The 144,179-nt window shown below is 35.6% G+C and overlaps 6 protein-coding genes and 1 pseudogene across 6 annotated transcripts in view; 3 read left to right on the forward strand and 4 right to left on the reverse strand.

Moving 5' to 3' along the window:
* LOC137398663 (ankyrin repeat, PH and SEC7 domain containing protein secG-like) overlaps positions 1 to 4,868 on the forward strand; it is an 8,200-nt gene extending 3,332 nt beyond the window's left edge. The window contains exons 2-4 of the mRNA XM_068084847.1: positions 3,325 to 3,453; positions 3,679 to 3,807; positions 4,492 to 4,868. Coding sequence (XP_067940948.1) covers positions 3,325 to 3,453; positions 3,679 to 3,807; positions 4,492 to 4,595 — 362 coding nt within the window. The 3' untranslated portion in view covers positions 4,596 to 4,868. The remainder of the gene's footprint in view (positions 1 to 3,324; positions 3,454 to 3,678; positions 3,808 to 4,491) is intronic.
* A 20,269-nt stretch (positions 4,869 to 25,137) lies between these two features.
* LOC137398824 (uncharacterized) lies at positions 25,138 to 45,883 on the forward strand. Its single transcript, XM_068084999.1, has 6 exons — positions 25,138 to 25,216; positions 25,751 to 25,849; positions 26,334 to 26,458; positions 26,732 to 26,826; positions 27,875 to 28,058; positions 45,794 to 45,883. Exons 1-6 carry the CDS (start codon positions 25,138 to 25,140, stop codon positions 45,881 to 45,883), a joined length of 672 nt encoding a protein of 223 aa, XP_067941100.1.
* Positions 45,884 to 46,906: 1,023 nt separating this feature from the next.
* LOC137398675 (transcriptional adapter 1-like) lies at positions 46,907 to 73,404 on the reverse strand. The gene is made up of 10 exons (XM_068084859.1): positions 73,292 to 73,404; positions 73,112 to 73,148; positions 64,567 to 64,621; positions 58,727 to 58,792; positions 58,526 to 58,623; positions 57,536 to 57,611; positions 54,184 to 54,317; positions 48,526 to 48,665; positions 48,148 to 48,271; positions 46,907 to 47,567 (listed from the first exon to the last, which is right to left on the reverse strand). Exons 1-10 carry the CDS (start codon positions 73,360 to 73,362, stop codon positions 47,412 to 47,414), a joined length of 957 nt encoding a protein of 318 aa, XP_067940960.1. The 5' UTR covers positions 73,363 to 73,404; the 3' UTR covers positions 46,907 to 47,411.
* Positions 73,405 to 79,066: 5,662 nt separating this feature from the next.
* Positions 79,067 to 91,621, forward strand: LOC137398531 (TNF receptor-associated factor 1-like). The gene is made up of 13 exons (XM_068084650.1): positions 79,067 to 79,138; positions 80,472 to 80,639; positions 81,515 to 81,654; positions 82,001 to 82,310; positions 84,149 to 84,313; positions 84,394 to 84,516; positions 84,639 to 84,866; positions 85,033 to 85,166; positions 85,276 to 85,432; positions 87,195 to 87,339; positions 87,888 to 87,982; positions 89,263 to 89,428; positions 90,726 to 91,621. The coding sequence occupies exons 2-13, from the start codon at positions 80,565 to 80,567 to the stop codon at positions 90,848 to 90,850; spliced, it is 1,863 nt and encodes a 620-aa protein (XP_067940751.1). The 5' UTR covers positions 79,067 to 79,138; positions 80,472 to 80,564; the 3' UTR covers positions 90,851 to 91,621.
* A 1,326-nt stretch (positions 91,622 to 92,947) lies between these two features.
* On the reverse strand, positions 92,948 to 105,878 carry LOC137398702 (zinc finger MYND domain-containing protein 19-like). Its single transcript, XM_068084888.1, has 6 exons — positions 105,671 to 105,878; positions 98,404 to 98,463; positions 97,083 to 97,198; positions 94,676 to 94,895; positions 94,377 to 94,576; positions 92,948 to 93,590 (listed from the first exon to the last, which is right to left on the reverse strand). Exons 1-6 carry the CDS (start codon positions 105,728 to 105,730, stop codon positions 93,356 to 93,358), a joined length of 891 nt encoding a protein of 296 aa, XP_067940989.1. The 5' UTR covers positions 105,731 to 105,878; the 3' UTR covers positions 92,948 to 93,355.
* A 6,262-nt stretch (positions 105,879 to 112,140) lies between these two features.
* On the reverse strand, positions 112,141 to 113,698 carry LOC137398825 (uncharacterized). Its single transcript, XM_068085000.1, has one exon. The coding sequence runs from the start codon at positions 113,632 to 113,634 to the stop codon at positions 112,141 to 112,143; it is 1,494 nt and encodes a 497-aa protein (XP_067941101.1). The 5' UTR covers positions 113,635 to 113,698.
* Positions 113,699 to 113,821: 123 nt separating this feature from the next.
* LOC137398826 (uncharacterized) lies at positions 113,822 to 117,848 on the reverse strand (annotated as a pseudogene).
* Positions 117,849 to 144,179: the final 26,331 nt, after the last annotated feature.

Consider the following 144,179-nt stretch of genomic DNA (forward strand, 5'->3'; position numbering starts at 1 on the left):
TCACGCTACTTAGTACTGTGCTGCCCAACCAGTGCTGCCCAACCTTTTCCGAACATGGGCCGGATTTAAAAAAAAATGACGCCAGTGGGCCGGACTCACATTTCTAGTCTTACATTCTTTAATAGAACTATTTGAAATGGTTTGGAAAAGTATTCAGAACTGTAAATATTGATTGTATTTTTTATTTATAGAAATTACCCTTTATACAATTATAATTCATAACTCAATTTAAACATAGGGGGTCCTACATATGATACTACATGTATTTCTATTACTTTTATTGCTATCAAAAGATTATAGTCTCCAGATATTACATGAATACGAAATGATCATTAGAAATTTTGATTTAGTGCCTTAAATTCTATAAAATAAATTCAACAATTTATCAAGATTAAAAAAAACATTGTTCAAATGGCTTTGTATTTCAATAATAAAACAATTTCATTTTAGATGTAAACCGGTAATGAACGAAAATATCAGTGAGAAACTTGAAATTGTTTCGAGTCATCAAGAAGCTTTTCGATGTCTGCCGGAATATTTGTTAAGGCCAGTCGGAGTTCATCTTCGAGGTGAGCGTCACTCAAAGAATTTCTTTTGTTCGATTTTATTAATTGCATGCGACTGAAGAGATATTCACACATCCATGTCGAACCGAACAAAACGAGAAAGCGTTTTGCGTAGCATGTAAGATTTGGAAATTGAGTGTGAGGCAGACCGTATTTGTAGAAGTCCATCAGATTCCTATTTAAAAATTGACTCTTGACATCAAAATCACTTTGTAATTCATTCAATTCCATTTGAAGCTCAACGGGGGCATCAGCAGGATCCACGTCAAAAGGCATTGAAAAAAATTTCAGCTGGTCTTCACAAGCACGGAAATCCTTAAATCTCCTGGCAAATTCTTCCTGCATCCGTTTTAACTCACTCACAAAGAATTCCCGGTTCATGGTTGAAATGTGCGACTGTTTCTGAAGGCAAGGAAAGTGGGCATAATTGCTGTCAGCAATTTGAGCAATCCACAAATCCAGTTTCTTTTGGAAAGCTGTCACCTCCCCAAACAAATTATGGATGAGTTTTTCTTTTCCTTGTAACCGCACATTCAACTCATTCAGTTTGTCTGTAATGTCCACCAGAAAAGAAAAATCATTCATCCATTTGTCGTCATCAAAATTGATGCATAAATTTCCTTTTGCTTCAAGAAATGCTGCCACATGTTCTCGAATATCGTAAAAGCGTTTCAAAGTACGTCCACGGCTGAGCCACCTGATCTCGGTAAAGTAAGGAATGCCAGAAAATTCGGCGTTTATCTCATCGAGAAAATTTCGAAACTGTCGATGATTCAATGCACGACTCCTAATGAAGTTGACAGCTTTCACGACATTATCCATGACGTGATCAAACTTAAAGATTTTGGAGCAAAGTGATTCCTGATGTATAATGCAATGGTACCACAATATTTGGTCTTTACTCACATTCAGGGATTCCAGTTTTCTTTGGATGAAACCACGCAAGCCTTGCTCCTTGCCGATCATGGCCGGTGCACCATCGGTAGCAATTCCCACCAGACGATCATAAGTCAGTCCCGCCTTTTCGAGTGCAGTGTCGATTTCTTTGAAAACAGCAGCACCCGTGCAATTTCCTTTCATGGGGCATAGAGCAAGTAATTCTTCAGTGATATTAAAAGTTGAATCAACACCTCTCACGAAAATCGCCAGTTGTGGTGTATCAGTAATGTCAGTAGATTCGTCGATGGCAATGCTGTAAGTTTCGAAGTTTTTACAAAGTTCGTTCAACTGCATTTTCGTATTTTTGGCCAGTTCTTCAATCCTTCGGGTTATTGTATTACGCGACAAGCTAACACATTTTATAGCTTTCTCTTTCTCTGGGCACAGAATTTCAATCGCCGAGGTGATACATTCTTTGACAAAATCTCCTTCCGAAAAAGGTTTCATGTTGCGTGCAATCTTTTCAGCAATGACGAAACTCACTTTGGCGTACTTTTTCGATTCATCATCTACTTTCCGAAAAATGTTCTGTTGTGAGACTAAATTCTTTTGAAGTAAAAGTGCTTTCTCCTTGCGTTGATCTCCTTCATAACGATTATGGGTCGAAGCGTGCTTTAATGTGTAATGCCGTTTCACATTTTCAGCTTTTAGAACTGCGACTGTTTCACCACAGATCAGACAAAGACATTTTGCATTTGATTCCACAAAGAAATACAAATTTGTCCATGCTTCGTTAAACCTGCGATTCTCCTTGTCTACTTTTCTGATTTTTCTAGCCGACGCCATGGATGAACAAAATTTGAAATTTATTGTGAAAAAGAAACTACTGTAATTTGCTCATCGGTATAAGAAGGCTTCCTTATCAAAGGTTGTGCTGGAGTATATTTGAAATTGAATCACCTCAAAAGCCAGTTTTATTGATGCGGAAAGTCAATAAGGCGTGCGCGCCTCGGTGGAAAATACCATAGATATTTCAATAAGCGGTAAAAAGTTCAGCGTTTTCTATTGAAATATCTATGGTAATTTCCCAGCAGTCCTTCTTCAACCAGCTGAGGTGAGCGCCCTGAGGCTTTTGATTCGACGATCGAATCAATCAATCGTACACGCTGTGATACTTCACTTTTTATCAATTTTTCAATGTCAGCAAAGACACTAATTTTTGACCTAACGCTACTGAATTCTTCAAACTGAAAACTATTGATTAGTAGCCAATCATCTTCGAAGAAAAATAACAGTTGTAAGCTTCTGCGTTAATAACAGGAATAAGTTAAAGACTGACGCACGGGCCGGATTCTAAGGCTTCATGGGCCGGATCCGGCCCGCGGGCCGGACGTTGGGCAGCACTGCGCTACTATATGCAACATATATAGATTTTATTTATATAACAGCTGAAGTCTGAGCTCAGCCACTTATGCCTGCTAGATCACTTGCCTCTAGGCACTTGCGTTAACTCGTGCTTTTAAGCCCCCCTGCTTTTGTGCCTACATACATTCCTTTTTCTACACCCTTCGGCCTCTACACTACTATATACATCCCTTCCTTTATGCCCAATCATTCAGTTCCTTCAGTAATAACTACTGAATATATGAATACTGTACACATGAATACTATACTATATTACTGAATAATGTACATGGTAACAAGATGGTAATTGATATGCATAATTAATTATTGATTATGCATATCAATGTCTTGTTACCATGTAAATGTGCTAAGGTACATCTACTCACCAATGTATTCAGCACCTGCTGTCATTGGCAAATGTGAGCAATGAAAGTGTTGCATATCTATCAGCAAGTTCTTTTTCACTCTGTTGTAGCTATGGATAACGTTAGACAACGAATAACAACACTGCAAATAGAAAGTAACCAGAAAGTTTCAGTTCTACAGAAAGATAGTGAACAGAAACTATCAGCTCTCCACAGACATACTCTGCAGCAAGCAGAGGGTAATTTCCTATATTACTGTTTCATTAGTATATTGTTAGTACAGAACTGAGATAGAGAAGTCAGTTACTTCTGTAATTAGCAATGTATATCAAAGCTTTGTTAGCATGTGCACGTGCAAAGGTACATCTAAGCGCCAATTTATTCAGCACCTGCTGTCATTGGCAAATGTGAGCAGTGAATGTGTTGCATATCTATCAGCCAATTTTCTTTTCACTCTGTTGCAGCTTTGGATGACGCTAGAAAAAGAATAACAAAACTGCAAATAGACAGTGACCAGAAGTTATCCGCTCTACATAGAGAAAGTGACCAGAAGGTTTCAGCTCTACAGGGACATATTCAGCAGCAGGCAGAAGGTAACTTCTTGTGTTATTGTTTTAGTAGTCTATTGTTATTATAGTACTAAGGAAGAAAAGTCAGTTCCTTTTGTAATTGACAATGCATGTCAGAGTCAGGGTAGGCAAATAGATTTACATCCAAGCACAAATATAAGCAGTGACAGTATGGCACATGTAACAGAAGATTTTTTGAGCCCACTTTTGTAACACTGGTTGAGGCTAAACAGCAAGTGACAACACTACAGAAGGACAGCAAGATGTTGTTTTCATTAGTACAGGAAAAGGTTAGACAGCGGAGATCAGGTACTTTTATTTCTTATAAGCCCTATAAGACTATTTATTATCCACCTTTTATCTTGACTATCTAGTATCACCCAATGCTAGTAACCTATAAAATACCTACTAGTATATATTATACTAGCTGTGGTATTGCGTTGATGGTCTGATTCTATAAGGCTGTGGTTGATCAATCATGGCTCACTTCTGGTAACTTCATGTGGATATGTTGATGCTGCTTGAGTTACATAGTATGTGAGAATTTACTGTACAAGCTTATGGTGTTCCATCAAAATGGCAGCAATTTGACTTGTAGACTGACTTTAACAGATTGATAGATGTTTTTCTCTGATATCTCCCTGCTCGTTATTAAAAAATAACCCTTGTTTATATATTAATTATAATGAGAAATGTCTGTTTATTCAGATTTGGCTGCTACTCAGCGTAGGCTGGAACAATTTTCTGCGTACCTACTGACTCCAGGCGATACGAATTTGACAGGCAATCAATGTCACGACCCAGACAGTTAATAGTGTAGCAGCCGCTGTATCGCATATCACTCAGACAGACACTAAAGATGTTAGTTGACTTACAATTTGGCCCAACCTGACCGATAGGACGACTTGATCTGAACCGACCAAATGCTAGCTGGAAAAGGACATGACCAGCCGGCCACGCATATAAGGACACGCAAAAGCCCCATTAGACACGCGTCATCAAAGCGATCACATGATATCGTATTCTGTATTGTAAAACAACCTGTTTGAATTTTATTCTTTATGATTAAATATACTTATTATTTCAACCTTGACTCTTTATTCGTATGTATTGCACTGTTAGACTTTCTTAAACAACCACAGTATATAACTAAATACATTCTTTAAAATTTATAACTTTGCGATCTGAGGCAGCAGTTCATCAAATTGATGAACATGACTAATAGTCCCTAATAGGGTAAAATTCGGGGTATTAAAATAGACTTTTGTTCAGTAAATCATGAAAAAAAAATTTGTTGATCTGGTTCTATGTCAAGGAGTGCACCATTGGTTATTGGTTACAAGATATTGTCTCATACCCAGCAATATAACGTCTGGTTCCTTATCAAACTGAATAAAACTTGAAAGTTATTTCATGAGAAATTTTCCCAGATTAAAATTGACCATCTTTTGTAAAGTAAATAGACGTGACTGCTGTCACGCCTCCTTTTATTAGGTTAAAAGCTGCTCCTTCCTGTCTCCTTGATAAGGTGGAATAATTGACGCAAATGGTTCGGATTAAATTTATTATTCTCATGATCTCTTGACAACAGCCAGCAGTATAGGTGCTGCAACTCTTTGATAAGACAACTCTTTGAAGCCAGCCATGGCTAGTCACTTGCCTGGTTCACACACTTCAGCTACCTGTTATGATTGTCAATGTCTATAATACCAGTTGAAAAACAAACATTTCTATGGTAAAGTTCATAAACAGGGAGAAGAAACCAACTGCCATTTGGGATCTTAGCTAAGCACTAACTTCAAGCTGATTGGTTCAGAAAGATTGAATTCCCAAACGAGAATTGGTTGGTTATAAAAATCATTCCAAGCCTCATTGTGTAATTCGCACTCGCTCAACAGGATGCTTACACCTGACACACCTTGATAGACTAAATTACTGTACTTTCAGGCATAAACCAATATTTGCTAGAATCGTGTCAGTTATTCTGACAATAAACCAATGTATGACACAGAACAGAGTTTAACATAGATTGTTGAATTCTCTTGCAAGTACATATAAGTTGTCTTCACTTTACAGGCTTTTTTACAATGGTTTGGAGTTTTGGCCTTGTGCTTTATGTTGTAAAGGCTTGACTCCAGTAGCTGAGCCAGTTTTACCACAGTAACAGGTAGATGTAACCCAAACTCCTGATACACCTTATCTGAGGCCTGCCTGACACGTCCAAAGAAGCAGACCAGTCTAAGACAAGTGTCCAGCAGCCAGGCTACATAGAAACCAAGTCAGCCTGCCCTCTTCTGTTCTATATTTGACTAGTCTAGGTCTACTAGTTGCTCGCTCTAGGACCTGATCAGATATGCTATAGCATAAGAGACCTGATCTATTATGCCATTGCATATCTGATCAGGTCCTAGTTGAAGCGTAGACCAATCCCTCGCCTTATAGATCAGCCCTGGCAATTTCGTCTGGTGCTTGACCAAAGCCTGCTTTCTGCAACTAATAAGCCACCCAAGCAGGCGTCAACATGATCAGTTCCGTGAAAGTATAATTATTCTGTTTATTGTGTTAATCTCTAGTACATGCGTATAGTAGCATAAAAGTATACCAAGAGCTCCAGTGCAACTCATGCACTGGCTTATCTCGCGACTACTATTCTATATATGCCTATAAAAGGAACATCTATCAATACATACATGGCGTAAGCATTGGACCATACACAATGATTTCATAAGGACATGCAGACAAGCTCAGACAAGTAGCCCTATTATTCTATATAACTATAATGAATAAAAATCATGAGCGGCAATTAATGAACAGACAATAAATCAGTCCTTCACAATATTGTAAAAATTGTGTAGTGGTAACATTGCGACAGAAGACCTATGGTAGATACAACTGCTAAACGAAATAAGAAATGACACAAAGGTACACAAATAATAGTTTTAAATACATCACATCTACCACAATGCACTCTGCAGTAGTCTAACATTTGTTTACATGTTTTTGCACACGCAAACAGCGAATGGAAGGAAAAACTTGAAATGTTATGTAAAATTTTGTGAACTTGTTGAAAGTTCACACTAATATTAAAAGCCAATAGAGAGTAGAGAAAGAGAAAGGGTGATGAGGTACATTACAGTGCACTTAACCCATACATATGCAATACAGTAGCCTACTACTAGGTACAATACTTGCCAACAGAGACTCAAATGGGAGTTTACCATAGATATATATACCTAGATAGGCCAATAATAGCTATTCCCATCAGTTGCCTTGTCAGACTTAAATAGCACGACGTAACGTCAATGTATTGTACCTCACGCTTGACTGCACTGCTGTTTACAATGAATCTAATGGGAAGAAGGTAACAAAATTACATTTATTTTCAAATAAAAACCTTCTTGGATACATAATCCAATAAACTAAAGCAATTCTGTGATAATATCTGATAACCACCATAGATTAAAACTATAAAAGCTATGAATTGTTGCACACAAATCATGAGCCATGAGGGCTTTATTTGCAACCCTCTCCTATCCCCATTCTCTCTTTTCCCCTTCTCCAAAGAAGAAGTGAGAAAGGAAAAAGAGAGAAGGGGGAAAGGAGAGGGGGGCAAATAGCCAACCCATCCAAAGAGCCAGACCCTGGCTAGGTAAAAGACTAATATCATGTTGAACTAAACATTACTAAGTACAGTAATACTTCAACTTACGAGTGCTCCAACGTACGAGAAACTTGAGATATGGGCCAGCTTTTAAGCAAGTTTTAGTACTAACATACGAGCCATGTTTGACATACGAGCACGTGAGTCAGTTGCCAAGTATGCCGAAGGTGTTTTATGAGAACAGCATCACTCAGTATTTTTCAACTACTCAGGTTTATACTTTGGTACTGCGTTTTTGTGCGCGATTTTCAGCGCAGAATTACACTGTATGTGAATTAAAAGTACTCTGCGTTGACTGAAAGTTTGCCAGTAAAATGAAAGATGATGCAAAGAAAAAGCAAATGATAACAGTTGATATTAAACAGAAAATTATTGAAAATATGCGAAATGTGTATGCGTGATTGAGCTAGCTCAGCAATATGACAAAAATACATCCACAACTATCAAACAGAAGGATTATATTCAGGGCATTTAGTTCGCAAAAGGACTAACCATAGTTTCTAAATGGCGCAGCAATCTTCACGACCGCTGATGGAGAAACTGCTCAGGCATTTAATTGGATAAAAGATAAACAATTGTCCGGTGACAGCGTAACTGAAACGATGCTACGTGAAAAGGCCGGTGCTATCTATCAAAACTATAAAAATAGACATTCGGACAAGTTGGCTAGTGGTCGTGCATTAATCCTTTGTGACGACACCTGTGTTCGTCCTAATCGCAACATGTTGAAAAGGCGACAAAGGTGAACGTATTTAGATAGATTTATTTTAAGACGGCCGGCTAGTCGTGAAAGCGAAACAAAGGAATAATTAGCTAACCAGCGAGAAACTTTAAACTACGAACGCCGAAGAAATTTTAATTACGTCAAGTTAAAAATGAAAGTTTGCTTTTAGGTTTGCTTCTGAGTTTGTCTTTTAAGACATTGATAAAATTCAAATTTATCAAAGACAACTGTTGTAATTAAGGATAACTTATATCTCCCTCCCTCGCAAATGCTAGCATTAGCTGCTATTGTATGTATTTAATTTTACATTTTAAATAATCACATTTCCTTTTATTATTTTTTAATTGTTGCTTTTTGTTGCTTACAGCCAGCTGTAAAATAATCATTCTGTCTCATTTTTGACTTCAGACATACTTGCATACTCATCATATTTAGTCATGTTTAGTTCAGCATATTAGTCTATTTACCTAGCCAAGGTCTGGTTTTTTGAGTGGGTGGGCTATTTCCCCTCCCCTCTCCATTCCACTTCTCTCTTTTCTCCTTCTAACTTATTCTTTGGAGAAGGGGAAAAGAGAGAATGGGGATAAGAGAGGGTTGCAAATAAAGCCATGATGGCTCATGATTTGTGTGCAACAATTCATAGCTTTTATAGTTTTAATCTATGGTGGTTATCAGATATTATCACAGAATTGCTTTAGTTTACTGGATTATGTATCCAAGAAGGTTTTTATGTGAAAATAAATGTAATTTTGTTACCTTCTTCCCATTAGATTCATTGTAAACAGCAGTGCAGTCAAGCCTGAGGTACAATACAGTGACGTTACGTCGTGCTATTTAAGTCTGACGGGCTTTTTCCCTATTGGCCAATCTAGGTATATATATCTATGGAGTTTACTCAAGTACAGAAGCATTTCATGACAGGATCTTCAGAATATAACACTAGTGCTAAGAATAGACAAATTTTATGGAAAAATAAATCTGATACAAAAATACTATTAACAAAAGGGTTAATCAAGAAAATAGACCAACAAGAAAAAATAATAAAATGAAGCAAAACTGGAAGAGCCAAGCATGTGCTCTTGTAATAAAGGTACAGTAGGTCATATAACATAAGTTCCAGATAGCGTAAAAAGTTCATGTGAAGTTTCTGCTTTGTACTACGTAAAAAATTCTATATAATGTAAAGTCGAGGGTGTTCTTAAATTCAACTTGAATGTTAATCTATCTTGTCAAAATTGTGAGAGAAAAACCACATGCATATAGCACTGTATCTGTTATACATATATACAAATTCCTTGACATTCTAGTTCACCGTGACAGATCATCAGATGTCTCAACAAAGTAGAGAATGAGTATCTGCGCAATTATTTACAATATTTAATGATGATCGGTGCATTGATTGGTACAGGTGTTACAGCGTTGGTCCACCAATCTGAATACCATGAGTTGGAGTATAGTCAAAATATCTCTGTTATTCTTATCTTGGTACATGAATACAGATAGACGACAAACAGGTAGTACATCTTTTTATAGTAAAATATTTTGTTGCTTTGCTTTATTGTCGACATATAAAATATTTGTTGTTAGTTTTACTTTAGAGAATAGACTTTGCTGTTTAGAAATAAAAGGCAAATCGCTGTAATTGTGCGTGGAAAATGTGCATTCATTATTAACTTCTTATAAGTTTACTGCAATCATGGTCTATAGAACCAATAAAATTTATCGGTTAAAAGGAGAAAAGTTGTCGATGCTAATCAATATTACTGCAGTTACGGTACAGCTAAAAAATTAAAAAATGCAGTAAAGTTCTTCCATTTTGTATGGCCAAAGAAGTGAGTTTAAAAAATATTGTAATTGATTAGCCAATTTACATGTATTTTAATGTTCTTATAACGTAAAATCCCTAAAGCCTAAACATTCCTAAAGTGGTATATTTACGTTGTAGTGATGCGTACTGTACTTCAAAGTATTAAAACCATATTAAACAAGGAACTACTATTAGCCTGAGACAATTAATCAAAGTCAATACAACCTTCCACCACCCGAAGTCCAGTCATCTCATGAATATGTGGTAAAGAGGCTGAAAACAACCTGCCTGCCCCTGCCAACCAGCCTGAGTAAATCTCTACCAGCCAGATAGCCTGCCTAATCATCCCGATTCATGAAACTTGTGGCTTGAGTCGGATCATATCTGCCAGACCGGCCTCTGCTTTTAGGCTCCTCCTCTACACCCCTCTCTGCCTCTACACCCCTCTGCCTCTACACTTCTCTGCCTCTACACCCCTCTGCCTTTAAACGCCTTTGCCTTTACGTTTTTACATCCACCCGTGTCTCTATTGCTCTACGTATTATCTGCAGGTTCTCTTTTTACTCTGCCAGCCTGCCTGACCTTGTCAGCCAGCCTGCGAGGATATCAGCCAGTCAGATAGCCCACCTGATCAAGCCATTTTTGAAGCTTGCATCTCGAGGCTCAATTCTGCAGCTGTGCTGCTCGTATCTGACTGGTCAGTCTGCCTCTGCAAGTGCCTGCATGTACACCCCTCTGCCTTTACAATCCTTTGCCTTTGGTGCTTCTGCATCAGCCTGTGTCCCTACGGCTCTCCATACTATTTGCAGGTTCTTTTCTTACTATGTTGTAGCATTGGATGTTGCTAGACAACCAATAAAAACACCCCAAGAAAAAAATGACCAAAAACTCTCTGCTCTACATAGCGAAAGTGACCAAAATTTAGTCGCTCTAAAAAGAGGACATCAGCAGATACCTTCAGTTGTACAGAGACCAAATGAGCAGCAGGCAGGAAGTAATTTCTAATGGTAATGTTTTGGTAGTCTATTGGCAGTATAGTACTGAGAAGGAGAAATCTGTTTGTTTTTCTGTTATTGACAATGCATATCAAAGCCTTGTTAGCAGTTTAATGTGCTAAGACACATCTGCACACTGATGTGTTTAGCACCTGCTGTCATTGTCAAACGTAAGCACTAAAAGCGCTGCATATCTATCAGCAAGGAGATTTTTCACTCTGTTGTAGCATTGAATGACGCTAGACAACAGATAAAAACGCTGCTAGAAAAACTGAGCAGCAGACTAGAGGTAACTTCATATGTGAATGTCTTACTAGTCTATTGTTAGTATAGTACTGAAGGAGAAAATTCAGCTATTTCTTTAATTGACAATGCATATTGATTATAGCTGTGTGATATGAGTTTTCTGCGCATCGATACGATATACAATAAATATCGACTATACCAATAATCGATATGATATTTCCATTCCTAATGACTAATAAATAATGTTCGGTTTTGCTGTGACATAAATAAAGAGTGTAATAAAACTAAAAGTTAGAAAACAACTACATGTAAATGAAAATGAAAAAAATCTACTTCAAACTAAAAACACCAAATAAAGTACAGCTTAACACGAATGACTACAACAAACTGAAAATCCAACTACATGTTTCTACCATTATGAAAAAAATTTCGTGATGAGATTCATGACCGATTTTTAGCATAGTAGTATAAAGCTCTAGTTCCATTGCTGACTTCAGCCTCAATGAAAAGCTTTGTCACGGCTGACGACTTTCTTGCCGCCACGATTAATGCTTAATACGCACTTCTGGATGTCCATTTAATTAGTTTTGACACCACAAGCAATAAGTCAGCATAAACTGTGGTCAAAACTTATTATATAATTATAAATAGTGTTTTATTAACAGTATAAACACATTGGTCATAAATCTGCCTTATATCGATATAAGCTTAGCATTACATTGGCCATGGCAATATGGCATTAACATCGACACGAATCAATCTGTCGATATATCGCGCAGCTATAATATTAATGCCTTGTTAGCATGGAAATGTGTTAAGGTACATCTACGTACCAATATGTTTAGAACATGCTGGGGTTGTCAAGTGCGAGCAGGTTCTCTTTTTTTCTGTTGTAGCATTGGATGACACTAGATAGCAAATAACAACACTGCAAAAGGAAACTGACCAGAAACTTTCCACTCTACAGACAGTAGGTGGCTAGAAATTATCCGCTCTGTAACGATTTACTGTTACGGTTCGCTAATGACTGGAGCAAGTCGGATAGTAGAGGGTTGGATTGCACTGATGTGTTTGATGTAATAATGTAGTATGTCGTTTGCAGTGCTAGTGATCTCTTTATTTTTACCAGTGTCCATGGATTACGTATAATAGTAGCAAGCAAAACACACCGTGAAATCTAAAAGAAATGATAATAATATTGAGATACTGAACTAGATATAATAATATTGGCTGAAACAATAGTACTAAAAACAGTGGCTGAAACAATGCAATTGTACTAAAAAACAGATTAGATGAACACATGTGGACATACACAAGGCACACATAAAAAATTATAGTAGACACCAAGAAAAGTGCAATAGTTAATTATTTACCTTGTGACTCCATTATAACTTGCTCGGGGTTTGAAAAGTTGTCAAGCTGTAGTATATATAATATTGTATTGGTAGTTTATATAGTTTACACTTCTAACTTGACCTAAACTTCTAACTAGCTAAAAGAGCTTTGACAGCAAATCTCAATTTATTACACATCTCCGTACACAAAAAGCTAATGTATGGAATTCTCATTAATTGGTTGTTGGGATGGCAGCATCAAAAAACTGGCTAACTAGAGCCCAGGTCAGCTGTCATCAGTCAGCCCAGCAGGTGTCCACAAACAGGATGGCAGCGATGTAAGAAAGGGTATAAATAGTGAATAGGCTATGTTGATTTTCTGGATGCTTTTTATGTGATATGCTGCTATTGTGGTGATTGTATGTGTGTCGCTGCAAAATAATTGCATGCTTTGGACAAGTTTTTGAGCTAGTTTAATATGGATTCTTTACACGCTCTACAGAGAGAAATTCAGCATAAAGTCTTAGCTGTACAGACACATACTCAGCAGCAGGCAGGAGGTAACTTCCTATGTTATTGTCTCACTATTCCATTGTTAATATAGTACTGAGGAAGAGAAGTCAGTTACTTGTGTAATTGACATTGCATGTCAGAGTCAGGGTAGGCAGATCTAGTTACATTCAAACAAAAATATAAGCAGTAGCAGGGTGGCACATGTAACAGAAGGTTTTTGAGCCCACTTTTGTAACATTGGTTGAGGCTAGGCAACAAGTAACCATACCACAAGAGGACAGCCAGAGGACATTGTTATTAGTACAGGAAGTGGCTAAACGGCAGAGATCAGTTACTTTTATTTTTATAAGCTATACGAGGCTATTTATTCTCCACCTCTTATCTTGAATCGTTAGTAAAACTCAATGCTATTAACCTATAAATTACCTACATACTAGTATATACATGTATTATACTCGCTGTGGTATTGCTCTGAAGGTCTGATTCTATAAGGCTGTGGTTGATCAATCATGACTCACTCCTGGTACCTTCATGTGGATATGTTGATGCTGATTGAGTTACATAGTATGTGAGAATTCACTGTATAAGCTTATGGTGTTCCATCAAAATGGCAGCAGTTTGACTTTTAGACTGACTTTAGCATTTTGAGAGTGATTTTTCATTGGTGTCGCTATGCTCATCCATAAGATTATATATTATTTATAGTGTGAAATGTCTTTATTCTTTAGATTCGGCTGCTACGCAGCCGAGGCTCGAACATTTTGCTGCATACCTACAGACTCCAGGTGATATGGATTTGACAGGCAATCAATGTCACGACCCAGACAATTAATTGTGAGGCAGACGCGGCCAGGGTTCTACCCAGACAGACACTAAAGATGCTACATGACCTGTAATTTGGCCCAACCGGACTGAGAATGCGACTTGATGAAACTGACCATATATCAGCTGGAAGAGGAATGACCAACCGGCCCTCATGCCAAAAAGGCGGACCTACAGTTTATAATGGCATGGAAAAGCTTGACTAGCATATCCACTTTATAACATCAGAGCAATCCCATAGTATTGCTCTCTGTAATACACCCTGCTTGTACTTTAGTTTTCTTGAATGAATATACTTATTCTTTCAAACTTCTCTGTCCTTCTGTATATATTAGGCTGCTATATTGTTTTAAACAACCAGAGTATATAACTAAATACATTCTTTAAAAGTTTATAACTCTGCTGCATGAGGCAGCGCTGATATCCAACGTATGAACATGACTAGTTTCCTTGATATTAAAATAGCCTTCAATTTAAAAAACCATGAGGAATTTGTAGATGATCTGAGCCTATGTCATAGTAAACACTGCCATTTATGTAATAGATCTTGTGTCACACCCAGCTGTATAAAGTCTGGTTCCTCATCAAACTAAATCAATTTAGCTATTTCATGTTAAATTCATGCTATTTCAGCTATTTTCTGAGAAAACAATTTGAATTCATATTAAATGTTTTTTTGTAAAATACACAGACCTGACTGCTGTCACACCTCCTTTAATATTTTAAAAACTGTTTCTTCCTGTCATCATGATAAGGTGGAATTACTGATGCAAATGGTTAAAATAAAATATATTATTCCCATGATCTTTTGGCAACAGCTATGCCAAGGAGCACACCATCAGCTATACATGCAAGATATTAGATATTGCTTCATACTCAGCGATACAAAGCCTGGTTCCTTAAAAGATTTTAAAGTTATTTCATGAGAAAATTTTTTAGATTAAACTAGATGTTTCTATAAAATTCAAAGACCTGACTGCTACCACGCCTCATTTGACTGAGTTGAAAAATTGCTCCTTCTTGGATGATAGGATTGACTAAACGATGCAGTTGGTAAAGTTAATGTATGATCTCATGATCTCTTAGCAATAGCCGGCTTCTGGGTGTTGTCATGCTTTATAAGACAATTATTGATGTGGAAGGTATACTTATTGAGGCTAAATGTTGAGTGGTATGCTCAATGAACAATAAGATGTTTTTATTTATTTACTTGTGATTTATTTTTATCGACAAAATTAGTTGAGCAAAAGCAAAAGATGGAGGAGTGATGAAGCCCATAGTACGCAATAGCATAGCTAGTCGGGGCATTGGGCTTGTCGTCATCGGTTTTATTCACATGTTAAAAGATACAACCTGAGTTCTCTCTTTTTAAATTGGCCATCTTTCCTATCCTTTAATAGACTTAAGGTGTTGATTCCAAAAAATGGCTTGTTGGAAATCTACCCTGCGATAAATGTCAAAGAACCTTGTAGTCAGCGTATGATTCATTTTATTAAATCTGTGATGCCAGTCATGACTAGTGACCTTTAACTTCTACTGAGGAGTACAGAAAGTTCATAATAGCATAAAGTAAATAAGTTTTGTTTATCACTCATGACACCTGTACTCTTTGTTTATCACTCATGACACCTGTACTCTTTGCATATACTAGGGTGGTATTGGTATAATGATAGGCAATTATCAGCAAATAACACTGGGTAATAAAAAAAATTCAATTGCTTTAGCATATGGTCGAGTGGCCATCTAGGAAAATTTAGCTGCTTGAATAATCATTTTTCTTTGTTCATCTCTACGAACGCACATTATTACAATTTCTGTTGATCTAGTCCTACAAGTATCCAGAAAAAATAACAGTTGTGATAGCAGGATAGGCTGGCTAGGTTTAGAAAAATCAAAAAAGGATGAGTTAAAGCAAGTGGTCACTGGCTCTAATTGCTATTTAGAATCAAAGGAGACAGAGGCATAGTCTCTGACCTAATGATTGATGACGGATAGTCATTAACCTTTTTATATGAATAAATCAGTTGCTCATGTCAACACTAGACTAACACTGTCGCTACATGGGAAGGTTATGATGGTAGCACTGATTGGAGGAGCTACTTGGACCTAAGCAAAGTGTTCCCTATGTGATGTCTGAAGGTTTTTAGAGCTTTCTATGACAGTAACATAGATGTGCAGTTTACGTTACAAATATTACTATAGAACCAAACCTTTATCAACCTCAAACTGAAAATATTATGCATGTGTTTTTCATCTACAGTATGCCATGCAAAGCATTTGTCACAATGATGACTCAAAGATTAGTGTTCATCATTGACTGTTGTTTCCCCCCAAAAGTGTTCCAGACATTTGCAATATGATGCAGTGAAAATTTTTATTAGATTCCATTTGTAAATTAACAAAAATTGATACTGCAGCAACCAAAACCGGAAATCCTGTAATTGCCCAAAAGCCTTTCGTTATTGACACTTCTATGCAACTTTTGTGATGAAAACCCTTTGAGATGAGAACCCTTTGTAATGAGAAGACCTTGTGATGAGGACCCTTTGTGATGCAAACCCTTTGTGACTAGGACTCTTTGTGAGGAAGACAAGGTGGGAGAGTGGAAAAGTAGTAAAAATTTGAACACCTTTATGTAAACCGAATCACATAAGAAATGATAATCAGACTTTCTTTTTTTAAATAATTCACCAACACCGGGACAGGCATTTCATTATGAGATTTAACAAAAAATTTTAGTGTGAACAATGTTTAAAACACCGGGTAGATGTCCTATTTATATATAGGCAGGATAAATCAAAATAGCATAATAAACAGCTCCGATAAATGACACACAAATATGCCTTAAAGTTCCCTGTAAGATGACAACAGTGATGTATGTTAATAACATTCATGTCATTCAGAATCAACTGTTCTGTTTTCTGGAGCTTTCCATAAGTAATAACTAAAACACTGAGCATATGTTCTATTTATAAGCGAGCAGGATAAACAGCTCCGATAAATGACACACAAATATGCCTTAAAGTTCCTCGTAAGACGACAACAGTGATTTATGTTAGTAACATTCATGCCATTCAGAATCAACTGTTCTGTTTTCTGGAGCTTTCCATAAGTAATAACTGAAACACTGAGCATATGTTCCATCTATAAGCAAGCATGATAAACAGCTCTGATAAATGACACACAAATATGCTCGTAAGACGACAACAGTGATTTATGTTGATGACGCTCATGACACTCAGAATCAACTGTTTCAGCTGTGTAAACTGACCTCAGCAAAAGTAGTAGAAATTTTTTCTGGATATTAAAATTAAATAATAACTCATAGCAACTCCTATCTTTTCTGTTTCTGACCAACTTTCTTTTGAAGGCACAGTACATATCTAAGAGCTCTTGTTATGCTATAAATGTATAAAGTTCCACTCTACTCACCTCCTGAATCGAGCTTAACGCAACTGGTTATTGTTTGTTTATCAATGTGTAACTTTGCTTGACAGAATTTTAAATTTTATAATACTCAAAATTACAAATGTGTATGTTTATCTCCAATTGTGTGCAATGGAAAATAAATGTACACATTTATCTTTGATTGCATGCAATGTTTTAATATTTAAGTGTTCATTTTCTTTAGAGGAACTAATACTGTGCTGGCCATGAGATGCCTGCGAGTTGAGTGTTTGAGTATTTCTACTAAAACTATTATTAAACTAGCTAGCAACAAGTGGCAACACATTGTATAACCTCATCAGAATATAGCGTTTTCAGATCATTTATGTGCAAGTAAGAGATGCATATTTGAGATGTAAGTCAGAGATGTATGCATGAGATATACGTAAAAGTTGTGCATATGAGATGTGTGTAAGAGATGTACATGTATATATGATATGTGAGTCATAGATGTACACCTGAGTTGCAAGTCATAGATGTATGTATGATATGTAAGTCAGAAATGTATGTATGAAATGTATGTCGGAGATCTATGAGTTGTAAGTCAGAGATGTATGTATGAAATGTAAGTCAGAGGTTTATGAAATGTAAGTCAGAGATGTATGTATGATATGTAAGCCAGAGATGTATGATATGTAAGTCAGATATGTATGAGATGTAAGTCAGATATGTTTGTATGAGAGGTCATATATGTATACTGTCAGTGTTAAGCCAGATATGTATGTACGATATGTAAGTCAGAGATGTACGATATGTAAGTCAGGGATGTATGAGATGTAAGTCAGGGATTTATGAGAGATAAGTTAGATAAGAACAAATGTGATGCAAGTAATTAAGATGCTAAAATAAGTTAAGTTCCAAATAATCCAAAGATACATGAACTTGTAAAATCCAACTTAACCAAATACATATACAGTATCAATTAGAAAAAAAGTCGGGCCTCTAATATATACAGCTGATTACAAATACCATAAAACCTAAGCATAGACACGCAGACTGAATGTGACAAGACAGCTCTGCCTGTTGGTTACCTGCACCTACCTGTTATATAGTTGCTTTCTAATCATATAGTTGTATCCTCCTATCTACTGTAGTTGTGAGAGGAAGGGGCCCTCTTGCATGTCCTTATTAAACTAAAATGGATTCCCATGGGATACGACTTGGGTCAAAAGACAAACCTAGTGTACGAAATTATCTTTTCTACAAAAAATGCCTTTCAACGAAACCTAGCAGATGATCCATTTGTAGTTTAAGTAGATTTATACATGTACAGTATATCGGTTCACATGGTCAGCAAATATGCACATATGAACAACACATATGTATGAACAACGTGCATGTATGTATGTGGAGCATATCTGTACACATAAACAGCATATATGTACATATTCTTAGCAAATCTGCATACATAGACAGTATATTTGTACATATATGTATACACACGTAAACAGACCAAGATGCTCCAACTCAGTGAAATGATGACACCTATAAAGTTGGTTACTCAGAGAATGACATAACCTTGAACTTGGTGTAGAGAAACTGTGCCAATCTTTGATTGCAAAAACGGTCTAAAATGTAGCTAATTTAATATCTAAAACTAATGTGAGCCAGTTTATAATTGGTGTTTTTTGATAATTTGTTACATGTATAAGCAGAAAGCCATATGGTAATGCTTATTATTATAATATTCAGAGAGTGAGCTTCTTGACAAGTACAAACATTCACTTAATTTAACAATGAGAGTACATATGATATGCAAGTCAGAGACACACATAGGAGATGTAAGTAAAAGATGTACACATGAGATGTAAGTCAGAGATATACATACAAAATTAAGTGAGAGATTTACAAATATTATGTAAGACAAAGATGTACTTTTGAGATATAAGTCTGTGCATGTGTGCATGACATGAAAATCATAGATGTTCATGCAAGAGGTAAGTAAGAGATTTACGCATGAGATGAAAGTCAGACCTGTACATACAAGATGTAGGTTAGAGCTGTACCAACAAGATCCAAGTCAGAGATGTGTGTACAAGATGTACGTGAGAAATGGATGAAAAAATTTAAGTCAGAAGTGTACATATAAGATGTCAGCAAGAGATGTATGTACACGATATAAGTCAGAAATGTACATAAAACTTTCTTTTTCACGCATTGTGAGCAAATTTAATATGGCTGAGCGATGATGTCCTTTCCTTTTTATGGTAAGCAAAACAACAACTACATAAAGTGTTGATGTTTGAATTTTGGCTCTGTTCCAATGTGCGCCTACCTCTGTACTATGTTTATTCTTGTGTAATGCATACTCTACCAATTGCATCACCTACTACAGCCCTATATTGATTGAAATAGTATTCCTGTTCACAAAATTTTGAGCATTTTTCTTCAGGACAACTATTCTAGCATAATGTTAGCTGAAGCATTCATAGTAAAGCCATGAAAAATTGAAATGTGTAATGAATTTATTTCAAAGTATACCTAGTCAGACAGCGTGGTGTATTAGATTAACATGTGTCTGCAACACTGGATGTTCCAAGTTCAACCCCAGTACCAAGTATAATTATTGCTTATTGTTAGATTTTAATTGCTTTCAACTGGACACATTGGTGACAAAAGACAATTTCCTTGATTTAAAATTTTGAAAGATAAACATTATATGTTGAGTAACAATAAATTTTTTGTGCAGATACTTTATTACTTATGCAGCGCTGAGTATTTGGCTAATTGCTTATATATATAATATGGAATCATATGGAATTATAATCTACATCGGTGATTTATTGGATTGCGGTACAAACTGACTAACAAAGCGCCACCTTGTTTTGCAGATTAGTGATTAAGTGAAGAGTATGCAGAATTTTCGATGAAACAATGCAATTACTTCCTGATCGAGTAATCATTTGATTATTTATTAAAAGTTGAAGTAGACAAGTTTGCTGATTTATCACCTTAGTTTTTTCAGATTTGAGATTCCTTACAGCTTGAGACATACTACTATAGTACTGAATGCTGAATGCCACCCAGCATTTAGTATTATAGTTGTTACTAAAAACATGCAGTTCGAGCTGTTAAGGTGGCTTTAACTTTGTTTCAATAAACCTTTCAGGAACTTTGTAGATACTGATCCATAGCTCACAGAAACGGTCGATTACCAGCTTTATTTTATGGCAAAGTTTATCAGTTTGCTAGGTTGTAGTTTTCTATCATAATAAATTATGCAATTTTTGATAGATAGCAGTGAAAACCAATTTAACCCTCTGAAGCCCCATATTGCAATGGTGCAACATGAATTTTAAAACTGGATAGAGCATCTACAAGTCTTTAATAACCAAATATTATCTTCGAGTGGCTTCTTACATATCTTTATGCAAACCCTAACCTAAAATTGATTGAGTTTCATGCTCATCGTGTCATCACATAACTGTAGAACATTCCATGGAATTGATAGTTGACCACATGTAAAGAAAGCAACTTTTTAGCCAAGGATTTCTAGCTCTTTGAGGTAAGTTGGAATAACACATTTTTTGTTTTTGGTAGTATGTTGACTGTACTTCTACACACATTAAATGCTTTGGAGAAATTTTTTCTGCTATCTATATGAGCTCAATATTTCTTGTGCAGGAGTGCAACATTGAGCTCTGCATAGCTAAGCTGCAAGCCAGGGGATTACTATTATAGGCCGCTCTAATTGACCATTTTTAGGGCTAATGCTCTACATTCTTGTTGATATGCATAATACTTAGTGTTGTAAAGATGGTAGTAGAGGCACACTGACTACCATTGAAGTAATATTACCAGGTTACGTTCACTGCTACTACCAGTACTACTGCAATGACTATAGTCTTTTACTATCAAAGCAAATTGGTATCTCAGAAGGATACAAAGTTATGCAATTATTACGCTTGGTATAGCGTGATAGTTAGGTGTGTAGGCTTCCTGTTGGGCAATTTTAGGTGTAAGATGAAGGATATTGCAAAATAGATTGTCTTAGCTTGTAGATTCATCAACCGTTTAAATCGGAGCATTTTACCAGGATAAAGTTTTGTCGATTTTAGTCTTGAAACAGCTTATCAATCAGACCATTTCAGACGTCAGGAGCAGTCACAAATAATGGAATAATACCTATACTTTCTGATGAAGATCAATAGGAGAGCAAATATGTAAATTTTTAAATTACTACAGTAAATGTGTCTCTATATTTATCCTATTTAACCGGTAAAAATTATTGGTAATTTGTAATAACTTCAGACGTATTTAACAATAAAATACATGATAAGTATCGAAGTAAAGACAGTGTTGTTTAGTTTACAAGGTAAATGTGAATGCTGTGATAGCAATCTTTCATACTTACTGAAATGTGATTAGTCATAGATGATTGGACAAATATGCAACTTGAGAGTGCGCCAAGAGAGACTCTTCCGGAAGAAACTGTTACTGGAAGAAACTGTTACTGGAAGAAACTACTACTGGAAGAAACTGTTACTGGAAAAAATCATAGCATTGAAGTTTATTTAAACAACTAGCTGAATGCCCGGCGTTGCCCAGGTAATAAAAAGTATTTGGACAAAACCAATTTTTTTATTTAACATATACAACATTCACCATTCTAACTTTTAAAATTCATATCAAGAGTAAAGTTTTTTTGGTTTAGTTCAAGTGAATTAAACGAAAAGAAAAATGCTAAAAGTTTTTGAAACATTTTTGAAAAACTATAGCTTTTAAATTTTATATCGTGAAAGAAATTTTTCGTTGAAATAAATTGGGAGAAAAAATGAAACTTTAAAGGTGTTTGAAAAAAAATTTACTGGAGTGTTGTCGAAACAGCTCCTATCTCTAATGTATCTACGCTGAACCGAAAGCTACTGACGATACAGTGAAGAAAACTTTCAGGAGTGGAGTGAAGACAACTCTTACTTCTAACGTATATGCGCTGAAGCAAAAGCTGCTGACGATACAGCCTGCAGAACTCAATAGGCAGAAGCTAAAACCAAGTCACTTGTTATCTAATTATTAGTAGTAATATTTTCTGAGCTTGCTGATAAGTCTTCTAATAGCTGTCAGAAATGGTATCATGAGTAAAAATCTTGTCTGAGCTTGCTGTTAGTCTTTTAATAACGATAAAATAATGATATTGATCCAATGAATAAACGATTTTATTGCAGTAACTATATGATGTCTCTTTTAAGAACAAAACACTAGCTGACTGTTTCAAACCAAAATCTAACAGTGCTCCTTATTAGCAGAACGGTTTGACATTACGTTCTTATTCAAACTCGCCAATCACATTGATCGATGTGTAAACCAGTATAGATAGAAAACTAGCCATTGCAGTCCAATAAATACTAAATACTACTAAATACAAAAGGTTATCACGAGAAACAGTAACAACAACAAAAATGGAAAAATATTACTCAAATGACTTTAACAACTAGTACTTGATTGGAACAGATAGATTATTCTGATAAACAATTGTGAACATAAATAAATCCTTCAAATATGGGAACAGTAAAAATTAAATTTGTTAAATGTTCATTGGGTACAAATTTTATACAAATCCCCCTTAATGACATCTATCATCTCTTCTTGAAATACAAGTTTATGGAGTTGCTCTCTCACGGCTCTTTGTAAGATCATCTCCCATTTTATAATTTGCCCGGTAACATAGTTAGCGATTCTTTTAGGTTTACAACATGCTTAAAGGTGAATATGAAATCATTAGCAAATAATGGCTAAATATAGTATGTTTTGCTATGATTACAATGAAAAATTGTATGGTATACAATTATATGATTTTGGTCCATTTCATTTTTGGCTTCATAAGGCGAAAATATTGTATAGATGTATAGAGTAGCATAAAAACCCATAGTAATCATCTAATGCAATCACAGCCTAATAAAGATCATCAAAATCTTCATCATTTAAAAAAGTAACAGAACAATATGTTAACATTAGAAACTATGGTTACTTACAATACCTTTAGTGCATTTTGTGGTTTTGATCTGCAACAAAATGTAACATTACAATGTACTACGTACAGTTCTTACCTTCAAGACAGACGTGTAACATAAATGCTTAATCTAACTTGTATGAATTTAGCTTAACAAAAACATACTTGAAGGAAATTTTAGTATGCATTTTAGTAAACTTTTAACTAAAATATTACCACTCACTTGTTTGCGAATTCCCTTTTACCATTGCAAATGAAGCAGAACTGAGATACAATCGCCAAATTTTAATTTCAAAAGAAATGCTTGTCGATATTGTATAACTGTAATCAAATTAGCCCTAGTAAGGCAATGACAAAAAATCATTGAGCTCCATAGAATTAGGCGAAAAATATTTTATAACAGGGGAATTGCTACCCGTCAGGAGAATGTATCAGTTAATACACCATTTAGCATGTGAAATCGTAAAAAGAGTATACGGTGTATGACAAGAATCGTCAGAACAGTGTAGCTTGGTTGTTAAATACACAGTTAGAAACTTGTGGTTGCAATCTTTGTGAGTTCAAAACCAGCGGGATGCGAGCGTTTAATTTCAAGATTTTAATAGCTGTTGCTGTACAAATCGACGTGCACACCCACAAACTTTGAGATTTATAGATAGGGTGGGCAGTGCACCAAAATTGTCAACTTTTTTCCAAAGATGCTAGCATCTCTGTTTAGCTAAACGCTCTAAATATGATAACATGACAGAAAGTCATGCGTGAGCACATATTATAAAGAGCTTATCTATGTTGATCATCTCAAAAAGATAGATACTCTTCTTTGAATGTCCAAAGCATTTGCTAGTTCATTGTTGGTTTCAAAAGTTGTTCTTTGTATAATTATGTGTCATTATACATTAAATAGTATAAAGATATTCAAAGATATAATACACACAAAGGTGCCTTAGTAAATTATATTTCTATTCTAATTTCTATTTTGCTATTTATAGGTTCTCTGTCTTTCAGTTGAGTGTGACACTTTTCTCGTTAACTGTTAACTTTTCTTCCTGACTCTGCAAGTCGAACACCAGGCAATACATTTTCTTAGCTGTGCATCAGTTACACATAGTTTATAAACTCCTATTGTTGCATGTCAGTATTAACTAATGTAGCATGCTCATATGTGATTGCTACACACCTGTTGGTTTTTTCGCCGAATCCAAATAAAACAGGTTTCCTTAGTTTTATGTTATGATAAGGGAAGGCAATTACTCAGACTTTTATAATGTTCAAACTGAAGTAAGGCTGTTATCTTGCATGGGAACAATCAGATGCAGTTGATGGTAGAAGCTCCTAAGTTAACTTTTTGTTGGATAATACACTCCGCTGATGTTGGCTCTTCTCAAAAACAATTCAAGGTATTCCTACCAATGCATTTGATTCCTCAACTTTAAAAATTCATATAAATACTTTATATGTTTTCTGTAAGTTTTAAGAGTTCTGATATGCACATTAAATATTTATTCCTATTCACATTTATTATAACTAAACTACCAAGTTATTATTCTATGAGTTAATACTCTGTGTTGTTATGTAAAACTCCAAATACATTATCGTCTGCTTTGGCTGATGAATTCTAGCATATACTCTATCTTTACTCACTGAGTTTCTTAGCATACTATTCAGAGATTTAAAGTTGTGTTACTGCCAACTATATTTTTATCTTTGTTGTTACAGTAGTTTGACAAGAATTATTTTTCTGTGTACTCATAAACAAATGTAGTTGTTACCACTTGCTAATTCATCGTTGCCTATTTATAATGCTAGCCATGCTGAGATAGCCAATTATTCTTCCTAATATTTTAGAAAAACCAGGATGTTTAGACGACTTCTAATACTCTCACTCAATCTTTCTCTGATGACCTTAGTGTCAGCTGAAGATGGCATTAATGAAGGTAATAAGCCCTGATATACATTATGTCAGTTTAAATCTTTGTACTGATAACAAACTTTACCCACAAATACGATGCACAAATATTATCAACAACCACATGCAACAGTTATGAAGATCTCACTCTAGCCTTTGAACCTGACTCCTGTAGTGTGTATCATTTATATTGTAGCATTATTACTCACAATTTCTTCATATACTGTATATCATAGTTGCATTTTAATTTGAAAAGTACAGAAACCAGCTCCGAAGGGGCTAACCAAAGAGCTGGTGTATAATGTACAGAGTTTTTATAACTACCATTGTGCTCTTTTGTGTGTTTGATTTCTTTGACCTCAACTATGGCGGGTTTAGAGAAAGTTTTAGTATTGTTTTATGTAAAACTGTTACTAACATGTGTTTGTAATACTAATAGAGTAGCAAATTATTTATTTGAGTAATGAGTCTCCGACTTTGAATTGATGACCTGCTTGGTGTCTCTACAGAACTAGTTATTATCAGCGATGTCCATCTTGATGCACTTGTGAATCTTTTGTAGGGTTCGACTGTTTATCACGCAGTACAAACTTGGGATATTGGATGGAAGGACCAGAAAGTGCAGACCGAGATGACGCCCACTCTTCTGTTGTCTGTGAAGGTAAAAACATTTTATTTCTTACTGTTCAAATTGACCGCAAACGACTGAAAAATTGCCTTCTGATACAACAGTGCAAGATGTTAGTTTCTTTCTCAGATGGTAGTGCAGGGGTGGATATTGCATATTGTTACTCTTCTATGTTACTTTCGTGTGAAAGTACATTTAGTGCAGTCATGAATATCTATCTCTGTCATTTTTCTGTTAATAATATGCAATTGTAGTGTTGTGGTAAATGGCTAACTTTGTCATTCTCTTCTATTAGCATCAAAAAATCCCTTTTATGAATGTTATGATCTAATCATTGGTGAGATGATTAGCTATTTAAACAAAAGCATACAGAAATAAAGTTTATGGAACTGAGAGTCGATAGCTTTATTTTATAACTTAAAAGTTTCCTAGTAGAATTGTTTTGGTACTACCGGTTCACGAAAGGGTAGTTCACAAGTGTACATGTATATTTCTTCATCCAATACTATGTTTGCAGATCATTTCTACGCTGCTGAGTGTGTTTGTAAGAATGAGCTTTTCTGTGATGGAACCGCTTTCAATGTTTCTGACACAAGGCAATGCACAGCTTTTAAGCAAGGAAGGGCAACATCCAGAGCTGTGGTGAGTTAATGCTATGAGATGTTTTATAACGCAATCTTAAATTATTATTTTAAAGAAAGGCCTGATTTGTCTCGACAGAGAATTCAAAAGATGAAATATGAAAGCAAAAGTGCGTAACTATGAACGAAATTAAGTTTATTCTAACGTTATCTAAAATAAAGGTACTGTTCCCTCGACCAGTTTCAATAGAATAGTTCCTTACCATCTGCCACAGCACAACAGTGATACAATCTACTCTAGTATTTAATGAATAGTAAAAGATTATTTTTACAGGCATTGGTGAACTGCAAGTACTCTGAATATCTACAACCCAAGGTTATTAACCAAGTACTCACTAACACATCCCAACCAATTCGCTGTCCATCTGGGTGAGTCTTTCACATGATGTTCATAGAGTTTGGCAAATCATTGGAAGACTTATTGGTGTGAATTATGATGGTGAATTCTATTCTACCTTTTACGTGTGTAGAGTTGACCATGCTACTTGTTGACTTCCTGCATTTGAGTAAATCATGCTACTTTTGGCTTTTCTTTGTAGAAATATCATAATACTTTTGGCTTTTTGCAGTAAAGTGCAACTTTTTAGCAGCTATCCAGACTTCCGTGCTATTTCTAGCTGGTCAATGAAATACTCAATATGCATATTTAAGCTTTCTCTTGTGTGCAATTCTATACTCTTTTTAAATAATATTTACCAATTTATTAATTCTTTCATTGAGGTAAAAATCTTTCATCTTTATTTGAGTACATCATGCTGTTCGCTGCCTCTGTACCATGTAAAACACTATTTTTATTTTTTTGACAGTATGTCGTCTTATATATCATAATACCTAATTATGATTTATGTAATAATATATTTTATAATAGCAAAGTTTTACTATTATTGGATAGATGAAGAATCACTACTATGAATGTCCAGCGGCTGACCAAATGACTTGTTGTAATTATTGATCTTCCTGCTCCTCGGTATGAATATTCACATCACATATGACAGTCATACATGTGCCTGACATTGTATGACTGTCTACAGATGTAGCTCAACTTATCTTGTCTCTTTACCTATGTCTTCCTCTTTCTTCTAACCTTATATAGTTTCCGTCAAATGATTGGTTGAATTCGTTACATTTAGCCTATTTTACTGTGTTTAGATTTTTGTTTTTTTCTTTTTATTGTAAGCTACATGTAGTAGGCTTTTAGTTCCGTGTGCAGCAAAAGATTGTCCTGTGTAATAGCTATGTACACCATTATTCTTGAATATGAAAAGGTGGTAGAGTATTAGTAGTAGCACCCCCAATTTGGAATCCAAATATCGAAACATCCGGGTTTGTTTGGACAGACCTTTTCCTAACTCACTTAGCATGGCATCAGGCAAATAAACAGGATTTTTATTATAGTAAAGATTCCAAACTCTTGCAGATTTCACATGGTATCATGTGCTAAACTAGACCCATGGTCACATGACAGAGAGACTCATTTCGTCAAGAAAATAGATGTCACTAAAGAGCTCACATGTGGCTGGTCAACAGCCCCAACTAACGTACAGCTTGATGTCCGTGTGTCTGCCATGTGTATTAAGGATGAGGCGTGTGCAGATGCAGTTGTTGGCTAAATATTGCATGTATTCTGTAATTATATCATATAATAAGTTTCACTATAACGTCATGAAACTATTTTGGTATTTGAGCTATCTCTACATAAGTACACCTGTTCATGAGGTTTGCTTTGGTATGGCAGCTATCTCTACAAAAGTAATAAAATCATGAAACTATTTCGGTATTTGAGCTATCTGCAGTACATAAGTACACCTGTTCATGAGGTCTGCTTTGGTATGACAGCTATCTCTACAAAAGTACCTGCTTCTGAGTATCTTTCTCGTGCTAATGGCAGTATTCTCAGTGCTATATATAGACACACAAGCTCAACCAAAGAATGCATACTTCCTTATAAAGCTTGAGTTGAGAAAGTATTAAGAAACTAGTTATAAAAAGTAAAAAGGTTCCAAGCATGTAATCAACTCAACCTCTGATCAATTCAGAAAATTAACTACCTCATTTTTATAAGTTGCAGCATTGTGCTACTAACGCTGATTTTCATAAAATTTTCAAGACGTATTTGTTAGAAAAGAAGTAGACATTCGGTTCTTTACTCAACAATCATGTAAGTTTTTATTATTTCTCCAACTTATGGTAAGCGTTGGTACAAACCTGTCGAAGTGTGATAGCAACTGGCTGTAAAGCATTTCCAAACCAATCACAAGCTTCTATTTCTAGAGAGTTTGCTCTCATAAGCCGAATAAACTGTAAACATTCTGTAAACTGTTGAGGAATTTAACTGAACAACTTTAAAAAATAAACTTACACAAAATTTTAGTTGATTTTCTTAAAAAGATGAGTATTTTTTTAACTTTTGTGATTATTTTTGATGCTTGAGATAATTTGACCGAGAAGGGGGGTGTTTTAAGATTAAAATCAGAACTATTTGATAGGAGTTAAAATGCTCAGATAAAAACAAAAGTCTGATTGCGATGTTTCTAGTTGAAAAGAGATCAACGGGATGAAGACTCGTAATGCTGCCACTTGAACGCAATAGCCGAAATCAACTATTGCAACAACAACAAATATTTTAACGATCAAGTTTTGTCAGTTTTAATATTGAAACATCCTGGCAGTCAGATTACCTTCAACATATAAAACAATTGCAAATGATGAAAAAATATCGCTACTTTCTGAAAAAATGGACCAAAATTTTTTGTAAGTCAATCTTCAACACTTGGACAAAATCAAAGCTGGTAGTTTGCTAAAAACAATAAGCATTCTGTAACAGGTTTTTTAAAAGCTCATTTTCAACATTGCAATGAGACGGAACTTTCTGCGATATTCATATTGAACTGAATCTGGTTACATGGGATTAATAAACATGTTACAAATCCTATTATAAAGTTTTTTTTGTACAAAAAGCTCTATTGCATATAAAGCCTTTAATATATCTGTGATTGCCTTGAGCAGAGCCAAAAATAGTAAAAGTGACTGCTGTATGTTTTCTTGAGTAAAGCATCTTAACTCTCTTCTTTCCTTATTTTTTGCTTGTTTGAATGTAACGAGTAGGCCTACATTGAAAACTCAAAAAATAGATTTCATGCACAATTTACAGATGTGTTCCCCTTCTAGCTCTTTTGATAATTCATTGAGCCTTTAAAGGTTGTAACAAACCTCTGTACAAGTTAAGGCTTGACCTTCGCGACCTTCACATTCTTTACCCAAAGTATATTGAAGAAATGGACAACAAATCACGCCTCAATTAAGTGCAGCATTAACTGTTATCATTACGAACTACAGAGTTTATTTGGGATGTTATCGTAGGTTATGAGATATCAAAATAATATCGGGAGTTATTTTAAAACGGCCACTGTCTACTACCTTTGTGTTACTAAAAGTAAGCTGAATATTTAGTACACATACAGCATTATATATTTATTACACAAGCACTGACTTATGTCTCGAAATAATACTAAAATGGTTTTATTTATTCGTAACAGAAACTCTTGAACGTTTAACTCTTGACTTTTATTGTTTTCAAAATGATCAAAATGCTAATAAACCAAATCAACTCTAAAATTATCAGAATTGAGTTGAGCCCAGGCTATCTCAAATTATCTACTCAATTTTATGTCATTAAAGTAAGCGATGATTATTATGGCTTTATTTAAAGTTATCATTCCTTATTGCAATGCACCTTTGACACACTCTGTTGATAGTCATTTACGTAATTTAGCCCTGCAGTTAACTACTATATATAGCCTCACAAACTACATTAAATACTATTATTACAACTTCTTGTAACAAGCCTTGTTAGCTCCGCCCTCGTCAATCTTCTGAACAACTCATTCAAATTTAATTTTAATCTGCTATATGAGTGCCCAACATTACACAGGTAGTAAAATAATTACCAATGAGTTTTTTGACTAACTTACTTGGTAAGCTCGTAACTTAAGCTAGACAATAAGAGCCTAATAATAATTCTATTAATAATAAACATAATAGGAGCCAGCTTGATCATTGTTACGTTATGCGTGATGATCAAGAGTGCTACTATTTTACCAAGTGCTTTGCGTGTGAGCATTTCAACTAATGTAATGGATAAGTGCCTGATTATTCATTGCTAAGGCTGGTTGCACTTTTAGGCTGGTTGTACTGCAGTAAATTGCCTGTCTGCGCACTTAAAGGTTCCAAGAACAAATCCAGTGTGAAGTGGATTTTTTGTTTTTAAAACTTGTTGGCTATAACTAGACAGACGAACGACAAACGACAAACAAACATTGAAATTTTTATATAGAAATCAGCGGAATTTCTAGCGTTGCTCGGGTAATAAAAAAGGCTTTCACCCAAGACTTATTTTTATTTAACATGCAGCAACAGTTACCATTTTTGAATAAGCCTAAATACGGCAGCCATAAAGGTTTCAAGTTTTTTTTAAACAACTGTAACTTTCAAACTTCATATCGGGAAAACAGGTTTGTTGTGCAGTTCGAATAAGTTAGGAGACAAAACAAAACAACTGTAAAGGGGTTTAAATGTAAATGGGAAATAATTAGCTAGTAATGGTTAAATAAAGTCTGTTTTGCTATGATTACAATGAAAAATGATTTGGTATACGATTATATGATATTAATTCTTTTCAGTGTTGGTATCGTAAAACGAAAATGTCGTATAGAGTGGTATAAAAACCCATAATAATTGTCTAATTCAAACGCTCCCTGGTAAAAGTCATCAAAATTTTATATACCTACTGTATATGTTAAAAATTTTCCTTAAACTTTGAACTGCGTCTCAGGACTTAGGGAAATAGGAGCATCATTTTATGCTGTATACGAGTAAACGTGTGAGTCTGTATCTTCCTTTATTTGTACATGAGTAATTGAATAATAACATATTTTAGCAGGAACAGACAAACCTTGATTTTAATAATGTCGTAAAGACAAACCATCTGTACTAGTCCTAAAACCTACTTTAGTGATTTTACTAAAGCTCTATCAAATTTCTCATGTCTTCTATTAAGGATTTCTGTTGCCTTCAGATTTACACTATATTCAGGTAAATATTTAACTGATTTCACAATCTGGTAAGGTTTTCTGCATCCTTATCAAGCATGAGGCAAAATGAATGATGTGCATATTTAGTCAGTCAAGTGTGACACCGCAAGTATAGTGAAACATGTACCAGTCATACAGTGTAGTATAATTATAACCAGCGATTTAGCATAATATCCCATAAAATGTAATGTCAGATGCTATGGTGACAACAATGACTGATATACAGGTGCAGTGCAGGCAATAACAATATGATAGAGCTCAGAATTATGTAATAACGATAGAAACTTAACATAATATTGTGGAGGACCGGGACATGCCTGTGTACTATTTACTGCACTCATATATATATCCGCACTATCATTTAACCGAACCTCTCGAACTTCCCTTATTGCATACTTGAACTACCTTTTTATTATTATATAACTGTATCACTGAACTGCCCTTGTATTACTGAACTGCCTTTTTATTATTATATAACCGTATCACTGAACTGCCCTTGTATTACTGAACTGCCTTTTTGTTACATAACTATCATGTTGTTTCCTTTGTGATATAAATAGATCAGTAGGCGGAGTTAAACGATAGGCGCTGGCTATATAAGCCAGCGCGATAGACAGGCAAGGTGTGCTTGATTTCACTCATACTCGTGCATACTTGTATTAAAGATATCGATAATAAACTGCTATATACTCATACGAACTGCCTCTATTTTGACGCCTGCCTGGTTGGCTCACCGATTGTGCAAGCAGGCTCAATACAACCAACAGACGGAACTGCCAGGGTGACTCTAAGAAGGCTAGGAGGCGATCCACGGCCTTGTCTAGACTCGATCGGGTGTGCCATGGCACTAGAGATCCAGTCTTAAGACCAGCCATTAGTGGATCCGGACTAGCCTGAGATAGAGATCCAGAGGCAGGCCGGGGGCTTGGTTTTCAGAGCAAGCCTGACTACTAGGTTCTTGCCTTGGACTGACTTGACCGCCACAGGCAGGTCAATCAGGCCTCGGACAAAGTCAGCCAGTAGCCCAGGTTGCGACTCCCTTGTTAGGAAGTAAAGCTGACTCAGCTACCGGAGTCAGATCCTTTACACATTGAGCATTCTGTAACAGGTTTTTCAAAAGCTCATTTTCAACATTGCAATAAGACGGCACCTTCTGAAATGTTCATACTGAACTGAGTCTGTTCATATTTAATTAATAAATATGTTACAACCCTACAATAAAGTTTTTTTTGTATAAAAAGCTTTATTGCATATAAAGCCTTTAATATATCTGTGATTGCCTTGAGCAGAGCCAAAAATAGTCAAAGTGACTGCTGTATGTTTTCTTGAATAAAGCATCTGTCTAACTCTTTTCTTTCCTTATTTTGTGGCTTGTTTGAATGTAACAATTTGAGTTTTCAATGCCTACATTGAAAACTCAAAAACAGATTTCGTGAACAATTTACAGATGTGTTTCCCTTCTAGCCCTTTTGATAATTTATTGAGCCTTTAAAATTTGTAACAAACCTCTGCACAAGTTAAGGCGCGACCTTCGACCTTCACGACCTTTACATTCTCTACCCAATGTATATTGAAGACATGGACAACAAATCATGCTTTAATTAAATGCAACATTAACTGTAATCATTACGAACTACAGAGTTTATTTGTGATGTTATCGGAAGTTATGAGATATCAAAATAACATTGGGAGTTATTTTTAAAACGACCACTGTCTGCTAACCTTGTGTTACTAAAGATAAGCTGAATATTTAGTGCACATACAGCATTTTATATTTATTACACAACCACTCACTTTTTTCTCAAAATAATACAAAAAAATGGTCTTATTTATCCATAAGCAAAGCTCTCGAGGGTTTAACTCTTGACTTTCATTGTTTTTAAAATGACCAAAATGCTGATAAACCAAATCAACTCTAAAAGTAGTAGTATTGAGTTGAGCCCAGGCTATCACAAACCTCTATTCAATTTTGTGTCATTAAAGAGAGCGATGATTATTATGGCTTTATTCAAAGTTGCCATTCCTTATTGCAATGCACCTTTGACATACTCTGTTGATAGTCTTTTCCGTAATTGAGCTCTGCAGTTAACTTCTATATACAGCCTCACAGACTACTTTAAATAATATTATTACATTTTCTTGTAACAAGCCTTGTTAGCTCCACCCTAGTAAATTTTCTCAACCAATCACTCAAATCTATGTTTAACCCGCTATATGAGTGCGCAGTGTTGCGCAGGTAGTGAAATAATTACTAATGAATTTGAGTAACTTACTTGGTGAGCTAGTAACTTAAGCTCATAACTTAAGCTAGACAATAAGACCCTAATAATAATACCATTAATAATAAACATAATAGGAGCCAGTTTGATAATTGTTACGTTATGCTTGATCATGATGATGATCAAGTTGATTGCGTTTATGCGTACCTTGAGGGTTGTTGATGTTTAAATGGTCCAGAGCACTGCCCCGAACCTTGTTGAGGCTTACACCGCCCCAACCCCCAGTTGTTAATAACTTGTCGCCTAACATTTGCAGCCGCTCCAACTCGCAACCAGGAAATACAGGCCTGGTTAAGGTTGGTTGAACTTTTAGTATACAAATCCAGTGCGAAGTAAAATTTTTGTTTCTAAAACTTGTTGGTTATAACTAGACAGACGAACGACAAACGACAAACGACAAACAAACATTGAGAATTTTATATAGAGATCAGCTGAATTTCCAGCATTGCTCAAGTAATAAAAAAAGCTTTCACAGAAATTTTAAGATTCATTTTTATTTAACATGCAGCAAAAGTTACCATTTTAATTTTCACACTTCATATCATGAGAATAGTTTTTTTGTGCAACTCAAATAAACTAAGAGAAAAAATACATCGGCTAAATAGGTTTTCAAACTATTTCAAACAACCGTAACTTTCAAACTTCAAATCATGAAAAAGGTTTGTTGTGCAGTTCGATAAATTAGGAGACAAAATACAACAACTGTAAAGGAGTTTAAATGTAAATGGAAAATAATTAGTGAGTAATGGTTAAATAAAGTCTGTTTTGCTACGATTACAATAAAAAATGATTTGGTATACGATTATATGATTTTAATTCTTTTCAGTGTTGGTATCGCAAGGCGAAAATGTTGAATAGAGTGGTTTAGAAACCCAAAATAATTTTCTAATGAAAACGCTCCCTAGTAAAAGTCATCAAAACTTTATAAACACACAGTACATATTAAAAGTTAGCAACAAAGTAATATGTTAATTTTAATAACTATAGTTACCTAAAATAACCTTAGTGTATTTAATAGTTACGAACTGTAATAAAATGTAACATTACAATGCACAGCATGTAGTATGTACCGTAGAAGTTCTTACCTTCGAGACTGACAGATAACAAAAACAATTACAAAGCTTACAATTTAAGCTTACAAGACACACATTCAAAGCTAAGTTTTAGTATGTATTTTACTAAACTTCAACTGTCATCGTCTAAATTTTTATCCCGTATTCATTTTCACTATAACTTATAACGAATAATGTTGAACTGAGATAGAGACCGAGCATGGTATCTTTTTCATGCATTATGAAAAGAATTTTGGTAATATCGCATGGTCATCTTTGTTATTTCAACATAATCGGCACACCGACGGCCAAATTTTAATTTAGATAAAATCTTGGGTTGATATCGTATGGTAGGAGAAATTTGAAAACATTTTTATCTTGGTACGGCAAAGATAAAAAGACCGTCGTGTCTAATAACAGGGGCATCATAACCCGAGCGCATTATACCAATTAATAACACAAAAGTGCACATTTTGCAAGTGCAATCGTAAGAGACTAAGAGTACTGTAACAGTATATGGTAAGAGTGATGGGTGTGATAAAAATAGCATAGCCTTGTGGTTACGCACACTTGTTAGTAGACTTGGGATTTCACTTAGCGTTGCTTCGGACAAATGGATTGTGGCTCTTATTATAGTAAATATTTGGAATTTTTCCCTAACTTTCGAACTGCATTTCATGAAAATCTTATTCTATATAAAATAAGCGTGTGAGTCTATCTCTACTTTATTCGTACAAGAGTAATTGACTAGTAACATAGTCAAGCAGGAGCAGACAAACCTTCATTTTAAAAATGTCCTAAACCGTCTGTACTAGGCGTAGAACCTACTCTATTGATTTTACTAAAGCTATAACAAATTTCTAATGCCTTCTATCAAGTTGTTTTGCCTTCAGGTGTTCACTATATTCAGGTAAATATTTAAAGGTTGACTTGCAACAAAATTCACATTACCGTTATTTGATATGAAAAGATTCACCATGTCTTACTCTGTTGCGTTGTAGATGCCAAATATGTGGAAAGGTGATTACAAGCTCTTAAAAGCTCAAAAACCAACAGAAAATCGCAGCCACACGAGACCGCCGTAGTTTGGATTCCCTTTCCAAAACGGCTCAAATGTGATGTAGTTGTGAGAGATGGTTTCTGTTTACACTTTCATGCAACCTTATTCGTCGAAATATTTTCACAAATATACTTCACTCATTCAATAAAACTATGTCTATTGTTCTTACGCGTCTGTTTTATCGTCATTGTAATGCTGTCACTTTTAGCACTGATATTTTATAACTTACCGTAAAAAATCGTTAAACTTCTTAACCTTAGCTCGAAGGAGTACATATCATTGTCTGATAATCATGACGAGCCAGTTGGTCACCTGTGATAATCGAAAAGTGCTGCAAATTTATTTTCGAGGTATTGGGTCACATGATCAGATTACGTCTTGACGATTGAATAATGCTGAAACAAAACTGTAAAGTAGCAAGCATCTATATTTGATACGAGGTCTTCGGTAAAACCCAGTGTTTGTCATAAACTAGTACTACGATAAGTTTTGATGCCAAATCACTGTAATGTGAATTTTGTTGCAAGTCAACCTTTAACTGATTTCCCAATCTGGTAAGGTTTGCTGCATCCTTATCCAGCATGAGGCAAAATGAATGATGTGCATATTATAATCAGTCATGTGTGAGACCACAAGCATAGTGAAACATATACCAGTCATACAGTGTAGCATAATTATAACCAGCAATTTAGCATAATATCCCATAAAATGTAATGCCAGAGCTATCATGTTGACAACAATGACTGATATATTAAAAATAATTTCCTTAAACTTTGAACTGCGTCTCAGGGCTTAGGGAAATAGGAGCATAATTTTATGCTGTATACGAGTAAATGTGTGAGTCTGTATCTTCCTTTATTTGTACATGAGTAATTGAATAATAACATATTTTAGCAGGAACAGACAAACCTTGATTTTAATAATGTCGTTAAGACAAACCATCTGTACTAGTCCTAAAACCTACTTTAGTGATTTTACTAAAGCTATATCAAATTTCTCATGTCTTCTATTAAGGATTTCTTTTGCCTTCAGATTTACACTATAGGCAGGTAAATATTTAACTGATTTAACAGTCTGGTCACATTTGCTGCATCCTTATCTAGCATGAGGCAAAATGAACAATGTGCATATTTTAATCAGTCATGTGTGAGACCGCAAGCATAGTGAAACATATACCAGTCATACAGTGTAGTATAATTATAACCAGGGATTTAGCATAATATCCCATAAAATGTAATGCCAGAGCTATCATGTTGACAACAATGACTGATATACAGGTGCAGTACAGGCAATAACAATATGATAGAGCTCAGTATTAAGTAATAATGATAAAAACTTATCATAATATCAATGTTATCTTGACCACCTTTAGGAGAGTAAAATAACTGATAGAACAGACAGACAGCCCATTTACACCATAATGATAGAACACTGATTAAGGCTAATAGGTCCACTTAAAACGGCAACCAGTGACAGGGCAGCATTCGGTATGTAGTACCATCTTCTACAAAATTCTCAGGCCATATTTCTGGTAAAAACCTGACGTGCAAAAAAGACATACTTCTTGGAAGGAGTTGATCTGTAAAAAATGCATACTTTTGGTAGAGAGTTAACCGGCAGAAAAAACTCATGTAGATATCCATAAGTACATTTTTGGTATCTTTTTCTGCTGTCAGAGTAAAAGTAACCACAACATGGTGTAGGCATCACATCTATATAGCCCATAATTGATAATATTAATATCACACTGAACATATAAAACAATAACAATTCAAGAACAACTCTGGACATATGTAGACAAACGCACGCACGCACACACACTTGAGCATTTGCTTCATTTGAGCATTTCACAGCACCTCAGCCAATACTTTGAGCTAGCTCTTGATGTAATGGCTGCTTGTATTTGATATGTTTTCCCTATACTGTTCCTTGTCAATCGTTTGTGTTTCTTCAACAATCCTGCGTATGTGAAAGCTGAATACTCAGGATTTGAGTTAGCCTGCTTTTAGTACGTGGTTTGTTTCCAGTTCCAAATTTAGAATTTGACTACAAGTTTCTAAATTGGTTAATGGTGGTCTACTCAAAACAGAACCAAACTAATTGTAAGCAAGTACAACTGTTTTTTAATGCTTTTTGGTCTTCCTTTACCAACCCTAAAATAGGACAGAAAACCATGACTCTAGGGTTTATACTGGCTGCAATGAGTTTGTAACCCACAGCCTCCTACAAGTGGTATATTGCAGCCTTCTACAAATGGTATGTGGCAGCAAATTAAAGTGGCGCCTGCAGATCAGCTGATCTAGCTAAAGAAGTGATCTGAGAGATTTTGATCAAACGATAATACAAATCAATTTAAAAAAACGTCAGCAGGTTAAGAAGAAAATTTTTTTACTTCGAAACTTTATAGGACAGCATTTAGCGCAAGGCGGCTGGGTTAGTATTTGATGCAAAAAAGTAGGTTAAATTTTGGTATAAGAAAAGCAGATCAAAATCTTGTGAAGGGTAATAAAGTTAGAATTTGGTAAAAGGCATCCAAGTTAACATTTCGGGCAAGGCAACCAGATTAAAATTCGGTGCAAAAAGGTCAGGCAAGCATTTAGTCCAGAACAAGCAGGTTAGCATTTAGTCCAAAGCAGCCAGGTTAACATTGTGTTGCTGAGCTGTCCTAGACTCTAGGACAACCAGGTTAGCATTTGGCGCAGGGTAGCTAGGCAAGCATTTGGTGCAGGAAAACCAGGTTAGCACTTGTGCAAGGTAGCTAGGCCAGCATTGAGTCTAGGACAACCAGGTTAGCATTTGGTGCAGGGTAGCTAGGCAAGCATTTGGTGCAGGAAAACCAGGTTAGCACTTGTGCAAGGTAGCTAGGCCAGCATTGAGTCTAGGACAACCAGGTTAGCATTTGGTGCAGGGTAGCTAGGCAAGCATTTGGTGCAGGAAAACCAGGTTAGCACTTGAGCAAGGTAGCTAAGCCAGCATTGAGTGTAGGACAGCCAAGTTAGCAATTGAGGCCAGGTTAGGATTTAGTCTAATACAACATGGTTTAAAAAATGACTAAGCAATCACTTGAACTACAGATTCTCAGAAACTATAATGTACGAAGACAACCAGAAGGTCACAGAAACTGACACTAACAGCAAATTACTTGTTTTGTTCCGTATATTGAAGTGATGTTAGTATGATATCATAATCTGAAAGCTATCTGCATGAGAAGCAACAGCCTCTATAAGATGTCATGATTAACTAACTATACTAAATGAAATACTCAAACACAAACATGACCCACTTTGATAACAGAGAGGTTTCTGCTAATTGTTCATATGCTATATAATGTTATGTTTTAAGTCCCAGTATTTCATTATGGAAATTTTACAACTCTTGTAAATTTATGCCTATGGAATGCTTAAGGAATCTTTTGGTGGCCAAATATTTTTATGCTGCAATGATGAGTAGGCCATGATAGGCAGCTTAATCTGTCTCCTTGATATAAACTCTGTTACTCTATGCTCTTTTGCCATAAGCTCGTTCTGATGGCGTCTTTTGACTACTGCTCATTATCTTTGATTAGATCTTTTCATTACACAGATTCTTGCTCTATGAGCCATACCGTAATCCATTAATTAAATGATCTCGCTGTCACCACTTAGCACCTTTAAAAAAATTAATGGTGTTATATATAAACTACTACCAAAGCTCAATCATTTGATTTGTTTATTAACAGCCAATCACTAAAGTTCTTATTGCTAATGGAACTAATGTCAGTTTTATGTGAAAACTTGGAATTCTGAATAGCTCAAAAATATTGGTTGATTTGATATTTGCTTTATAAAATAGATTGTTGAATGATTCCTTGGTGCGCTAATGTCTCTCATCTTTACAGCCTCTACAGCAACATTTCAACCAATCAGCATTCTCCAAATTCAGAAGTCAAAGAATTTATAAAACTTTTTGCTCCTAAAGGCTTCTGTTAACTTCCAGAAACAAAGATTTTGTGAGTAAATTGATTTGTCTCACCAAAGGAAGGGATGTGATTGGTGTGTTCAGCTTTCAGTTGTTATATAAAGAGGGTACCTACTCTTCCACCCTTGTCTGTTTCCTTTGTGTAGACTGGTGAAGGTGAGTTAAAATACAAGTTTTTGTCACATGAAATAGAAGTTAATGTTTTTACAATGTTCATTAGTGATGTTTAGTAAATTGTTTTAAATGTTTGAAAATTGTTTTGATGTGTTCCTAAGCAACTAGGTTTTGGTTAGAAAAATGCTTGTTGACCAAAATTGCTTGTATCTTATTGTTGAATAGCTGTGCTACTCGGCGATGCCCGGGTAATAAAAAAGTCTTTGGACAGAAAATTGATTTGTTTTTAACAGATAACAACATTTGCCATTCTAACTTTCAAATTACATATCATGAGAAAAGTGTTTTGTGTAATTGAAATAAATTAAGAGAGAAAATAACAGCTGCGAAGGTTTTCAAACTTTGTCAAACAACTTATAAACTTCATATCATAAAGAAAATGTTTTGCGCAGGTCAAATAAATTAAAATATAACAACTATAAAAAGGTTTAGATGTAAATGGGAAATAATTAGCAAGTAATAGCTAAATTAAGTCAGTTTTGCTACAATTACAATAAAAGTTGATTCGGTAATGATACAATTAATAAGAACTGAAAAAACAAAATAAAAATGCTGAATATGTAGAATTAATAATAACAATTCTTGCATAAAAGTGTGTGTATAAAAAAGTTACTGTTGCAGCAGAAGCTATCTATCTAAACATTGAATACGGCGATACTGGTACCTCTCAATACCGGTACAAATGTAAAGATGAGATATTGTACTGTCGTTGGCTGGCCAAACGGAAAGATAATGTCAAGGCTCTTCCCACGGAGACAATATAATTGTCCGCGTGAGAAGAATTGGTCTGGAGACTCCACGTTTAGTAATTGAAGCTTCCGAAAAATATTTCTTAGCAGGGGCATCGTAACGCGTGGCCACTTTGGTAAAATGATCAGCATGCGCTACAGCGGAAATGACAGACAGACATACTTTGAGAAATAAATGTGTAGATGTCTTTTTAATTAATAATTATTTACACTTTAAAGCCTGATCTTCGGTACGCAAGTAAGCTCTCTGACACTACACCATATCAACTACTTTCAATCTACTGTGAATTTTTTAGAGCAGCACAGTTCCTTTGGAACTGTATGGCATATTAAAACTACAAGGTTATAAAACATTTTGAAAAAAAAAAAATCAAATATAGTTAATAGCTTGTATTTCACATTCTTTCAGAGATGTGATGTTTTAAAGGTCGCTGAAGAAACAATGGTTGATGTAAACTGAGTATGATAGAGCTTGCATATTTTATGAATAGAAAAACAAATATTTCTAATGCAAAGCTCTTGCCGCTGAGGAAGTTTCTATTTTTGTATAGTTTTTGCTGTCATTACTAACAATGTCAACCAGTATGTTATTAAAAACTAATGTTATGACGAAAGAAATTTTTCATTTTTGGTTTGTTATAAGTACTCTCAGCGTTTCTAAAAAATCTCAAAATTAAAAATAAAACCAATTTGATAAGTTAAAATTATGCTGACCACTTATACTTGCACTCAGCGACAAAAGTTTTCTAATCTTAGGCAAACCATAAGTGTAAAAAATAGCGTTCTGTTGGCAGCCATTTTTAATTTCTTGATTAGTTAAAAGTGCTGTTGGTATTTTGATATCTCAAACACGAAAAGTCCAATAGACTTGCAACTTTGAAATTATACTGAAAACATATGTCAGAACAAAAAACCCCATAAGTTTGTATTAATTCATATTTTGGAATTACGTACAAACAACGTGAAACAATAAATCAGCGTTTACTCAAGCTTAGGTGTGAGTAGAAAAACATATTTCCGAGTTATCTTGGGCCAAGGCTCCAAAGCACTAATAATAATGGTAACTAAATATTGTATGTTTTGTTGATTGATGTTAGACATTAGAGAAATGATAACACCATGCTGCTACAAGTCATTTCAGCACTCTACAGCTTTGAAACAATTTTAAGATGCCGTAACATGCATTCAAATGTTTAATAAAAATGTATGTTTCAAGTTTTTTATGCATTGTTGTTTGCTCTGTATATATTATAAATTAAATTGCTCTATTTAGCTGAAAATTGATTGAAATGAAAAATTAATGCCAACATCACATGAACCTTTATCACGCATACTGTTATCATAAGTATAGGCTCTTACCATATATAATTTTATCATATATACTCTTATCACATATACTGTTATCATATATGATGTTACTATACATACTGTTATCATATATACTGTTACCATATACCATGCTTATAATGTATGCTGGTTGTTCAATAATCACACTCAGTAGTTAATGTTTTGTTGCAAAAAAGACTATTTCAGACTCATCACTTCTTTAATGCTTTATTATATTACATAAAAAATAATTACATTGATATTTATTATGTCACAAATTGTTTTGTTTTGCTTCTGCCTCTGTTCTTCTTGACCGTAATTCTTTGCATATAGTCCTTTATCATCAATATTATACATAATTATTATATCATCATGATTTTATTGTCAGATTTACAAGTTGAGAGACTGAACAAAGAATATGTGAGGAGGAATTGTAGCATTTATTCTTGGTGCAAGCCTTCTGGCCTTGTGTAAGTAACATTTCTCCTAGACACATCGGAAAGTTGGTTCAGATCACATTAATATTTTAGTACAGACATTTGTCAACAAATCTATCAAGCATTTCTTTTGCTTCTCCACAAATTACTACTTTAAGCTGGTAGAATGTTTATGCAAGTTTTAAAGCAGTCACGCATTCAGCTCCATTGATCTTGATGTTACTTGAATGTAATTAGTGTGCTGCAGTGGCTCGGTTACATAGAACTCCAGCTATCATTATTCTAACTAACATTAGATAGGCATGCCTAAACACCCAGTTTGCCTACAGCTTGTTTTAGAAAATAATCAGGTTTGTCATGTCCATTAGAAAAGCATGTCTAAACTGCTGCCAGAGCTTGTCTGAGCTGCAGCCAGAGCTTGCCTGAACTGCTGCCAGAGCTTGCCTGAACTGCTGCCAGAGCTTGCTTGAACTGCATCCAGTATTAAAAGTTTTTTTAGCAAATTTCACATTAAAGATATCTTATCATCTTCCAATTTAAACTGATTGTAAAGGGTTTTGATTTCTCACCTTAGCTCATGATTCCTCACCTTAGCTCATGATTTCTCACCTTAGCTCATGATTTCTCACCTTAGCTCATGATTCCTCACCTTAGCTCATGATTCCTCACCTTAGCTCATGATTCCTCACCTTAGCTCATGATTCCTCACCTTAGCTCATGATTCCTCACCTTAGCTCATGATTCCTCACCTTAGCTCATGATTCCTCACCTTAGCTCATGATTCCTCACCTTAGCTCATGATTCCTCACCTTAGATCATGATTCCTCACCTTAGCTCATGATTCCTCACCTTAGCTCATGATTTCTCACCTTAGCTCATGATTCCTCACCTTAGCTCATGATTCCTCACCTTAGCTCATGATTCCTCACCTTAGCTCATGATTCCTCACCTTAGCTCATGATTCCTCACCTTAGCTCATGATTCCTCACCTTAGCTCATGATTCCTCACTTTAGCTCATGATTCCTCACCTTAGCTCATGATTCCTCACCTTGGCTCATGCTTCCTCACCTTAGCTCATGATTCCTCACCTTAGCTCATGATTCCTCACCTTAACTCATGATTTCTCACCTTGGCTCATGATTCCTCACCTTAGCTCATGATTCCTCACCTTAGCTCACGATTCCTCACCTTAACTCATGATTTCTCAGCTGAGCATATGAAAAAAGCCTTTGCTCTGTTGAAAGATCACCTAAAACAATCACCAGTTTTGAAAAGCAAAACTAAGTGTAGTATCAGCTTTAACAAATAGAGGAAGTTGTTCTACCTTGAAACAGATAATGTTCTGGTCTGATTTAGTTCAGTATAAAATAATGCAGACATGAACCATAATTTCTTAACTTCTACTAGTACTGAGTTGTTGTTTAATATTTCTAGTAAGACTTTTCATTAATACAATATAGACTAAGGTTTAATTTTACTACCATCATTAGGCAGCCGTGGTTACCCTATCTATAAATAGAAACCTCCTTGACCCTGCAATATTAGTAATATTTTAAAGTACACTGTGTATCTATTGCAAACAATACGACCTTCATGGTGCCACTTGTATAGTTGTTTTTCTACAAATGAGCAATAAACCTTGGATGGGTTAGTCACCCCCCACCCAGTACTAACATTATGGTTATGTAAACTAAGCAAAACTGCATGCTGTGCAGGTTGAACCCTCCATGAGCAAATTGAAGATGGGTGTTCATTCTTTGTTAAGCAATGGTGAAAAGAGCACTATAAACTTGGGCTTTTCAAACAATTAAGCCGTACTTGCAAGCAACTGAAGGAGTAATTGGCTTGTCAATGTAGAGCCTTTTGCTGCCTACATGTAACCTACATATAGGATACATATAGCTTACATGTAACCTACCTACAACTATCTAGTTTTGAAATAAGTAGCAACGGTTATACTGATTGCTTCATAAACTATACTTGCTTTTAAAGGCAGCACAGCATGCTTATTTGACTACAGATAAAGCCTGTTTTACTAACAGTATTTCAACACTACAGATGACAAATGTTAACAAAATGTTAAAACTTGAAACGTAAATCAAAAGTTATTTTTGACACAGACTAAAATGATGTCATATGGACACCTGTGACTTACCATAGTATAGGAATGCCTGAAACGTACTACAGTATATGTATACCTGTGACTTACTATAATATATGCATACATGTAACTTACTACAATAGTGTAGGTATACCTCTGACTTATTACAGTACATGTACACATGTTACTTACTATAGAATAGGTATACCTGAGACTTATTACAGCATATGTACATATGTTACTCGCTATAGTGTAGGTATACCTCTGACTTATTACAGTACATGTACATATGTTACTTACTATAGTATAGGTATACCTGAAACTTACTTCAGTATAGGTATACCTGTGACTTACTATAGTATATATATATACCTGTGACAAACTATAATATATGCATACATATGTTACTCACTATAGTATATGTATACCTGAGACTTATTACAGTATCTGTACATATGTTACTTAATATAGTGTAGGTATACCTCTCACTTATTACAGTACGTATACATATGTTACTTACTATAGTATAGGTATACCTAAGACTTACTATAGTATAGGTATACCTAAGACTTACTACAGTATAGGTATACCTAAGACTTACTACAGTATAGGTATACCTGAGACTTACTATAGTATATGTATACCTAAGACTTACTACAGTATAGGTATACCTAAGACTTACTATAGTATAGGTATACCTAAGACTTACTACAGTATAGGTATACCTAAGACTTACTATAGTATAGGTATACCTGAGACTTACTATAGTTAGTAAAATATCTTTTAGAATGCTGATAACTTCGCATAAGCTCCAAATATTTTGCTCGAATATATCTGATGCTCATTTTTTCTCAGGGTAAAAACACCAGATTCTGGCAGCATTGAAATTCAAAAAATAGCATCAAGTTAAAGCTATGTCAAGGTTACATAGATTTGTTGTAGTACTAAGAACTGAGTAAAGGTTGGAAAGCTAAGTAATGCTCAAGGAAAGTTAAAGTAGGTGCTTCACATTACAATAAAGAGAAACTTCAAAAATCTACGATTTGTGATAAACAGCAGAAAACCACACGAGCTGCTCCTTCATAAAAACTCACTGTTTTACTGTTACAGGTTGGGATTCCGCACATGGAGCAGACAGTGACTGCAAGTTCGACTGCTCCAGCTATGAATGTGGAGATTGTGGCCATGGAGCCTGCATGAATGGAGCCTGTGTGTGTGTCTCCTGCCAGAACCTCTGCAGCCAAATAGGCTCGTCGTGCGTACCTGGCAATTGCCCTGAAAGTGGCAAGCTATGCAGGTGCGAAAACTGCCCTTTTAGCTGCGCTACCTGCAAGGCCCAATGCAAAGCAAACGGATGTAAAAATGGCATATGTATCGGTGGCTCTTGTGTATGCAGAAAATGTACTATCTAAATGTTTCTTGCTGTATTGCACCTTTCCTTCATGGCTTAGACCAGCATGTTTAAGGTGTAAGAAATTTCTAGAATTTTATTGCATTGTTAAACCTTAAAATAAGTTTACTATTTACTACCAGAAAGTAAATCAATATTCTACAGCCCAGAAATTGTGAAATACCCAACCCACATCGTTTACATCTGTCAATAAATATATACCGAAGAACTCATAACAAGTAAACTTTTGTCTTTAGATGATGCGGTCTAAAATCCCTAGAACATTCAGATCATTTACAACATGAAGGCTGGCTCTCTCCCTCCCTCCCTCTCCCTCCCTCTTTCTCTCCCTTCCTCTCTCCCTCCCTCTCGCGCGCAATTGGTCCTTCTGACAATGCCCGTCTTATTGTCTAAGGCTTTATCACTGACTTCCATGTAACTCTGTTTTCTGTTTTCTCTTGACAACCGTTTGAGATTAGTTCTCTCAAATTCATGTTATGTTTAGCTACAGTTTTGTATCTCAGCCTCGGTCTGCCCTGATTCCTCTTTCCTCGGTAGAGTTGTGTAAACACGAAGACTAAAAGCTTGCAATTATCAGATGTAGTCTAAACGATCTTCTTTCAGATTCGACAAGAAATGATAAGACAATACCACACTTATTTTGGGCGAAGGGATTTTAGTGGTGTTGCTGATACATCTATGAAGTCTGCAGTCTAAATAAACTCTGCCCTTCATACATTTATTGACAATCGTAATACAATCTGGCTTTGTATATCTACCCAAAAATAGGACAACTACAATAACAAACTTACTATAGGCTAGGCTATACATCATAACTGCAACGATATTTTACCTATTACACAGAACCATAAACCTGGATCATAAATACAGAATGAACAGAACAGAATTCTACAGAACAGTAGAATGTTTTCATGAAATGTTTTTACTACTGGTGTATCAACTACGGAGTTACCTATACATGATATAGGTAGCCATGACATGAGAGAAGACAACTCAAACAATAAACACTTTTTATGCAAGTGTAAAAGTTGCGGAAAGCAAAACATTCCAACTAGCCTGAACCTTTTGCTCCAATCTAGCTTTTTAGCTATTCTAAATTTTCAGGTGTATAAAAATGAACAAGCAACTGAGTGGTTCAGACAACAAATTAACCTGCTGAATATCTATCATAAGCCGATGATATCGAGGCTAAAATGGTATCAAATGTCAGTCTGCTCTGAGGAGACAACCATTGATAGACAAATTGAGACATACAGTCTAATAATGTTATTCAAAAAATGATAGAAGAAGTGCTAATCATAGCCCAAGATACACCAGTCATACAGGAGACAGATTGAGGGAGAGCAGTCTACGCTTCCTACTGTAGAGGGGACGGTGAGAATGTGATAAGCTCTCGGGATGATATAGTCTTGCTGATAACCTTTCCATGGCCAGAGTGTAGGCAGAGTATGAGCCAATCACATCGGGGTTTGACTAAAAACAGGCCAATCATTTCAATAAATTGAGTGGCATAATACAACATCTAAGCAGCCTGTGGCTTAGCCTGTCTTAACAAACGGAGTTGTCCTCCTGTCAAGCGGGCGAGCAACACAACAGCTTGTCACAAGACGTACTGCACCTGATGCATCAGCTGCACTGAAAGGGCGTTGTTCTCTTCTGTTTATGCGACTTGGCTGCGATGTTATGGCGGTCGCTCCATTGGTAATCATAACGAATTTCGCGCAAAACTTTATGTCGAAAAAATACGATTACAACGTTTAACCAAAGACCAGTCTCTGTTGTAAACGTTAGTAGAATTTATGAATACCAATGGAGCGACCGCCATAACATCGCAGGCAAGCTGCATATACGGAAGAGAACAACTCCTTATAAGTGCAGATGATGCATCAGGTGCAGTACGTCTTGTGACAAGCCGTTGTGTTGCTCGCCTGCTTGACGGGGGAACAACTCCGCAAAAACAACAGTTTGTCAAGACAGGCTACCTGTGGCTATATGGTCGCATTAGTTCATTCAGCAGTTATCTGCTCTTGCAGGTGTACAACAGTGAAATTACCTGTAAAGCTGTGAACATGTCATGTGGTGTGATTGGCTCTCTATGAGTGGTCACATGACCAGCCTTAGCCAATGATTGGACAGCCTGAGCTTCTTCCCGCTGAGCGGATTCTATCGAGTCCAGCCTGAACATAAGGTTATACCAGTATTTATAAAAAGCGTTAAAAAGGTGAAAGTGTGATAGGGAGTAAGAACACAAGGAAAAACACAAACGCATCAAACAAATAAGACATAATGAAGATGAAAGGATGGAAAAAGGTTAAAATGGAAAAACAAAGAAACAGTCAAAAGTAGTTGAAAAGCTACTGAGGAATGCGCCAGATGACAAACTTAAAGAGAATAGACTAGAACATCCAAAGGCTGGAGGTCGAGTACAAACCCAGATTCTTTTGGATTACTCTCTGACAGATATACAAGAGGCATGTCTACTCCAATGTACTGTTTGATTTTGGCAGTCTTGGAAATCCTGTATCCATAGCGACACGACAACACATGACTGATTATGTCCTTGAGAAGGTTCTGTAAACATTAAATGACAGGGAGATGGAGAAAAGAGATGAATTATTGAAAAAGAATGTATATAAAGAAATCTCCATGTTTGTCTGTTGGTCATCGTGTCATTCGATGTTTACGCACCGAGTTATAGCGCTAAAGTTTCAGGTACAAAAAATGCGCTTCGCACATGATTTCCACGCGAAACCTACAAGTTTGCTCGCTAGCGCCTGCCGATATTGTTATACAATGGAGTAATTGTGCACACCATACTTATTACACCAATGCTCAAAGATCAAAACACAATATTTGGTTGTAAAGCTGGCACATGTTATAATAATGGCTCTTGAAGTAGTTCTAGCTTAACTTGCTCAAATTCATTGGTTGAAGACACTTAACCAAGTAAAAATACATTTTCTATGCAGAAACTTTTTTTATTACTTGTACGATGCCAGGATTCATTGAATACATATTTATATATAATATATAGCAAATATATATGATGATATATATAATACTATATTATATCTATAATATATATTGGATTATGATATATATTATATAATATATTATATAAAATATAGATAATATATATTATAAAGAATGATTTATATATATATTTATGTATATACACTAGCAGCGTTGCTCATTGTAGAGCCCAGAAATGGCAATATATGTTCAATGGCTGCGAACATTAAATTAATGAAAAGTTGTGTAATGCCAAAAATTATTAGATGAAGTAGGTGGTTTTAGAACCTGAAAGATGATATATTGCTAGCGTATAGCATCAGTGTTTTATTTTAGCCTTGAAGAACCCCCCAAAAAACTAATGGATATTAAAAGAAAATATATAGAAATGATAACTACAAATATGGTTGCGAACAATAGCAGCTACATGTATGTATGCATTTCAAGATCTGATCAGACTGAGGGATGATAACTCTCAATAGAGTTGATGGCTACCATGGATTGTCACTTGAACATTGTAGTGTTAATATTTATGACAAATAGGAAGAAGGATGTACCTCTTGATATAATAAGCATACACGTCAGGAATATAATGACATACCTCAGTAATATAATGACACACCTCAGTACTATAGTGATGTACCTCAGTAATATAATGACATACCTCAGTAATATAATGACACACCTCAGTACTATAGTGATGTACCTCAGTACTATAGTGATGTACCTCAGTAATATAATGACACACCTCAGTACTACAGTGATGTACCTCAGTAATATAATGACACACCTCAGTACTATAGTGATGTACCTCAGTGATATAATGACACACCTCAGTAATATAATGACACACCTCAGTACTATAGTGATGTACCTCAGTACTATAGTGATGTACCTCAGTGATATAATGACACACCTCAGTAATATAATGACACACCTCAGTACTATAGTGATGTACCTCAGTATTATAGTGATGTACCTCAGTAATATAATGACACACCTCAGTAATATAATGACACACCTCAGTACTATAGTGATGTACCTCAGTACTATAGTGATGTACCTCAGTACTATAGTGATGTACCTCAGTACTATAGTGATGTACCTCAGTACTATAGTGATGTACCTCAGCAATATAATGACACACCTCAGTACTATAGTGATGTACCTTAGTACTATAGTGATGTACCTCAGTAATATAATGACACACCTCAGTACTATAGTGATGTACCTCAGTAATATGATGACACACCTCAGTAATATAATGACACACCTCAGTACTATAGTGATGTACCTCAGTACTATAGTGATGTACCTCAGTAATATAATGACACACCTCAGTACTATAGTGATGTACCTCAGTAATATAATGACACACCTCAGTACTATAGTGATGTACCTCAGTACTATAGTGATGTACCTCAGTACTATAGTGATGTACCTCAGTAATATAATGACACACCTCAGTACTATAGTGATGTACCTCAGTACTATAGTGATGTACCTCAGTACAATAGTGATGTACCTCAGTAATATAATGACACACCTCAGTACTATAGTGATGTACCTCAGTACTATAGTGATGTACCTCAGTAATATAATGACACACCTCAGTACTATAGTGATGTACCTCAGTAATATAATGACATACCTGAGTAATATAATGACACACCTCAGTACTATAGTGATGTACCTCAGTAATATAATGACACACCTCAGTACTATAGTGATGTACCTCAGTACTATAGTGATGTACCTCAGTACTATAGTGATGTACCTCAGTAATATAATGACACACCTCAGTACTATAGTGATGTACCTCAGTAATATAATGACACACCTCAGTACTATAGTGATGTACCTCAGTACTATAGTGATGTACCTCAGTAGTATAGTGATGTACCTCAGTAATATAATGACACACCTCGGTACAATAGTGATGTACCTCAGTAATATAATGACACACCTCAGTAATATAATGACACACCTCAGTACTATAGTGATGTACCTCAGTACTATAGTGATGTACCTCAGTAATATAATGACACACCTCAGTACTATAGTGATGTACCTCAGTACTATAGTGATATACCTCAGTACTATAGTGATGTACCTCAGTAATATAATGACACACCTCAGTACTATAGTGATGTACCTCAGTACTATAGTGATGTACCTCAGTACTATAGTGATGTACCTCAGTAATATAATGACACACCTCAGTACTATAGTGATGTACCTCAGTAATATAATGACACACCTCAGTACTATAGTGATGTACCTCAGTAATATAATGACATACCTCAGTAATATAATGACACACCTCAGTACTATAGTGATGTACCTCAGTAATATAATGACACACCTCAGTACTATAGTGATGTACCTCAGTACTATAGTGATGTATCTCAGTACTATAGTGACATACCTCAGTAATATAATGACACACCTCAGTACTATAGTGATGTACCTCAGTACTATAGTGATGTACCTCAGTACTATAGTGATGTACCTCAGTAATATAATGACACACCTCAGTACTATAGTGATGTACCTCAGTAATATAATGACACACCTCAGTACTATAGTGATGTACCTCAGTGATATAATGACACACCTCAGTAATATAATGACACACCTCAGTACTATAGTGATGTACCTCAGTACTATAGTGATGTACCTCAGTGATATAATGACACACCTCAGTAATATAATGACACACCTCAGTACTATAGTGATGTACCTCAGTACTATAGTGATGTACCTCAGTAATATAATGACACACCTCAGCACTATAGTGATGTACCTCAGTACTATAGTGATGTACCTCAGTACTATAGTGATGTACCTCAGTAATATAATGACACACCTCAGTACTATAGTGATGTACCTCAGTACTATAGTGATGTACCTCAGTACTATAGTGATGTACCTCAGTAATAAAATGACACACCTCAGTACTATAGTGATGTACCTCAGTGATATAATGACACACCTCAGTAATATAATGACACACCTCAGTACTATAGTGATGTACCTCAGTACTATAGTGATGTACCTCAGTAATATAATGACACACCTCAGTACTATAGTGATGTACCTCAGTACTATAGTGATGTACCTCAGTACTATAGTGATGTACCTCAGTAATATAATGACACACCTCAGTACTATAGTGATGTACCTCAGTACTATAGTGATGTACCTCAGTAATATAATGACACACCTCAGTACTATAGTGATGTACCTCAGTACTATAGTGATGTACCTCAGTACTATAGTGATGTACCTCAGTAATATAATGACACACCTCAGTACTATAGTGATGTACCTCAGTAATATAATGACACACCTCAGTACTATAGTGATGTACCTCAGTAATATAATGACATACCTCAGTAATATAATGACACACCTCAGTACTATAGTGATGTACCTCAGTAATATAATGACACACCTCAGTACTATAGTGATGTACCTCAGTACTATAGTGATGTATCTCAGTACTATAGTGACATACCTCAGTAATATAATGACACACCTCAGTACTATAGTGATGTACCTCAGTACTATAGTGATGTACCTCAGTACTATAGTGATGTACCTCAGTAATATAATGACACACCTCAGTACTATAGTGATGTACCTCAGTAATATAATGACACACCTCAGTACTATAGTGATGTACCTCAGTGATATAATGACACACCTCAGTAATATAATGACACACCTCAGTACTATAGTGATGTACCTCAGTACTATAGTGATGTACCTCAGTGATATAATGACACACCTCAGTAATATAATGACACACCTCAGTACTATAGTGATGTACCTCAGTACTATAGTGATGTACCTCAGTAATATAATGACACACCTCAGTACTATAGTGATGTACCTCAGTACTATAGTGATGTACCTCAGTAATATAATGACACACCTCAGTACTATAGTGATGTACCTCAGTACTATAGTGATGTACCTCAGTACTATAGTGATGTACCTCAGTAATAAAATGACACACCTCAGTACTATAGTGATGTACCTCAGTGATATAATGACACACCTCAGTAATATAATGACACACCTCAGTACTATAGTGATGTACCTCAGTACTATAGTGATGTACCTCAGTAATATAATGACACACCTCAGTACTATAGTGATGTACCTCAGTAATATAATGACACACCTCAGTACTATAGTGATGTACCTCAGTACTATAGTGATGTACCTCAGTACTATAGTGATGTACCTCAGTAATATAATGACACACCTCAGTACTATAGTGATGTACCTCAGTACTATAGTGATGTACCTCAGTACTATAGTGATGTACCTCAGTAATATAATGACACACCTCAGTACTATAGTGATGTACCTCAGTAATAAAATGACACACCTCAGTACTATAGTGATGTACCTCAGTAATATAATGACATACCTCAGTACTATAGTGATGTACCTCAGTGCTATAGTGATGTACCTCAGTAATATAATGACACACCTCAGTACTATAGTGATGTACCTCAGTACTATAGTGACGTACCTCGGTAATATAATGACACACCTCAGTACTATAGTGATGTACCTCAGTGATATAATGACACACCTCAGTAATATAATGACACACCTCAGTACTATAGTGATGTACCTCAGTACTATAGTGATGTACCTCAGTAATATAATGACACACCTCAGTACTATAGTGATGTACCTCATTACTATAGTAATGTACCTCAGTAATATAATGACACACCTCAGTAATATAATGACACACCTCAGTACTATAGTGATGTACCTCAGTACTATAGTGATGTACCTCAGTAATATAATGACACACCTCAGTACTATAGTGATGTACCTCAGTAATATAATGACACACCTCAGTACTATAGTGATGTACCTCAGTACTATAGTGATGTACCTCAGTAATATAATGACACACCTCAGTACTATAGTGATGTACCTCAGTAATATAATGACACACCTCAGTACTATAGTGATGTACCTCAGTGATATAACAAGTATATACTTCATTAATATGATTACGAGCCTCAGTAATATAATGACATACCTCGGTGGCAAAGGAAATAAGGGCATAGATTTGGCTCTGCACATGCTCTAGCTCAAGTTCCCAGGCAGTGACAAACAACCTTCCTTCTATCATGCCAGGGTCAGGCAGCAGCCCATGGGAGGAGCTTACAAACACTAAAAACACATGAAATGGTTAAGCACAAAGTTGATTTTTTCCAGGTTTTATGCCAGCCGGCAGAAATGCTAAAAACCGGGAAAAACTGGTAAACATCGGAAGCATTTGGCAAATATTACTTTGCATTATTGCACATAAATCTAATATAATTAAGAGTGGATATCTTACAAGATAAAATTATTAACAGTTGCTGCACCTTCCAGAATGATTATACCCGTTACCAACTGTTCTGTGGTGCACGTTATAGAGGAATTACTGTACACGGTGGAGTAATTTATAAAGGAGTTACTGTACATGATAGTACACTTGATAGAAGAGTTACTGTACATGATGGCACGCTTTATAGAAGAACTAGGTGAATGCCGGGCGTTGCCCAGGTAACAAAAGTTTTTGCACATACAATTTATTTTTATTTAACATATAACAACAGTTGTCATTCTAACTTTTAAACATCATATCATGAGCAAAGTCTTTGGGCAGTTTAAATCAATTAAGAGAAAAAATAAAACAACTGTAAAGGTTTTTTTAGCTTTAGCTTCGAACAATGGTAACTTTCAAACTTCATATCATGAAGAAAATGTTTTGTGCAGGTCAAATAAATTAGGAAACAAAATAAAGCAACTATAAAAGTGTTTAAATGTAAATGGGAAATAATTAGCAAGTAATAGCTAAATTAAGTCAGTTTTGCTACAATTACAATAAAAGTTGATTCGGTAATGATACAATTGATACGAACTGAGAAAACAAAATAAAAATATCGAATATGTTGAATTAATAATAACGATTCATGCATAGAAGTGTGTGTATAAAAAGTTACTGGTCCAGCAGAAGCTATCTATCAAAACTTTAAACACGACAATACCGGTACCTCTCAACACCGGTACAAATGTAAAAATGAGATATCGGACTGTCTTTGTCTGACCGAATGGAGAGAGAATGTAGAGGCTATTTCTACTTGAGATAATACTACTGTTCACATGAAAAATATTGGCCTTTACCGATTTAGCAATTGAACTTTACGAAAAACCGGGAATTTCCCGAAGTTCACAAAAACACGAAAACGTATCATGTTTCATAGAGTTAATAGAGTTTCAATTATTACATCATTTAGCGCTTGAAATCGAGAAAAGAATGTATAGAGTATATAGTAAGAACTATGGTTCGTAAGAGCTTTAGTAGACTCGTAGTTGGACAACTGGATCATAAACCTGTAGTTGGGATCTTCTAGGTTCGAGTCCAGCAGAATGCGAAATTTTAATATCCAAGATTTTAATAGCTTTAGCCAGGCAGCCAGACAGAAATCCAAACGGACTAATTTTGAGATTTTTAAATATATAGATTAGATTATACATGGCTTGACTGTATTAACACTGCATCAGCCTTCAGGGTTGCTATTGGTTACTATTACTTCAGTCTAATATAGTCATACCTTGACATACTAGCGTTCTGGGGCGGAGCTCTTATGTCAATGTTCTCAAATATCAATGCAACCATTTCTATATGAAACGGCTAAGTAGAAATTAATCCATTCTCAAACTATGAAAAAACCTCCGATAAACAGGATATTATGATCGAAAAGTGTGTTTTTTATTGTTGTAATTCAGTATTTACACTAGCTACACTAGCATAGCAACAAATAATTATTTATCGGTTACGATTTGCAAAAGAATTTAACATTTCTATGGACAGTACTATACAGAGTTTTTGTTTTCGACATAGACATTGTGGCTAACGGCGATGTTAGAGTTATTTGACAGAAACACATTCGATACCCTACACTTTTATGACATCGCGTAACCTACCATGAACTTTGAACTTGACTTAAATGAATTTAGCTTGCTAAACACACACTTAAAGCTGAGTTTTAAATTTTTAATCTTTTACAAAACATAACTTTAGTTTTTACAGTTTGTCTTCGTCCTAAGTTTCTATCATCTGTTTCCAGCTAGTAACTTTTTGCCTCGCTTTCATGATAACTTGCAATCAACCTTTTTAAAACTTTTTGCAGACTAATTCGACAAAACCGAATAATGCTGTTCTCAATGCTGGCCTTTCGCATACTAAATGACCTTGGCCATTCAGTAGTCATTGAGAACTGGCTTGCGTCTCACAGTTTTCTTATATCTCAAAACAGAAACTTGCTCGGATTTGTGCTCCTATTTCAATTTTTTCGTATGTCAAGGGAAACTGTAGTTGACACCCCATTGTTATGACATATGACTACTAGTGCTCTGTTGTATGAATGTAGTTGACACACCATAGTTATGACATACGAGTACACGTGCTCTGTTGTATGAATGTAGTTGACACACCATAGTTATGACATACGATGACACGTGCTCTGTTGTATGAATATAGTTGACACATCATAGTTATGACATACAAGTACTAGTGCTCTGTTTTATGCATGTAGTTGACACACCAAAGTTATGACATACAAGTACTAGTGCTCTGTTGCATGAATATACGTAGTTGACACACCATAGTTATGACATACGAGTACAAGTGCTCTGCTGTATGAAATTAATACTATCACTTCTACCGTCAGATAACCAACGCAGTTTGAAATCTAGAAATCTGCAACACCTGAAATTCTGAGAGCCGGTTTTAAACGAGTTGTTGCCAGCGCTTTAAACCGCCCAGGCAAGAATTTGCCGACTCTGGTTATGATCACAACCTGATCAGCATTTTACTAACAAATAGATAAAAATATGGAAAGAAACCAACGAAAGTACAATCCATATCTCTGATTACTAGGTAATGGCATGCCTAACAAAAGAGATCTAGAACCCATTATATAAATATTTCTGGCTTCTAGGGAGGAGTAGGCAAAGTAGGTCTAAATAGTTGATTTTCGACCTCTGACTTAATTGAATAGTCTTGCCAGCATAGATCTTTACTACAAAAAGAGTAGTGTCAATCCATCTGTCAGTCCAAAGCCACGCCAAAAACGTTAGGAAAAAATTGCCTCGCAAGGGAATTGAACTCAGATAATTGGTTTAACAGATCGGGGTGCTAACGAGTACACAACCCAGCTGCTTGCATTTTTAGAAAAAATTATACACATACCGAATAATCGTGACGATTTCTCATGGCGTACAGGGCTGGAAAACGTGCTAGTTGGAATAAAAATTGACAAAGTATTGAGGTCAACATTGCGATTGTTATTGTTATGCTCGAGTTCGCATCGGAGTTGACCAGAAAATGGAGCACCTACCGGGTTTGGCAGTAGCTGGAGGAGGACTGGTCATTGGTCTAACCTGTTTTAGCTGGTTGCCAGGTTGGAACCTTTGCTACAATATATAAAATATTACTGCTGGAATATGCCTCCAGCAAACTTGTTTTGATAAAACATAAATAATGGAGACATGTTGTTTTAACCTACTGGATCTTCCCTTACTATTTTAGCATGTTCTAAGGAGGTATCAGCTTAGGAAATGTTAACATTTTAGCAGATTCTATTGCCTCATTGTCAGAGGCCTTGTTTAGTGGAAAATATTCTCGAAACACAAGGCAGGATAACTAACAAAGACAATCATTCAACTTAATCCAGTTTTATCTGCACAGCATCCGTGATACAGAAGTGATATAAATTCTCATTGTACTATTTCCAGCTTTTAGCGCAAAACCCAATGCTCAAGCAACTCCATCCAATTAGTGCTGTGCGATATGACACCCATGCCAAAACAATATATTGACCCTGTGAGCTAGCTATATCGTTCAGTATCGAAACTTTGGAGTGAAGCCCTCTTGATATAGATTATTGTGAGGTTTCACCAAAAAAACAAAAGTACAAGAGCGATAATTGTGTCCAAACGCAAAAAGTGCTGTGCCGATATTGAGTCACGAAAGCCGACAATAACCGATGTTGGTTCTGCCAATTAAACACAGACATTTATCATCTTGACATGATATCGAAAACGTGGATATACCCGATTACAGAATCGACCTACAAAATGCCTTAAAATAAAATCGTTCCACACAAAATCGACACCTATCATGCAATATCGTTTTATCGTGCAGCACTACATCCAATCCCAAACCCTCCATAAGGCAGCATATCCGTTGATTAATTGAGGCTCACCTTACGGTGATGATAGTAATCATGCCATGAATATGAAATATGTCGTATTAAACCAAACATACATATGCAACATGTTAATTCTGCGCAGCAATTACTAATCAGATTTGGGATCAACTAACTCACACTGAAATTTGCTTTTACAAACGGCTTTTTCTTCGGTAGCTTTGGTTTCTGTTGAGCTTGAATTGGAAGAGTGGAAGGTCTGCTCACTTCCTGCATAACTGCCAACATGTATTAAGTTTAAATCAAGGCAAGTAGGCAGCAAAACCACAGATGAAGTTGGGTGTAGTAAGGTGTAGTAAGGACAAAACAACAGAAACATACCTGGTGAACTGGATGTAGCTTGAACTCTGTTTAACATGGCAAGGAGGAACTCATTGTGTACTCTGACTATAACATATGCGTGACAGACTGTGAGATGGACTGAAACTGACAGGTAGTGACAGGTTGTAAAACTGATTGCAACAAACAGGTTGTTATAACAAGATATGACACTGACTACAACTGACATATCCAAATGCAGATTTGTGAGAATGACTGCAAATGGCATGTTACCAGACAGACTGAAATGACAGACAGAAACGGGTTGTGAAACTGAAAAAACCAAAGGCAGGTCATGAGCGCTTTCAAAGCTGATTGAAACTGGCGGGTTGTAATGCATATAAAATGTCACATAAAAGTGTATTATTTACTTATTATTTACGGAAAGAGCAACATTTCAATCATTGAAGAAACAATTGCATTGTTTGCAAATAGTTTACAAATTGAAAATAAGTAGTTTTCCTCTCATTGTAAACATTAGTTTATGACCACCTTGAGCCACCTCGGCTGATCTCACCTAACATGAAGTCTTGTGCTCAGCTGTGAGTAACTTTGACGTGCAGTATATTTTACAAAGAATAGAACGTTTTGGCGCAGAACTTCTGGCTTAAAATATTGTGGCGTAGCAATTTCTAGTGCAGGACTTATTGGCACAGGTTACCAGTTCAAAATTTGCCCATCTTTTGGTGTGACTTATGGTTCAACAAATTTTAATACAAACTTGAAAAAAAATGTAAATAATGGTTACATTTACGTATTTGACGAATGTAGTTCAGATGATCCTTCAATAAAATTTAGAAAAAGTGAATGTAAAAATGTAGACTTCTATTCCTTTCATGTGTTTCAAAGAAAAAGGTAATGCTTGTGAAGTTTCATGAAAAGAATAATGTTCTTATGTATTTCCTTGTTAAAATAATTGTGTTATTTAATGTGCTACAAAGTCTGGCACCAAAAATTCTGGGGACAAAATGTTTGAACCAAAACATTCTGCGCGACAAAGTCCTATAATGATTTTACATTAGCAATATATATATATTTCTCAAAGCATGTCATATGTGTGTATGCATTCCGGTTATAGATCTTAAAATCTTGGAATTAAAGAATTCGCACCAAAGAAGATTTGATCTTAGACCCTCCCATTCGCGAGTCCAGCGCCGTAACATTAGACAATAGAGATTGATTTCTTTGCTAGCTGAAATATGTCGCTATATGGAAGAGAATACCTAACGGCTTTGCGTACAACGCGGGGTGATAGCATAACGTCACGGGTAGCTGTTGGCTCCATAGAGTTATCTCCCCCTAGAGTGATAACTACACGAGCGTTTCCGGTGCCAACAAGGAGCGTTTAGGCCACGCCTCTTTTTTGTGCTAGTCAGTCGTAGTGATTGACTAGATCAATAACATCAGCCATGAGAAGGGTTAAACAAGGATCATGAATTCCAGCTGAGATAGTAATTAATGCTCATATTAAAGAAATGATGATTATAGTTTATCACTTTAATACATGCTTATTATTTAAAGCAATTCAATACCTACCAGGGATTGCTAAACATATTATGGAAATGTTTACTTTTTCATTTCCATAAACATAAATATTTCCATAATTTTAGGGAAATGGATATGGAAATTTTATTTTACAAGTATGGAAATAGTATGAAAATGGAAATAATATGGAAATGAATTATGGAAATCCTATGGAAATAGAAATAATATGGAAATTAATTATGGAAATGGAATTAATATGGAAATGAATTATGAACTTTTATGGAAATGTAAATAATATGGAAATGGAAATAATATGGATTTGGAAATACTATGGGAATGAAGTAGGGAAATGGAATTAATATGGAAATGAATTATGGAAATGGAAATAATATGGAAATGGAAATAATATGGAAATGAATTATGGAAATGGAATTAATATGGAAATGAATTATGGAAATGGAAATAATATGGAAATGGAAATAATATGGAAATGAATTATGGAAATGGAATTAATATGGAAATGAATTATGGAAATGGAAATAATATGGAAATGGAAATAATATGGAAATGAATTATGGAAATGGAATTAATATGGAAATGAATTATGGAAATGGAAATAATATGGAAATGGAAATAATATGGAAATGAATTATGGAAATGGAATTAATATGGAAATGAATTATGGAAATGGAAATAATATGGAAATGGAAATAATATGGAAATGAATTATGGAAATTGAATTAATATGGAAATGAATTATGGAACTTTTATGGAAATGGAAATAATATGGAAATGGAAATAATATGGAAATGAATTATGGAAATGGAATTAATATGGAAATGAATTATGGAAATGGAAATAATATGGAAATGGAAATAATATGGAAATGAATTATGGAAATGGAAATTGTGACATGCACATAATCCCTGATACCTACATGACTTGCCAAGGCACTGAATAGATAGTGAGTGAAAGTGAAGGTAATGCAAGCAGTTACTCATAGATAACATACATAGTTATACTGGGGTTGTATTACATTGGTGTGATGGGAAGCTAATCAACTGCCATCAACTATGAGCTGTACTACCCGGTGTTGCCCGAGTAATAAAAAAGTATTTGGACAGAAAACTTATTTTTATATAACATTTACTATTCTAACTTTTAAACTTCATATCATGAGAAAATATTTTTAAGCAGTTTAAATGAATTAAGATGAAAAAGAAAACAACTCTAAAGGTTTGCAAGCTTTTTCAAACAACTACAACTTTTAAATTTCATATCATGAAAGAAGTATTTTGTTGAAATAAATTAGGAAAAAAATAAAACTGTAAATGAGTTTAAATGTAAAATAATTAGCAAGTAATGGCTAAATATAATCTGTTTAGCTATGATTACAATGGAAAATTATTTAATAAATAAGGTAATAAAAAGTCTATTTTATTTTTATATAATTATAGTTAGTAGAATTAAGTATAATTTATTTTTATTTAACATATAACAACATTTACCACTTTAACTTTCAAACTACATATTATGAAAAGTGTTTTGTGTAATTGAAATAAATGAAGAGAAGAGAGAAAATAAAAACAACTGTAAATGTTTTCAAGCTTTTTCAAACAACTACAACTTTTAAATTTCATATCATGAAAGAAGTTTTTTGTTGAAATAAATTAGGAAAAAAATAAAACTGTAAATGAGTTTAAATGTAAAATAATTAGCAAGTAATGGCTAAATATAATCTGTTTAGCTATGATTACAATGGAAAATTATTTAATAAATAAGGTAATAAAAAGTCTATTTTATTTTTATATAATTATAGTTAGTAGAATTAAGTATAATTTATTTTTATTTAACATATAACAACATTTACCACTTTAACTTTCAAACTACATATTATGAAAAGTGTTTTGTGTAATTGAAATAAATGAAGAGAAGAGAGAAAATAAAAACAACTGTAAATGTTTTCAAGCTTTTTCAAACAACTACAACTTTTAAATTTCATATCATGAAAGAAGTGTTTTGTTGAAATAAATTAGGAAAAAAATAAAACTGTAAATGTGTTTAAATGTAAAATAATTAGCAAGTAATGCTAAATATAATCTGTTTAGCTATGATTACAATAAAAAATTATTGTAATCATAGCTAATTTTTATTACTTTATTTAATAAATAAAGTAATTCACAACTACTTTTTTATTACTTTATTTAATAAATAAAGTAATAAAAAGTCTATTTTATTTTTAAATAATTATATTTTAGTATAATTAAGTATAATTTATTTTTATCTAACATATAACAACATTTGCCACTCTAACTTTCAAACTTTTTGCTTGCTTACATCAAGCAAAGATGTCCACTAACTAGTGGACATCTTTGCTTCAAGCTAGTCTATGTATTTGATTGATATGTATTGAAATCTAATATTACATGCAAGGGCTGTTTGTGAACTGAGGTGACAATGAATCACTCTATCACCATACAATGTCAACACTTTCAGTTGATGGCAGTCGATTAGCTTCCCATCACACCAACGTAATACAACCCCAGTATGACTATCTATCTTATCTATGAATAACCAATGATATACAGCCCCTCATGTGTGGGGGCTGTATATCATTGGAGTAACTGATTGCATTAACTCACCTACTTAACACTGTCTATTCAGTGTCTTTGCAAGTCATGTAAGTATTGAATTGCTTTAAATAATAAGCATATATTAGAGTAATAAACTATAATCATCATCTCTTTAATATGAGCAATAATTACTGTGCAAATTAATGATCATTCTCACGGCTGATGTTATTGTTCTGTCAATCACTACGAGTGACTAGCACAAAAAAGGGGCGTGGCCTAAACGCTCCTTGATGGCACCGGAAACGCTCGTGTTGTTGAATGCACAGTTATCACTCTAGGGGGAGATAACTCTATGGTTGGCTCTCATTACGGCTCAAATTTTCCATTGGCAATTTGCCAGGATAAGCAAGTGGCAAGCAACTCTCATAACTTCTCATTGTAATTAGCAGATTTTTATTACCCGGGCAACGACGGCAACACCGCTAGTCAATCCAATAAGCTAGTATTGTAGGACTCAACTAAAAATATTACTATAAAGTTTAGCCTCAGGACCTAAAGCTCATCACTATTTCTAAACTGTATTACGATAGTCATCAACTGTGGAGCCGCCATGTTTAAAAAGTGTAACTTCTAGTCGATTGATCAACAGAATCGTGGTGATATTTCTATTTATAATATAGTCCTGGGGCTAAATTGTTAAATAATTGTAATTTCATCCCTCCAGATAAGTACTTAGGCTATTTGCATAATGATACAGCACAACTCATACTTAATATATTTAAATAACATGTAGTTTGTTTATTATGGATGATGGGCATCAAAGCATCAGGTAGAACAATGTAATGATCATATCATGCTGTACCCTTATGGAATGCGACATTTAGTGATGTACTAAAATGCATACTGTAGTTATATGTCCTGTCTGTAACTGTGTAACCGGGAGCGATACGTCTTATACTTGCTTCCCCTATGATTTTTTGCTACGGCTGTGTCTTCTTATGTCTGTGCAACCAACAAGTAGTTGCGCGCCAACTCAGGAGTCGTGTTCTCATTGAAGTTATGTACCCTCCCTACTGTTATGTATCACATGCAATCGTGGGTCCCATCCTGTAGCCATTCCCCGTGGAAAGTGAACTTGCACAAAAACGCAGCAGATTTTATCCCAAAGTATCAGTAGTTTTCTATCAGTTGCAATTGTTTTTGGTGATTGAAGTGGCTTGACTGCCAAGATGTTTCAAGATTAAAATTGATGTTTCAAGATTAAAATTGATGAATGTTGATTGCAAACAAAATGCTTGAGAAAAAAACACCAAAAAGATGGCAACATTCGTGCTTCCTGTTTACCACTCTCGTGATGACATTGAATATTGAAAGTATGTAACAAATATGCATCGAAGAAACTTCCGCAGGTGATCAGCAGGGTAGAATAGAGATTGTTGGACATTTTCAGCAAAATACTGTGTGAGCATGAGGAACTCGATGATAATTATCACGTCTGTAAACAATATGCACAGGTACTCATGTTATCTTCGGAAAAGCGAGGCATCTCTTTTTCTTCAGAGCACTTTAACCACTAATTGTTTGATAAAAATTAATGATAGAACATCCCGGCAATCAAAATATCTGAGAGAGCGAAAATAATTGCGTCTGATGAAAAAATGCTGAAAAATTAAGAGAAAACATGCAAAAGTTTGTGCCAGTTCATGTTTTCCGTACAGTTCAGGACTATAAAGTAGGGTCGCCAGATATTGTCTTCAATCTTTAAAGGCTTGCTTTAATACGTACCTGAGTTATCTGTGAACAAACTTCGGGCTTGTGAGTCGAACTCTTCTTTTGTCATCTGAAAAGAGAGAAAAAGAAGATAAATAGAGGGACTAATAGTAAATATAATATATATAAGTGATGAATAGAGGGAGTAATAGTAAATATAATATATATATAAGTGATAAATAGAGAGACTAATAGTAAATATAATATATATATAAGTGATAAATAGAGGGACTAATAGTAAATATAATATATATATAAGTGATGAATAGAGGGACTAATAGTAAATATAATATATATATAAGTGATAAACAGAAGGACTAATAGTAAATATAATATATATATAAGTGATAAATAGAGGGACTAATAGTAAATATAATATATATATAAGTGATGAATAGAGGGACTAATAGTAAATATAATATATATATAAGTGATGAATAGAGGGACTAATAGTAAATATAATATATATAAGTGATAAATAGAGGGACTAATAGTAAATATAATATATATATAAGTGATGAATAAAGGGACTAATAGTAAATATAATATATATAAGTGATGAATAGAGGGACTAATAGTAAATATAATATATATATAAGTGATGAATAGAGGGACTAATAGTAAATATAATATATATATAAGTGATAAATAGAGGGACTAATAGTAAATATAATATATATATAAGTGATGAATAGAGGGACTAATAGTAAATATAATATATATATAAGTGATGAATAGAGGGACTAATAGTAAATATAATATATATATAAGTGATGAATAGAGAGACTAATAGTAAATATAATATATATATAAGTGATGAATAGAGGGACTAATAGTAAATATAATATATATATAAGTGATGAATAGAGAGACTAATAGTAAATATAATATATATATAAGTGATGAATAGAGGGACTAATAGTAAATATAATATATATATAAGTGATGAATAGAGGGACTAATAGTAAATATAATATATATATAAGTGATGAATAGAGGGACTAATAGTAAATATAATATATATATATAAGTGATGAATAGAGGGACTAATAGTAAATATAATATATATATAAGTGATAAATAGAGAGACTAATAGTAAATATAATATATATATAAGTGATGAATAGAGGGACTAATACTAAATATAATATATATATAAGTGATAAATAGAGGGACTAATAGTAAATATAATATATATATAAGTGATAAATAGAGGGACTAATAGTAAATATAATATATATAAGTGATGAATAGAGGGACTAATAGTAAATATAATATATATATAAGTGATAAATAGAGGGACTAATAGTAAATATAATATATATATAAGTGATGAATAGAGAGACTAATAGTAAATATAATATATATATAAGTGATGAATAGAGGGACTAATAGTGAATATAATATATATATAAGTGATGAATAGAGAGACTAATAGTAAATATAATATATATATAAGTGATAAATAGAGGGACTAATAGTAAATATAATATATATATAAGTGATGAATAGAGAGACTAATAGTAAATATAATATATATATAAGTGATAAATAGAGGGACTAATAGTAAATATAATATATATAAGTGATGAATAGAGGGACTAATAGTAAATATAATATATATATAAGTGATAAATAGAGGGACTAATAGTAAATATAATATATATATAAGTGATGAATAGAGAGACTAATAGTAAATATAATATATATATAAGTGATGAATAGAGGGACTAATAGTGAATATAATATATATATAAGTGATGAATAGAGGGACTAATAGTAAATATAATATATATATAAGTGATGAATAGAGGGACTAATAGTAAATATAATATATATATAAGTGATGAATAGAAGGACTAATAGTAAATATAATATATATATAAGTGATGAATAGAGGGACTAATAGTAAATATAATATATATAAGTGATAAATAGAGGGACTAATAGTAAATATAATATATATATAAGTGATGAATAGAGGGACTAATAGTAAATATAATATATATATAAGTGATGAATAGAGGGACTAATAGTAAATATAATATATATAAGTGATGAATAGAGGGACTAATAGTAAATATAATATATATAAGTGATGAATAGAGGGACTGATAGTAAATATAATATATATATAAGTGATAAATAGAGGGACTAATAGTAAATATAATATATATAAGTGATAAATAGAGGGACTAATAGTAAATATAATATATATATAAGTGATGAATAGAGGGACTAATAGTAAATATAATATATATAAGTGATGAATAGAGGGACTGATAGTAAATATAATATATATATATAAGTGATGAATAGAGGGACTAATAGTAAATATAATATATATATAAGTGATAAATAGAGAGACTAATAGTAAATATAATATATATATAAGTGATGAATAGAGGGACTAATACTAAATATAATATATATATAAGTGATAAATAGAGGGACTAATAGTAAATATAATATATATAAGTGATAAATAGAGGGACTAATAGTAAATATAATATATATAAGTGATGAATAGAGGGACTAATAGTAAATATAATATATATATAAGTGATGAATAGAGGGACTAATACTAAATATAATATATATATAAGTGATGAATAGAGGCACTAATAGTAAATATAATATATATAAGTGATAAATAGAGGGACTAATAGTAAATATAATATATATATAAGTGATGAATAGAGGGACTAATAGTAAATATAATATATATATAAGTGATGAATAGAAGGACTAATAGTAAATATAATATATATATAAGTGATGAATAGAGGGACTAATAGTAAATATAATATATATATAAGTGATGAATAGAGGGACTAATAGTAAATATAATATATATATAAGTGATGAATAGAAGGACTAATAGTAAATATAATATATATATAAGTGATGAATAGAGGGACTAATAGTAAATATAATATATATATAAGTGATGAATAGAGGGACTAATAGTAAATATAATATATATATAAGTGATAAATAGAGAGACTAATAGTAAATATAATATATATATAAGTGATGAATAGAGGGACTAATACTAAATATAATATATATATAAGTGATAAATAGAGGGACTAATAGTAAATATAATATATATATAAGTGATGAATAGAGGGACTAATAGTAAATATAATATATATATAAGTGATGAATAGAGGGACTAATAGTAAATATAATATATATATAAGTGATAAATAGAGAGACTAATAGTAAATATAATATATATATAAGTGATGAATAGAGGGACTAATACTAAATATAATATATATATAAGTGATAAATAGAGGGACTAATAGTAAATATAATATATATATAAGTGATGAATAGAAGGACTAATAGTAAATATAATATATATATAAGTGATGAATAGAGGGACTAATAGTAAATATAATATATATAAGTGATGAATAGAGGGACTAATAGTAAATATAATATATATATAAGTGATGAATAAAGGGACTAATAGTAAATATAATATATATATAAGTGATGAATAGAGGGACTAATACTAAATATAATATATATATAAGTGATAAATAGAGGGACTAATAGTAAATATAATATATATATAAGTGATGAATAAAGGGACTAATAGTAAATATAATATATATATAAGTGATAAATAGAGGGACTAATAGTAAATATAATATATATATATAAGTGATGAATAGAGGGACTAATACTAAATATAATATATATATAAGTGATAAATAGAGGGACTAATAGTAAATATAATATATATATATAAGTGATGAATAGAGGGACTAATAGTAAATATAATATATATATATAAGTGATGAATAGAGGGACTAATAGTAAATATAATATATATATATAAGTGATGAATAGAGGCACTAATAGTAAATATAATATATATATAAGTGATGAATAGAGGGACTAATACTAAATATAATATATATATAAGTGATAAATAGAGGGACTAATAGTAAATATAATATATATATATAAGTGATGAATAGAGGGACTAATAGTAAATATAATATATATATATAAGTGATGAATAGAGGGACTAATAGTAAATATAATATATATATAAGTGATGAATAGAGGCACTAATAGTAAATATAATATATATATAAGTGATGAATAGAGGGACTAATAGTAAATATAATATATATATAAGTGATAAATAGAGAGACTAATAGTAAATATAATATATATATATAAGTGATGAATAGAGGGACTAATACTAAATATAATATATATATAAGTGATAAATAGAGGGACTAATAGTAAATATAATATATATATAAGTGATAAATAGAGGGACTAATAGTAAATATAATATATATAAGTGATAAATAGAGGGACTAATAGTAAATATAATATATATATAAGTGATGAATAGAGGGACTAATAGTAAATATAATATATATATAAGTGATGAATAGAAGGACTAATAGTAAATATAATATATATATAAGTGATGAATAGAGGGACTAATAGTAAATATAATATATATATAAGTGATGAATAGAGGGACTAATAGTAAATATAATATATATATAAGTGATAAATAGAGAGACTAATAGTAAATATAATATATATATAAGTGATGAATAGAGGGACTAATACTAAATATAATATATATATAAGTGATGAATAGAGGGACTAATAGTAAATATAATATATATATAAGTGATGAATAGAAGGACTAATAGTAAATATAATATATATATAAGTGATAAATAGAGGGACTAATAGTAAATATAATATATATATAAGTGATGAATAGAGGGACTAATAGTAAATATAATATATATAAGTGATAAATAGAGGGACTAATAGTAAATATAATATATATAAGTGATGAATAGAGGGACTGATAGTAAATATAATATATATATAAGTGATAAATAGAGGGACTAATAGTAAATATAATATATATAGGTGATAAATAGAGGGACTAATAGTAAATATAATATATATATAAGTGATGAATAGAGGGACTAATAGTAAATATAATATATATATAAGTGATGAATAGAGGGACTAATAGTAAATATAATATATATATAAGTGATAAATAGAGAGACTAATAGTAAATATAATATATATATAAGTGATGAATAGAGGGACTAATAGTAAATATAATATATATAAGTGATGAATAGAGGGACTGATAGTAAATATAATATATATATAAGTGATAAATAGAGGGACTAATAGTAAATATAATATATATAAGTGATAAATAGAGGGACTAATAGTAAATATAATATATATATAAGTGATGAATAGAAGGACTAATAGTAAATATAATATATATATAAGTGATGAATAGAGGACTAATAGTAAATATAATATATATATAAGTGATGAATAGAGGGACTAATAGTAAATATAATATATATATAAGTGATAAATAGAGAGACTAATAGTAAATATAATATATATATAAGTGATGAATAGAGGGACTAATACTAAATATAATATATATATAAGTGATAAATAGAGGGACTAATAGTAAATATAATATATATATAAGTGATGAATAAAGGGACTAATAGTAAATATAATATATATATAAGTGATGAATAGAGGGACTAATAGTAAATATAATATATATATAAGTGATGAATAGAGGGACTAATAGTAAATATAATATATATATATAAGTGATAAATAGAGAGACTAATAGTAAATATAATATATATATAAGTGATGAATAGAGGGACTAATAGTAAATATAATATATATATAAGTGATGAATAGAGGGACTAATACTAAATATAATATATATATAAGTGATAAATAGAGGGACTAATAGTAAATATAATATATATATAAGTGATGAATAGAGGGACTAATAGTAAATATAATATATATATAAGTGATGAATAGAGGGACTAATAGTAAATATAATATATATATGAGTGATAAATAGAGGGACTGATAGTAAATATAATATATATAAGTGATAAATAGAGGGACTAATAGTAAATATAATATATATATAAGTGATGAATAGAGGGACTAATAGTAAATATAATATATATATATAAGTGATGAATAGAGAGACTAATAGTAAATATAATATATATATAAGTGATAAATAGAGAGACTAATAGTAAATATAATATATATATAAGTGATGAATAGAGGGACTAATAGTAAATATAATATATATATAAGTGATAAATAGAGGGACTAATAGTAAATATAATATATATATAAGTGATAAATAGAGAGACTAATAGTAAATATAATATATATATAAGTGATGAATAGAGGGACTAATAGTAAATATAATATATATATAAGTGATGAATAGAGGGACTAATAGTAAATATAATATATATATATAAGTGATGAATAGAGGCACTAATAGTAAATATAATATATATATAAGTGATAAATAGAGGGACTAATAGTAAATATAATATATATATAAGTGATAAATAGAGGGACTAATAGTAAATATAATATATATATAAGTGATAAATAGAGGGACTAATAGTAAATATAATATATATATAAGTGATAAATAGAGGGACTAATAGTAAATATAATATATATATAAGTGATAAATAGAGAGACTAATAGTAAATATAATATATATATAAGTGATGAATAGAGGGACTAATAGTAAATATAATATATATATAAGTGATAAATAGAGGGACTAATAGTAAATATAATATATATATAAGTGATAAATAGAGGGACTAATAGTAAATATAATATACAGTCAAACATGGATAACTCGAACTTCAAGGGACCGAGCAAAAGTGTTCGAATTATCAGAGCGTTCAAGTTATCAGAGCACTGTCACAAGTCCATATATTTACTTATTTATTAGTAGATACATGTACATATACAAACTATAATATAAATCAAAAGCACAAATGGCTTGTTTCAAATTAAATGCTTCTAATGTAAAGTTTAAAACGTTTTCATGAAAAAGTATAGAGATTTTTCTATCACTTGAGATTGGTTTGTTGTTTGAGGTGATGTTATTGCCAGGACGTTTTTCAGATTGACATTGGCAAAACTTGATCGTTGTTGAAATGCTCAAAAGAAAAGACATTTTTTCTTTTGGGGTTTTACCCACGATCAATTTTGCCGTTTTTTCTTGAAGTTTATGCAGATTACCTTACTTTACCTGGGATTCGTTAAGAGCAACACTCCGAGGCAGTTCAATTAGAAGTTTTACGAGGTTTTACGGTACATTCTATATCACTCACGCTTTTTTAATAGATACTTATTGAATGTACACACGTATTCTGTGTTTAGGTCAAACGATGAATAGTTTTTTGTAGCTCAGACAACGTATACGTTTAATTACAACATTTTTTAAGACGTTTTAAACATTCAACATTTCGACGTTGATTCAACACGGAATCAACGTCGGAAAACTATTCATCACGGGCTAGCCGAGTCACGCACTCAGAGATTTTCGCCACGCACATACAAAACAACGTGCGATTTTTGTTTTGTATGTGCGTGGCGAAAATTCTTGCGCGCGTGACCCGGCTAGCCCGTGCTATTCATCGTATCGCAGTATAAATCAAATTTCACCAAACTTTTAGAAAAGTCGTTGACAAAAATATTTTGCCGATGGTGGTAATAACGACGCTTATGAATTACGAAAAGATGAAGTTTACCTCTATGGCTTTGAATAAAGTGATTTTCTAAAGCGAAAACAACCGTTTCGGTAGCTGTTGGGCAAAAAAACAGTTCGAATTAACAGTGTTGAGTTCGAGTTATCTATAGCAATTTATCATTACGTGGGAACGGACCAAAGGAAATGTTCGAATTAACCATGTGTTCGAGCTATCCGTGGACGAGTTATCCATGTTTGACTGTATATATAAGTGATGAATAGAGGGACTAATAGTAAATATAATATATATATAAGTGATGAATAGAGGGACTAATAGTAAATATAATATATATATAAGTGATGAATAGAGGGACTAATAGTAAATATAATATATATATAAGTGATGAATAGAGGGACTAATAGTAAATATAATATATATAAGTGATGAATAGAGGGACTAATAGTAAATATAATATATATAAGTGATAAATAGAGTAACTAAATGCAATGACTGTTTCCATGACACTTATGAAGCGGATTTGTAGTTATGTGCACTTTGAGTTACCACCCGATGAGTGTTTTGATACACAACTGCATGTTGATGATTGTTGTCAGTGCACTGTTAAAGAAAATAAGAAATTCAATGTAATAATTAGGGATGTAGCCTTGTCATGCTTAGCAGCATGCAGAACGTCAGCACATTCAGAACTACGCAAATCGAAATTAAAACGATTGAAGCGTAAAATGGTTAGAATGCAGCAGCCTGCCCAGATTTCTTTTCGCGTATCATTCACAAGTGTCATTTTCATCTTTCGCAACCCTGAAACTTTTGTAACTTTTGTAGCTTGACTTTCGTATTTTTGTTTTGTTTCCATTTTCCAGATGACTTGCAAACTTGCAAAGCTTTGATGTCATAGAAACATAGTCATAAACATAAGTGGACTGCAACTTTAATCATTAATTGATTTTACTCACTTTTCCTCGAAACCAAGCACCCATGAGCGACAAGTACCTGAAACAGAATAACACCAGTGGCTTGAAAGATCCCATAAATGATTCCATAAAATCTCATACAAATCCTTTCAGCCAAGACTGGCCTAATCGTACATACCTCACCATTCTAGTTTCATTGCATGACATTTGACCTTTACTTACACTTTCATCTGGTCGTTAAGAACTGCCTGTACCTTCTGCCTGGCTTCATTTAGTTTCTTGTCTGAGCTCATTTTGCTTTCTAAAACTAGTATGGGTAACTGGAGCAGTATGAACCATAAAATATCATGCCAAAGGAACTGACCAGTAGTTAGCAATTACAACCGATAACGCTAACAGCTATTAATTATTAATAACATTTGTCCAATAATAACCTTGTTGAATATTTTAATTTTTACACGATGTTCAATTTTGTAAACCTTCTCTGTTGGCCCATGGGTCGCCAGGGATCACTACTCAGGGCATCTTGGAGATATCACAGCAGGACATCATTTTCAGAATTTTATTCAATGTATCGATTTCAATATGCAAAAACTTATGCCTCAACTCTACAATAAACATGGTATCATAGGTTCAATATGGTAAAATGTAAGTTGTCAATAGTATATTTACCAGTAAGCTGTTAATATTACTATTTTAGTAAATAGAATAAGATATAATGAAGCAATTTAACACGATAATATCATCCACAATAAAAATGCATCTTTCATACGTTACTTGGCAAGCTTTACGTTCAGCTAAGACTTTAGAAAGGTTACAAGTGCTGACACTAACATACATTCTGTAAACAAAATGTCAACCTGAATCTCAGAAAAACACAAACCAATGCTCATAAATATCGCTATATCACAACATATTTGGCAAATTGCGTCTATTTTGTTTTTATGTTTCTGCAAATTCTTTGTTTATCCTCTAGACCCTTTCTGATGGGGAAGGAGAGGATTGCCTCGATGATCTTCAATAGAATTTCTTACGATACAACATTAGTTTTATTAGACAATAGTACATTAGTTCAGTCCAACACGAACATGAACGGTATGAAAAAGTTGTCTGGACAATTTCAATAGAGGGTGTTAATTTAGTCTAAGTTCCCTAATGGTGCGTGGTAAGAAGCTGAAAAGGTAATGACCAGTGTTACATGTGAAGGCTTTTGTACCAGATCTTGTTTGTATATTGGTAGCGGTCTCAATAACTTGGTCATAGGAATATCGTACACTTGGGAACTTATCATGATCTTTAGGATTTCGAAAAACATGCTTCTACGGGTATTAGTTCTCCGGTCTTTTGGCAAATCTAGATATAACCCTTATCATGCTATTGTTACTGAGCAGTCTCTTTCCTGTGCATTTTCAATAAATCTGATACTCGGTGACTGAATTTTTCCAACCATATCTACATGTATGCGCTTTACCCTGTATGGATTGCAAGCTTCCATTGCATATTTCAGTAATGGTGTACATGAAGAGAGGTATGCTATAGAGACGTTTTGTATAAACCGGTAATATCAGATAATATCCCTACTGATGTTCTCATTTAAATACTTCAGTTTCAACAAAGCTCAAAGGTTGACTGCACAGAGGGTAATTTTCTAGCATATCTTATTCAAACGCTATTTGAATGTTGACAAGACTAATTTCATAGTTATTCAAAATCCACAAAATAAATTTCGATTAACAGGAAACATTTCCATGAATGGAGAAAAAATAATAATGACGGACAGCATAAAATTTTTAGGCATTACAATAGATAGCACACTAAACTGGGAGACACATTGAACTATTGAAAAAACAACTGTGACAAAGCGTGGGACTTGTTTACCAAGCCTCGTTGATCTTACCAGATATACCTCTTTTGCTTTTACATAATACTCTAATTATTAGTAAAATATTTTATTGCTTGGAAGCATGGGGAAATGACCCAATGATCTACCTAAACACAATTTCAGTCATCCAGAAGCGATTGCTGAAAAGAATATATCATAAAAACTCATATTTTGCGTCCACTCCTTTGTTTAAAAGATCTCGTTTTGGCTATACAACAACTAAGAATATGTCTTTTAGCCTTCACACAATTTAAATCTCAAACTAACTTGTCAACACATTATAACACTCGTCATTCCTTATTTTCATTACCTTTTTCACCCTCCTCTTCTACTGGTGGTCATAGACGGGTTGCCTATCGTGTCTTATCAGCATGGAATTCCTTGCTAATTTGGCTAAGGAACATTGATAGTCATGATGGTTTTAGAGCTGCTTTAAAGCAGTACTTGCTGGACTCTCTGGGATAGATTTGCCCCGATTCAATTGCTTAGACAACCATGTTTTTTTCGTTGACAATCAATCTCATCTGTTAACTCGGGCTCTGCGCCTCGAATAGCCATGCTATTGCGCATATGGTCCCACATTGCATATTAATTTTCTATAATATTATCATGTCATGATTTAATGTGAAATGAAACAAACAAACACAATAACATGTAATTCTACAGGATAAAAATGCATCTTCTATTTATTTAAGTTTATTAAGGTCTATACAGTCTTCTTTTAATTAGCTTTTGCAAAGACATCAGCATGAAGCCAGATTTTCAAATGTTTAATCATTGTAACGACGTCATTTATGTACAGGATAAATGACGATGAATCTAGAACAAAGCTCAGAGGAACTCTGGATGTAACTAGCAACATTTCTGAAAGTTTACCATTCACCGCAACCTGTTAATACATTTTAGACAAAAAGTCTTGTATTCACAACAAAAGCTTAAGGTTTACATTGTATCGAGATTGTACCTCGTGTATTGATTTGTTATGATCTATTTTATCAAACGCTTTTGAGAACCCTAAGATACTAGTATGTACAGTTTTTTGCTGTCTCAGGACTTCTGCAGCTCATTAAGGATATTCATGAGTTGAGTGCTACAAGGAAACCTCGCATAAACCGTGTTGGTTTTCGACTACTAGGTTCTTTAAACTTCTTCAAACTCTTGCTGTAAAACAATATGTTCAAGTAACCTGCTAGTAAGTAAAGTGGGTCTATAGTTTTTTGGATCATGTTTATCACCCCCCCCCCCTTAGCAGAAAAGGGACATTAGTACAAGACAAACATTTGCTGTTTTTCAGCTATTTGGCAACTTAGATTTCTGTATCATACATAATTAAAAATTTGAGCTAGAATTGTTGTTGTGGTAGTAATATCTATGCCTAGGTCTTCCTTCTTAAGACTGTTTGGTGCTTTTCTATGTTTTGTTCCTTAATTAATTGCATTACTTCATCTTTACATGCTGACGTTTGATGAGTTAATGTATCAGCTGCAATATGGTAGAGGTTAACTAAGGTGTTGTCATCTCTTTGTATGTATACGGTAACAAAGTAATTACTCAGTTTATTTGACACCTGTCATGAGGAGCATCTGACAAAAGCTATGTTCAGTTTTTAACTTATTAATCATAGATTCACAGCCTTTTACCTTTCTGATTTAGCTAAAGAATGGTTTGCTTATTCTTTTTGAAAGTGGTTGGTATAATTTTCTGAGCATATATTCTTTTGCCGAAATTTTAAGTTATTTTTTATTACTTCTGCGTATACGTTTATAATTGACATGCTTGTGTTAATTTTCACTACCCTTATGGTCAATAAATAATTTTCGCTGTTTTTTGACAAGTACTTTGGCTCTTTTGTTAAATCCTTATAGGTTCGTTTCCCTGTGATATTCTAGGTTTTTTACCAACAAATGAATTTAGAGCATCAATAAATTGTCTCTGAAACTATCCCGAACAACATCTATTCCTTCATCATTTAATATAAGCATATCAAATTCAGCTTTGAGCGATTGCAGTGATTGGGAAGAAGACGGATGATCAGCTTTTTATAGTCTCCCAAAGTCTTGTTTGACATTTTTGTTGAGACAGATTCATCTAGAAAAATTCTGAAACAATTTGTTGTAGAGATTTGATAAACCAGAATTTACATTTTCTAATTTATTTAATGCTATTTTATTGTTTGTATATACAAGGTCTAGAATGTTTCCTTGTATATGTGTGAGAACCTCGGCTAATTGTTCCAAATTAAGATCATTCAAACATAGTAGGGATGCATCACTGGTTACCAAAATGCTATGAGAATTTGGATCAATTTATTCTAGTTAAACTAAAATCTATGAATTGTGTTGTACTCCTGGATATTTAACATTTAGTGGATGAAGGTCGCCAATTATGCCATTTACTGAGTCATGGGTGGGTGAGCAGTATATACATGAAATTACAATTGCTATACTAATAGTGTTATTTAGTAGACCTACAGTAATAGCTCAAGAATTAAACTCAAGAGTGATCACAGATGATTTTAAACTTTGATTTACTTTGATTAATGCATCACCACCATACACATTCCAATCTTTACAATATATGCATACCTGCCAACTCCCACGCATTGGGCGTGAGACTCACGCAATTGCCCCATGCCTCACGCATCTCACGCCTGTGTCACGCAATTGCCCCTTTTACCCAAGTAAACCTGTTTTTTGCCACAATCTTCAATTAGTAATCTTATACTTACTACTAATAAACAACTATGTATAAACCTATTTGTGGGATTCTCATTTATCAATAGCTTCCACGACATGTGGTTTCCATATGGAGTTATAGGTATTATCTTTCGCTGTGGTGTTTTTATATGCTATGAAGATTTACCCCACTTATCAAATCCTCGCGTTTTCATTGCCCCCTAAAATAGACTCTCACTTCTTTTCCCACTCCAGGGTTAGCAGGTCTGAATATAAGGTTTTATAGTGAGCCTTAGAAACCAAGTAACTTGGATATGTGGTGTCTATATGTGACCCCGTAAAACAGTATATTAAAGTTTGCAGCGATAGCGTCTATCACAACCAGTTTACCTTTTTAGATCAAGTGTTTGCGAGTACCTGTTTGCAAACACACACTAGGGTCGCAAACAAGTTTCACAAACCATGAAGCTTTGCAAATATTAAAGAAAAAAATAAAGTTATTAATCCATTTTCAGATTTTAAAATCTTATGGCTGAAAACATTCTAAGCAACTTTTGCGGTGTGGTCGAATGTTTGGAATAAATAGATACACTAGCTGAGAAGTTAAATTCTAATCGTAGGAAAACTATCTATCAGTCAGATAAAGGAGAAAATCCATGACACCAAATTCTCAACTAACATAACATGACTTCGGTAACGATATCGACGGGTAGGACTGGACAAGTTCACGTCAACTACTGAGAGTAAAGGAAAAACTGATAGTCCCGAAACGAGCGCATCAAGATTAGGAAATATCCCGAATGGGCTCGCTGTAGAGATTATTAATGGTGTCAGTCGATGATTTGTACTGTACAATCCTGTTTTGCTGACCATACAGCCAAAGCTCAGTGGTTATTACACCGCTTTATGATCAGAAAATTGTATGATATATTCCACTCACTGTAACTCATGCTAATAAAGGCCTGAGTTTACGATTATAAGAGTTTAGAGTTCTATGTTCCAGTTCTACTCAGGTGACTGCTTGTAAAAAAATTTACTGAACTAGAAGCCTTTTAGTTTGAAGATTTGTGGTTCAATTCACACAAAAATTTTGAATGAAAGTCCATCTAGCCAAAATTGTTCGTGTACCAAATCTCATGAGTGGTCACCGTAAATTCTACACATACTGAGTGAAACACTGCCGAGGCGATTGCTACCGGAAACTTTTTTACACAAGCATGCATTGCACGTGGTATTTCAATAAGTTCTGTTTCACCTAGGCTATTTGGGAAATACCGCTATTCAGTAGTCGGGTTGTAATACTAATGCGTATTTCGTAGTCCTAGATATGCCTCCCTTCCTGATATGGAAAACCCGAAGGCGATCTCTAAATATGATCACCTTACATCGTCATTTGTGTATATATAACGCTTTGCGAAGACGTCAGTGGAGCACAGTTTGAACTGTGCTTTTAGCCGTATTCACGCCATTGCCGAGCGTACGAAGCATTGAAGCCAACGCAGGAACAAAAATGTAAGTGTATTTTAAGTGTAGGCCTATACATTTATAATATCTATGTACTGATGAAGTATGAATTGTTAGAATGGTTTTTTAAGACTGCGAGTAACAACTAACTGACTAATAAAAACTGTTCGTGAATTTAAAAACTGTACATCACATCAACAATAAACAATTATTTGCTAATATGGCAATAAATTACAATATTATCTAGTGTTAACAACTGCTCAACATATGAGGCGTGCCGCTTGCTGCAACTGGCTCTAGTACGTTCTATGAAGAAGATGTAATATGTAACTATTTTTTAAACAAAAATGTTCATCACGAAATAATTGTCAGCAAATAACATTTAATCGAAATTGCGTCTATGTAAGGGGATGTTTGACGAGAGAGCAATAACAGAGGAACTGAAACTTGGATGGTATTAATATTGCTTAATAAATACTGCTTAACAAAAGTGTCTTATAACAGGAAAACATAAAATGACAAATTGAAAAAAAATGAAGGCAGTGTTGTAGAAGAAAGATTTTAGAAAGTTTGAAACAGCAAAATGAACTATGTGAGGAAATATTGTATATATTGTGTAATAAATTATGAAACTAGTAAAGATAGCTAACATGATAATTAAATTTATAAATTTCATGATAGTTTTGAAGAGCCGTCCGCACGCTCTCTTCTCTGATTCTTTATTACGTTCTAGAGCTTGTTGCAATGGGTACGCTTCAGCGTTCATGTTTTAGCCAGCACTCTGTACAACGTTGTTGTTATAATGGCAAGCATTTTGCTGCGTAAAGCTTGCATTATAGTTTACGTACAGTTTTGGCAAAAGGTTATAACAGGTTGAAGCCTATATATCACTGAAGTATTTATATATCACTGAAGTTGTGTCACATGTAGTGGTAGCTTTGGTGTTTGGAGTGTCTTCAGTTCTACTGTTCATTAATTTACCAGTTCAATTCAATATGAGCTGCTGAAAGGTGAATGGTTTTCTTCCTTTGCTAGAAGTCTATGCAAAAGGTTGTGTCTTATGTTGTAGCGGCTTCATGCTAAAGTTTGAAGATTTAGCGCTTCACAAGCATTGATTATGCTTTCCTTTTACATTAGGAATTAATCGTCCAGAGAAACTTGAGAGAAACCATCACTATGCTGATTAAATTACTTTACTAACAAACAGGTCTTACTATTTCTTGTTTAGAGTCCTCCGGTGTTACTGAACCATATGACCTGTGAGTAGACAGATTTGGATTAATCGCCACTTTAAATGATTGACGCCAGGCAATGGTAGATGCGATTGGTTGTAAATTTCTAACCAGTTCTTGATTTGGGTATGGGTTGTTTTTATTTTTAGATTATTTTGAGAGATATTTTCTGCGTGAGATATCTATAACCTGCGAAGGCAACTTATCTTTCAATAACAAAGAAGTGGAAAGCGAAAACAGCTATGGCGACGTCTCAACCTAAAGTGGAAGAACCGTGGGAAGGCACAGGGTGGCCAACCTTTTTGTTCAGAGATGAGGTGAGGAATGGCTGGCATGGGTCCATCAGTCAAAGTCAGGTCAAACGCCTGCATTTCTAGTTTTTAACTATCTGACAGTTCCTGTTGCTGATTTTATGTTTGTTTTCTTTATATTTTAATGTATTATTATAATGCAATTAGCTTGCGCACACAAGTTTTAATCTAAACAGTTACTCCACATATTGCTATTAGACTAGAGTTATTTTGTAGCTTTGAATTTTATTATATTTTATTTATGTTTAGTGGTAGAATTACTTTTGAGCATAAACATAGGACAACTAACTACTTATTTGTGTGTACATATGTGTGTGTGTTTACATGTATATGTATCTGTGTACATAGGATGGCGTATGTATGCATGTACATATGATTATGTGTATATATATGTGTGTACATATGGTGGCGTGTATAGGTATGCATGTACATATGATTGCGTGTATAGGTATGTGTGTACATGTCTGCTTGCATGTGCAAGTGTAACTACATTCGTATCTTGCGCCTTGCACCACTGCAACCATCTGTTTAGAATATACTCAATGACAAGAAACAATATATATGTTTTAGAATATACTCAATGACAAGAAACAATATATATATTTTAGAATATACTCAATGACAAGAAACAATATATATGTTTTAGAATATACTCAATGACAAGAAACAATATATATATTTTTAGGATATACTCAATGACAAGAAACAATATATATGTTTTAGAATATATTCAATGACAAAAAACAATATATATGTTTTAGAATATACTCAATGACAAGAAACAATATATATATTTTAGAATATACTCAATGACAAGAAACAATATATATGTTTTAGAATATACTCAATTATAAGAAACAATATACATGTATATGTTTTAGAATATACTCAATGACAAGAAACAATATATATGCGCAAGAAAAGAGTGCGGGAAGAATGGAAGTAGATTGGCTAGACAGCCGCTACAACTTGAGTGTGGACACAGAGTCTGCGAGGAGTGCCTAGAGAGATACCTCAGATAGTAAGTATTTTTCGTTTGCAACACCGTACTAAGGCCGGTTTCTTATCTTTATAAACAGTGGGATTTATCGCTAATAATCAAAAGCCGTAATTCTCTCTTATTTAAATATTTTACCGTAACTACTCTTAACAGCCACGGTTAGACTGGTGGATTTATAAATTAAAACTTGTGCCTTAACCAGCTCTCAATAATATAAAATGAACCATAATACAAAAATATTATCAACAGTGACTCGTGTTGTACTGGTTTTTTTTTCGTCTTACAGTTACATGTGTGGCTGGCTTCGTATAATCAGTCTGTCCTGTGAGCATTCGATAACCATAATTATGCACTCGTTCTTGTACAGCCCTCCTGATCGGCAGTTCTGCGAGTCGTGTATGGATGAACTTGGAGATGACGAAGATTTCATGCGCCACAATTCTGGAGGTCTTAGTGGAGGAGAAGCTATGGATGTTGGTGGAGGCACCAGCTATCAGGCTTCGCCGGAGGTTGCTCCTTTACCCGACAGAGTCTCTTCTCAGGCTAAAATTGACAGGAACAAGTGTTCAAAGGACAGAGCAGCCATGCGCGATATGGACAAGTTGGGGGCTGTTTGTCCGTATGAATGTGGTACAAAAAATTTTGATGGAAAGCCCTTGATTATCAAGACCCTGTTGGTAAGAGGCTGTGCTACCCAACTTAATACCTAGTGTGTCGTCTAGATTTTTTTAAACTTACTCTCTGTAGTGCCCTTTTCCCTCTCAAACCTTCCTGTCTGCCCTACTCCCCTTCTTTTGACTTACTCTCTATGGTGCCCTACCCCTACTCCCCTTCTTTTGACTTACTTTCTATGGTGCCCTACTCCCCTTCTTTTGACTTACTCTCTATGGTGCCCTACTCCCCTTCTTTTGACTTACTCTCTATGGTGCCCTACTCCCCTTCTTTTGACTTACTCTCTATGTTGCCCTACTCCTTTTCATGACTTACTATCTGTTGTGCCCTACTCCTTTTCATGACTTACTATCTGTTGTGCCCTACTCACTCTTTCACCTTTTTTAAATTATCCTTTTTTCGTGATCTCTTGTTTGTGTATCTCAAGTAGTTGTTGTTGTCTATTTCTAATCCAGTCATGTTCATTCCTGACTCATCCTATTCATCATGTACATCATCTAACTCCCCTCTCTATAGCAACCACTTGATTATGTCATACATTGTTGCTTTGCCTATTATAATGTATGCGGCTATCAGCATAGCCGATTAGCTAACTGATCCAGAAGTTTTCATTTTGGAATGTATTGGATTTTCCAAGAATTGCGCTTGGAATCGGGGAATTCCATTCTATTTGGAAAATCCAGTTTTATGTTTCATGGGAGTCTGTTGTGACAACCAATCGTTATTGAAAGTTATGTATATTCATTGTTGGTTGTTGGAATTTTCCAGGGCATTTAGAAGCCATGTACTCTTTGATAATGATAACATAAGGAGCTACTTCTGGCCTCTACTCTTGCTTCAATCAGGCACCCTATTAGTTAGCGCTGTCTGTTTTGCCTTGCACTGATAGCTGTCACTTTTGACGTAGTGAACAGTGGAAGGTTAACTAAAGCACGGGCATTGGACCAATCTAGCATTTTTTATTTCAGTGTTTTATTTATTTATATGATGTTTAGTATATATATGCATAATTGCATATATATATTCTATATAGCATAAGTACACTAGGAAAGCATGGAGAATTTAAATGCATGAAACTGTTAGACCTTCAACTTTAAAGCAGGCCTTTAACCTCTACTGTAGTTTATATGTATAGTATATATTTAGTTATATTACATAAAGCACCTTCATGTGAGTTTGAAGATCAATATGTATCATTTGAGTATCAATATGAAAGCCCAATATGTCTTGGGCTTCCTCATTGATATCTTTGCTCAGCCGGCGCAAAATGCTACTTTCAGGGAAAGGTACATGTCTGTGTACAAGTGTGTATGGCTAGAGTAGATTATAGATGGACTTACACAAAGGTTGAGTAGATTTTATCAGAGATTATTTCTATTCTTCTATCATTTGTGATTGATTTTGAGGTGATCTGGCTGGCAGGATGTTTCAAGATTCAAATTGAGAAAACCTGATTGCGGGTTAAGCCGTTCAGATCGAGCGAAAGTCCGATTATGTCATTTATAGTTGCAAAAGAACTGACATAGTTCAGACACCGCAGCTTAAACACAATGGCTGATATCAAATATGGCAATGATATCAATTAGTGACGGCATTTCGCAAGTATTACATTGTCTGAATGTTTTAACTGCGCTTAAGTTTTGTCGATTTCAATCTTGAAACATCCTGGATGTCACATATTTTTAAACATCGAAAACAATCACAAATAATAGAAAAATAATGATAATTTTTATTAAAATTGACTAAATTGTTTTTTAAGTTCATCTTTACATAGCAGTGAGATGTTAGAGAACCGCTTGTTGAAATCTGACATCTAAGGAGTTGTCTTCCTTCTTTATTCCAGAAACACATGAGCAAATGCGATCTGAGGAGAGTCGCCTGCGACAAGTGCACAGAACCAGTTCGGTTTAAGGAGCTCTCTGCTCACCAGAAAGATGTCTGTCCATTTCGTCTGATGAAATGTCCGAATGGTTGTGGTAAAAGAGGCATCCAAGGAAAGGATTTGCCAGTAAGTGCCCAAGCTTCTCACTCTTGGTACAAACTGTGGTGGGTTTGCGAGTTGTTAACCATTTTCATCGTGTCTTGCAGAGACATCTTGCCGAATGCGAGAAGAAGCCACCCGTTTGCCGACTCTGCAACATCCCGTATGAAGGCACTTATCATCACCATCTTCTTGATGGCTGCTTTGCCGACTGTCCCTTCGGCTGTCACGTAAGCTGCTGAGAGATGCCAATTTTTTCATGATTCTTTTTTTTCCCAAGGCTGGTGTTCACTCGTTTTGTGTTACTCCTGGTCTGACATTTTGTGCTGTTCATACTACTGCTATTATTTAGGACAAATCATCTGACCAGCCTATTATCCAACATTTGAATGACCCAAAACTGTTCGACAAGCATGTTCTCGGACTCTTATACATTCTCAAAGATGTGCAGAGGACCCAGGAGTCTCAGAGTGCCGGCACACAGTCTGGGCCAAATTCCGTGTCACAGCCTCAGATGACAGCCATTTTAGATCGTCTGCTGCAGCTCGAATGTCGCTCAGAGAGGATTGAGAAGCAATTGGTGAGGCCTTACTATTTGTCTGATTAGATCAAGCCTGTCAGTTCCTTCATTATATAAACTACTACGGCGGGATGTTCTACTAAATGGGTAGTTTATTAAGTAAACAAGATAAAAGGTTTGATAAAATGTAAAGGTTTCTAGTAGAGTTGTATGCTCTCTGTTTCAGTCGAGAGAGGTAAGTCAAATGACCAAGGAAACGGCTGCCAATTTGCTGGAGAATGCAGGAAAGGCTGATAGTAACAGGAATCAGCTCGATGAACTTGACGCTCTCTTCAAGGTTTTAGCTGAAGACGTTCATCTGTAAGTGTCTTGGTGATGGCATAGTAGTGAAGGCTTTAGACTTTATGCTTCTCTTCAAATAGTGCTAGACAACATCCTGTGTGAATATATTCTTCTGTTTTCCTTGCAGTCTCGCATCATATGACACTACCTTCAAAAGCCTCACTGATAAAGTCAGCAAGCAGGAGGGGGAAACTGCTGAAAGACTCAGTAAACTTGAATCATTGTCCAACATCCGATTGGCTGAGATTGAAGACCAAAAAACTCTTCTCAAGGACGTTCAAATGGTGAGGGAGATTCGATGTCATGCGTCGTAGATGTCTGCACTTGTGTTCATTTTGTATGGCTATCCATTCTCCTTTCCCCTTTGTGTCCTATTTTTATGTCTGCCCTCTTTCTCCTTGCATACGCCTGCAGTCACTTCTACTCATATCTGTATCTACATGTATACCCATGTGTATATATCTGCTTCTCTTTTCTTTGTATCTACACCCTTGTTTCTCTACCCACTCACTCCTGTCCTTCTACCCACTCGCCTCTGTCTCTTTATCTATACCCATGTTTTTCTATCTCCATCCATGTTTCTTTATTTACTTACTCTGGTCTCTCTATCACCACCTCTGTTTCTCTATCTACTCATCCCTGTTACTCTATCTACACCCCTGAAACTTCGTCCACACCTTTTGTACTCTATTTACTCTCCTGTTAAAGTATCTCCACACCACTTTCTGCATCTCCACACCATTTTCCGCATCTCTACGCCTGTTTCCGCATCTCTACACCTGTTTCTGCATCTCCACACCTGTTTCCGCATCTCCACACCATTTTCCGCATCTCTACACCTGTTTCCGCATCTCCACACCTGTTTCCGCATCTACAGCCTGGTTTCTCTATCTACACGCCTGTTTCTCTATCTACACGCCTGTTACTCTATCTACACACCTGTAACTGTATCTACACGCCTGTTACTCTATCTACACACTTGTTACTCTATCTACACACTTGTTACTCTCTCCCTCTCTACACCCCTATCTCTATCTACTCACTCATATCTAACAACTACTCAACTCTGTTCAACAAGTCAGCCATAAGTTCCAGTAGACGATTTTAACTTACCCTATTGCTTTGTTCATGGTATTCACCTCGATTTACGAAACTTGCTGGGCCGGTCAGTCGGTGGTTTTAATGTTATGAGGGTGGGTCAGCATTCATGTAAGCTTGGCCAGTGATGATAATGTCTGACTATGTCAGCTGCTTTTATTTATTGACATGAAAGAGGAGACAATTCTCACTTTCACACGTAGGAAACTACATGCTGTAAGCGAAGCATTTGATAAACATGATAAGTCATAGTCATAGTTGTTATTCATGGTTCACTTCTAGGAAGATTATTTTCTTTGTATTACATGTTTACAGAAGAGAATAAACCCTGATCGTCTTGTATTTATCATATCCTGCTCTTGTAAGTCTGGGCTACTGGGAGACTGTTGAATCTGAGAAATGATCTACTCTGCAGTATTAGCAAGGTTGTAGTATAGTTTTTTATGGGAGTGGCCATATGGCCATATTGAGTGATACAAGTCAAGGCTAGACTACCATAACAATAGCAACGCGGATTAAACAGTTGCTTTTAAAGACATCATTTAAATATTAGCACTATGGTGGTTAGTAGTGTTGGGCCGGTATCTAATTTAGTGCCGGATCGGATATCCTTGCACTTTTTTATTGGTTTTCCCGGTATCGGTATCCTCGGTATTCACCATCTTCGTTATCCTTTGCCAACTGAGAAAGTTCGGTATTGTCGGTACTATTGTTCGGTATGTGGTTATCAGTGTGTCTTTAAATGGTTTAAACTTCAAACCATAACTGTTTCGAACAACTTTTATCGTTGTGCAAAAAGTAGCCTGTGCAAAAAACATTCTTTAGACAGAAAATCCCTCGGTATCGGTAAGAGCGGATAACCCAATACCGGCCCAACACTAGTGTTTAGTATGGCTAAAGAAGATTACTCCAACAATTTGACTCATTCAATAACATCTTTTGTTTCAGACATCATTTAATGGCCGGCTTATGTGGAGGATCGATAGAGTCACTTCAAAGAGGAATGAGTCTAGCATCCGACACAGCTATTTCAGTCACCCTTTTTACACTGAGGTCTACGGCTACAAGATGTGTGCAAGGATATACTTTAATGGTGAGAGTCACACTTCTTTCTTGCAATCTTCATCTCTTGAACACCATGATCATCGTGTCTTTTTTATCCTTCAGTTTATGTCGGGTGTGTGAGCTCTTCATAAGCTTATTCCATTTGTGTTGTTGGCTGTTGCTCAAGTAATGCGGGTGCTGCCAAATGCCGGTTCACTCTGCTGCCTTTACACCGTTGGGCTTTTGCACACTTTTTTTCAAAGTTATGACAAATTAGCTGTTAAAAAGGATAGGCAAATACTGGCCACCTGACTCCCCTGTCAGTTTGTAATGTTACCTGACTTCCATGTCAGTTTGTGATGTCACCTGACTCCCCTGTCAGTTTGTAATATCACCTGACTTTTATGTCACCGAACTCCTATGGTAGTTTGTATTGTCAAAGGCATTTCATAGTGCCTACATCACTTGTCAAATCTGTGGTCATTCCTCTAGAGTACTTATTTCACTTGTCAAATACATTTACTACCTAGCATCACTGGTCAAATCTATAGTCATTTCTCTAGAGTGCATGCATCACTGGGTGCATCGTTTTATCAGGTGATGGAAATGGCAAGAATACGCATATATCCTTGTTCTTCGTTGTGATGAAAGGTGACTTTGATGCCTTGCTACCTTGGCCTTTCCAACAGAAGGTAAGGTTATTGCATTTTCACTCCACTTTGACACAGCACATGTGATGGGAGAGTATAACTTGTATACAAGTACAGTATATACAAAGCGCTTCAAGATTATGGAAATTCATCACACTTCCAGTGTCGTCTGGTTGAAAACTCGGGACTCTTCCGTTTGACTCAAATTATCTGTGAAAGAATTTTTATCAGAGTGTTTTAAATTTTGTGCAGTTTGTGTGTTTGATCGGTTTTTAAACTATTTCAAAAGCTATTTTTAAACTATTTGCTAAAGCTCGTATTATGTCTTCGCATTGCTATAGGGCGTCACTACTGGCTGACTCCTCATTCCATAATCTATGGTATGAGTGAGTACCCGTACTTACCGTAAATCCTATATTTGAAGGTCACCTTTATTTGAAGGCCACCTTTATTTGAAGGTCACCTTTATTTGAAGGCCACCTTTATTTGAGCGACACTTTCACATTTGTCACGCTAATCATTTATTAAAGGTACCTGACTGGGTATATTGTACTGAAGACCAGTGCCACTTCAATGGACTCGAAGTTTTGTGGACCAATATTAAATACATTGACCGCGCATCGAGCACTTGAATAAATGCACCTGGATCATGATGCCTGGAGATTGAGCCTACTACAATTAGGCCTATCATTCAATTAAACCGCTTCTACCGCTATGAGAACGTACCTATGAGCTTTGGCAGACATTTCGGGCAGGTTCAAATCCAAAGATGCTAATCGTCAAGTCGTTAATCGATATGGGCTGACCACCGCTCTAGACGGCTTTTGAGGATAACAAGATTCATTGTTTCAGGTCAGATGGCCCGATTAAGACTGGACCGAAATGTATTCAGAAAGCGCGAGCTAATGCCAGGGCCTTACCAATAAAATGAAATTCAACTATTCGATGCTGACGAGCAAGTTCTAGTGAATGATGACGACTGTTGTAATAGCGATGTATCATTTTATTTTCAACATTAAACATTTTATCACATACCAGTAATCGCTGTTATTTGTCATGTCTTGTATCATCTTTCTTGTCTTATAGTTTTATGTTATTATTTTATCCTTCATTATTCGTTAAATGAAATTTAGCTTCTTAAAATCTTCAGCAGTTGAAAAATTGAACGTCACCCTTTTATTAAACGTCACCCTTTTATTAAACGTAAAACTAACTAAACGCCATCTCAAAAGGATTGAAAAATGGATTGAAAGTTGTACTAGTGTGTACATATCACTACATGTATGTATTACTAACAAATTTATCTTGTGTTTTAAAAACAGGTTTCAATGAAACTGAAAAACCCAATGAAGAAGAGATCAGACATTGTGGAGAAGTTTCGTCCCGAGCCAAGTTCAACCTCATTTGCTCGCCCTAAGAATGAGATGAATATTGCTTCTGGATGCCCACAGTTCGCTACACAGGAAATGGTCTTTAGTCCAGAGAATGGTTCGTATGTCTTTTATCGCTTTCATATGCGCTCTTCTTGTCACTCTGTCCTTTGAATACCTAATTCTACAGAGAGCAGCCATGCTCTAGAACAGGGATGTCAAACTCATTTGTACAAAGGACCAAAAATCAAAACACACTGTAGGTCGCGGGCCGAACAAAAAATAATTATTGATCACAATAAAACTAAATTTTTTTAGAACATAAATATGAACAAAAAATACAAGACTATTATTCTGAAACCGACTTAAACCTTAAATAAAGTATATTTAATATTTTGCTCTCCCTGAAATTATATACTGTTAAATTTATATAGCATTGTCAGTTAACTTATACTTAGTCTTCTATTGGTTATTAAAAGCTCTGTTTTCAGAATCAACTTTTCTAACTTTGTAATATATTTTAATAGCTAGACTTAATTAGCAAGAAAAGTACGCAGCAAGTCAGCTGAAGCGTTCCATTAACGGATATGTAGCCCAAACCCCATAATGCTTCATATCGATGAGCCATGAATAACAATAACGTAAAATTAGCTTGTGGTCCGGATATATTTATATAGTCGGATTTGGCCAGCGGGCCAGGAGTCTGACACATGTGGTCTAGAACATCTACCCTGAAAACAACACGTTAGGGTTTAATTATCCAATAAAGACTATTTGTGGTGACAGAAATTACATCTACCATTAGATTGCTCTCAGTAAGGGGGGCATGACTCCAGCTGTCGAGGTTTCCTTTGCCACTAAACACTGGCTTGTTCAGTCAAGATCACAGAGCCATTGTTTGCGCAGCATGGCTCTTTAAAACACACTCAGCGTTTGATTGCATAAGCATCTTCGAGGAAGAATACATACCTAATTATTTTTGTCGCTTCACCCTTCTCTGCATAACGTATTGTTGTAAAGGCCCTTGTAACATCGGTCGATATTAAATAGACCCTGCTGGTGAACACCATTGCGGTGTGGATCACTTTGGTATAGGTCATTGTGAGATAGGTCATCACATTTGCAAACCATGTGGTAACTGAGTTTATCTTTCTTAAATCTTCCATCGTCGCTGGTCTGATAAAAGAACTACTTTTAGACATTTTCTCATAGAAGGAAAGCAAAATTTGCCTTTCAATTCTTTGTTAATCTCCATCTTTTGATAGTTTTTGCATTGCTAAACTAAACGCTGCAGCCTTTTTCTGCTTGGGTGTTTTATTGCAGGCGACATAGTTGATAACAGCATATTCATAGAGATGTTTTATTACAGGCTACATAGTTGATAACAGCATATTCATAGAGATGTTTTATTACAGGCTATGTGGTTGATGACACCATGTTCATTGAGATAATTGTTGACAACTCGTATGAGGCTCTGCACGGTCTCAACGTCTCTGTACAAGAAACCCATGGTTCTAGCAGTTCCGCTTACAATAAGTAGCTCCGCCTACAATAAGTAGCCCCGCCTACAGTAAGTAGCTCCGCCTAAAATGAGGGGCCCTGCTTACAGTAAGTAGACCCGCCTACAGTAAGTAGCTCCGCCTAAAATGAGGGGCCCCGCCTTCAGTAAGTAGGCCCGCCTGCAGTAAGTAGCCCTGCCTACAATAAGTGGCCCGCCTACTACAGAAGGTAGTCCGTCTGCCTCAGAAGGCGGCTTTATCTACCACAAACAGTCCTACCTACCCTGTTCAATGTTTTTCTTTTTACAACAGCAGATATTCGTGCACATTAATAGATTCCTTATCCAGCTCTGTATTTTGTGCATGATGACAGTAAGTCATCATACGCCGATGGGTTTGATAACCACTGTATAATTATTATTCTATGTGAATTATCAGTTTTCTAGTATTTTTGTCTTATGTTGTCTTCGAGTAGTTTTAATGAGGACGGTAATATGATTTCACCATTACAATTTTCAGGAATTTTTTTGAAAATAACCATTGCCGAGCTTCTTCAGTATGAAGCTATTTGTAGTCTTCAATTATTGACCTTGTCAGAAACTTTATGTTATCTGAGTGATAATGTTACCCTAGTGTTATTATATATGTGTTACTTCATCTTTATTGCCACTTATTGTTACTTTTCGTCACTCTTATCACACTATGTTTGTTAGTTTTTCCAGACTCTGTGCTTATTTCCATTCTAGATGTAGTTCATCGTAAGCGTTTAACATATTATCATTAACAAAAGTAATTACATTAACATTAGATAATTGATCACAATCTTCAGTGAAAAGACTAATCATTACTATTGCAAGAGCCATATCCATCCGTCTGAAGCGGTGTTAGGTGTGTTTCCTTTTTTCTAGCATCTGAGAGTGTATAAGCTAAAACGTCTTTCTGGCGCTCCTTAGCGCTTCTGTTCCCTAAGAACATTCAACAAAATATTGTCTTGCAAGTGCACTACCATTTCATCAATCGGCTGAATTGATGAATAATTGTAAACATACTTATTACACATGGCAATCTCTCATGGCGCATGTGACTGCACGCATACTAGCACTAATAATTTGTCAACCAAAGTGGATTGTCTTGCATGGCATACAGATACGAACATGATTTTTGTTCACCCTACACTTGAATGCCGGCAGGTTTACTTAATACATGTACTATCAGTTATGGAGTATACCAAGTTGCCGATTCAAATCCAAGATGTAGATGGCAAGAGAACGCTGGAAAACAGAACTGCATAGAAGTCAGGGAAGAAGCCGAAAAAATTAAAGAGTCATATGAACAACCAGCTGCACGAAAGAAATTATGATTGAGATTATTAAGATATGCATCTTAATATGCATCCAACTACGCAAATGCGTACGAAAACACCAGCTAGAAAGTTTACAGATAACAAATCATTGCGTTGTGAATGTTGGCAGCAGAAAGGCTAGAACCATTTATTTCCATCAAGCAAATTATGAAACAACTTTTGCAGAGTAGAGAATCAAAGGAGTGAAGTCTGAGGTTTCATGTTGGTGCTTGTTAGTGGCAATACCAGAGCACTGATTGTTACAGTGGCACAGTAAGCATGGGTGTGTGGTACACCGGCTCTCGGTCACATGGATATTGGGGAGCTAACTCCAAAATGATATTGTACTTTCTATGCTGCTGGATAAAATCGGCGCTTCACGATACAGCAATTTAATCGGTTGATGGCAATTTTTTAAGGCAAACGAGTTGAAAATCAGCCTCATTTAGCGAGTTATCTCCAATCGTATTAACGATATCTGTGATCCTGTAATGGCGATTTATCTAACACATGACCGTTTACAGAGTGAGTGATACTGCAACTAAAACGGAGGCCTTCTGATCCTATACTATATATTGGGCAATATTGAACCATTTTATTTTTGGAAATCGTGATGCTCGAGGTAAGATTTTACTTGGTTGCCCAATCTGCTCGCTTGAGTCTGTCTTAATGCTATGCTACTAGATGAAGGTGAATGATGTGTGCTTGGTGCTTTGACTAAATGCTGTGCTCCAAGGTGATAGCGATAAAATTAACTTTATTTCTAACAAACAAATTCAGCCAATCGGCAGGGAGATTGAAATTGGGCCAACGAACCTCGCTTGCCACAGAAACAGCCAACTAAATAAATTAAGTTAAATTACTACAAACAATGGAGAATTGTAATTAAAATATTAGTAGTAACGTGAAAAACAACATTCGTTTATAATACAAATGAGGAAACACAAAGGCACCTCTTGCCATTCACTGGAAAACAGAAAATAAAATTATTTGGTTAGATTAATAATTTAACTATAAGGTACTAAAATAGAATCTGCATAACAAGTGTTAGTAGTGTGTGAACTACAGTTGTCATAGTGATTAGAAAACTCGCATAACCCATAGGTCAGCGCTGAACAATACAATACTCGGTGGTGGACGATACAACACTCCGCATTGCACGAAACAACACTCTGCTAGCCAATATAAAAAGTTTTACTAGAATCTAGCGATCTAACTCAAAAGCACAGCTATGTGATACTATATTATTGGTCACTGGTAATGAGTAATTGCGTTCAGATTGGCTAGTTAGTCGTTGTTGGGAATTGTCACTCTCTAACTGGATAGAGAGTTTGGGTAGAGTTCTGCAACTATCTGATTGGCTGACGAGATGCTGGACAAGTTGGCACTGCTGCATGTGGAACGGCCAATCTAGCAGCTGGCACTCGCTGCTGCAGTACCTGAAAGGAATTATGCTATTTACGTTAAACGAGAAGTAGAGATCGACGATATGCTCTATCTATAAAATATGCGACAATTCTTGTCTGACAATCAAATAGCCAACAAATTTTAAATGAAACTAAGGATGAGAAACATTTGACGGGGAGTCAAATATTCTGTGTGTGCGGATCTTTTACACCAGAAGAGAACATACAATTGGGAGTTATGATACCTAGGATTATGTGAAAAAAGGACTCCCATTTTACACTAGTAGAGTGAAACACAGCTAATACATTAATCTCGGATGCATTTGGAAGATGTGAAATTCAGGAGCATTTGAAAGAAATGACCCAAGGTATTTTGAACTACTAGAGTGAACTACCCGGCTAATACACTAACCTCAGATGTGTTTGAGAGTTGTGATACCTTGGAGCATACGGAAATGTGATAAGTTACTTTACACTCCAGGGAACTACACCGCTAATACAGTAAGCTCATATGCGTTTAGGAGTTGTGACACCTTGAAGCGTGTGAAAAATGATAAGTTACTTCAAACTCGAGTGAAATACACTGCTAATACACTTACACTAATCTCATATGCGTTTGGGAGTTGTGACACCTTGGAGCATATGAAAAGTGATGTTACTTTAAACTCGAGTGAAATACAATGCTAATGCACTGAGCTCAGATGTGTTTGGGAGTTGCGATACCTTGGAGCATACGAAAAGGTGAACGTGATAAGTTACTTTACACTCGAGTAAAATACACTAATACACTAATCTCATATGCGTTATATAAGTGCCCACCTAACTGCTAGGCAACCACCACAAGAGTCATATTCCAGCCTTTTTCTCTCCAAGTTAGTACACGGCAGATAGTGACATTCGTGGGTCGTTAACACTCCATCAGTCGAGTCTAACAGCTTCCCATATTCATCGAGCTTAGCAGACGGAGGAAGGGGGCTGCACACCGCGCCAGCAACAGAGCTTATGCATTCTGGAACATTCTATAAAATATATTAATTAATAACATACGAGGAGTTCGATAAGTGACACCAGCAAGTATGTGCTGGCTGCTAGGGCAGAAAGGCAGGCGAAATACGTACTGTCCATGTGGTGAGAGATATCAACTGAGTAACACAGGAACTGTAGGTTCTGCAATCAATTTTAGATGCTTGTGTTGTCTCTGTAACTTCTTGTCCATAAAATGGAGTTATCTCCTCAGGGTTAACTAGAGCAAGGTTTTCTTCTCTGTTATCCATAGAGTTACCATTTATGTGTCTCAAAGAGTCGAAGGAAGGAGCGGACTCCGGATGGCAAAGTTTCCTAAAAGAAATGATAGAAATAAAATAGCCAACAGCACCTCAACAAGCCTCTTGTGCAGACCAGGCAAAGTTCCATAGACTTTTCACAAGAACCACAGGCTATGAAGTAATCCTTCACTCGAAAGGAAAGTTCTATGAACAGCAAGTAAGTGTCATTGCATTCATTGCCGAAGCCTCACTGCCTTGGAAGGCAACTGTAACAGGTCAGTAGGAGCTCTTATAACAGTAATTCCATGTACCATGAAGAATGTATGCAGCTTTGCTTCGTATAACATATTAATTGTCAAAGACAAAGCATCGAGTCAGTGCGAGTTCTCAAATTCGACTGGAATACTGAGGGTCTCTTGGTTAACCTTGAAACTATCATTTTCTAGGAATAATTTAATAAAATTATGTTTATCATAATGTGCATTAGAAAATCGACTCTTGTAAGTTTATGAACAGGAGTTGTGTTCTTTCCTGCATGTTGCTCTCACAGACTCTCAGAAAACCTACGGTCATATCAAGACCGATAGACAAATTTCGGTCAATTAGAAATTGTTTCCCTTGCTCTAAAGTTTCCAAATTTAATGTTTGCTAACCACCTCGGCCTTTCAAATTTCATGTTTAAAAAGTTCAGCTTTTTAACAGCTTTTTCAGCTTTTTAACAACAAAAACGTAATCAATCTTCAGTCTCTTGCCGCATTTGGGAGAGAAAACAATGTATAAGGTATCTTGATTACATGTACTAGTTCCCTGGTAGTCTATAGGGGTATCTCTATTATATACACTAGCTCCCTGGTAGGCTAGTGTGCCGTGAGAGATCAGGTGTGCTAAGATAATGCACAAAGAATAAGTATGTTTACAATTATTCAGAAATACCTAAAGGTGGTCGATTAATGCACGTGCAGAGTGTTGGTCTACAAAGTCGAATGCAATGAATTAAGGTCTTGTTAAAATCAATCTCTTATTCTCGGCCCTTATCCTGGCTTTGGAAAAATGAAAAGACACCAATCTTACAATAGTAGATATTTATATTCATTTTACTCTATTTTAGGGATAAAATCTTTTTCATCTTATTCTTTGCAGAATTGACATTACTGTCTAGAAAAAAATTTATAAAAAAAAAAACATTTACAGTTTATAAAAAAACCAATGTAAACTGACATCGAGAATGTATGCTTCCTTTAATTTATTGCGAAATTATCGTAATCATGAGCACTAAACTGAGTGACGAGAAAAAGAGAATAGTTGCCAATACTAACTAATAATGCTACAGCTACTGTAGGGTCATTGAATTAAAGAGTTAAGTCTCGTTTTTCCTGTTTGACGGGCTAAAGGAGTGAGTTCATGAAAACCTTGGAGCAGATTAAGTAATATACATGTATGTACTTCACTGTTCGTATGACGTAAATGTTCTCGGAACGGACTATATGCGTAGTAGAAACATCTGTTGTATTTACATATTGTAAGTCGGACTTAGTCGGCACAGTGGGCTTAGTCTTCTAAGTCGGCACAAACTCAACAATATAGCTGGGGCATTATGGGTCTATTGGTAAGGGAGATAATCATCTAGTTATCTATACATCAAGACTCAGCGAAAACAAGTTGCCTGGCTTTAGAATAAGACAAAGTCATGCAATCATCCTTAAGGCTGGTTCACTCTACATGTATATAGGACAAGAAAAGACAACACGCCATATCGTAGTTGTCTTCTCATCAATTGCTGATCAACTATGTGCGTATTAAACAGATGGCTTGGCCGAGACAGCGCAGATACGGCGGGAAAGATTGCAACCGTCAAACTTTTCTGATGGTTCGTTGAGCATCCATGACAGCCTGTGCAATGTGCAGTGCACCACATCGGCAATGATGATCGGCCGTCACGAATTGCTCAATCTGTATTTTTTCCATGACTGTCACTGCGGGACTAGTATTCCATCAATTTTGTGACAGCATTGTACAATGAGAATACTATACTGTGGACATTTCAATGATGTAAACGCGGATGGGCTTGCGATAATGTAAACATTGTTATAACTTATTACAGACGATCAAAGTATCGTGAGATTAACACCGACATACGAGGTTGTAGCGTTAACTAGCCTTGAGCGATAGTCTGCTAACAGACCAATCAGGCGGCAGGACTGACATCATATACCCACCAACAGACCAATCAAGTTGGAGAACTCACATTATGGACACCTACCATATTATCTCCTGAATTGTTGTGACTTGTCTATCATCATTCTCCGTCTCTTTCATGGGAAATGCCAAAACATGCACAGATGCGCCGCGAGTCTCACATCCTTTCAACAGAGCTGCCTACAAAAAGGAAATTTGACACAACCTTGAACTGACCTTTAAAGCAGGCCAAAACAAGAGTGTGTTTGCATTACCTACTTTTATAGGGTACAAATAGGAGCTAGGAGTAGGGTTTATTAGTACAGGAGCCTATTCATAGGGAGAGATGAGGTACGCTTCGGTGGAGAGGTACGTCTAGGAAGTGAACGCATAATATTCAAATTATAATCACATTTCCAAAACAAATTCATGACTTTGTTTAGGTAGTTCTTATGCAAAAGCCTCGATGCCACTATGAAAACTGGCCAAATATCTTCATCGCTGCTCGAGGCGTATAACACATGTTTTCGGTAAATCATAAAATGGCTATTATTTGGTAGATCTTGCAAGTTTTTTTTGATAGTAATGACCATGCCAACTATTTGTCAGTAAAAGTAGACAACTCCAAGTTCATGGGTAAGTATAAGCGTGAACAATGACTGATTAGATCTCTCAGCTAATGACAGATTATATTTACATATAACCAGCAAGGTAGGCTCAGTGAATTTAAGGCAGCATTGGCAACCTAGAGGTAGACTTGGCTATCTAGTAGATGGTTTACAATGAGAATGTGTTCAGTTGTAATGATACATTAGGATTCATGGATCTTATGCTATCTGTTGATACAGATTGACCAAAAAGCAAAGATATCTGCAGAGAAGTGATCGCTTCCATGCAATAAATGGGATGTGTTGACTTTAAAAGTAGCTACCAATGGCAGGGCATATCTACAGCTGACAATGGCAGAGCATATCTACAGCTGACAATGGCAGGGCATATCTACAGCTGACAATGGCAGGGCGTATCTGCAGCTGACAATGGCAGGGCATATCTACAGCTACCAGTGGCAAGGCATATCTGCAGCTACCAATAGCAGGGCATATCTGCAGCTGACAATGGCAGGGCATATCTACAGCTACCAATGGCAGGGCATATCTACAGCTACCAATGGCAGGGCATATCTGCAGCTGACAATGGCAGGGCATATCTACAGCTGACAATGGCAGGGCATATCTACAGCTGACAATGGCATGCGTTAGCTAGCTATTGTCAGTTGGTACGCATGAGAGTTTGTTGTTTAGAGGTTATAATGTGTAAACATTATTGTTTGTCTTCAGTATTGATGACAAACTAGCATACAATGTAGCAATTGGATTCTTGAATCTCCGGTGCATTGTTAAACTAACCCTCAGTGTGTATTCCTTTCCGACCTCCTTGTACATCTCATCGAGCATACAGAACTTGATCTACAACATACCTAACGGTGGATGAACATGCCATGTTTGTTTGTCCTGACCTTTCTAATGGGTATAATCCAACAGAACTACAATAGACTTACATATGGAGAGCTCTGGGAATAGAGTGACTAGCTATTGCAACGTTATAGTATGGTGATCATTTATGATAGTTAGTCGAGACCTACATATTATGTAGGTCATCTCGACTAACCATCATTATCACATCATCCATAGTGTAAATAGACCTCTCACTTTCATAATTGACCAATTAAACTGTAATTTGGTCACACCTGGCTAAAGGATTGAGAGACAGCGAAGCAAACCTAAAAAATAGCCTGTCTTTCCTGAATATTTCAACCTTGGTACTGTTTATTAGGACCTAAGGCTATTAAGCTAAAGTAATATTTGGACATATGTGGCCAGCAGCGCAGCTGTAGTCAAAAGCCCTCGGCAGAACTTGAGCAGAGAACGATTTAGGAAAGATGTGCGAGGACAAAGGGCAGGGGTGGAAGAGTATTGATGAGCTGAGAGCAGCGTCGGATCAATATGAAATTACAGCGCATCTTCAGGCATGGCAGTGAATTAGTCGTAGGCCAAACATAGCATGGGATATTATAACATCAGAGCAAAGCCACCCCTAGGATGAAATTGAAGGTTTGGTTAGCTAGCGCTGAATGTGTTCCGGAATATGTTCAGCGCTCGCTAACATGACAGAGCCTAGTCATACACAGGTTGATATTGAAGGCTTGGTTAGCCGGTGCTGAATGTGTTCAGGAGTGTTCCGGAACATGTTCAGCGCTGGCTAACATGACAGAGCCTAGCCATACACAGGTTGATATTGAAGGCTTGGTTAGCCAGTGCTGAACGTGTTCCGGAACGGCTCACTTGAGTTGACATATGAGAACAAGAATGGCCAACTAGTCTAGCACCACACAGTTTCACCCGACTATTCTAGCTTTTGTTTGCCACTCTGGTCGTTTGCTGGAGATCTATCAACTGCGTTACCTAAATGAATATAATTTGTTGTAGAGGTGGCAGCGCGGGTGTGCCGAGTGATGACTCAAATCACACAAAACAACCTGTCACTATGTAGACCATAGATAGGGGGACTGGCTGTCAATGCTGGTAAGGGAATGCCAGGCGGCACCAACTTGAGTTCTGCTGGTAGAACTACTCTAGAAGTTCTGCTGGTAGAGGGACACTGTCTTACTAGCAAGGGTTGTAAACCACAAAAATTATTATAGCGAAGGATGAGTCAGCTCATTTGAAAGGTTTCATGTCACGGGAACTAGTTCCAAAGCAGAGTTGTTTCCCCACAGAGTCGAGAGTTTAAGATTGTCAAATTTGGACAAACTCCCCCCACACTGAATTGTCGAGATATATATATATATATAAATATATATATATATCTATATATGACAATTATTATTTACAGGAATAAATATGTGTATCACTTCACTTCCTTCTAGAACTAGTTTATACCACTCGACTTGCCATACAATATTAAATATGCACAAAATTTCAGTAGATTTTATGAGAGAGTCCCGGTATTTTTTATCGTTTGCTAGTTTGATGTTGGAGTTGATCTGGCTGCCAGGATGTTTCAAGATTCGAAATATGACAAACCTTCAACACAGCTAAAGCGCACAGACCAAGCGAAAGTAGGATTATTCCGCCTATAGTTGCAAAAAGACTGACGGAATAAAGAGGCGCGACGCTGCAACACGAATGCAAATATAAAATAATATGAACTATAGCAATGAGCTAGCGATATCATTGCAATAGCTCATTGCTATTTGCTTGAACATTCCTACCGTGATCTAGTTTTGTCGATTTCAATCTTAAACCATAACTGCCACGAACAACTTTTATCGTATTTACTAGGTAAATCAGACATGCTGATTCCGATTTTGTAATCAAAATAAAGATTAGGCCACTAACTTTCAGAGTAATAAAGGATTTTTTATAGCGTTTTAATATCGGTCTCGAAAACAACACGATCGGCATAACAAGCTCCGCCCATAAATACTTGACGTAACCTAGCTTTTTAGGAACAGAAGTTACGTAAAGATGTTTAGACCGATTTAGAATAATAGAGATGGGTGTTTTAAAATCTATTAATATCTAAATCCAGCTTTAAAAATAATATCAGTTTTTTCTGAAATATAGATAAGCTATTCAGCATTGCGTATTTAAAAAGCGCGATAACAACGCTAGCTCGTGATAAAACCGCGCTTTTTGAGCTCCTTTTTCTCGGCGTCCAGCCCATTTAAACGTCATGTAACAAGCTGCGAGCAATTTTAAATAGTTTATATCCCTTTCATAAAAAACTGAAATTATTTTACAGGCTGGATTTCGACAATAATGGGTTTTAAGACACCCATCTCTATTATTTTAAATCGGACTAAACTTTCCTAACTTCCGTTTCTGAAAAAGCTAGGTTTCGTCACATATTTATGGGCGGAGCTTGTAATGCCGATTGTGTTGTTTTCGAAACGGATATTGAAACGCTTTAAAAAAGCCTAAATGACTTTGAAGGTTAGTGGACTAATCTTTATTTTGAGTACAAAATCGGAATCAGCGTGTCTGATTTACCTAGTAAATACAATAAAAGTTGTTCGTGACAGTTATGGTTTAAAATATCATGGCAGTAAGATCACTTCAAACATCAACAATAATCGAAAATGATAAAAACATCGATATTTTTGGATAAAGCCTACTAGATGCTTGGTATGTTCATCTTTCACAGATGAAAAAATGTATCAACCGGTCGAATTCAGGGAATTGCTCACGCCTAGACCAAGAACCACCTCAAGCTCTCAGAGAAAAGCCAAGCTAACAAGTTGTTACTGTAATTTAAGGCATTAGATTGGCAACTAACATTTACTGCACAGCTTGCTAACGGCTGATACAAACATTAGGGTGTCAATAATGCAAGCTGTGACATTTCAAGGATGCTGGTAGCCCATCTATGCCTAAAATACTGCTTGCTGTACTGCTATCTCGTCAAACCCATCAGCTGCCCTTCACATGGTAACACAAGACACGCCAGTTCTTCCTTCACTCTAGGGCGAGTCATAATGGGTTGACTGCATCAGCCACCTTATTCCAAGCTGCCGAGATACGTAGCATTGACATGGTGTCTCATGTGGTTCACATAAGTCAAAACTATATATACAGATCGTAGAGTTTTAGAGCGCTGTCTCAACAGCGAGGGAGTCGTAAAACTATTTGTCATGTCAGGTTACGCTTGCATATGAACAACCGAATCTAGTTGTTGAAGATAAACTAACAAATCTTTTGTAGATTTTAACACAAATTATCTGTATTTTTCTATCATTTGCGATCGTTTTTAATGTTTGAGATGATCTGATTACCAAGATGTTTCAAGATTTTAAAACCGACGAAACTTGGTCGCAATTAAAATAATCAGATGCTCGGAAATGTGACTATGACGTCTATGATTGCAAAGAGACTGACAGAATAGAGGGGTGTAATGCGTTAACTTGACCGCAAGAAACTATATCAACTGTCGCAACCATAACGACTAGTGACATCATTTGGCAGGTATTTTTCTTCCGAGCATTCTAATCACAGTAAAAGTTTTGATTTTAATCTTGAAACATTCTGGCAATCGGACGACCTCAAACATAAAAAACAATCGCAAATGATGGAAAAATGCCGAGACTGTGTCAGATGAGATAAAGAATTTTTTTTTTGTAAGTTCACCATTAAGATCAGCACTAGGATTCAATGCTATGGGAGTATACTACTGTTATGTAATTATATTATGAGGACATGGTGCGGGACTCGCACGCATGCAGGTAACATCTATTACAAGTACTTACATTGTCTTGCATCAACGTACTTTTAGGGGTTGTTTAACATACCTGACAAGATTGCAACTAGAGCTATAATGATTTGATAAAAATATGTTTATTATAACGTGCATTGAAGCGTCTGTGTAAGTTTATGACCAGGAGTTGGGTTCTCTATAAATTATTCTAACAGATGTTGAGGATACAAACTACTATCACTGTACGACAACCTGTCACAGCGCTGTCAGTCGCAAGTCGTGCCATTTGCCAGACTGTCGTCTTGAAGTTTGCATGACTTTTCTAACCACCTCTACCCTCATTTAGTACTCAAAGTTTACTTTTTAAAACATCAAAATCTCAATCAGTCTTTCGTAGATTTAACCCAGGCTAGAAACTAAAGACAGGCCTTCATGTTGGAGCTAAGGCTATCATTACATGTAACATGATCTGGCCTGTGGTCGCGTGCAGCCTAGTCTATGAGGACAATTATATACCAATTTGCATGAATATTGCATGTTTTGAGAAGATAAGTTGTGAGCATTGGTCTCTAGAGGGTTTCAGGCTGCAGCGTGCCAATAATCTGCATACATCTACCTCAGAGATCAATACTAAAGCATTTATAATACTCATACAGGGTGCAGAATTGTTAATGAATGTCTATCACTGCGTCTTTTTAGCTCATCCTCCAATTATAGATCAATAACTTGAGATGGGCGGCAGTGTGCCACCCAGCTTGCACACCCAACTGTTTCATATTGCCATGAGCTTCTTAAAAATAAACCTGCCGATTTTGGACTAAAATACATCAGCATTTATCACTTTTTGACAGTAGTTTGTATCACACAGTATTATGTATCGCCGATTAAAGGTAAGGCCACACGAGACAAAATTCTCACGAAATCGACGAAATTTGGACGAAACGATTCGTACGAATTGACATTTGGACGAATTCGTCCATCGTTGGTTGCGCACGATGAACGAATCCTGAATTGGACGAAACGTCAGAAATTCCTACGAATCGTTGTTTGATTGGTCGGTTGAAAAGGTTAGTTGAATGTTGAAGGTCGTTTTCTTTGGCGCATATCCAGAAAGATTGAAACGGAATCGGCTTCAATTTATCACCACGTTCTGATTGGCTAGTTGAAAGTTAGTTTCGTACGAATCCGTGGTGGGGAAACTCCGTGTGGCAGGTCAGAAATTTCGTACGAATGGAATTTCCCAGATTAGTTGAAATTACACGATACGTGTGGCCCTACCTTTACTATAATCAGTAAATGTATTATTGTATATACACAGGCTGTTTTATTCTACATAATGTAATTTTTGTAGAATGCACTATGAACATACAAGACTTCATATTTCGTATTATTTGAATAGGGGTGGATAGCAGAGTCTACTACAAGAATCGGGTTCAAGACTATAACTTTAGGTATGGACACCCCTCCCGCATTAGCCTGAGAATTTCAGAGAATTATGAGCTTGCTTACTTATTTTAACAGCAGAAAAACCAGATTTCCACGGAATGTGCAATCACAGACCGAATCGTCATCCTAAATCGGAGGCGTTTGAATTATCCTGCTCTCACTTCCCACAACATTCTGTGAATTACATGGCAGCATAATGAAATTTTAGAAGTTGGTGAATGTAGCCAATTTGTTGCAGGGCATATTGTAGCCAACTGCAGCCGTATCTACATCGATGTAGCTTCACACCTACACATGTGCAGTAGCGACATCACACCTATCCAAGCGCAGCAGTAGCATCACACCTACGGAAAAACTGTTAAAACAGGACAGGACTACCAACACGAAGCTACGCTAGTGATGTTTGCACTTAGGTTCAAGTGTGTTGTAATCAAGATACAATGCAAACACGGCAATGTTTAAATGATAACACTCATGATCATAAATACAACGCTTATAACCCATTGTGGCATATCACACTGTTTATACTGCGTAGATAGGGAGTGTGCTTTGCGTGACATTGCTATGCTCCTAGCTCTACACTTTTTTTAAATATTAAACAAAGTGAATTTAGGTGAACACAGCACTGACTTGACTAAAGGTTTTCATTATATTCCCATCAAAGCCATTTCACCCAAGCCTCAGCTTTTTTTAACAAGACGGAAGTGTGACGCAGGTTATCAGCTCTCAGTTTCAAGTCGCAACTTTTGAGTACGAGTTTCATCACAGCCACCTTAGTTGTATGTCGCTAGAATTGAATTTGAAATTTTCAAACGAAACTAATGAATAATTTTACAATTTTTCAAATAGTTAGACCCAAACTGAAAAACTCAAGTTAAGATATCTTGAATATTCACATGCTCGTGTAGTTTTCTGCAACACTTCGAATACACAATCTTTCATGGCATGTTTTCCTGAACAGTAAGGAGGGTTTCTTTTAAAGATGTACCAGTTGTGCATCTGTAGCTCATATCTGCATCTACAGCTGTGTGTACCACCTTTTTCCTATGTACATGTGAATAGCTTCAAATACAACTGAAACATTTGAGATTGCTATGTTCCTCCAGATAAGGGCAATTATACAGATTCCATAAAGCTATTTGCATATAGCAGTGTGCATGTATTCTTGCTATAAAGCAACAATTTGGGATGACAAGCATTTGTACATGTAAATCTCTTTTGTTAGATTAATGTTCATCTCAAAATGCAAGAAAAAATGCTGTTCATCTATTAAAAGACCTATAGACAAATTAAAATGTTTCAGCAGTAGTAAATTAGAATAGAATTTTACAACTCAAATTAGAAATTATAGCATCTGTGTGAAGGTTAAAAACCTTCACAAGTTTTAGTCAAAAGTTCAATAAAAACTGTCACGTGACTAAAACCAACTTGTCACCAACCTACATACATTTCATGCCAAACTACCATTCTTTCAAATTTCCTATTTCTAAGGACATGAAAGAAATCTTGCATTAACGAGCATGATTGTTGATAAGTAGTAAATTTAACGAAAGCCCTAAAAAGCCATCAACAGTTAAAGTTAAAATAAAGTCCTTAGATCACCGTAGGTAGAAGTGGAGACCACAGACTCGTACAAGTGTCAACTAAAATATTCGCATATATCTGGTTGTTGTCGTTAGACACATTATCGCTCGAACTAGTTAAATTCTTTTGTAGACCTTACAAATAACTCGGGCTCAACATTGTTACTAACACGAGGCAGTTGTATGTGCAATATGCTTTCCAGCGTGAGTCATCCACAAAACTAACTAGTTGAACGAATCTAATGCTAATAAAAAAACACTGCCGAGGATGGCCCCGTGGTAAAAAAACGATTTACTGCGAGAGTGGCCTGAAGCAGTCGGTGCTCAAATATACATTGAACACTATTTTTATTGTATATAATAATATAAGTAACAAAGTTACAAAACTTACCTTGCCTGCTGCTCTTCCAACATTAATCAAGCAGTAACGATCTTCTTGAACGATGTGCATGGTTGAAAATGAACTATTTTGGCACCAATACTAAAAGTATGCCCTTTTTATGTAATACTTTTTTTCAAATCGCTGCGATTCTAAACTTTTCAAAGATTTCTGTACGGTACCCGACAAATACGTTCGTTGGGCTTATATACAAAAAGCCACTGACATAAAACATTAATCCGATTATTCGAGAGCGGCAAAAGAAAGCTTGTAGTAAAAGAAAAGCAGCTCACGTGTGCGGGGAATTTTACACAACCAATGGGATAAGCTTCGAGTTTCCTATAGCCAATGGTTTAATACAATTGGCGAAAAGCTACGATCGCTGATCTCTGTAGCGAATCAGGTTATATGTTCGTTACCTACTAGCAGAGAAATTCATGACGAGATTGCTGGGAGGCTTGACAGAGGCAAAATAATACGCCGTTCCGTTCTTATGGCAAATAAATAATACCGCTGGATTGAAATGCTGTATATTGTAGACATGAATTGTTCACTACTATCTTGTTTTCAGGATACTTTTACATTTTATAATATGTCTGCAAATAGAGGCTTTTTGTTGTTTTGTTATCAGCAAAATTAAAGATTACTTTCTAATATATTGCAGCAACAAAAATGTCATGCTTCGGCTAAGAATGCTATCGTTCAGAATCAGTTGTTTGCGTTTATTTTCCTTGATACATACAGAAAATGTTCATTACCCTCAATATAAAGCCTGATAGGTATATGTTGGAATGACAACTCCGGTTTCTAACTGTGATAATTGGACACCGAATTACGGTTACACGAGTTACAAGTGAATTCCTATTTGTTAGTGCGTGCAGATTTGCTCATGTTGATTTTTTAATATAAATACACATTTAAGCGCCTAATTGTCAGTAGGTTACAAAATACTGCTACTATATATGATTCTAGTTGCTAAACAAATAACAGTAGCAGTGCTATCAAACTGTGTAGCCTAGCATAGAAATCTTCCTGGTTTACATAGTGTAACGATAATCCTCAACACCCACAAGTGAAACTTGTCAGCAAATAAATTTTATTGTGAACGTTTAGCTAAGTCCAATATGACTACCCATATTGTAGTAATTGCAACAGCGTACAGTATAGCAGCTGGGTGTGAATCGCTAATCTGACTACAGAGTGCGTCGTTCAGCATTTTTAAGTTCTTTGGTCTTTTATAGAGGCTTTTTATAGCTGGAAATTACTACTCCATATTTGCTATGCAGTCACAAGGAAGAATATTTAAAGGCTTATTAGGCATTTTATAGTGTCTGTAGTTTTTCCTGGAGATAAAACTTTATTCTTGTTACATGTCCTATTGGTCAATGTGAGTCTGAGGAGTGAATACAGTTCACTTATCAATTCTACAATACAAATCATTGATCATATGTGCGTTGATATAAATACTAGTTTACCTTCCAGCATTTAGCAAGCCTCATGGGAGCCTCATTTAGCAAGCCTCACCCAAACCCCAACATCTGCGAGTAGTTGTAGCATCTCTTGAAGCGGTAGTGACATGTCAGTAAATCAATAATTTTGATTGTTGACTGATTGCTAAATTATTGCTATACATTATTGACAGATTGCTGATTGGCTCCAGATTGCTTGCCCACAAACTGCAGAAAGATTGCTGACAGATTGCTAACTAATTGCTAGCTGATTGCAGAGACTGCTGACTAACTGATTCCTCACAGATTGCTGACTGACTATCGAGTGTTTGTTGACAGGTTGCTGACTGCTTGCTAGCTGATCACTGACAGACTGCTGACTGCAGACCTATTGCCGACAGCTTGCTGACAGATTGCTAAATTATTGCTAGCTCATTGCTCACAGACTGCTGATTGATTGCTGCTAAATTGCTGTCAGAATGCTGACAGTTTGCTGAATGACTTCTGACTGTTTGCTGACAGCTTGCTGACAGATTGCTAAATTATTGCTATCTGATTGCTGACTGATTGCTGCCAAATTGCTAACAGAATGCTGACAGTTTGCTGAGTGACTTCTGACTGTCTGCTGACAGATTGTTAATTTATCGCTAGCTGATTGCTGACAGATTGCTGACTGATTGCTGCCAAATTGCTGACAGATTTTCGATTGCCTCCAGATTGTTTGTTGACAGAATGCTGACAGATTGCTAGCTGATTACTGATTGCTGACTGACTGCTGACATATTGCGTTCAGAAATTTGTATATTAAAAGTAATTTCAGAAATTAAGAAATTTGTTTTGTGATATTAAAGTAGAAATACACCAGATAAGAATGCATACCACTGATAATTATAACCAGTTTATAAGGGACTAAATTTAGGTCAATATTTGTTGTTCAATTAACTTTGAAATGTAGCTTTTCGCTTTTGTCTTTATTGATAGCCTACGTGGTAGTTTAATTGGAAACTTCAGCACCTTCATGTCGGCTCTCAACTCTTGGCCACACTCAACTCCTTAGAAGAAAAAAGAAGCATGAAAATGTGCTAACTGTAGAGGTTTCTAGCTGTACATGCAGTGGCGGTTATGAGGAAGGTTATTAACTGAGTCTGGTGGTGGCTAAGTTAACTGTAGTGGCTAGGTTAAAAGCTCTCACTACGTGTTGACTGTATTCACAAGTAGCTGCATTTACTTTCTGTTGTCATCAAATCATTGTAATATTGAGTCTATTGTGAAGCTCGAATCTATTTTTTCATGAACTTTCTAAGCCTCTCCCTCTATCATTGTCATCACTAAATTACAAGTGCACACAATTACTAATTTGCAGAGATTCGGCTAACAAAAATATTTGTGATTCATTTCTGATTGAGGATCAAGATTAATTTTCCTCTCGCCAATTCCTAAAAAGTAGATCTAGATTTTTCAAAACAAAATAATGACCGCTTTGGAAATTTGTAAGTGTGCACTTTAGAGCACCCTCATCTGCAACATTGCTGGGTAACACAAGGCTTCAAGAGCAACATGTGGCGCTACAATTTGTAGCTATTAAAAGGACCTCTTCACAGCTAATATTTGTCATTCTGGTTTAAAAAAGTAGCAAATATTAGCAATCGAGATCAACAGATCAGTGAAACCGCAGGGAGACCTTTTATTGAATTCCAATATTAGGCTGTTGAAACAGCTACGTGAGCAGCCATTTAAACCCTACAGATAAATTTAAACAAAGATTAATGAGTAAGGCAACAATACTTGACAGACATCAATGAAATTTCTATTTTTACCGATTGTGTGCATATTATAATCTTCGCCTTTTGTTAGGAAGCCCGTTAGGCTAGTAGCCTAGGGGCTTGTATGAAGGCAAAGCTGCTTTTTCATGGCCGGCATACGCTGCCACTTTGTCCTTCACCTTATCCTGATTGCTCAACTTTTGGATTGGTGAGAGGCATTCGCGATACATCTCTGAAAGAATTTTAACACTGTGGTTATTATTGTTGTTAGAGCAGCTAATCGAACCAAACCAATCGTAGTCTCTAATCTGTGTCTCCTTTACGCAAACTCATACTTTCCAGTTAACTCTGTTCAATACGTTCACCTTCCTACTTCTTTCTGCAATCTCTATAGCAACTAGTGCATTGGTTTTAGAGTTATCGGTCCTTAACACTAACTGTAATTTGTAAGATGATGCAATTCTTTTAATTAATATTTGTCAGTATAGTAGGGCAGTGTATCATTTCACCTCTTCATACTTTATTAGTTTATGTCAGAGTATAAAACAAAGTAGCGACAATTAGCGATCGAGATCAACAGACCGTTAGCCCTGTTATCGAATTTCAGTATTGGGTTGGTGTAAAGACTTGATGCTGCCAAACATCAGCAAAACAAAGTCCGTTGTCAGCAAGACCTGTACAGACAGCAATAAGCTATACATACTAGCAGCTACTAGTTAAGTGAATAGTGATGGAGGTGTTACTGACTATTTGCTAGCTCAACAATTATTTGGAAAAGTTTTTAAACAGATTGTAGGAAATATAAGTCAAGGTTTTACAGTGATTTTAGCTAAATCTCCTTTCTTCAAGTAGCAGATATTATTCTCAGGAACCGAAGTGAAACTTTGACTTTGAGCTTCGTTTCTTTTTGTCCGCCAAGTGGTTTAGTTACACATAGGTCAGGAAACCTGTGATAGTTGATTGAGGAGGTGTTGGTGCGTACAGTCATAGTCATGGAGTCAGATGCAGTAGACAAGTAGTCAACTACAGAGGGCATGTAGTCAGCTACAGAGGGCAAGTAGTCAGCTACAGTGGGCAAGTAGTCAGCTACAGAGGGCAAGTAATCAGCTACGGAGGGCAAGTAGTCAGCTACAGTGGGCAAGTAGTCAGCTACAGAGGGCAAGTAATCAGCTACAGAGGGCAAGTAGTCAGCTACAGAGGGCAGGTAGTCAGCTACAGAGGGCAGGTAGTCAGCTACGGAGGGAAAGTAGTTAGCTACGGAGGGCAGTTAGACAGCTACAGAGGGCATGTAGTCAGCTAGATAGGGCAAGTAGTCAGCTACAGAGAACAGGTAGTCAGCTACAAAGGGCAGGTAGTCAGCTACAGAGGGCAGGTAGTCAGCTACAGAGGGCAGGTAGTCAGCTACAGAGGGGAAGTAGTCAGCTACGGAGGGCAGTTAGACAGCTACAGAGGGCGAGTAGTCAGCTACAGAGGGCAGGTAGTCAGCTACAGAGGGGAAGTAGTCAGCTACGGAGGGCAGTTAGACAGCTACATAGGGCAAGTAGTCAGCTACAGAGAACAGGTAGTCAGCTACAAAGGGCAGGTAGTCAGCTACAGTGGGCAGGTAGTCAGCTACAGTGGGCAGGTAATCAGCTACAGAGGGGAAGTAGTCAGCTACGGAGGGCAGTTAGACAGCTACAGAGGGCATGTAGTCAGCTGCATAGGGCAAGTAGTCAGCTACAGAGGGCAGGTAGTCAGCTACAGAGGACAGGTAGTCAGCTACAGAAAGCAAGTAGTCAGCTACAGAGCACAAGTAGTCAGCTACAGAGGGCAAGTAGTCAGCTACAGAGGGCAAGTAGTCAGCTACAGAGGGCAGGTAGTCAGCTACAGAGGGCAGGTAGTCAGCTACAGAAAGCAAGTAGTCAGCTACAGGGGGCAGGTAGTCAGCTACAGAGGGCAAGTAGTCAGCTACAGAGGGCATGTAGTCATCTACTGAGGGCAAGTAGTCAGCTACAGAGGGCATGTAGTCATCTACTGAGGGCAGGTAGTCAGCTACAGAGGGCATGTAGTCAGCTACAGAGGGTAGGTAGTCAGCTACAGAGAGCAAGTAGTCAGCTACAGAGGGCAGGTAGTCAGCTACAGAAAGCAAATAGTCATCTACAGAGGGTAAGTAGTCAGCTACAGAGGGCACGTAGTCATCTACTGAGGGCAAGCAGACAGCTACAGAGGGCAAGCAGTCAGCTACAGAGGGCAGGTAGTCAGCTACAGAGAGCAGGTGGTCAGCTACAAAAGGCAAGTAGTCAGATAATAATAATAATGATAATTGTTTAGTTCCAAAATAATAATTTTGGAACCAACTCCCTAAGTCTATTAAAGGCATTATAGAGTTTTATAGAAACTCCAAACTCATATTTGTACTCGGATTGTTAATGAGAGATTTGAATCACTGATGTTGATTATATTTATTGTTAATCATATAGGGCTGAAGCCTTCACACCGTGAAACCTGTGAAATTACAGACAATTATTAAGTGAAATTAGCATTGGTTATAAATTCATAATTGACAATACATGTGATATATTCAAGAAATTTATACTTCAAGTAATTTATCCAAGTGCAATCAGTCAGTTAAAAAGAACAAAACACATATATAGTTCAAAACTGTTATTTAAGATAGACTTACTGACCTGTGCCCCTTTGAACAATCCAAGCTATAATACAGGATAAGTAGGTTTACAACTTTACTAAAAGAAGGTTACATTATGTAGTTGACTGTGTGAAAATTGGTGAGAGACTGAACAGGTCAGGTAAAAACATCATCTAAGGTCATCAGGTTAGATTGTCATTGGTCTAGCGGCATATTTCAATTACTCAAAAACCAATAAAGATAGTTCAAGTTACTTCTGCTGGTGGTTACTTATACCGGCCACAAGAGCTGAGCACAAACATTTCATCATTGCTTCACTGATTATAAAAACATAAACTGCTGACAAGCATCCTAGTAGGTAGCTCAGAGGGCAAATCTTTATTTCACTACACTCCCACCTAAATTTTTAAGTTTAAAATTTACCGTCGTTTTTATTTATTTCACAGGCATTTGAGATTACAAGTTATTTGGGTTAATGCGGTTACGACTTACGACACTTCACTAAGCTATGTTTTGTGGTTTGTATATCTGGGGTTTATTTACCATATAATAATACATACAGTAATATAGTAACTCTTGCTATAATATATGAATATTAAGTGGTCTACTAAAGTGTGCGCCATACTAAATAAGCACTGTATATATCTAGAGGTCTAACAGCAAAATGGTCTTGTGGACTGGTCTCTTCAGTGTAGTGGGGGGTTCCATAGGTTTACCTTTGCTGTCCAGGTGTCTATTTCCCAAGATTATGTCCACCTGTCGGACTAAACCATCTTTACCTGGGAATACACTCGAGACAGTCCCTACCTTCCAGTCACATCTAGCTGCGTTGTCGTCGGTCACCATAACTATATCTCCAACCTTTACGTTCCTCTGCACATCAATCCATTTCTGTCTGGTTATCATAGTAGCAACGTACTCTGTCCTCCAGGCTCTCCAAAACTCATCTGCTATCGCCTGTGAAACTTTCCAGCGCTTGTTGCAGTACAGATCATCTGCTGGGAAGTGTCCAGGAGGCGGAGCTAGTAGTGGGGTCTTCATTGTCAGGAGCCTGTTTGGAGTGGCAATTGGTTCTTCAGGGTTTGATAGGTTGGTTCCAGTTAGAGGTCTATTATTGACTATGTTAGCAATCTCGTGGAAAACAGTTCGTAGCGTTTTGGTATCTACTCTATGTTTGAAGTCCATACCATTCAAGACTGCTCTAATGGACCGGATCATCCGTTCTGTGGCTCCCCCTTGATGACTTGCCTTTGGCGGATTAAACATCATATCTATCTTGTTCTTGAGTAGGTAGTTCTTGAGAGTGGGCTCTGCCAAATCTAGTTGACGAGCCATCTCATTGGCCATACCCACAAAGTTTGTTCCGTTGTCACATATTATAGTCTGGACTGGCCCTCTTATGGCTAGAAAGCAGCGAAGGGCAAGGAGTAAGCAGTCTGTAGTCATCTCTTCCAGTACCTCTATATGAATGGCTCTGGAGTAGAGACAACTCAGTACTAAGCCCCATCTTTTAGCTTCTGTTCGTCTATCTTTTACGTGAAATGGGCCGAATACGTCCATGCCTATATGTGTAAATGGTGCCGTCCTTTCCAGTCTTTCCTTGGGAAGCTCGCCCATCTGTTGCCCACTTGGCTTGGCCCTCAACTTTTTGCAGTGGATGCAGCCCTTCAGACAGGCTTTGACTGTTCCAGCGCCATTCACAATCCAGTAGCCAGCTTCCCTCACAGCACAGAGGGTCGAGCGATAGCCTAGATGATGTATCTTCACGTGTTGAGCTCTAACAATAAGCTTAGCAATGTGTGAGTGCTTGGGTATGATTATTGGATGTCTTTGTTCATAAGGCCAGCTTGATGCCTTTTCAGCTCTCCCACCAAGGCGGACTAGTCCGCTGTTATCTACAGTTGGGTTAAGACTGGCCAATCTAGTTTCACGTTCTTTAGCTGGGTAGGCCGCTTCCTGTGTTGTTCTTATAATGAACTCTTCTGCCTGTGTGAGGTGCTTTACAGATAGTGTTGGTGTTCTCCAAGTTCTTCCTGTTTTACGTTTCTGCGTTGTACATGCTTTTAGTATAGCAACGCTCCTAACGAGCTTTTGCCAACAACTAAACCTTTCAAATCGAGTGGAAAGGCTTCGTGACATTGATGTCGCGTTAGTTGTCACTCTTTTAGCTTCTGGGTCCTCCGGGTCAAGATCAGTACTTGCTTTGTTCAGCCTCAAGTAGGTCGATAGTTCTGCTGTTTTCAGGAACTTTGGTCCTTGTAGCCACATCTCATTTTTGTCTATGATCTCCATGGCAGAACATCCTCGTGAGACAATATCTGCTGGATTATCTTCTGATGCTACGTGCCTCCATTGTTCGGAAGCTGTAACCTGCTTTATCTCTGAGACTCTGTTGGCTACATACACGTGGAAGCGTTTGGCTTCGTTCTGAATATATCCCAGGACAATACTGGAGTCTGTCCAGAAATACTCACTGTTGATTTCCATCTTGAGCTCTTTACGTAGGAGTCTGGCTAACCTTGTAGCGGTTACCGCTCCCTGTAACTCTAGCCTAGGTATCGTAGTAATTTTGTTGATAGGTGCTACTCTAGCTTTTGCTAGCATAAGCTTGCTCGCTGCTTGTCCGTCATCCTTTATGTATCGGATATATGAGCAAGCCCCGTATCCCTGCTGGCTCGCATCACTGAAGTGGTGAAGTTCTACCGATCTCCAGCTCTCATTTGGTTTGACACATCTAGGTACTTGGATCTGGTGAATATCTTTCAGGTCTTCCAGCCATGCTGTCCACTCTGAGCTTTCCTCGGGAGACAGAAGTTGGTCCCATGAGGTTTCTTTAAATGTGACCTTCTGCAGAATCTGTTTACCTTTTAGTATCACAGGTGATACCAGACCGAGTGGGTCGTACACCTGTGCTAAGGTTGAGAGAAGACCTCTTCTGGTGTGGGGTTTGCTTGTGTCTGGGGTGCTGAATGTGAAGACATCATTCTCTACACACCATTCCATACCTAAGGTACGTTCATGGGGTAACAGATCCTTGAAAAGATCTAAGCTTTTGATCGACTCTGATCGTTCTGATTTGGGAACTGAATCCAGAACCTCTTTATCATTAGATAGGAATTTATGTAGTCGTATGTTTCCCTTCTTACAGATGGCTGTAGCATCTTGTATCAGGTTCTTGGCGTCTTCTTTTGATGCAACGCTTGTCACTCCGTCGTCACCGTAGAAGTCATTCCTTAGGAATTCTGCAGCTTTGTCCGATATGCTTTCATAGTCATCGGCTAATTTTCTAAGGCCGTGAGTTGCTACTGCTGGAGAGCTTGTAGCACCGAAAAGGTGCAGTCATTCTGTAGTCTTTTACACTTTCTAGTTTCTCATCAACCCACAAGAAACGTAGGTAGTCCCTGTGCTCTTGTTTGACAAAGAAGTTATAGAACATCTTTTGAATATCACTGGTTACTGCGATGGGCTCTTTTCTGAAACGTAGAAGGATTCCAATCAAGGAATTCATATGATCTGGTCCAGTGAGTAGTATGTCGTTGAGTGATATGCCATTGAAACGGGCACTGGCATCCATTACCACTCTCAGCTTTCTCTTCTGTTTGGGGCGAACTCCGAAGTGAGGTAGGTACCACACTTTTCCAGGTTCCCCTGTCTCTGGAGCCTCTTCTGCATGTCCATTTTTGATGAGATCCTCTATGAAGTTTCTGTATTCCTCGTGATACACTGGATCAGCTCGGAATTTTTTCACAATTCCAGCGAGTCGTTTCTCAGCCTGGATTCTGTTGAGAGGTAGACCTATTTCTCGATTTGGCTTCCTGAATGGCAAGGGCATCACATAGTTCCCCTCAGCATTTTGTTTGGCGTGTGCCTTCATAATTTGTTGGAACTTGAGATCGTCCTGTGAGGTTAGGACATTGTTGGTATTTGTGTCTCTAAAGTCTTGCTCTAAGATGTTCATAAGTTCTGTTGATTTTCCAGTTTGGTATACCTGTTTGTTAATGCTTGAGCAGCTGCTTGATCCGCCACCCATGGTCCATTCAAAGAGCGTCCTTACTCCGAATGGGAGTCCTACAGATCCTTTAGGTGCCGGTCTGCTTTCAAGGGGCTGAATGACTTCTGGATGATCACCACCAATGAGCAGCCCAACGGGTATGTCAAGTGGTGGGGGTATGGCATCTGCTATAGTCTCCAGGTGAGCTAGTTTTCTTGCTCTGTTTGGGTTTGGGATTTGATCTCTGTTGCAGTAGACTTGATCCTTCTTATAAGCACTAATTTGTGCGTAATTGTCAGTGCTGTATCCTCTTAGCATGAGATCGTCGTACCTTTCGATGTCAGTACGTTCTGATCCGTTGATGGTGTGGATCACATTCTTTTCCACCTCATCTGCTTTGGCATTTAGCATCTTAGCAACTTCTGCCGACATGTAGCAAGCATCTGACATGTTGTCTAACATAGCATATACTAGAATTTCTCTTCCGGTTCCCGCTGACAAATAGACTGGCACGAGCATACTCGTCATATTGCCCTGTATCCTGGTAGCTCTGCATCCAAGTTCTTTAGACTGCTGTTTATTTGGTTTGGTCTGATTCATGTTAACCTCTTGAGGTTGAACACCAGTTTCAGGCTTAGATTGAGATGTTGTGTTTTTGTCACTCCGGTACTTGGGTGACCAGTTACTGTCGTGGTTAGCAGTTGTGTGAAGTTTCTTGCAGATCAAACATTCCCTTTTTTCGGCACAAGCCTTAGATCTGTGCCCTGTCTTCAAGCATCGGAAGCATAGTCCTTTCTCTTTGATAATCCTGTCTCTCTCTTCTTTGTTTACCTTCTGTAGCTTGTAGCAATCACTAGTAGGGTGATTTCTTAAGTTACAAAACGCACACTGCTGTGTAGATTTAGTTTCTACAGTTGTTTGGAAGGTTCCAAGGTTTCTCTTTTCTGGACGTTTTTCTCGGGGTTTTTCTTGAATCATGCCTGTTGAGATCTCTAGGTTGGCAATATATGCCTCTTCTTTGACGAACTCTGAGAACTCCGTAAATGTTGGGTAACGTTGCTCAGTTTGTCGTTTTTGACCCACTACTCTCGGCCACCTTCGTCTTAACCAGTCAGGTAGTTTAGTGGTCATCCTTTCGTTTTCGATGCAGTTGTTGAGAATCTCCAGTTGAGGCATTGACTTCATTGTTGTTTGCAAGTAACAGAGATAGTCACTGAACTCTCTCAAGCCTTTAGGATCTTTCGGTCTAATTTGAGGCCACTCGCTTAGCCTTCTGTGGAAGTTCCTGGCGATCGTGTGTTCATTGCCATATCTTTCTTTGAGAATAGTTCTCGCCTCCTCATAGGCAGTTTCTGTGTTGGTGGCTAGATGAGCTTCAATAGACCTGCGAGCTTCTCCATCTATAAATTTCTTCATGTGACGCATTTTGTGGTTTCCTACTATTTTCTCAGTCTGAGAACTTGAGTACCTCGCCTTGGAACACTTCTGGCTCGACCGACTTTTTGTTTCCCACTGCTAACGCTTCAGTAAACCCTTTTAGCAGAGTAGTGAGAACTGTAGTTTCTGTCGGAGATCTGATATGCTTTGCTGGCACTATCACAGATTTAGTCTCTGGAGGGGAAGAATCATTAGTAGGAGGAGACCGTTCTGAGGACTCGTTAGCTGGAGTAGGTCGTTCTGATGGCTCACTAGCTGGAACAGCAGGTAGCATTTCCTCAGTCAGTGTGTGTCTGTCTTCTTGCAGAATTCTTATGGGTCCTACGTCGTGGGTTTCTTCTAGATATTCCTGAAATATTCTTTGTTCTTCTTCAAGTTGTCTTGCTCTGTCTAGTTTTTCATGTTCCAGAATTTCCTGCTCTACAGCCTCCTGCTCATCCATTTGCTTTTCCATTGATGAGCAGAACTCGGTGGCTCGTGAGACAAACAATGCACACATCTGGTTGGTTTGTTCTGGGGTTTTATTTGTATTATCATCACACAAGGCAACAAGTTCATCGTATAGTTTAATAATACATTTCATTCTATTATCAACAGTATCGTATGTGTCATAGAGATCACTTAAGGTAATCCCCGATGAAGATACAGTTTTTTGGGTTTCGGTGAGAAATCTAAACTCAACATTAATTCTTTTGCCTATATTTAGGCACAGCTCAGAAACCTTACTTTCTTTTCCATTTGAGGACAATTTTGTTTTTCTACGCTCTCGAATGCTACTATCAACACTAACAGAGCTTTTTTTGGCAGCAGTTTGACTATCTTTTTCACTATCACGAGAATTTTCTGTTTGTTCGTTCGTAGCTCCGGTGCTCGGAATATCACCCTCGGCCGGAAGCGAACTTGAACTCTCCTTATCGCTGTCCATTTTAAGCTAACCTGACAACCTGTTATTAATGACCTTAGATGATTTACAGTGTTTAGATTCAAAATTAATACTACTAATATAAATGTTTCAGTTATAACAAGTAAAATAGTACACTTAATATCTATACATGCACACGCAGTAGACTATTGTTTGTTACTTATCACTCTGTTGATAGGCTTCAGTTGGTTCTGTTAACTCTCTAGATATGGAATGGCTAGAGCACCTTTGCAGTTTGGAAGCAGTTGGTTTCTCTCTTGAATGGCTAGAGCACCTTTGCAGTTTGGTAGCAGTTTATTTCTCTCTAGAATGGCTAGAGCACCTTTGCAGTTTGGTAGCAGTTGTTTCTCTCTAGAATGGCTAGAGCACCTTTGCAGTTTGGGTAGCAGTTGTTTCTCTCTAGAATGGCTAGAGCACCTTTGCAGTTTTGTAGCAGTTTATTTCTCTCTAGAATGGCTAGAGCACCTTTGTAGCTTGGTAGCAGTTTGTTTCTCTCTAGAATGGCTAGAGCACCTTTGCAGTTTGTTTCTCTCTAGAATAGGTTTCACTATAGAGTTTTATAGAAACTCCAAACTCATATTTGTACTCGGATTGTTAATGAGAGATTTGAATCACTGATGTTGATTATATTTATTGTTAATCATATAGGGCTGAAGCCTTCACACCGTGAAACCTGTGAAATTACAGACAATTATTAAGTGAAATTAGCATTGGTTATAAATTCATAATTGACAATACATGTGATATCTTCAAAAAATTTATACTTCAAGTAAATTATCCAAGTGCAATCAGTCAGTTAAAAAGAACAAAACACATATATAGTTCAAAACTGTTATTTAAGATAGACTTACTGACCTGTGCCTCTTTGAACAATCCAAGCTATAATACAGGATACGTAGGTTTACAACTTTACTAAAAGAAGGTTACATTATGTAGTTGACTGTGTGAAAATTGGTGAGAGACTGAACAGGTCAGGTAAAAACATCATCTAAGGTCATCAGGTTAGATTGTCATTGGTCTAGCGGCATATTTCAATTACTCAAAAACCAATAAAGATAGTTCTAGTTACTTCTGCTGGTGGTTACTTATACCAGCCACAAGAGCTGAGCACAAACATTTCATTATTGCTTCACTGATTATAAAAACATAAACTGCTGACAAGCATCCTAGTAGGTAGCTCAGAGGGCAAATCTTTATTTCACTACAGGCATAGAGAGGTGGCCAGTTTCAAGAGAGAACTTAGGTTGTATCTTTTAACATGTGAATAAAACCGATGACGACAAGCCCAACGCCACAACTAGCTATGCTATTGCATGTTATGGGCTTCATCACTGTTCTAGCTTTTTTCTTTTGCTCAACTAATTTTGTTGATGAAAATCAATCAAAAATCAGATACAGTGGGCAATTTGTCAAATACTGGGCAGATTATTAACCACAAAGGGCAAGTAGTCAGCTACAGTGGCAAGTAATTGGTTACATTATGCAGCTAACCGAATGGAGTAAGCTGGAGCAGTGGAATGAGTTTTGATGAATCAACAGCTAAATAAATTTTGGATTAATTAGCTCGATTAGACAACTCCTGTTTTTTGCTGATAGGTCGATATGCAAACACTTGTTTACAATCAATCAGCAGTAGCAGATTATTATACTCTAACTCTTTCTACTAACAGCATCAAATTGACCAGTTAACCCTGTGAAATAGGTCTCTAGTTAGCTTGTTTCAAGCTATAATACAACAGGAAACAGGTTGAGGAATAAGACAACAGCTTTATTGTGTGCATTAAAGACTATCATATTGTAAAATGTTTGTAGCCTTGTGTACTGAAGGGAAAAATGTTCTAACATTATGTCTTAAAAACTCATTTTTCAAAAAAAATGGCATGAGAAAGAAATGGCCATCATCTTGTGACACAAAATTGTAGAAGTGCCCACAAATCTTTGTATACTTACTCAAAACAAGAATGACCAATATTTGAGGCTTTTCTTTTAGCTGATCTACTGAGGAAATATTTTTTATAAAAACCATGATCTAAATAGTATTACATCTCTCATTAGTATTACTATTTAGACTTTGAACATACCTGTTGACATAAGAAACACTCGCAAAGTTTAATGAACCAACAAAGCAGATAATTTTACATAAAAATATAACAGCAAAAAATATAAATTGCTTAAAGTAAAAAGTCCACTAAAGCTAACAAATTAATAATATTAGCTCACACAGGGTTAGAACTATTGTCCTCGTCTATAATTACACATCACTGCAAAAAAGAAGTTTGGTCTCAATAAATAGCAACTTCAATAAACTCACAAGATAGTATGTTAATACATGTATGATTTGTTGTCTATACTGCAGCCATGAAGCTCACAGGCCTCTGTTGTGCAAAGGTTAACTCATCAAGTCATCTTAACTCAAGTGGTTCTTTGTTTTCAGGGTTGTTAGATTTACTATCTTCATCTGGACTTTTCTCTTCTTGTTCTGCCTCGGGTTCAGTTTTTTTACCATTGTCTTTGCTATCTTCATCTGGACTTTTTTCTTCTGGCCCTGCCTTAGGCTCAGTCTTTTTAACATTGTCTTTGCTATCATCAGTTGGACATTTTTCTTCGGGTCCTGTCTCGGGCTTAGTCTTTTCATCAATGTCTTTGCTAGCATCATCTGAACTTTTATCTTTTTGTTCTGCCTTTGGATCAGTCTTTTTAGCATTTTCTTTGCTATCTTTATCTGGATTTTTTTCTTCTCGTGCTGCCTCGTGCTCAGTCTTTTTACCATTGTCCTTGCTATCTTCATCTGGACTTTTTTCTTCTGGTCCTACCTTTGGCTTAGTCGTTTTACCATCGTCTTTGCTATCTTTATCTGGACTTTTTTCTTCTTTTCCTGCCTTTGACTTAGTCTTTTCACCATTTTCTTTGCTATCATCAGTTGGTGCAACTTTTATTCTTCTTCTCCCTTTGCGAATTCTCATGTACATTTCTTTCATTTTTTTTGCAACTTCTTCTCCAACCTCTTTAGACTCTTGCGATTCACCAGTGTCACTCCGAGTCATTTGGCCACTCCCACTATTTTCGCAATTGTCATCATTTCTATCGCTTACTTTCTTGGGCTCTGCATTTTCTTCTGTTTCTTCTTCTTTGTTTTTTTGCTTCCTCACCTCAGGTGCAAAGTTGTCTTCTAAATAGTCATCGAGGTCCTCTGTCAGTATAACAATGGAATCTGGCTTACTTGGGGGTCGTTTCTTGTCAATTGGTCGAGCAACAACAAAACTTACTGAATCTCCAGTTTGTAATCTTAAAACAGAAGCAACACCTTCACTACCCAATCCTACAAAAGAATTAAATTGGCTATTTCGATATAACATGCAACAAGTTATTGGATTGTTATCGCACTATCTGACTCTACATTTGTTGGAGAAAAGAAATCTTTTGCAACTTATGGTGAACAGTTATAAAGTATGGATTTTTGTAATGTTTGCTAATATAAATGTAAATGATGGCAGCCTGGGCCAATTAGTGTTAGCTACAGTAGTGTTAATGTCAGCCAGTACTAGCTAGTGCCAGCCAGTGTCCAAAAGTCTTGCATGGTTCCAACAATATCAACCATTGCAGCAATCACCAGCCAATGTCAGCTAGAGATAATCAGTTTAGCCATGCTTAGCTGGTGCCAGTCAGTGCCAGTCAGTGCTGGCTGGTGTCAGTCAGTACCAGTCAGTGCTAGCTGATGCCAGTCAGTACTAGCTGATGCCAGCCAGTACTAGCTGATGCCAGCCAGTACTAGATGATGCTAGCCAGTGCTAGATAATGTCAGCCAGTGCTAGATGATGCCAGGCAGTGCTAGTTAGCCATTAAAGATAGCACCAGCTCATGCCAGCCACTACTGACCTATATCAGCTACTGTCGGCTATTGCTGAGCAGTTCAGCCATTAAGAGTCAGCCACTACCAGGTAGTTTAAGATATTTCTGGTCAGCATTAGCCAATACCAACTAATGCCAATGGGGTTTAAACCTAAAATATGGGTATATATTAACTTTTCTAGTATTTTCATCACACTCCTAACCTATCAATGGAATCTTGACTTGGTTTAAAGTGTGTGTAGGCACTATTTGTATTTTACTGTCATACCTCTGAGACTTGACTGCCATCCCTCTGGCACTTGACTGATATACCTCTGACACTTGACTGACATACCTCCGACACTTGACTGACATACATATCTGACACTTAACTGACATACCTCTGACACTTGACTGATATACTTCTGACATTTAACTGACATTTTACTGACATACCTCTGACACTTGACTGGTTTATGTAAACAATGTGGTCATCCTCCCTCAAGCGTCCATCCTAAAATAAACTTATGATCATTATTTCAAACATCTACATCAAGATTCCCTCGGTAAAAAATTGATATTAAAACTGATGCGAGGCGTTGAGATGAACATCTTAGGTTTTAGAGACTTGCATTGGGAACTGAGCTAACAAAAATGTCAATACAAAACTCAATGCACCAGCACACAGAAGACCGTGATGCAAAGAGATAAATTGTTTTCTGTGCAATTAATATAATTTTATTTTTTATTTCACAAAAAGAAGAAAGATACCTAAAAGTGGTCAAAATCCTAAAAGCTTTCAACACAAATTGCTGTCAGCTATTTACAAAAAAGCCGTGCTACCTGCTTCTCAGTCACCAATCTCCCTTTATACATTGAAATCCTTAATATTTCTTTTTTGTAGACTAGTTGTAATTTTGTCTGCTCAGTGTAACAATAAATATGTAAAGATTGAAGAAGCTAGTTTGTGTGGCTGACAAGATGATCACATAACTATAAAAATGGGTTATAAGAAGGTGAAATATAGCTATAAAAGTGGGTTATAAGAAGGTGAAATGTAGGCATAAAAGTGGGTTATAAGAAGGTGAAATGTAGGCATAAAAATGGGTTATAAGAAGGTGACACGTTTCCTGACAATTGGGTTTAAAACATGTAAAAATTATCAAGGTAACTATGATTTATATTCAGAGATTGTCACCTTCAGTTAACTTTAGTAGTCATTTTGGGGATTTGTGGTGTGACATAAATATGACCTTTAAAGGTGTCATACTCGAGCACAGTGTTTTGGTAAAACACAATTTTATATTCATAAATCTTATATATCCGAGTTCTTATGTAAATAGCTTCATATTAAAGATGAGCAATGTTGTCATTAAAACCAGCTCTTAAAAATTAATTATTTACCCGATCAGCGGTGCCATTAGTCATAACTGCTTGTACTGCGACTCCCGTACTTTTTCCACCAAAAATATGAAATCCGAGGCTATTCACTTCTCCATAAAGTGTGATAACTTCTATCTCGACTTTCTTGGTTAACAACTACAATGTTAAATACATAATTACAGACAGCGAGTAATGCGGCTCTATTTTTTTAAAAGGCTACAAGGTTGCAGCATCTTCCAATACCACTGCAGTACAATGCCACAACTCAATAGAGTAAATAAAAAAATTAATACAGTTACAACTACAGCGGACGTAGAAAATTATGCAAAGCTTTCGCTTCGTAGGCCTACTACGTGAAAAGTTCCATATAACGTAAAATGTCAAGTGGGGGCAATTTTTTTAATTCGATTTGTGTAGCAACATATCTAAAAAAAGACGTATGTATAGCAATATAAGTATTTTATATTCAACATCTGTGACATTTTAGTTTATTGTGATAGATCAACAGATGTGTTGACAAAACAGAGAACAGGTCGCAGTGCAATTGTTAATAAATACATGTATAAATGTGTACTTGAAAACGATCGATTGGTGCAGGTGTTACAGCATCAGTCCACCGATCTAAATGCCACGAGTTGGAGCATCGATGAAAGTTCTTTTTGTTCTAACCTCGACCACTGGATACAGATAGATGACAAACTGTTAATACCAATTTTTTATAGCAAAAATATTTTGTTGTTCTGCTTTATTGTAGACGTATAAAATAATTGCTATTAATTTTACTTTGCAGAATATACTTTTTTGTTCAGAAAAAAAGCGAATTTTTGTAAATGAACATCGGAGATGTAGGCTCCCCATAAACTTATTGTGAAGTTATCGCAATCATGATCTATAAAACCAATGAGATTGATCAGAAAAAGGAGAAAAGTGGTTGATGCAAACCAATATTACTCTGATAATGCAGGTATGGTACAGCCTACAAATTTAAAAAGTTACGTCAAGTTTTTTTCTTTTTTTATGGCCAAAAGGAAGAGTTTGAAAAGATCTTGGAATGGATTAGACAATTCACGTGTATTTAATGTTTTTATAACCTAAAGTCTTTGAAGCATAAACATTCTTGGAACAGATTATTGTAGAAGCGCTTACTGTACCAAAACCTGTAATAACCTATCAAATACAGTGAAAGTTTTATAAAATCTATCAAAACCTGCTAAAACCTGTCAAAACCTGTCAAAACTTATAGATAGAGAAATAAAACTTTTCTATAGCTGTAGAAATCAGTTTGAAGACTTCCCAACTTTTTAGTGCTAGTTTTATAAGCTGTTAGTATCATTTACAAAAAACAGCAACAGCTATTCTATGCTATAACGGTCTATCATAGGCTAGCTAAACCTATCCTTGACACCCAAAAGCTATCAGAGACTGGTACAAGCTATCAGAAACTGGTTCAAGCTATCAAAAACTGGCACAAGCTATCACGGACTGGCACAAGCTATCACAAACTGGCACAAGCTATAAAGGCTGGCACAAATTATCAGAAACTGGCACAAGCTATCAGAGATTGGCGCATGCCATTAGCGGCTGGCATAAGCACTCATTGACTATCTCAAGCTATAAAAGATTGGCACCACGCTTACAGAGACTGGTTTCAGGCTATCAGAGAATGGCACAAGCTATCACATACTGCCACAAGCTATCAGAGATTGGCACAAGCTATCACATACTGGCACAAGTTATTAAAGAATGGCACAAGCTATCACTGCCTAGCACTGTAAAAGCATCACGCTATTGAAGTTGATTACAGGCAATATTAGTTTACTACCAGAGGCTAGAGGTCACCACAGTAACACTTAATTTAGTTATTGGATATTACTATGGTTGATACTGCACTCTACTTAATGGGTCAAGATTACTCTTATAATCACCTAGTTGTAAGTAGGTTTATCTAATAAACTCTATAAGCATTGACTTCTTTAAAAACGGCTGTGAAAGAACTGTGGAAGAGAGCACAAGGGATAAAGAGACAGTTGATGAGACAGAAACACAGAGACAGATGCAGTTGGTGTCAAAATACTAAGCTTTTTTTTCTAAAATTGATTGTTGTCGACTGTAAAGGTAATTCTTTATTATCGAAATATTTATTCTCTTCAGCCGCACTTACGAGAAATGTTACCAGTTAGTCTTATTCATCATTCAATAGATGAGCTTCTTAAGATGAATTGCTGTTTTATCTTTGGCATTATCTCCCCTGGTAAAATATCCAGCCACGAAAAACAGCGTGAGCTAAAAAGCTGCGACTGCAAGTGAAGGTCATGACTTTTGGAAAGCAGTTGAAATGAGTTTCAACTTACATAATATGAACAAGTTGCATACAACAGTGTAACAATTATGCTGAAACGATCATTACTATATGATTTATAAATAATCAACCTCAAATATCTGATCTCTTAGCAAAGAAAAATAATTTAAATGCACTAAACCATTTATTTGATTTTATTGCCGAGCTGTTGTTCTTTATTTGCTTTATGATTTTTGTTCGGCATAATTTGGGAAACATTCCTGCTTGAAATTAAATTATTGGTAATAAAGTATATAGATATACTTATTATATATATACTTTATTACTTATATATATATATATATATATTTTATTACATATATATATTTTATTACATATATATATGATTTAACTTAAATAGGCATTATTTAAGTTAAATCGTAAATGTTATCGCACATATTTTATTAATTATTCAATAACAATTAAAAAAGATGCTCAATTACAGAAATGTTGATTGATCGACTTTAGGTTCTGTTTGTTACCATGACAACGCTGTACCGTGACAATGACATGTACATCAGGCTCTGTGAAGTGTAGAAGGTAGGTGTATCAGCTTTCCTAAAGCCGGTGATCTTATGCCACTGGCATCTGGTATCAAATACTAGTTAAAAAAACAATTGCCAAATTACAAGTCAAATGGCAAAAGTGGGGAGGGAGCAAACCTTAGTATTGCAGAAACTCAACACTGACAATTAGAGGCAAGTGTGTAAAGCCAATTTAAAAGATGTAAATATCTACCAAGGGCGCTCCTGTAACCATAACGAAGATTCATAGATACTCAGCTATCTCAAGGAGAATTCTGCCTTGCATATTACCCCTACGTATGAATTCATTTTATTACATACGTCGCTAATCACTAAACTCCCGGAGTTGTCATTCCTTGCTTCGGAGTATAACATATGTGTGACTGACACAGGTCATTCAGGGATGAGTTTTTATTTTGACTTGTCAACACAACTCATTCTGAGTGTAGGTGGTTGTTCTGTATGGTAGATCATCTTAATTGTGGAAGCGATTTATCAAATTTTATTTATCTTCTTCATCAAATGAAAAAATTACATGCAGTGATGATGAGACTCTTGAGATACATAATAAACATTGGGTGACTGGACGAAATTAAAAACATGAAAATCTTGCAACGGACTGGCTTATCATCAATGACTGACATCTTTATTAAAAAATGTCTGAGATGGTTGAGCCACGTCCACAGAACGAAACAAGACTGGCTTCCACATTATCATATTCGCAAATATGTGACAGTAATTAAGATCAAGGCTTAAATATAACACTATCTATTGTTGGACAGCTTAACTCTATTGCAAGGTTTGTACTGAAAAGGCAACCCCTAAAAGATGGTGTACATATTAAGATGGTAGGCATACACAAATAATGGCCATAGGATAAGAGCCTTAAAATATACTAGAAAACCTAACAACTACCCAGTTTCATTGTTATAGATAAGACAACTTCCTAAATTCACTAATTGGTAATAATTGTTGGCTGCTTTGATATGCCATCAAATTATTCGATATGCCATCAAATTATCTTTACAGAGCAATTTTATTCAGGCTTGAAATAATATGTGAATATCTATAAAATAAAAGTGTAGACAGCTTTGAACTTCAGTGAACACATGCAGCTTAAGTTTGGACTTATGTGAGATTAATGCAACTTCACTTTGGACTTAAGAGAGCATATGCAACTGGCTGATGCTAGATTATTTTAACTAAACTGTTTGGAGTTGTAAACTTTGGAAAGCACTCACAACGTGTAGCAATATATTTAACATGTTTACTACTTTTTTCCAACTTTTTAGATAAATTTTGCTTTTGCTTTACTGCATAACATTTGCTAAAATTTGAAAAAATTGGTATTTGGGGTTTGTTCCTACATTGCATATTGATTGAAATGCTTTAGCTTGAAATTTATTTTTTGCCACCTTTCTATCACCATATACAACAAGAACATAACAAACACTGACTGCGCCAAGCTTCAAGGCGTGCAAATAGACAATCAGTTACAGTTCTCAAGTCCTGTCAACTATACAATCTTGGAAACTAGACTATCAACTCATGTTCTAGTTCAGCTCAGAATGGTAGGTGTAAAGCAAAAAGGTCTATCACCTTTTAACCAGAGTCATATATTATCCAATTTGTCATTTTGTCTGATGCTGCTCCAAGCCGATATCCCTTCATATCAAAAGCGGATAAATAAATATTTAAAGCACATAACTTACATGATTTTCCCACGACCAACACGAGTGAAGCGATTGCTTGGGAGATTTATGATAAATGCATATGTGCACACAACTCACGAGAATTATTCATAAACGGCCGTCGCAAGCCCTTGCACCAAAATCTCATCAACAAATTTAAACATTTTTCAATGGAGTCGTTTAAGTATAATAACAATACAAAACACATATAAACCTAATTGAATATGTTACCGAGTCTTTATACCCATCTGATCAGAGTATACATAAATAGACAGATTAATTCGGCCTAAAATCGTTATTAAAACTTGACGAGCCTTATTTTTATCAAACTTAAGACTGGCAAACGAAACGCCGAGCGACAGAGAATAGAACCATAATGCGCATTTCACAAAAAAAGAACGTGCACATTTCACCAGTCTATAGCATTGCCAAATTGCTGAAGGTTTCTGTAATTGACGTTGAAGTACTGAAATATAATCATTTCTTTTTTGCCGATTTCAAAGTAACTGACATTTTGGACAGTTTTGAGTACTTTGGTATTGTAACTGATGCCCAAAGCAGTGAAAGTAAAGGAAATTACGATGATATTTATTTTAACGATTTTTATGAGATTATTACAATATTTAATTATAAAAATAATTATTCGATTTTATAAGATTCAATTATAAGAATAATTATTCGATTTTATAAGATTTAATTATAAGAATAAGCGTTCGAATTTACAAGATCGATGTCTATAGTGATCGATGTTGGGCAATATGTTACTGTTATTATTTTTTCTAAATAGTTTTGTTAACTAGATTTTCTAAAAGTCTATGTAAATATCACAACTTCTTGATACTGTTAGCTCTGACGTTTTGAAATGTAAACAAAATTGTGCATTGGTTTTCTATTATTAATATATTACTATATTAATAATATTGGTTATTTTAATAATATCAGTGCATTTTACTTATAATATTGCATTTCTCCTATTGTAGGGGGAGAGATATAAACATATAATCTTTTCCTTTCATTATTGCTGTTTGTTGTATATAATAACACCCACACCCAGTACATTACAGCTACCATTGCAGCTATCCTATTGCACTGCAGTGCCATTTGACTGCTAATATTGCATTTCTCAACCATCTTTTCAACCCACCCTTTTCTTTTTTCCAATATCACTTTGGTCGTGGGCTGTATGACAGGGGAATTTCTAGTTTTATCATGTAATTCAACACATTAGAGTCTTGGCTTTCGAATGAGCCTATATTCAATACACAAAGAATATTAGAACTATGAAAAACAGGCTGTCAAAAGTGTGTCCTGCAATAAAAAACACTTGGTAGTGGTTTCCCCAATGTGATGTCACATAGTGGAAAAGCAGCCTACCATAAAGTGCTAAAAAAGTGATTTGTTTTATATTAGGATGGATAATATGTTGAAATAATTATCTAGACCAAAAATTTATGCTGATTCTGAATATCTAGTTTTTACACCTCTAAACTATTCACCAGACTAATTATAATGTATTACGTAATACAATAAATTAATAATATAATTTATATAATTTACAAGTTTGACCAGTACAGAGCGGGACTGTGATACATCGAACGAAATCAAAATTTGTAGCTGATTTCAAATATCATATTATGAGATTTCAAAAATGCATGGATTTGAATTTATATTACATAATGATATTATTATGTAATTTATATGAGTAACTTGAAGTACCGGTATGTATTAAATATGACTGTGAATACCACTCAATTCATTTGTTTTTGAACCAGAATTTGGAGCTTGTTCTGAGTATTTAATTGACAATTTTCTCAACTGGCCACAAAATTTTTATAATGTATTATGTAATACATGAATTTAATAATGTAATTTCAAATTTTGCCAGTTTATCATTTGGGGAAAGCAAAGAGGTTGCAACACATCAATCAGGATCAGAATATGTAGTATATTTCAGATTTAATATTCATATCCTCCCAAGTTGAATAGATTTGAACTTATACACCATATTATATAATATAATGGATTATATAATTTGTCTGTCTGTCGGTCTGATGTAGCACTGTGACTGTGTGTTATCTCTTACACATCTACAAGAAAGAAAAGTGAATCAAAAACTGTCACAGCTGTTTAAAGATTTGACCTAGATGTAGAATCTTTTTTTTCTGTTTGGTATCAGGGAAAGGTAACATGAGTGGAAATATTCTGCAAACTTTTAAAGACATAACCTGATACTTGATGTATAATAACCTACCTTCACCATCATTCTCATCAGAATCTGTATTCTCTTCTTTAGCACCAGTTTTGCTTTCAGTCCTTGCACTGACACATATCTATACATTTGAGTCCAGCCTTCTGGCACTCGCATCTATTGGATGAACATCCTGTCTTGCATTAACAAAACATGTCTTTCATCACCTCAGATACCGAATCAGAATCATCAGAGTCATACTATCACAACCGCTGAGTGCATGTAGACCATGAAGTACCTGGCAGTAGGGCGGTGCTAGAATACCTGATACATTTCCAATGTGTATGTATCGCATTCGTTCTTTCTTCCCACATATGTAGTACAATTGATCTGATGGAAGCTCATGTACCAAAAATATACAAATCATAAACACATCTGTATCTTGACACTTTATCATCAACGTACAGTCCAATCCTTTGTCTTCCATGATGGATTATATATGTGCTATCATTCTTGTGTCAGCTTCCTCGTGATCTGATGCTAGACTCACTATATTTTTATTACTAGTTTTCCCATCCATTTGAAAACTGATCTTGCTGCATTTGAAAGAAAATGCCATGTATACATCAAGATTCTGTTTGATCTGTACACTGCTCTACTTCTTACTCAAGAAAGCCATCAAAGCTTTTTTGTTAGCACCCTCTGCCAGGAAGTCTGACCATTTTGGTACTATTTGATTTGGTTCAAAAATGGTCACCTTTTGACTACCTTTCAATCCACGATGCATTCATTCTGTTGATTTGACGCTTGCCTCAGTATAGCTATCACTGACAAAATTCACCCAAGAAGAACCATATGATGTAGCGATTGATGCTAGCCTTTTCACTACCAACCATTCTGAATGTTGCTGAGGGTTTCAAAGCTTGAATCTCGGCAATGCCATTAATGACCACAGCATCAAATTTTGGAAGGTTTTCAAATTTTGTGTAACATGTTGGATGTGGCTCTAGCTTTTTCTCCAATGCTGTCATAAGGGTAGACTTAGCTGTCTTCATCATCAATCCATCCGCATTTGCCAGGCTTCCAGATTACATTGTCAAGGGAATAAGAAAGTACTTTTCTAAAATCTATGTTCCTCTGCTGGCTGATTACAAGAAGACGATCAAAGATTCGTTCTGTACACTGTAGACTTTTCTTACTAGAAGTTTTCTTAGCACTTTGACTCAAACCAAAACTTTTCAGTTTGTTTGCCTTTATTGGTGCATTGAATTCTACTTCTTGAGTTGTCATCCATTTAGTGACAAAATCTTGAAACTGCTTTTCTCCAATCTGTCTTGCATTTTATAAATCATAAGCAATGCCAGTTGAAGCCTCCCCTCCGCTGACGATAGAGACAAGGTTTTTAATTTTGTGCTTGAATGGGTTGATTCGAGCTGATATGATTTCTTTGATGAGACTTATTGTGTCTTTGTCAGCTTTCCATGCTGATTCTGACAAGCCATGCTTGTTTAAGCAAATAGAGTCCAATTCTAAAAGCTTCTTTCTGTGTGCACAGCTGTTCTTTGTGGATGAGCCATGGTCCATCTCTGTGAGGCAGATTAAGTTTTTGTGAATCCAATGAGACCTCCCTGGGATTTAGAATCCTGATTGACAGGCTGTTCTATCGTCATATCACGGGAATGGACAGTGATGCTCATCTTGAAAGGTAGAATAACCATAGTGATCTGCCATTGCTTGGTAAATTAGGGGGTGAGTCTTTGCCAGCTGCGTCATCTCCATATAGTAAAGTGTGCCATACCTTGCATAGTTGGAGTGGTCATATGCAAAAACCATAGCAAGAGTCGTTGTAGTTAGTTGACATGGAGGTTCTAATCAAATTCCCTTGTGGCTCAGCCAAAACTTCGCAACTGTGTCACCATTTCATTATACTCCACCCATAGTCTCAATGTGGGGTTGCCTATTAAAGAGGTGACTATAAAATCTTGGAATGTCTGGTTCATGTGGGCGAGTTAAGATTGATTATATTCAGTGTGATTTAAAACAGCTCTACTGATGTCCAAACTAAGAGAGTCAAGGGGCACTAGAGGATTCAAGACTTTCAGCGAATTCATCAAACAAGAGGTCATACAGTGCTTCCAGACAGAGTTTGTGTGCCATGATGGGCCTATTGTAACTATGACCATTGATCACCCCTTTCAGGCTTCCTTCAGCGATACATTGCGATTCTGTGATTATTTTGGCCCACCATACCTTTTGTCATTCTCATCCTTTACCTTTACCATACCTCATCATCACCATACCTTTTGTCTATCACACCAAGGAAAGCCATCACTGTGTGGAAATCTTTTAATGTAGGGACAAGTCTTGACATCAGAATGGGATTGAGGAAGCGAATAGTTTGTGCTTTACAATATATAGCTTGGTCAAACACTACTACTGCAGTTTCTATATCCAACTTGTCAGCTTCATCGATACTTTTCTGAAGAACCCTAACCAAGGTTTCCTCACAATTTTTCACACAATAGAAGACACACTCCACATCATCCATGCTTTTATAACTCTAAAATGTGAAAACTTGACTCATAGCAGTAGTTCCAAGCAGGAAAATGGGGATTTCCCGAAATTTTAGGAGCTGTCCTCTCTCAAAACAAAATCATCCTAGAACTTCTAAATGTGGCCAGTTATAGGGGTAGAAACTATAGCATTAAACTCAGCATAAAATTCTGGCCCAGAATCTTGTCTTACTTTCTTCTCCATATATATATATATATATATATATATATATATATATATATATATATATATATATATATATATATATATATATATATATATATATAAATAAGAGTGAAAGATAGCTCTGGGCTGCTTCTCCACTAACAATTATTATTTAGCCTTAGGTAGTCAATCCCTTTCGCTGCCATTGAGGCTGCGCTTTCTTGTGACAATTGGTGATGTTAAACCCAGAGAGCGCTAATAATAAACTAGGAGTCTAGATAATCAACGATAATCACGATCCTGGGGGGTCGTGCTAGCCCCCCCACCCCCCCCCCTCCCGACCAATACATACACATGTTCTGGGTTAATTAATTATGCTTCAATAAATATACTGTCGTTGATAAAGGTAATCAAATCACATTGATTAAATTGTGACCTGAAGTTGCGTGGGCCAAAGACTATATGTCAATCACACTTTCACGAGATCCCGCAATGCTTGAAGTTTATTAGTCTCAGTCGCGACCCTCAACATCACAATAAAATGAGAGGGCTAGTGCATAATAACATCAGAAAAACATAGTATGGTGCTTACAATCTGAGTTATTTATCATTAAAATATTCTGTACATGAAAAATTAATGACACTGATTCCTTTGTCATCTTCATTGGTTCTCTGGAGTTGTCCTACATTCTCCTGACACTAGCGTCATTATCGTAGTTGATAAATATAAGCGGTAGCAATAAAGTAAGCGGTAAGAGCACACAACACCGCATATGAAAATTGTGACATCACAATTTCTGGTCTAAACGTTGAACATTTCTGCAGTAGAGCTCTGGGGAAATCCTATAAACATCAACAAACGTCTGTCTCACCATGTCAAACAATGGCTCATTCGAAAGCCAAGACTCTGATGTATTGAAAGATATAATAAAAACATCATGTAATTGATGTGCTTTAAGCACTTTCAAAGATTGTGCTTTAGAGTTGTGCTATCGGATATGGACAGTTATGACCAGCGTCTAAATACCAGTAATGTTGAGGAGCAAATGTGTTTTTAGCTATTTGATGTTTAAAATACTCATATATTATCTCCAATTTTCATGACTATCCATTACGTTCCTACTTTCGCAAAAAAAACTACTAGACCTTATACCAGACACCAACGCCGTAGAATTTACATTATAGAACAGTCTTACAAGAAAACAGCTTTTTCTTTCAATAAACGTACTTACTTTACTATTTGCTGTCACAATTTCGTCTCACAATTTAGCTCGCTTGAAACGACACTGACCGGTAATAATAAAATTTATATCTACAATATGTATCTACATGCCAGTCGTTAGTAAACAATTATATAACACAAAAAAATTAAAAGGGTAAAAAATAGAAGTTTTGATAAACAAAGTCTTAATATAGCAGCGCAGTAAAAACTAAAAATTAGAACAAAAAAATAAAAAAAATAAGAAAGGATAAGAACTAGAAAGAATATAGAAAAAAAATATTAGCAAGCTAAAAGCTGAAATTTAAAAAGAAAGCAAGACTAATGCAAGTCATAAAGAAGGAAAGAAAGGAGTGATGAATAGTGCAATAGAAAAGTTTAAGAAAACTAGGCTGAAGCAGGAAGTAGTCAGAGAGGAACTACTGCTGACTTTTGTGTTGAGTATTCAACCAAATGCTCTGCAAACAAGAACAGTAACAGATTGAAAGACTTTACCTGTCAATAAAAGGTTAAAGGTTGAAAGGTCTTCAAAGAATATGTCAACTGATTAACCTCGTAAGTCCGACATAATCGTAAGTCACTTTACCAGAATTTCGGGAGTGAATGCGTAATATATGTGATACCATACCTTAAACAGACTATATCTGTTCTTAACCTAGTAGAAGTTCTTCTAACTTCTGTTGATGCTTCTATCTGTTTCAATCATCTCAGTAGCTATGAAACTTCTTGTGACATTGTTGAAGAAAATCTTGCGTTAACTAGTCAATTATAGGAATTACTTAAACCTTGCTTTCTGTGGGTCAGCTTCAAAAAAGCTTTACTTGTTTAAAATGAACTGAAACATTTTATTTAAACTCAAAACAGCTCTGTCTTTCTTCTCTACAACCAGCTCTTGATCTATCCTAATCAGACTTTATAGTTTCCTTTGAGATAATCTAAAATCTATCAAGTGAACCACCAGTAAACCAATAAGACAAGCGACAAGCAAAAGGCAACTAATAAAGTTCTGCTTTCTCATAAAACAGAAAAAAAAGAATGATGGTTGAAAATATGTACCTACCATGCTTAGGAGAGAACTTCTTCAATGTCAGCGATACTATTGATCTGTTGCTAGCAGCATGCTGTTGCTTTTAACTTCATTTCGCTTATAATGATTGCTAAAATTACCTGAGAAGTCTAATAAAGTCATGGCCATGCCCTAAGCTCTTAAGCTTCTTTAGGTATGATATGGTGTTTCAAACGGGACTTTAGTCATGCGACGGTACTTTAAATATTTTGAGTTTTTCATGACCATAATTTGCTTTAGTTTAATAACAAACTAAGAGACACATTGAAATATTGTTTTTTTTATTTTTATGAAACATAAGAATGCTTTGTTCTAAATAGATCAGGTTTTTAAAAAGCTTTATAAAATAAGTAGAAAGGGTCTCAAGAACCAGGAAAATAGCTCAAACCCTAAACCTAATTGCATACATATCATTGCATTATCTCATCGAATAAGCTGGTCTCATTTGAACCAGCTAGAATGTTACACATACGGGTTGTTACATCTTTTAATATTCCAAAAGTATTGAACCATTCATATAATGTACTAGCTGTGCTGCCCGGCATTGCCCGAGTATTAGAAATTAGCTTATAAACAATGAGAGGTGATGAGAGTTGCCTGCCACTTGCTGTTAGCCAGTCAAACTGCCTATGCATAATTTGAGTATGTGTGCTAATAAGAGGTATCCTCTTGGTGACATAAGGAAATCACCCTGCGTAGTATGCAAAGCTGTCGGGTATTTGCACCCATATTTGCTCGACATATATTGCAAGTGAAGTGATCAAATTTGTGTGACTGAGTTGGTACGGCATTTGACTAGTGGAGGGTCCGAGTTCAAATTTTCTGTGATAAGGAATCGTTATTCCAAGATATTGATAGCTATAGCTGGACAATCAAAACAACGAACACAAAAACTTTGAGAAATATATATAGATGTCAGTGTAACACTTTCTACTACTATGCCATTCATTTAAGTCAGTCTAACACCTCCCACAGGCAGGACAGGACACCTGAAATAGACAGCTTTACCGTAAAGTTGTCTGCTGCAATTGAGTAGTTATCTTATCAAAGATTGGCCCAAGAGTTACCTTCAGTCTAACTTTGCCTGTTGTTGCAAAAATCTTCAACTACTGATACTTATATAATTACAGGGTGTCTCCCATTTAGCCCAAACTCTAATCTTTGTGTTTTGTACCCTTTTTGTGATGGTTCGGAATGATACCAAATCACTATTGAAAAGAGATGGAGTTTATCAACAAATAATTATATAGTGTTTTCACTAAGCAGTGTTTCTCATTATACATGGTGAAATTGTAGCGATTCAAACTTCAACTTGATTGGAACGAAAATACAAAATAAGGTAATGAGAGAATTTTGTTTAAGGTCATTCATAAAGATGAAAAAAGTTAACAGGTGAATAGGATGTCACTGCATAAGAGTCAGCAAAAATCTCTGTTTAGTTACTAATTACTAGTGCTGCCGATTTGAGGACGATTTGTATAATTGATACAATTTGAAACTACTTAGACTTGATATACACTATACTTTTTGATTATATACGGTACATAAAATATTACTTGTTTGACCGCCTTGTCACTATACCAGCAGACGAGGCAAGACTACTTAAGCTGGATGATATAATTGATATTGTTCAAATCTCTATCTTAGTGTCAGAAGCAGCGACAAGTTTAGAGATGCCATGCTTGCGGAACAACTGGAAAGACAAATGTTTGGTGAATTGTGCTACTAAATAACTGAACAGACACAGTCATTCGCCACAAGTCAAGGAACTTGTTAGTGTTTATAATTTGTTATAATTTGTTACTATTATACAAACTAATGAAGAGAGAAATTTGAAGTCCAAATTCACTAATCGTGCAATCACTAGTACCAGAAATTGATTAAACAAGTAGCTTTCTCGGCTTCAGGAGGTTTTGGAGTAGCAACTCTATGTACATCGTATTTTTCAGAGAAAGGAAACTTGAACACTGCATTTGTCTGCCATTATGTAAGTATCCATGGAAAGTCTTGAAGACATCCAAGCAGCTCTAAAGGAAATCAGCAACCTCTATAGTATTTCTATGGTTGCATAAGTCTATTAGAAGTAGCAATTACGACGGAGGAACAACCACTACCTATTAGAGGTCAATGTTTCAGAGAATGGAAAATAACTTCACATACAACCACACGAGAAGAAATTAAATTATTGGCTTAGAGCAAAACTATTTGCTGTTCAATTATAGACTATCTGACATTAAGAAAAAGTGAAGAGAAAAAATACATATTTAAATATTTTATCAATTGTTAAGTATGAAAGTAGAGATGCCGGCCTCAATGCACAATAGCATGGCTAATTAAAATGCTCAGCCTGAAGTGAGCAAACAAGCCTCAGGGTGGGCCATTCAAAGTTACCCAACAGAGACTGTTTTAGTACAACTTTAAAATTAGCGATAGAAATTATTTCTGTGAAATAAGCAAAAAGACAGGCTCAGGTCTCAAACATCTGAAACCGGTTTTTGGCCACAAGTGGACCTAACAGCAGGCTTATGTGAAGAGACACGGTTGAGAAAGGTAGTATAATGCAGGCTGAGATTCAAGGTGAAAAGAATACACCATATGAGCTGGGAGACACATATGCTGTTGATAGAACTGGTGCTGGACACGGGTAATACAACTTGTTGAACTAGTGGATTTATGTTCTCTCGGGTGACAGCTAATAAAAATTTTTTGCAATTCGATTTTGCGGTTTCGGGTTTCTATTTGCGTATTTGGGTTTTGGTACACGAATCCGTTGAGTAGAGTGGACAAAAACTCGGTCTATTGCACCCAGCGGTCTAAGCACTGTTTAACAAACCGCCTGTTAACTCTTCAAGCACAAATACTGGTCAACATAAAATAGTAAAAAATAATACATAAATTGAATAGAATTATAATTGTAAATTTAATAGTAAATTTAAAGATATGTCTGATGTTTGGAAATTTTAGATGTTAAAACCGTATCAACAAATGCGATACCCAAAAGACCAGTTGGCCAAGAAGTACTCATGCCAAGCAATACCAGCTACTCGACACTCGAAAACTTCGAATGGATGATGGCGAGCCGAAACTTGTTGGCCAGTATGTACTCATGCCCTAAATAGAACAGTAGTAGAGAGAAAACTTTAGCTTTTTGACCCATGGAGCTGCATGATAGATAAGTAGAAGGTTTTCTCTATATAATTCTTAAAAAAGCTTTCGTATAACAAGAATTTAGTCGAGATAAGCTTTAGCGCTTTCTTGCAAACTAATAAAAAAGTAAACAATTTTACTGTTTATAAAAATAATAAAAAAAGTTAACACATTTTAGAAAGGCAAGAAAGGAGATGAATTAGTACAGAGATAGATGCAAGTTCAAACCTTCAATTTGTAATATGAGAGGACAATTTCAATGTAGAACCAATAATTACATCAAAAAATTTGACAACTCTTTGCATGGTTTATATTAACACTTTATGAAATCGTTTTATGAAGAGAGTTTTTATTTTTGGGATTTTCAATTCAATGAAGTTAGCCTTTTTGACATTTAAGGTAAGTTTATTAATAGAACACCAGCTTTTAACAAATCTTTGAAGAAATGTTTTCATCCGAATATGTAGTGTCACAAAACAAGTTTGGACCATCAGCAAATAAAATGGTATTAAATGTATTTGTGTAATAAAATAAGCCATTAACGTAGAATAGAATCAAAATAAATGTAGAACTTAAGATGGAACGACTGGAACCCCCAAAGTGATATTAAAAGGGAATGACAGTGTGTTGTTTTACAAACTTGTTGGTGACGGTCGGTTAGGAGATGTTTAATAAATTTAATAAAGGTTTTAGGGAATTTATGTCTTTGAGCCTGCGATATAATATATCATGGTTAATAGTAATAATCAGTTATAATCATACGAACAAGTAACAATAATAATCAGTAATTCCACGACCAAACACGAGCAGAGCGATTGTTTGAGAGATTTATGATAAATGCATGTGCACACAACTCACGAAAATTATTCATCAACACCGTCGCAAACCCTTGTACCGAAATCTCATCAACAAATTTAATCATTTTTAATGGAGTCGTTTAAGTATAATAATGATACAAAACACATAAAAACCTATTTAAATATGTTACCAAGTTTTTGTAAATTGTCGACAATATCTTAAAACTTACTCATCTGATCGGATTATACACAAATAGACAGATTAATTTGGCCAAGAATTGTTATTAAAACTTGCCAAGCCTTATTTTTATCAAAATTAAGACCGGCAAACAAAACGCCGAGCGACAGAGAATAGAACCATTAAGTCATGTGCATTTTACAAAAAAAGAACATGCACATTTCACCAGTCTATAGTATTGTCGAATTGACGAAGGTTTCTGTAATTAACGTAAAAGTTCTGAAATATAATCGTTTCTTTTTTGCCGATTTAAAGTCACTGACATTTTAGACCCTTTTGAGTACTTTGGTATTGTAACTGATGTTCAAAGCAGTGAAAGTAAAGGAAATGACGATGATATTTTTTTAACGATTCTTATGTGATTATTACAATATTTAATTATGAGTTTGGATGACTATTGAAGTGTTATAGTTACACTAAAAACATCAATGATGGGCAATATGTTACGGTTATTATCTTTTCTAAATAGTTTTGTTAAATAGGTTTTCTAAAAATCTATATAAATGTCCCAACTTCTTGATATTGTTAGCTATGACGTTTTGAAATGTAAACAAAATTGTGCATTGGTTTTCTATTATTACTGTATTACTATTATAATAATATTGGTTGTTCTAATAATATCAGTGCATTTTACTTCTAATATTGTATTTCTCCTATTGCAGGGGGAGAGATATAAACATAGAATCTTTTCTTTCATTATTGCTTATTGTTGTATATAATAACACCCACACCCAGTACATTACAGCTACCATTGCAGTTATCCTATTGCACTGCATTGCCATTTGACTGCTAATATTGCATTTCTCAACCATCAGTACCCTTTCTTTTTTTCAATATCACTTTGGTCGTGGGCTGTATGACAGTGTAATTTCTAGTAAACCGAATAGTAATAATAATAGGTAATATAATACTAATGATATTAGTAATAATAAGATATATATCATGACTAATAGTGCCAAAAGCTTTTGAGTAGTCAACAAATATCCTGATGATTATTTTGACAGCATTTAGGGTTGCAAAAGCATTACTTGGAAACTTAATAAGAGCATTCTGCATACCTTTCTTTTTTCAAATTGTGAGCTAAAAATTATATTTTCACTTTTGAGAGGATATTGTAGTCGTTGATTTGAAACTTCTTTGCAAATATCATTGAATAAACTGGCCAAATATATTCAAGAACATGTTTCAGTATAGTTAGTAATAACAGTATTGTACCCTGTACTGTAGCGATAAACATAAATATAGTTATAGCAGTGTTGTAAGCTGCGCTATAGCTATTTATACACTGCAAAACCTCTAACTTAACGCCACCTCTATTTGAACGCCACCTCTATTTGACCACCACTTTGACAATCTTTGATCTTTATGAGTTCATAATATCAATTGATTAATAGAAAAAAAAATATATATATACATATATATAGTATGTATATACATGTGCATATATATAAGTATATACATTTAATTAGTTATATATACTTAGTAACATAGCTAGTTATAACAGTTTCATTTTGTACCAAGTACTATGGCTATATATATTATTGTAGCTAGTTATAATAGTATTGTGCCCTGTAATTTTACTATACTTGTGTGTCTTGCTGATTAGTTCAAAAATATTTAAACAATCTCAAAAATTCTCAAAGGAATTTCAGAAAACATGTGGATCATTTAATGGGTGAAGTTACAGGCTGCCAGAAAAAAGGCCAAAAGGCATGAACGAAAAAAGTGGCACAAATAATGACGCAAACAAACTCTTGGCTGGACCCGGAAAGAAAATAAGCTCAAGTGATGTAGCTTGGTTTTTTGCTGTTGCATGGTAACGTTGGTAGCTGTTGCATAGTAGCAATGCACTTAAATTTATCGAGTTAAATTACGTAAACTAGTTTTCATGGCTGAATGAGTTAAACTTGAAGAATCCAGTTCTCTACTGGCAATAGAATGCATCCTGTACATAGATCATAATAATGCTATTTTATTGCCACAATGCTATCCTAAACAATGAGAATAGCTGCATTTTAGAATTGATCAGTTGTCTTTTTGCAAGCCTCCTGACGGTTCTGTTATTAAACATGCTCTCAGACTCCTTACTTGAGAAACAACATTTATCACTACATAAGAATATACATGTATGAGGCCAGTTGTGGCTTATTATGAATTTGGAATTATCTCCCTCTTTCACTGATGAATGTCATACATGCATATATATATATATATATATATATATATATATATATACAACTGTATAGGTCCTACTAATATTACGCTGATGGTAACTAAAAGTAACTTTACCTAGAATAAGACTGCTTTTACGAAGTAAAAGATTACTACAGGTGAAACGAAAAACATGTTAAGCTGAAAGTTAGCTAAAATCTGTATTTTACTACGACGCTTTTCAAAAGATATCAATGCTCGAACAAGTAGCTGCATGTATGTAAATGAAAAAAAGTTTTAAACTTCAACAACTGAAAAACGACTAACTATGTTTGCTTTGTAATTACGATTAGCTCCACAACACGTAATGTACGCAGTGCATGAGTTCTTGCCAGTCACTGGTAGACAAACTGCTTTCAACTAACTTGCTTCTAACTTTTTACTCTTCTTTGTGTTATACCTATACAAAACGTATCTTAAGTTTATATGCAGGAAGGTGATGAACCAAATGATTTCTTTAATATGAAGACGACAATATTAGTTCCACGAGGAAAAACATTGAACCATATACTTGCAGTTTAGATGAGCATAAACAGAAGCAATCACTGCTGGCTCTCTTGGCAGAACTACAAGTAGAGCAAAAAATCTGGAACCAGCTCAAAAATACAGAAAAACGAGTGCTTGTGTTCGGTGAGCTGTGCCAACTTTGTTCCTTCCTTGCCATAGCCTTTCTTTTTTATAAAATCCTTTTTATTCTAACCATATTAATTTCTACATCCCTTTATCAACCAATCTTTTTTCTTCCATCCTCAAAGCCAATCACCTTACTATTCACTACACTCTTTATTTTCGATTACCAAAAATTATCTGTTATAATATTATAGGCCATATCTATACATATTTCCGCTGCAGTATGACTGCAATCCATTGTCTGACTCTGATCATATTCATAGGGATCAATACCGTAATTGTCAGATACATTCATGGTTTTATTGCTGATCAACTGGAAGTGTCTTCTACTCATCTCACTTATGTGTTCATCATCTAGTAGTCTCTTCTACTCATCTCACTCATGTGTTCATCATCTAGTAGTCTCTTTTACTCATCTCACTCATGTGTTCATCATCTAGTAGTCTCTTCTACTCATCTCACTTATGTGTTCATCATCTAGTAGTCTCTTCTACTCATCTCACTTATGTGTTCATCAACTAGTAGTCTCTTCTATTCATCTCACTCATGTGTTCATCATCTAGTAGTCTCTTTTACTCATCTCACTCATGTGTTCATCATCTAGTAGTCTCTTCTACTCATCTCACTTATGTGTTCATCATCTAGTAGTCTCTTCTACTCATCTCACTCATGTGTTCATCATCTAGTAGTCTCTTCTACTCAACTCACTCGTGTGTTCATCAACTAGTAGTCTCTTCTACTCATCTCACTCATGTGTTCATCATCTAGTAGTCTTTTCTACTCATCTCACTCATGTGTTCATCATCTAGCAGTCTCTTCTACCCATCTCACTCATATGTTCATCGACTAGTAGTCTCTTCTATTCATCTCACTCATGTGTTCATCATCTAGCAGTCTCTTCTACTCATCTCACTCATGTGTTCACCATCTAGTAGTCTCTTCTACTCATCTCACTCGTGTGTTCATCATCTAGTAGTCTTTTCTACTCAACTCGCTCGTGTGTTCATCAAATAGTAGTCTCTTTTACTCATCTCACTAATGTGTTCATCAACTAGTAGTCTCTTCTACTCATCTCACTCGTGTGTTCATCATCTAGCAGTCTCTTCTACTCATTTCACTCATGTGTTCATCATCTAGTAGTCTCTTCTACTCATCTCACTCGTGTGTTCATCAACTAGTAGTCTCTTCTACTCATCTCACTCAAGGGTTCATCAACTAGTAGTCTCTTCTACTCATCTCACTCATGTGTTCATCATCTATAGTCTCTTCTACTCATCTCACTCATGTGTTTATCATCTAGTAGTTTCTTCTACTCATCTCACTCATGTGTTCATCTTCTATAGTCTCTTCTACTCATCTCACTCGTGTGTTCATTATCTAGTAGTCTCTTCTACTCAATTCACTCATGTGTTCATCAACTAGTAGTCTCTTCTACTCATCTCACTCATGTGTTCATCATCTAGTAGTCTCTTCTACTCAACTTACTCATGTGTTCATCAACTAGTAGTCTCTTCTACTCAACTCACTTGTGTGTTCATCATCTAGTAGTCTCTTCTACTCATCTCACTCATGTGTTCATCAACTAGTAGTCTCTTCTACTCATCTCACTCGTGTGTTCATCAACTAGTAGTCTCTTCTACTCATCTCACTCCTGTGTTCATCATCTAGTAGTCTTTTCTACTCATCTCACTCATGTGTTCATCATCTAGTACTCTCTTCTACTCATCTCACTCATGTGTTCATCATCTAGTAGTCTCTTCTACTCATCTCACTAATGTGTTCATCAACTAGTAGTCTCTTCTACTCATCGCACTCGTGTGTTCATCATCTAGCAGTCTCTTCTACTCATCTCACTCATGTGTTCATCATCTAGTAGTCTCTTCTACTCATCTCACTCGTGTGTTCATCAACTAGTAGTCTCTTCTACTCATCTCACTCAAGGGTTCATCAACTAGTAGTCTCTTCTACTCATCTCATTCATGTGTTCATCTTCTATAGTCTCTTCTACTCATCTCACTCATGTGTTTATCATCTAGTAGTTTCTTCTACTCATCTCACTCATGTGTTCATCTTCTATAGTCTCTTCTACTCATCTCACTCGTGTGTTCATCATCTAGTAGTCTCTTCTACTCATCTCACTCGTGTGTTCATCAACTAGTAGTCTCTTCTACTCATCTCACTCAAGGGTTCATCAACTAGTAGTCTCTTCTACTCATCTCATTCATGTGTTCATCTTCTATAGTCTCTTCTACTCATCTCACTCATGTGTTTATCATCTAGTAGTTTCTTCTACTCATCTCACTCATGTGTTCATCTTCTATAGTCTCTTCTACTCATCTCACTCGTGTGTTCATCA

Source organism: Watersipora subatra, chromosome 6, assembly GCF_963576615.1.
Source record: "Watersipora subatra chromosome 6, tzWatSuba1.1, whole genome shotgun sequence".
NCBI lineage: Eukaryota > Metazoa > Bryozoa > Gymnolaemata > Cheilostomatida > Watersiporidae > Watersipora > Watersipora subatra.

Excerpts from the sequence above, each read along its gene's own strand:
- LOC137398824 (XM_068084999.1), top strand. The coding sequence starts at position 25,138 with ATGTTTAGACGACTTCTAATACTCTCACTCAATCTTTCTCTGATGACC. Across the intron at positions 25,217-25,750 it reads TGAAGATGGCATTAATGAAG|GGTTCGACTGTTTATCACGC; the intron begins GTAATAAGCCCT and ends AATCTTTTGTAG. Across the intron at positions 28,059-45,793 it reads AGGCGTGTGCAGATGCAGTT|GTTGGGATTCCGCACATGGA; the intron begins GTTGGCTAAATA and ends TTACTGTTACAG.
- LOC137398675 (XM_068084859.1), bottom strand. The coding sequence starts at position 73,362 with ATGAGCTCAGACAAGAAACTAAATGAAGCCAGGCAGAAGGTACAGGCA. Across the intron at positions 48,272-48,525 it reads AGTAATCCAAAAGAATCTGG|GCTGGACTCGATAGAATCCG; the intron begins GTTTGTACTCGA and ends CCTTATGTTCAG. Across the intron at positions 47,568-48,147 it reads ACATGTTCACAGCTTTACAG|TCAAACCCCGATGTGATTGG; the intron begins GTAATTTCACTG and ends GCCTGTTTTTAG.
- LOC137398531 (XM_068084650.1), top strand. The coding sequence starts at position 80,565 with ATGGCGACGTCTCAACCTAAAGTGGAAGAACCGTGGGAAGGCACAGGG. Across the intron at positions 80,640-81,514 it reads CCTTTTTGTTCAGAGATGAG|AATATACTCAATGACAAGAA; the intron begins GTGAGGAATGGC and ends TATATGTTTTAG. Across the intron at positions 84,867-85,032 it reads AGAGGATTGAGAAGCAATTG|TCGAGAGAGGTAAGTCAAAT; the intron begins GTGAGGCCTTAC and ends TCTCTGTTTCAG.
- LOC137398702 (XM_068084888.1), bottom strand. The coding sequence starts at position 105,730 with ATGCACATCGTTCAAGAAGATCGTTACTGCTTGATTAATGTTGGAAGA. Across the intron at positions 98,464-105,670 it reads TTGGAAGAGCAGCAGGCAAG|ATCAAGTTCTGTATGCTCGA; the intron begins GTAAGTTTTGTA and ends GGTATGTTGTAG. Across the intron at positions 94,896-97,082 it reads ACAATTCAGGAGATAATATG|GAAACTTTGCCATCCGGAGT; the intron begins GTAGGTGTCCAT and ends CATTTCTTTTAG.
- LOC137398825 (XM_068085000.1), bottom strand. The coding sequence starts at position 113,634 with ATGTCACGAAGCCTTTCCACTCGATTTGAAAGGTTTAGTTGTTGGCAA.